The following is a 144179-nucleotide window of genomic DNA, read 5'->3' on the forward strand; positions in this document are numbered from 1 at the left end:
AGATCACATGATGGATAGGATAGGTGGACCTTCATCCACTGGCGGTTCATCCAGCCACAAACCACTCAATCTCACTAACCTTGTCGCGCAACCAAACCTAGTGACTGGGATTACCTGTCATGGTGTTAAATACTGTCAAATCTGTTTTTTTTTACATTGATTATGCCAAAGTTGTAAAACTTATTGACCTCAATTATTGTAATTATGTTAGAAGAATACTGAAAGTAAAATGAGTAAAAAGTTTAGTGAAGAAATATTGATTAATAGCTGATTTGTGATTATTTCTCTTTAAGTGACCAGTAATACCCATTCTTCCCCTACATATTAAAAGAATAATAAAGTACCTTAAGGCTTTTTTCACCCATGCCACGCCAATCCACCCGGCCCGGTAACTTTACCGGGTACACCCTACAAACGCATACACAATGTGTCTCCTTTTGTAGGGGCACCTGGTAAAATTACCAGGCCGGGTGGATCGGCGTGGCATGTGTGAACAGGGCCTAACTTTATTTCAACAGAGAGGGAAAACATTTTTGAGAAGGGAATATGGAAGTCTAGGCATTTACAGGGCTTATGACCTGTCATTGGCTGGTTTAAGTGGCCACTTTACACACTGTGTAGCATTCACCATTCTGCCCATGTTTGAACAGCCACATTTCCTCAACTCTTCCATCTGTTGACTTTTGTGAAGTAAAAGAGCTGAAACCTTTATCACGTGGGTGAGATTCATCCGGCTGGAGGAAATCCAGCCAGTCTGCAAGCATTTGGACATAATCAAACATTGTTAAATTACTACCTGGTAAAAGAAGAAGTATCAAAATTGGAAAATTGTTTTCAGGCGTTGCCTAGTAGGTGATTTGCTTCAGCCTCTTGTTTCATATAGATGTACCTACCCAAAACTTGAAGGTGGGTAGTCGATAGTCTTTTTAATCGCCAGAGGGAATTTATCTTCAACTATACCGTCAAGGTGAAGGTATGACGTATTTATCTTCCCATCATAATCAAGGCCCTGGAGAACGTTGAACACTCTTGGAGCCACAAAAGAAAAAGAACGAAAGTCGTACACGTTTTGGGAATTAAAATTATAGGAAAATTTCGTACAAGCATTCTGCTGAGATCTCTTGTAACTATTTTTTTTTTTATTCGTTGCTTCATAAGTTGAAAAAAGGCCTCAGATGGACAGCATAATAAGAGGACATAACACATTAATTAATTGTTTTTACGTTTGCTGTTTATTTTATTTGTATTTGTTCATTGACACAACCTCGCATATCGCCATGTAGCGATGGTCAACTGGTCTCTTGACGGAAGGCAATTACTCTTGGCTTGCCAATATTAGTGTCAATGTGCACTTAGGCAGTTTATTGAGGTAGGTAACTCCAATGCCATATCCATAAAGATTAAAAACCTTTAATAGAATGACTGACACTTGATCTATATCGACAGGGTGTTAGGTAGGCATATTTGTAAATACCCGACGCGTTATCCATTCGGGGTGTTTCGGAATCCACCCGAATTGGCTTCGTAAATGCAGCCGTGTCGGATGGAAATACCTGACGCGTATCCACCCGAATAATAACCGTAACAAACCAAATGCTCCTTTAAGACATTTAAGGCGTAGCCGAGATACTACAATGAAAACGAGAATGTTTATGTCGAGTAACGCAAGCAGGCGCTACTCAGCGGCGATTTTGTGGCGTTACGAAATTGAATAAAAATCGGATTGTGGTCTCGGGGCTAGTGTCGCGGACCCGAGGTCCAAGATTCGAATCCCACTCTACCCCAAATTGATTTCCATTTTCTAATAATTATTTTATTTATTTTATTTTATTTAAATCTTAAAGTAGGGCACACATATCATACATATTGTTATGTGTGTTCTAATAATAACATTGCAAATATATTTAATTTATAAATTGTTTATCACATATGTCTTGACCATTATTTTAAATTTTGATATGTTTTTTTCTTCATAAATATTTTTTTCCATTTCGTAATACTTTTTAATTGCTTTAAATAAAATCGAATTTTGTGACTTTGCCTTTTTCCTAAATGGGAGTCTAATTTTGTTCTTTTCTCTAGTATTGTGATCGTGTTCATGCTGGTTCCGATCAATTTTTTTCCAAAATTCTGTTTTTTTATTAGAGTTTATAATTTTATGAACAAATATCATTGTATTGTAAAATATTCTTTGTTTATATGTTAATAATTTCATTTCATTTACCATCGACTTTACCCTCGTATATCTGTTTTAATACAAAAAATAAAATAAATTGTTTTATATATGGTTGGATAATTTATAGCACCATTTTTGTGAAAATCACCTCAAGGGCGCTGTACAATTAATAAATATCTTAGCACGTCTTGCAGCTACAGAGCTCATGGACGGTTGGGAGTCTAGCTCCTTGTTTTCAATTAAATATTACAACAGATAGGAGCTAGATTACAGGACGTCTTGCAGCTACAGAGTGCATAGACAGTTAGAAATTTAGCCCCCATTTACGCATTTTAAAAATTGACAAATAAATTTAGTGTATTAATGATATTTAAAAATAATTATAATAATATGAATAATAAAAAGAAGTATGATTACAACACGTCTTGCAGCTACTAAGCCCATAAACGATTGGAATTCTAGACCTCATTTACAAAATTTAGGTATTTAAAAAAATATATTAAAACTAGATAACCAATCATCGTGCAGCTACAAAGCGCATGGACGAGTGGAATTCTAGCAAAGTTAAAATTATATCAGAAAAATGATAAAAAAATAGAGCATAGTAGTAAACTTGTCAAGTGTTCTTGGCAGAAGTAAGCAATAAAAAATTAAATAAATAAAACACTGTTTCAACTGCATGGTTAACAATGGGAGATAGATGTCCGAAGAGAAGCTTTTGTAGACAGTAGGTAGATACCGTCGCCATGTGGTCCACTGGCTGCTTGATAATTTCTGAAAACGCACGTGTGCAGTTACTGGGGGATTATGCCTATTGTTCCAACGACTTGGTGTCCATTTTGGTCCGTTTTATTTCGTTGTATGAGACGCAACATTCCATTACACCATTTTGTGAAAACGATCTAAATTATATTGTTATGGTATTTGTAACAATCAATATAGTGTAAAGTTTCCGGAAACCGAGTTTTGTAAAATTTCCATTGAAAATAAACCTTAAAAATGTCATTTTTCAATAAAAAATTATAAAAGCGCCATCTATGAATAATTAATTATATATTTTCGTTTGGAATTACTTTAACACTTTGTATCCCGGAGCCGTGTAAACACGTGATTATATAACCACGCGTTGTGTCCCGGTCCCGTATTTTCACGTGGTTTACCAGCTGTCTAAAAAGATACGTTTTATTGACATCTAGTGACTTTTATTAGTATTTTTTGCTGCTGGTAAACTAGGTGAAAACACGGGACCGGAACACAACGCGTGCTTATTATAATTACGTGTTTACACGGCTCCGGGATACAAAGCACAAAAAATGTCAAGTTTACAAGGATTGAATGATCCAGAGTCCACAGATCCAATTATTTACGAAATTAAAGAGCTTGCTGAAAAAAATACCGAACATGTAAAAAACGAAATTGCAATGCCATGGATTAAAGCACACGATGGCAACATGGAAAATGAGCGAGCGGATGAATTAGCGAAAAAAGCTTCCAAAATGAGAACTCTTCCTACCTATGACCACATTCCAATATCATATATTAAAAAAATAGTGCAAGAAACATCATTCGATACTTGAAACAAAAGATATTTATCAAGTGATACAGGCAAAATAACCAAATTGTTTTTCAAAAATATAAAAGATACCGAGATATTGGATACTTTTGGGCGGACTTACGAGCTGACTCAAATGCTTTCAGGTCATGGTGCTTTTCGAAAGTATCTTCATAGATTTAAAAAAAGAGATAACGATTGCTGCCCTTGCGATGGACTCAGCTCTCAGGACGTCCTCCATATATTACTAGATTGTCCTATGTTTGATGCCGAGAGGTTAAACTGCAAACAAATGTGCGCACAATACAGCCAAATTTTTGAAAACCCAGAGGAAGTTATAAAAAATGAAGCTACTTCCGAAAAATACATTGACTTGCTAAAGGCCATAGTAATTAATGAGGGAATTGACTCAGACCCGTGAAAAATAACTATTGTGCAAAATATACACACCAGGAAAAAAGCTTTGTATGCATAAGCAAAGCAATGAATAACGGGAACAAGAGGGGAAAAAAAAAAAAAAAAAACACAAAAAAAGGAGTGAGACCCTGTATATGTGCAAACATTGCAATGTGGCTCTCCATAATGACCAATGCTGACAAAACTAACATACAAAAATAATTTATTAAATTGTTTTAAATAAATATCAGAAGAGAAAAATTGATTAAACCCAGTATTTTCATAATTATGACACTTTAAAGAAACTCTGTCCAGGCACAGGGTAAATTCTATGTGTATTCGGCCGGTACTCAAAGTGTTAATGGATATTTTTAATTTTTTAAACACCGAACTTCCTCAATTCTTCATACTCATTACTGAGCCGGTGTAGTCTTACGATTGGATAAGTTACAAAATAATTATGTCTACCGGACGCTACAACAAAGGTAGGCTGCAATCTTGCACATCTATTTGTTACTTTGATACTTCTATGCTTGTCAGTCTCGTCAAATAAGGGATTTATGTGAAGATGTGTGTATGACGTGTAAATGTATATTTTTTATACGTAAATTAACATAATATACCTACAAAATACAAACATACAAAAGAACTATGGAACATTGTACAAGTGGCAATATTAAAAAGTGATAAATCACTTCAGTAAAAAAATAACACGAGTCCATATAATATAAATACATTAGTGATAAAAAAAACTACATAATATTTGTTGAGTAGGAACTCCTAAAAGTGGCTAGTTTTTTAAAGGAAGTTGTTACCAATGAAAAAAAAACTGCGTAAGATAAACAAAATATAATCAGCAATGTTTTGGGTACGTCAAAATGTTTGCCGACAGGCTGAATTTCCTCCCAAGAGAGTTATTTAGATCTGAATTTGTTGCAACAGAGAGGGAAAACATTTTTGATAAGGTAATAAAGAAATCCAGCCATTTACAGGGTTTATGACCTGTCTTTAGCTGGTTGAAGTAGCCACTTTACACACTGTGTAACATTCACCATTCTGCCCAGGTTTAAACATCCACATCCAGATTTCCTCAACTCTCCCATATGTTGACTTTTGTGAAGTAAAAGAGCTGAAACCTTTATTATGTGCGTAAGATTCATCCGGCTGAACCAATACACCTACTAGGCAACGCCTGATAACAATTTTCCAACATTTATACTTCTTCTTATACCAGTTAGTTTAATCAAAAATGTTTGAATTTGTCCAAATGTTTGTAGACAAGCATAATTTCCTCCTTAGGAAGTTATTTAGATCTTAATTTGATGCAACAGAGAGGGAAAACATTTTTAAAAGGGGATATGGAAGTCTAGGCATTTACAGAGCTTATGTTTTGTGATTGGCTGGTTAAAGTGTAAGCGCACCATAGCGTTCAGAATACCAGCTCTGGCTGCAAATTCTAGTTAAATGACAGGCGCCATAGCGCAGCTGGTTATTTATATATTTGGATAATTTTATAAAGCACCATTTTTGTGAAAATCACCTCAAGGGCGCTGTACAATAAATAAATATCCCAGCACGTCTTGCAGATACAGAGCGCATGGATGATTGGGATTCTTGTTCCTCGTCTCCAATTATGATATATTATAATTCCGATATATAGGAGCTAGATTACAGCACGTCTTGCAGCTACAGAGCGTATGGACATTAAGTTATCTAGCCCCTATTTGCATTTTTTATTTTTGTTTTATGTGTCAATGATGTTTAGAGTTTGAGTGATATTTCAAAAACTAAACAAATTATTTTTTATTAAAATAGAAGTTAGATTACAAGTTTTGTTAAGCGGCTAACTGTGATTCAGGCGTCGCGGGTTCGGTTCCCGCCATAAGTTTTGTAATTTTGAAACTACTCCACCCGTGACGTCACAAGTTCCAGTCGGTGAGTTCTGCTGATTGGTGAGTTGGCTTCCCGAAACCGGAAATCTATCACAAATCACAACACTCGATCATCAGTTAATTATGAAGAACTTGTGACATAGTTGAAAGTAGTTCATGTTGATTATATTTTTCTTGAATTTTCGAAATTCTTTGCCCTACAATTAAATGCTCTAATTTTTACCACGTGTAAGAAAACATCCTTCATATCTAATTTCCCGTAGCAATGAGCTTCCTCATTCCTTTTATGCGTTCATCATCATTATTATTTCCTTACATACGTTTCCACGCGTAGGGTACTGCTTCGTCACTCTAATCGAGGCGTATCAACAAGAAACGATCGCACCAGATTATACTTTTTGTAAGGGTTGGTCGTATACTTCTGATTATTTTCAAAGAATACAATTTTATGAGTTAGATATTATTGTTTAATAACCATTTTCTTATCCACACTATATGCATTGGTATTCGTTGTGATTCCGTAAGCGTTAGCTATTGAAATTTACAACCCTATAGTCCTTAAAATATAGCTTGATTAAAAGGACAGTTGCCAAACTAATGTCAATAGTGATGGGAAATTACTGATCACTGATCATGTACCGATCAAATCGATTTTATCAGTTTTTTCATGCAAACATAAAACTCTGTTTCCGAAAATTAATATAAAAACGCAAAAACAAGCCTATTATGGTGTGTTTAAGACACTTTAATTCACACATTTTAATTTAACACGTTTAATTCACCAAGATGACGACCTCTGTAGCGTAGTGGTCAAAATGTTTGACTCACTTACGAAAGGTTCCGGGTTCGATTCCCGGAGAGAACAAAAAAAAAAAAAAAGGTGATTTTTCTCAATCTGTGTTCTGTGATGTAATTCAACAAAACAAAATTTAAAAATTAAAAATAAGACATTCATACTTTTTTCATTAACAACATCAAATGAATTATATTTTATTCGATTAATTTACATTGATCCATTTGTCCTATCTCTAACGTTTTTGCAAAATAATGCAACCTTGTAAGAAGTTAATAATTAGGTTTATTTTAGTTTTAAAGCTGATTTTATATATTTATGTTGATTCATGTGTCAAGCATTGTATTAAAAAAATAAATTAACATGCCAGATACGAATGATTTTTCGTGTGTCAACATAAATCACTTCTTAGACGTCACTACAAAGTTATGTCGTCACTATTGCTGACAACTGTCATTCTAATCAAGCTTTATTTTAATGACTATAGTACCTACAGCCCGTTGTATTTCTGCAACCTGTGGCTAATTTCGTGGTCAATAATCATAGAATGATTTTTCTCCATATGGGCGACTCTATTAGGTTATTACTCTAAGGTTCTATGCCATAGAGCTAAATATTGTAAAATATTTATGTTAACTTTTCCAAAGCTCGATATTTTTGTAGAAATCTATGTGGATTTTTAGCGATGGATTTAAAAACTGGACCCATCTTCCGCCTTAGTATCATAGATATGAGCTCTCAATGGATATATAATAATATGTATATCATACTCATTTGAACTCTGTAGGCTTTTATATTATCTTTTTATACACGAGCAACAATGTAGATAATCGTCTCTACAATTGAAATCCGCGCATCGTTCGCCATTCAAAGTTAAATGAAAAATTTATCTAACCAGTTGCTTCAACTAAGCGCTGTTAAGCGGTCGCCCGCCTCGCCCGCTGTCAGACTGTCGCGGTTGGCGCCAAAAGCGAAAACGTTTCCGTTTTCCAAAATCAATTTTAAGGCTGTTGAGAGAAAATCTTACCAGCCAGTCAACCGCATTATTTAGAATGTGTGACACTTCCTTTTAAAAAAACAACAGTACCCTTTTTTATTAGTTTGAAATTTGTTGGATCGTAAGAAGTAAGTTTTATAATTATTTATTATAATTTTTATACCATGGTCATTATTTTTCTGATTCGTGGTTAAGTTAGTCAGCGGATCATATTATAAAATAAAATATTTATGAAAAAGATTGTCAGTATGATATTTTATTGTTTCCTTAAATTAGCGTTTGAAACATGAAACGGGAATAATTTTATTTAAATGAAAAATAAATTAAATTACAATAAGGAAGCATCGTTTTTTGCCACTTATATAAATTCTGTTTTATAATTTGAACAGCGTTTTAAGCATACAATTAAGAATAGTCCAGAAACTGCAAACGCGCATCAAACAGAAGACGAGTAAACTACTCTTAAACAAGTAGTTTTACGTTTTACGTTTTGACCCATTAGTTTCTTTGTAGACGTCGCTCAGTACGCAACTCCTGATTTGAATTCAACTATGGCGTGTTGTGTCATTTTAAAGTGTAGAAATACTGCTAGGATCTTAAAGAAACGGGATGCAATCACATTTCATGTGTAATTAGCAAATGAATGTGTAAGTAGCAAATGCATTACTTAAAAGTTGAATTATTTTTCCATCTGTCAGATTGTCGAAGAAATCAAAATGGACATATCGTAAGTGTTGCGAGGGTAGTATTTTTTTTACCCTACTTTGCTCATCTAATGAGAGAACTAATAAAAATTAGACTTTGGATTAAACAACTCTGTGGTGAACATTTGACCGACATTATCTTTAAAACATCAAATATTATTTTATTTAACATGATATAAAAATATCCATTTTGTGTAAAATAAAATTTGTTTTATATTTTAAATTCAAAGTTCATTAATTAAAATACTCTTATTAAATGACCCTATACTTATTTACTCTGTTCTGTCAATCAATTTTTCCGCGAGTGCAATAAAATTTTAGAGAAATTAACAAATTGCCTTTTTTAAATATAATTACCTTATATTTGTGTAATGATTATATTTTTCACGATCTGGCAACATTGTCCGGTGACTTCACGCACGCACGCGGTAAAAGTAGGGCAAAGTGGGGGTTTTTGGACACAGTCCGATGTATTTAAATATGATTCTACGCTCATTCTGGACTATTCTTAATTCTATGGTTTTAAGTCTTATACATAATAATATAATAATCAGAATACCAGCCCAGAGCTGGGATTGCGCGCGAAGAGATCGCTTTGTTAGCGTGTATTTAGTGCGTAAATACGCGTTAAATATGCGTTTTCTATACGCGCTTTTGCGTTCAGAATACCCCAGCTCACTTCCACCATTTATTATGTACCAGCTCATACAGAGTCAGCCTTTCAAAAAAAATTGCAGCCATAAAGATACCCTTATTCTGACGTCTACGTAATTTAAAACCTATCAATCCTAAAATAATGTTTAAAACGGTAATGCTGATAAACCACATTGACCCGTGAGCATTTGGGTGGATTCAAAACTCACACGCTGCTTTTTCCTAAAATCAGGGGGGTCAGAAATAGATGGAACCGACATTTTAGTATCTAACTTGTCCTGTGGTTTCGTTTAGATGACGAGTGGCAACGATCATGCTTCTTGAACTTGATATTAAAAGTAAAAGTTGTTACTCCAGCGTGCCTGCAATGTATCTAACTGCATAAGTATCACGCGAAAGAGAAAATAACATTATTATATGGAAACATTATATTTATCAACCTTTTACGCGTTCTACAAAATGACACCGAAGGCCTGCCTATTATTTTTTATCCATAAAGGGTTATGTAAACACATCGAGCCATGATCGCTAAAACATCGTAACTGATAAAAACGATATTTTATCTTCTTAATAGGGAAATATCACATGTAACGAATACAGATAAAAATATAAGAAATTGATTTAGAATAATTAATTGTATGTTTTCATACATAACTTTGAAAAATAAATTATAAAAAAATATTTCACTAGAAAAACCCTACGTGTTTGGCATTGATAATTGTGACGTCAAGATTCGTGACGATGTTCTATAAAAATTAAAACGATTAGGAACAAAGTTCAAAATTAACAATAATTACAAAAATATTTTTTGTGTTATTAGTAAGCAACAAAAAAATATTTTTTTGCTAGACAGTATTTCAAAGACCTCTATGGCTTTAAAAATGTAATAAAAAAAAAAGTGACATTTTCCTTTTATTACGGAATATGCTTTGAATCGGCCTCGTGGGGTAGTGGTCAGCGCATTTGCCTACCATGCAAGAGGTCTCGGGTTCGATTTCCGACATGGTTGGCATGAAATATTTATTTTAAAAAGACGTTTTTACGCTAGAATATTTCAGAGTCCCTGGACTGGCACCTGAAGCGTAAGACTGGTCATCTTACCTGCATGCAACAAAAATGATCAGGATACGCTGCGATTAGTTAACCAATGCAGTGCTCTATGCACCATAAGGTGCGGAAAGGGAATGATTATGATACTTCGAAAACCAAATTTTGTTCTGATTTTATTGATATTAAGTTTTATTTTAGTTTCATTAGTGTTTTTAATCAATGAAATACGCATGGTATTACAATATTAATCTGTCTCTCGCTTTGATCCGTGCCTCATGTCTGAGGATGATAATCACGCCTGACTCCAGGCATGGCTCGTCTGAGGATAGTCTCCCTCGATCTGGAATAGTCTTGTGCTCTTCTGTAAGCATTCTTCTGTGATCATTCTGATAATTCGGTGAATTAGCCGCTCCATCTTGTCGATTGACATCCACGCGACCTTTTTCCTCCAACAGTTCCCAGAAGGATAGTTTCCTCCTAAATATGTCCAAAGTTTTTAAAATATAGCTTGATTAGAATGACAGCTGTCAAACTGATTTCATTAGTGATGGGAAATTACTGATCACTGATCAAATCGATTTAATCAGTTATTTCATGCAATCATGAAACTCTGTTTCCGAAAATTGATATAAAAAACGCAAAAACAAGCCTATTTTAGTGTTATGATGTAATAACATATTTACATTTAAGTTAATAATTTAAAAAATACTTGGTACACTTCCACTTATTTATTTTGACCAATTGGCGCTTTCACCCTCTAATAGGCATCTTCAGACTGGTGAATATTATACAGTGTAAGGATAATAGTGTTATATAATAGGATTATACTGTGTTTATCACAATTATTCACCAAAACATGAGACATTTATACCTTTTTCATGAACAACATCAAGTGATTTTTTTTTATTCGATCAATTTACATTGATCCATTTGTCCCATCTCTAACGTTTTAGCAAAATGATGTAACCTTGTAAGAACGTCGTTAATAATTAGGTTTAGTTTAGTTTTAAAGCTGATTTTATATATTATTGTTCATTTATGTTTCAAGCATTGTATTAAAAAAATAAATTAACACGCCAAATACAAATGATTTTTCGTGTGTCAATATAAATAACTTCTTTGATGCTACTACAAAGTTATGACGTCACTTTTTCTGAAAACTGTCATTCTAATCATGTTACATTTTAAGGACTATAGAGGAATCTTTTCTCGCACGTGGGTGTAAGTCTTTTTTTCATGTCTAGTTCTTGATGTATAGATATATTTGCTGAGAGAAATTTTAGAACCATCGCCCGTCGGATTCTTTTCCCCTCTGCCAAGGAGCCTTAGAACAGTTAACGAAATCTCCCCAAATAGCACTGTCAATGTGTTCCCATAAATGTGTTCCTACGGCAAAGGCAAGCATTCAAGAAGCAAGCGGTGTTATCACTCCTGACTTGAGGTGACACACTTGCCATGTCTGCCTAGATCATGCCATGAATATTCGAAGTCAACAACAGATCAATTGAGTAGACACGAAGATGTTGTATATTAATTTATTATTAAAAAAAGACATTACAAAAAGCCATTATACTGTTACACTTGAAAGCTACCGTATTTATTTAAACTAAATATTACGTCAGAGTGACGTAGTAACCACGAGAGATTACATTTCTAATTTCAAAGGACAGTGTATGGATTTATATAATGCAAGTGTTGGTCCTATGGAGGGGTAGGTATGATACAAAAAATAGGTACAGTTATTCTTCCCACGCTACATTCTGAGATTCACGCAAAATTATATTTCTCACGCACTGAAGCATATGGTTTTCACGTGCATACTAAAAACTACTTTTTTCATAAAAATACATTATTTCTAATAGATTTTAATATTGGTCCCAGGGGGCTTTACCAGATGGTTAAGTGCCAAATGCATCAGAACTCTGAATATATTACATCGTGTGGAGAACGTAATTTCTACCACCAGCTAACTAAATACAATACGTACTATGTAAGTGCATTTAAATAATTTCTATGATTATTTAGTTTAAGTTAGTTCAATGTATTTATATATCATTAAAGGCAACAAAAAAGTGCTCTGTGTTATGAAAAAACATGTATGGCGTTCTATCCTCTCTACCGGAGTAATAGTTTTTAAAAAAAGTGAAGTCTAGTAGTTAGGTAGGTAATCATAACATCAGCAGATGCGTTTTGTGAAGCTTAGTATTTAGGCTTATTACGAAAATACCTTCAAAAGCAATTCGTTGTTTAAAATTGTTACAAACCGTTATGGCGCCAAACGCAATCGTCTTAAGCGCAACGTCAGAAAATTGTCTTTGAAAGGAATGCCGTATTAGTATTAAATTTGTAATGAAGATAAACTTTGAGGTTATCTCGACCTGAAAATGTATCAAATGCATTCCTCGCGTGGAATTATGTAACTTTTCGGTAATTACGCATGGGAAAATAACTTCAGAGAGAGAAAAATATGAAGTTAGCCCATTATGGTGATGGGCAGTATGAAGAATACTGCATAATTGTTCTGCGTGTGAAATATACTATCGACGAGCTTAAAAACATGCTAAGCATTTGAGCGATCGCTGTGAACAATAATGAACATGCTTAAGTTATCGCAGTCATAAGTCAACGCGTGTGTAATCTCTAAATCAACGCTCGTGCGACTCGTGTCGGTTTGTTTTTTGTTTTCCTCGTAAATAAATACAGTTTCTTGGTGAAAAAAAATACAATATACTGCATTTGCAAAATAGTAAGGAGTAGTTGACGGTCAAAGCACCAATGAATAACCGTTTAAGGTTCAACTTGTTGTGAAATCCACATTAAAGGTATGAATTTCATTATTTAAGCGTACAAAATAAAAGAAAACAATAAAAAACACATTATTTTTTTAATTTTTTTTTATTATTATATAAATAAAACACGAGTGATACTTTAATCCACAAATTTGGAATATCCAGTGACCGGTTTCATCGCTTTCGCGACATCTTCGAGACTGGTATCTTTATTAAAAAGTTAAATGTATTTATACAGAACAGAGGTAAGGATACATAATTCAAAGTTATATGTAAGTAAATTAAATTAAGTTATTTTTATCTTAAGGATCATTATCAACAAATTTTCTATGGGTTAACTAATGAATTGATATAATGCTATTTTAATGAGTTTGAGTATTTTATTTTATTTTTGGTGTCTCATCCTTCGTGAGTGTGGTTTTGTAAACAATACAAAAAAAAATACAAAACCTAAAAAATACCACACCTTTCCTTATAAAAACACTATCAATCTCAGAACAATAACGGGAAGACGCACTATTACCTTTTGACAACTCGCAGTTCTAAACTGATAGATTTGTTTCTTACCAAAAAATGTGCCGCCTATTGCTTTTGTCATAGTTTCTAGTGTTAAAAGTTTTTTGATTGGACACGTGTAGCAATTCTTATTAAATTGTGTTTTATTAACCAATGGTCATTTACTGGGGGGTGGTCATTTACTGGCGCTTTGACCCTACTAGGTACGAATACCGATAAAAAAAACACGTGAAATGCATTAAGAATAATTAATTGTATTTTTAAAATCAATATGGGTATTACCGGAGAAATGTTTTCATACATAAATTTTTAAATGAAATTGTTAAAAACATGTCATAACAAAAACGCGACACGTTTGACCTTGACGATTGTGACGTCAAAATTCGTGACGATGTTCTATATATAAATAAATATATATTGTTTTTTATTAATTTTAAATTTATTATTTTTTTATTTTATTTTTAGATATATATATATATATACAGACAAAAGTTGCATGTTTACTTGGTCCACCGACATACACTAACACGTTGACAAAGTTCAATCAAACATTTGAACGCACTGTGTGTACATATTTTATTTGCATACTTGTAAACATTAATTACATACTCGTAAAAAGGCATAAGATTTAATATACCAAAATATCTGGTTAATGTTTTTTATAGCTGTTAACTTATTAAATGTTATTTCCGAGTTTCGCCGATTAAGTTCAATTTCTTTTCACGACTTGTTGAACTAGTTCATTTAAATTTTAACATGTTTAGTTGCGTTATATAACAACAACCATAAATAAATTATGCCCAGGGAAATATATACATTTGCTCTATCACAATTTACGCAACATTAATTTGTAAACATCACAGGGGCGAACCGTGTATAGAAGCGATTATGCACAGCTTACCATTTTATTTGACTAACCATAATAATGTTTTATTGTAACTTTATTTACAGAAAAACAAATAAATAATTACCATTTATTTTAAAGCATTTCCACAGTTTGTATTTTTATCCTAATATGAATATAAATTTTAATAAAGCGCGCCCAGCGCCTGCTGTGAGCCAAGAAACTAGCTGATTATTCCAGCTTATTTTTTCATACAAATAAGTATACTATATTTTGAATGTCTTAACCCCAGTGCGGGTTTTTTCTCCTAGATTAAACTTGCAGATTACACAAATTATTTGAAGATTCTTGATTTGGAAAACAGTATTTCAAACATTATTTCTTAAGGACTATTTTTCTTTGAGATGGTACTTTTGACATAAGACCATAATTACTTTCATGCGTAATATTGTAGGACATAAAGCACTCCACGCGGCCGTTTTTAGCACTAGTAATTACTAGAACAATGCGGTCAGTTGACATTTCAATTAAATACCTTATAACGACTGAATTTATAGTGGTATTTTTTTTAATGAATTATATATGAAATTAATGGATAATATATCTATATAATATAATTATCACGAAGTTACATCGTTTGAGTTGATTTCATGGATGAGAGTCGTTGTACCACACAGAACCACAGAAAAATATCAATTTATAGTATATATTACTTACATTATATCATGTACCTCCAATGTAGGTAAAAATATATGATATTTTTTATTGCTTACCTGTAAATAAAATCACCATTTGCCACTGAAACATTAGCATATGTTAATATAGGGAAGCTCTTTACAAAGGTGAAATGGAGGCTCAGTAGTTCTTAAAACTGTTTTTTTTTTTTTTAAATAAATATATTAACAATAATTTACTTTATTTACAACTCTGAGCGCATAATAAATGTAAACAACGAATGTCTTGAACAAGTAGAAGAATTTATATATCTGGGAAGCATCTTTTCAAGAGATGGAAGAGTAGAAAAAGATGTTGAAAGGAGAGTGAATGCGGGCAACAAAATGAACGGAGCACTAAGAACAGTTATTGTTAGTAAAAATATGTCAATCGAGGCTAAACTGGCAGTGCACAACGGAATTTTAGTCCCAACACTTATGTATGGAAGTGAAACATAGAACTGGAAGAGTTTGGATAAAAGCCAATTGAACGTGGTTGAACTGTGATCTCTTAGACGAATGTGTGATAAATCAATGTATGACAGGGTTACGAATGATGAAATCAGGTCAGAACACTCTCACCTTATTTACACAAATCTAAATCAAGTATAACTGATAAGATTAAGAAAGGGTCTCTGAGATGGTTTGGTTATGAGGTAGAACGAATGGACGACGAAAGAATGGTAAAACAAGTATATTTATTTATTTATTTATACTTTAACATGGTGTGTATTCTTTTTTTTATATAGAATAATGTTCCTTCACTGGGGTGTCCCGTGCCGGGGGAAACATTTTACAAAATGTGAAACATGCCTAAGATTAGCTATTTAACAAAGTCAACATAATAATAACAATAAAAAAAAAACGTAATTAATCTAATTAACTTAATTATTATTAACATAAACAATAAAAAACTAAAATAATCATAAAAAACACAACCAATTTATTTAGACCAATAGAACAAATTTCATAAACAGTACACACATTTTACCTATTTGGCTTGATCCACTCATCGATCCGTGCGCAACCCACCTCCACTATCCATTTCTTAATAGCAATTTTACATTGTGAGAACTTACTAATTGTCCTTATGGATAATGGAAGTAGATTGTACACTTTGACCGAGTAGTAGGCCAATCCTCTTTGACCGAAAGTTGTTTTTATTTTTTTGCAGCATCAGGATGGAGTATCTAGTAACTCTTGTATTTGTAACGGAAGGTAGAGAATAATGTTTACGTGCGGATAGTAACAAAGCTTTTACATAAAGTTGTTTTATAGATTTTACATTAAGATTTTCAAATATACCGATGGAGCTAGTTCTGATTGGGACTCTTAATATATATGATATATGGCGAAAATGAACGGTAAGGTGGGACGAGGACGACCAAGGAAGACGTGGCATGATCAGATAAACCAAAATATTAAGTCTGGTCATGTCAAAAGCAGACAGAACCGAAGGGCATGTATGACAAGTTGTATGAATATGGAAGAAGCTAGGAATATATGCCTGGATAGACGTGAGTGGCGGTCCATTCTCTCTGCCTACCCGTACGGGAAATGGCGTGATGGTAGTAGTAGTAGTAGTAGTACAACTTAAATTATTGTAGTAACAGATAAACAGAAATCCACTGAAAACCATGTACAGTAGAACTCTGTTTATCCGAACTCCGGGCATCCGGATTGCCAATTAGCCGGATCGTTATCAGGAAATAAAAATAAGGGAGATGTTTTTTATTTGAATTTAATTGTGCCATTAACTTTTCTGGAAATGTTAAAGTAAGTTTTAATATAATTCCAATGAGTGGTTTTTTTATATGTTTTTATTTGTTAAGACTATTAAGCTGAGCCATTTTTTTTTTTATATATCGTATTATCAGCGCTATGATTTTTTAAGTTTAGTATTTCTGAAATTACTCCGCGTGTGACGTCTCAAGTTCTCTTCCGCTTCTCCTCGGTCAGTTCTGCTGATTGGTCCGTTGACGGTAAGTAAATCGGAAATATTCCACAACTCTCTATTTTATTAAAATATTTTTTATTATTATTTCGTACATTTTCATGAAACTTTACCGTACAATTTAATCTTTAATTTTCACCGTACCCGAGAAAGCATTTTTGTATCCAATTTCCTGTAGGGCTGAAGTTCCCCGTTTCAATAAGTTTGGGTAAATCTAGGTAACTACAACAACAAACCATCATGCCGTTTTCTCGTAATTAACCTAATCGTAATTAACCTCTTGCATGGTAGGAAAATGCGCTGACCACTACACCACGAGGCTGACAAATGTTTAACATACTACGAAAAAAAATGTACTCGTATTCTATTCTTCATTCAGAAAACTGTATTTTACTTTCTAGATAAAATTGAAGATACATTTTAAATCCCCATTATAACACGGGCCCTTCAGTGATGTGAGTAATTGAGTTTAGATTTATTTAGAAACTTCTAGCAGTTTCTAGAAACGCCAGTAAGTACTTAACGTATCTAGTAATAAAAATACGATTTCAACTAATCTTTTAACATCTGGTAAACGGCGTTCAAAAATTTAAAACGCGTACCTGAGTTAGATTGTAAGTTGAGTATTTCTGACACGTAGATATTCATAAATATCTTTCGACAAGTTGACAAATTACTGGAATTTTTTTTAATCATACTTGTTCGTCAATCTTTTTTAGTTCTGTGATAATCCAAAGAAAATGGTACATTATTATTTGCTTAGAGTAATAATCTATCTATATCTATATGGCAACCGTCTGTCTTCAAAAGATGATGGTGATGTACACTCAGTAGCGGCGTTAGGGTAGGGCGCCAGATGTAAAGGGGCGCTGCAGGCGCCCCATTTTATCCACTTGCTCATCGAGCGAGTCCAACTTACTCGTAAATTTCCTAAATCTAGCGACAAACTCGTAACAGTGGCCCACGATGAGACTGTAACCACTCCAAAAAAGTCATTTGAAGTTGAATTTTTCTACAGCCTTTTGGACACTACCTTAATGTCACTCCATGAAAGATTTGAAAAGTTAAATGAGTACTCAAATCTTGGTTCAATACAAAAAATATTCCGGAAAAACCAGACCTTCTCAAACTCTGTGGTAATTTCCAATTGAAATTAACAGTAGATTCTAAATCCGATATAGATGGTTGTATGTTGTGTGATGAACTCATAAGTCTGAAATTATTTTTGCCTGATCAGAATGTAGTTAATCCTGTCATTGTTTTGAATTTTATCAAATATCGTAACTTACAAGAACTGTACCCAAAGTTATGGATAGCGTTGCGAATATTGATCACTATACCTACCTGTAACAATTACCAGTGGGGAAAGGAGTTTTTAAGTTTGAACTGATAAAAACGTATCTACGATCGACAATATCTCAATCTAGATTCACAAACCTGGCATCTTTGTCAATCGAAAATGAAATTGTGGAAAACATAAACTGAAGTACGTATAAAAGAGTTCATTGAAATAAAGGCTAGAAAAGTAAAATTTTATTAATATTTTTTTAATAAATGGTTATTTCATTATAAACCTTGCCTTTTTTCGTATGTAAAATGCGTAGTAAAAACAAAATGCATAGTGAGAATCATAGTAAAATATATGTATATGTAGGTATGGCAACAAATATATTTTTAAAAAGCACTAAACATCCTCATTGTGTCCATAAATATTTTTGCAATGATCACACATTCATTTTTGCTATCGCAACTTATTTGTCGTTTTAAAATGGGTTCAAAATTAAATTGAGCTCGCCAATAAAGAAAAGGGGGTCTTAGATTCGCAATATTATATCGCCTGCAAGATTAATGGACCACTCATCTTATTCACCGGATTTTTCTATTAGAAAATGACGCTACTTGCAATGCGTCAATCAACTCTAGGCGCGATTATGACGGAGCAGTTGAAGATACATTTTATAATACATACTGTGGTTACATCTACTGATGTATTAGACATAAGAAATTAAAGATCTTGGTATTAATTTTAAAGCTAATTTCACGTTTAAAGTCCCATATTTAGTGACATAGATGAATCAAGTAAGATGTTTGAATTTGTGCTTCGCAAATCTAGATATTTCAATAATACTACTGCAATTCGCACATTTTATCAACTACTATAATGGAAAATATCACATACTACGAATACCGATTCAAAATCAATATGGATATTGTGGAGAAATATTTTCATGCATAAATGTAAAAAATAAATTTAATAAAAATACGTTCGTAGAAAAACGAGACGTGTTTGGCCTTGGTTGTTGTGACGTCAAGATTCGTGATAGTGTTCTAAACAAAATTAAATGTCCAGGAACAAAAAACATGAATCGTGACGTATTAGGGGCGCGGCTGAAGGAATGACCGTTTTTGCGGGAATCCAAAATTACAAATTTAAAAATATTTTTTATGCTACTAATAATTAGCATATTTTTTTTTTACTGGGCAGTATTTCATAGACCTTTATTACATCAAAAAAGTTAGATTTCTCTATTGCAGATATTATTTTATTTTATTTATTGCGTATGCAGATAATTGTTAGAATCCCATTTTAAAATTTGGTAAGGGATCTAAAATAAATCACTTTTCAATCAAATTCAATCCAATGAGAATGACAATTCTACTTTTTGAAAAATTTATATGTGACGCGTACCTATAGTCTTGTTAGGGCATTATCAAACTAACTTAAATATTTACAAAGTTTCCTTATATACTAACTTTAATTGCTTTATTATACACCTATATCATTAAACTGTAAATACTTACGTCAGTTTGATAATGTCCTTACAAGGCGAAACGCGTCACATTTATTTTTTAAAAATAAAAGAAGAATTTAATCCATAAAAAACTGTTTTATTTTGGATTCCTTGCCAAATTATTTTTATTTGATTACAAGCCTTCAAAATGTAATGTCAAGTAGATGAAAGTGAGCATTTTCGACACCTCTTTCTGCTCGCGTTCAATCGAGAGAATAAATCTTTAAAAGCCTTAAAATAGTGAAGAAGAATACATCATTGACTAAATTGTTGTAATTTTTTTTTGTCCCTTTTGTTCTCTTAATTTGAAAAAAAACAGACACAACTTATGTTAACACAAACAAACAAGTCAATAAAAAAAAATATTTTTTTAGAAAAAATAAATATTTGCGTTCTTATGATTTACCCAAATATTTCATTTTGAGGGCCATTTTCAACGAGTTGTAAATAACTCACTATTAGAAAATGGAATCAAGTTGGGGTAGAGTGGGATTCGAACCACGGACCTTTGGTCTGTGAGTCCGAGACACTAGCCACGGGACCACAACCTGATTATATATATTCTCTTTCATAAGTTTACAACAAATTAGTCAATAACACACTGCAAACATCGCGAGTTGCTTTGGCAGCTTAATTCCCTCGAACGAACGCGAACAGAAAGGGGTGTTAAAAAAGCTCACTTTCGTTCACTTAAAATTCCTAGTTCTCTTCGGTGAGTTGTCCTGATTGGCGGGTTGGCTTCCCGAAAACCAGAAATCTATCACAACGCTCTATTATTGGTTGATTTAGAAAAACTTGTGACGCCATTTAAAGTGTTTTTTTTCATTGATATACAGGATGTTCTTTAAACCCTGTCACATCCGAAACCACGATAATCAGTATGGGCAAGAAAACATATTGGCACATTAAAATAAATTTTAAGAACGATTAATATGTATAAAGATAAGATATTTAAAAAAAACTAATGGTTGCTTACTCCTGCAGGGGTGAAACGAGAAGGGGGAGGGGGAAGTCTGATACTTCGTCAACCGCACTTCCGCGCCCCCTTCGCTTCTCCCTTTCAGAAGTAGGCAACCATTTGTTTTTTTAATATATTTTTTTAATTTCTTGGCTCTAAATATTTTTTTTAATATGCTAATATGTCTTCTTGTCCATACTGATCATCGTGGTTTCGGGTGTGACAGGGTTTAAAGAACACCCTGTATAATATGTAAACCTACACTACCTCAATATTTTTTTCATACGTTTTCGAGAAACTTTGCCGCACAATTAAATGCTTTAATTTTTACCGCGTGTAGGAAATCATTTTTCGTATCCAATTTCCTGTAGCACTGAACTTCATGATTGTTGAGGACAAGGCAGTATTTACTGTATCTTAGATGTGGCTAGTATAGGAATGACGTGTCTATTTATTTCACGTCAGTGCATTGATGTCAATATTCAATTTGCGTATTTTGTGTCAATAGTCAAAACGCAGTTTAAATTTGAATTCAGTTGCAAAGTTCCGTTTTCAAATAATTCACTTCCGTTAGAGTTCGTGACAACCGGAAACTCCGCCTTCTTAAGCGTCAGTTCGTGATTTTAATCTAAGCAGTACCTACCTGAGGAAGTGGGTACTTAAATACTGCTTGGTACTTTCAACCCAACTTTAAAAAATACAAGAGTTTTCTATGGTTTTTCTTCATTTTTTTTTTATTTGTTAATAGACCATTAAACTAAGCCTTTTTTATGTACCGTATTATCAGCGCTATGATTTTTTAACTGTTGTATTTCTGTTTTTACTATTTTTTTTCATGCACTTTCACTGTACAATTTAATGCTATAATTTTTACAGCTCGTAAGAATTTTTGTATCCAATTTACCTTAAGGCTGAATCTCCTTATTAAAGTCTAATATGACACTAACTTACAATAAATAAACACTTTATTTATATACTATAAGCTACATCTAAGATAAGAGCAAGTTGATTTATGACTCTGAGTGGCCAAAACGCGTAGTGCGGTGCTTCTGACAGCCGAACTATCTCTTCCTAGTAACAGATGTCTTGCACCGTATTCAGAAGTTGGCGAAAGGGCCTAACAGCCAGCCTTCGTACCTCACTGACTAGGTACCAGGGATCAGTTACTGAGATCCGAGTAATCAGATTATACGTCTGGCCAAAATACCCGGGTCGAACCAAATAATGTAAGCGACTAGGTGGCAGAGACCGATCAGTATAACGTGATCTTACGGAGCGAGAGCCAAGGCGTAGCCTGGTACCAAAGAGTTCCAGATAAGGAAAGCAAGCTGGTTTGCAAGGGGAACCCTGAATAGGTGTCTTTACCAAAAAATACCAAGAAGAAAGGTTAGAAAATGACCCGGATTACTCTGACTTCTGGAGCTAGGTTTCTGCCTTAAAAGGCCAAAATTAAAAGGGGGTGTTAAATTTAGGGGTAAGCGCGGGTGGCTGAAAGGGTGTCAGAAGGGCATCAAGGGCACATGTTAGAGGAATTGTGAATACGTCACTATGTTGTAAGAGTAGGATAGCAATATGCGAAAAATGTATGGGGATTAAAACGGGTGCTATATTACCTAAATAATTTCTCCTATTACCCTGTGAGAGAAGCCGCGAGTAAAAGCTAGTAGGAACATAAAGTAAATATATAAGTGGTTTTCTTTGGTTTCTAGATATATATAGAAGATGGTTCTACCGATAGAGACGGTATGCTGCTTTCTGGTTCTTGTTGCTCTCCGGGGAGTACTCGGCGGAGTGCTGGTGGCTGACCACACCATGTCCAGGATGATAGAACTGACTTCGAAGACTCCTTACTGTAAACTACACAGTGACAGGTGAGAGAAAGATTATTAGTTCAGCAGCCAAAACTGCGCTTCAAAAGGGAAATATCACCTTTTTTACAACAATTATGAATTAATAAAGGTATCTAAAATACTTTCGAGTTAAAAAAATATTTTCTTGTACTTATTTACTAATAAAAAATATTTTTTAATTCATAATTTTGAATTCCCGCGAAAACGCTTCATTGCATTAGCCACGCCCTGTATACGTCACGATTCACATTAAATTTTGACATCATTCCAGTACGCACTTTGTATGAAAAGACCGTCGTATATTATTTCATCCGCATTTATTTATGTACACTTATTATTTTATTTATTTAAACACTTTATATACATATACAGTTTACATACATATGCATAAGGACGGGGATATTGCCTTAAGGCAATTTCTTCCTACCTACCCAAACCGTTCAATTTGAGAAAATCAGTGGTAAATGAACATATTGTTGGTTTATGAATAATTTCATTACAGAAAAAAATATTTAAAAAAAATAAAATTATGAAGCAAAAATAGACTACACTATTATGAAGAGAGGAGGGTTGTAAAGAGGGAAGGAAAGAAGGAGGAAAGGGAAAAACTTAAATATTCTGGAAGTGTCATTTCATACGTGATTTGAATTTTTTTAAAAAGTGGCGTCTTCAGAGACATTAGTGGGTAGATTACTCCATAATCGAGCAGCTACTACTGTGAAAGAGGAGAAAAAAATAGATTATACCTACTTTTTTGCAACTATCTTTGTGTATTACAGACATAATACGGAAGAAAAGGTTATAATTACTTTTTAAATATATTATATTACCCAAATGCACTACGAATATATCATTCACAGCGTCAAAATCCATCGTAAACACCACGCGACAATAACGGCCCGTACAAATATTATAGTAGATAAGAAAAATACCAAACGTTGTAGACGAACATGAATCTTGACGTCACGAATGTCACGATCAATCATGGCGCGTTTTTGTGAAGGTGCATTTTTTAACAGTTTTATTTTTAAAATTATGAATGAAAACATGTTTCCACAATTTCCATACTGATTTCGAAAGTACAATAAATTATTCTAAATCCATTTCACATATTTTTATCGCTATTCGTAGTATGTGACACCTTTATTATTATTATTATTTTTTTTTTGTGAAAGAAATATTTGCATTCTTATAATTTACGCAAATATTTAATGAGGAAGTTCAGTGGTTTTTTTTGAATTTTTTATTTGTTAAAAGACTGTTAAACTAAGTCAAAATTTTTTTTTTTAATTTTTATATATCGTATTATCGGCGCTACGATTTTTCAAAGTTTTGTATTTCTGAAATAACTCCGCGTGTAACGTCAGAGGTTCATTTCCGCTTATTCTCATTCAGTTCTTCCCATTGGTCCAGAAGCGACAAGCAGACCGGAAATCTTCCATAGCTCTCAGATCATAGGTCGATTCACATGAACCAGTGACGTCATTTAAAGTAGTGCGTTTTTATCAAAATATTTTTTATTATTTTTTCTGTACATTTTCAAGAAACTTTGCAGTACAATTTAATGCTCTAATTTTTACCCCGCGTAAGAAAACATTTTTTGTATCCAATTTCCCGTAGGGCTGAAGTTCCTCATTTTGAGGGCCATTTACAACGAGTTGTAAATAACTCACTACTAGAAAATGGGAATCAAATTGGGGTAGAGTGGGATTCGAACCACGGACCTTTGATCTGTGAGTCCGAGACACTAGCCACGGGACCACAACCCGATTATTGGCTGGTTGGGAGAAATTGCCATTAGGCAATAAGCCCGCCAAAATGAATGTACGAAAGTTAAATAAATGTCTTTTTGTGGATCTAACCCAGCATAAATCTTTTAAGCTAAAAATTATTTTTTGTATATTTTTTTTCAGGGGTGTGATTCAAAAAATGGTTCTTAGCTCAGACGCAAGAAAGGTCCGCCTGATGTCCAATGAAGCAATCACAGCACTTGAAATAGCCTGTAGAGATAAGACTCTATTGTCCCCCCACCAAGGAGGATTTGTATATCCTGGAACGAAGTGGTGTGGACCAGGTAAATAACCATAGAATTAAGAATAGTCCAGAAACCGCATACGAGCATCAAACAGAAGGTGACTAAACGACCCATTAGTTTCTTTGTAGACGTCGCTCAGTACGCAACTCCCGATTCGAATTCAACTATGCCGTGTTGTGTCCTTTTAAAGTGTAGAAATACTGCTAGGATCTTAAAGAAACAGGATGGGATCACATTTCATGTGTAATTAACAAATGGATGTGTAAGTAGCAAATACATTACTTAAAAATTGAATTATTTTTCCATCTGTCAGATTGTCGAAGAAATCAAAATGGACATATCGTTAGTGTTGCGAGGGTAGTATTTTTTTTTACCCTACTTTGCTCATCTAATGAGAGAACTAATGAAAATTTGACTTTGGATTAAACAACTCTGTGGTGGACATTTGACCAACATTATCTTTGAAACATCAAATATTATTTTATTTAACATGATATAAAAATATCCATTTTGTGTAAAATAAAATTTATTTTAAGTTCAAAGTTCATTAATTAAATTACTCTTATGAAATTACGCTTTACTTTTACTTTCTTTGCTGTGTTAATCAATGTTTCCGCGTGCACAATAAAATTTTAGAGAAATTCACAAATTCCTTTTTTTACCTTACATTTGTGTTGTGATTATATTTTTTCCCATTTGGCAACATTACGCGGCGACTTCACGAATGCGCGCGGTGAAAGTGGGGACATTTTTGAAAACAGTCCGATGTAATCAAATATGATTCTGGACTATTCTTAATTCTATGTAAATAACATTCCCCCGACAATTGTAAAACTTATTGCCTGAGATAAGCTGTTTGCTTTAAAATGACTTGTCTTCTATTTTGCTCTATTTTATCTCCCACTGAAATCCAAAATAAAAATATCTTGTTCATAAAAATGTTACTTCTTTCTAATAATAGATGTTCTTGTTTTCTTCATACTTTCATTATGTATAGAGGGCCAACAAGTATGCGAATCTAATATTCAAACCAAGCACGTACATTATAGATAATCGAAAAAATGACATCTACCTATAGGCAAAATAGTGAATGACAGATCATCTTTATCTCTGTTGAAAAAATATCTATTTATTTAGATAAACATAATCAAAATGTTTATAAATATGAGTTGTTTTATTTAGAATGATAAAAAAAAATATTTTTTTGTGCAAGGCAACAGAGCTTCGGCATACAACGAGCTCGGTCTTCACTCTGCTGAAGATCGCTGTTGCAGAGAACACGACCACTGTCCATCAGCCCTCGCCCCTGGAGAATGCAGAAGGAGTGTCTGCAACCACGGGAGGTACACCAGGTCACACTGCGACTGTGACGCTCGCTTCAGGCGCTGTCTTCAAGCTCTCAACACGGGTAAACTAATTTCAATATGAATTTAAGGCCAACGCACCAAAAACACATAGGGTTTAACCATATTAAGCTCAAGTGTTGTCTTCTTTGCTGGCGCATTAGAGTGTTGTGGATGATGTAATGGGATTCCACCGATTTCAAAAGTCGTTCGTGGGAATATTTTCGGCATCTCTAGGTAGCAGAGTTTTCAGAAAGAGGTGATGGACATTCCTCGATCTAGTGGAATTGACTTCCCAAAGACATTGTTATTATTATTTGTTATATAGGCAGGCTCAGAGGCGGATTAACTGTCAACAGCGTTCTAGGCAAGGAGCACTTGCAAATTTTAAGTATCTTCGTCGGTAACCTATAATTGAAAAAAGCACTATTCGAAGAATACAGATTACCTATAGTGACAGTTTTAGTGACATTGACATATTACATAATTACACTGTAAATACCATATTTTTATCAGATCTGTTAAAGACATTTTAAATTTATCTCCTGCTTAACTTTTAATTTTGACTTTTAATTTTATCTTTCAATTTTAACTTTTTAATTTTAATTCTTAATTTTAACTTTTAATTTAAACTTTTAATTTTAACTTTAAGTTTTAATTTTAACTTTTAATTTCAACTCTTAAATTTTACTTATTCATATGTAAATCTACTACCTGCATCTAATCAATTATTGTTGGTTGTGAATTTTTACTAAGAAATATAAATGTTCATGGAAGCAGTGAGAGAGGGGAGGAAAGTAGAGTTGGAGCATGAGAATAAGAATGCTTTGTAAGCACGGATTCAGTAGGTAAATACGCCCTAAAAAAGCGTTCTCTACGCACTCTATAGCGCTCATAATACCACTCCTGGTGAAATATGATTAGTAAAATGCGATTTTATGTTGTTATTACAGAGACGGCAAACACGTTAGGAGCAGTTTTCTTCAATGTTGTGCAAGTGACATGTTTCAAAGAGAGGAGGCCATGCTCTCAATGGCAAAGGTAATTATTCATCAACATCATACCGTCTGCACCCAAGGGCGCGTAGGGCACTCCATCGGTAAACTAAATGCATCCACTGAGACATACTCATAATGGTATTTCCAGGTTATTTCCTTTTCTAAAAGTAAGAAATCTTTCATTTTTAACTATTTTTTGAACCACGCCACAATTGAAAGAGTTGCTTTCATGAGGGACTTAGCGTAATTTTTTATGATAAACTTACATTTATCAAACATATTGACAAGATCTCAAATGAGGCGCTAAGTATGTTGGGATTTATTTGCAGGGTTATTGGCAAATTAAAAAATATCACACCAATCAAGTTTGGTTTTGTTTGGTTTTATTTCTCCCTGGTTAGAAGTCGTTTAGAATATATTTCTCCAGTCTGGTCGCCCCATTATAGTGTACAGTCTGATTCAGTCGAGCGCGTCCGGAAGAAATTTCTAAAACATATTACTTTTAAACTACATAGTCCAACTGCTTTATTTAATTGTAATCGATTGTTATATTTAGCAAATCTTTTAAAACTTTCCAATTGAAGAATTTTAACAGACCTAATATTACTTTATAAAGTGATCAATTCATTCATTGACCGTCCAGATTTGCTGGAGTTGGTGTGTTAACATACCCGCCACATATCTCATTTTTGTTCTGCAAGTTCTAGGACCGACTATCACATTCACTCGCCTATCCCTAGGCTCCACAGATATGGTAATCAGTATGAGGACAAGGCTGATATATTTGCTTCTGGACTCGATAGTTATAAAACGAATCTAATTTCTTTTAATAAAACAGGAAAATATCACAAACTACAAATACCGATAAAAATATATGAAATGTATTTAGAATAATTAATTGTATTTTTAAAATCAATATGGATATTGCGGAGAAATGTTTTCATACATAAAAGTGAAAAAGAAATTTAATAAAAATACGTTGCTAGAAAAACGCAACATGTTTGGCTTTGGTAGTTGTGACGTCAAGATTCGTGACAATGTTCTAAACTAATTTTAATGGACAGGAACAAATAAACATGAATCGTAACGTATTAGGGGCGTGGCTAATGGAATGACTGTTTTTGCGAGAATTCAAAATTACAAATTCAAAAATGCTCTTTATGCTACTAATAATTTTAAAAATATTTTTTTTCACTGGACAGTATTTCATAGACCTTTATTACTTTAAAAATGTAAAAAAAGTTTTATTTTCCTATTCTTAAACTTTTCTCAATGTTTAAAAATGTTTTTCTTTTTTATATTTAGATACATATTTCTTCAATATTTTTGGTCACTTAGCTATGTGTATTTACTTGTTTTCTTACTATTGTTATAGTTGTGCAATTTTATCATTTTTATTTTGTGTTTATATAATGTACATACATATTTTTTTCTTTATAATTATATGTTCAAAGTATATGGTAAAGGCATTTTATACCGTTTATGTAAAAATAAATAAATATGTAATATAAATCAGTCATGGTGAATTATTCTTTTAATGATTTGTGCGACTTTAATTTTGAAAAAAATGCCTGCCGGTTAGCTACTCATATTCTAGACATCTAGACAGACATATGGACACCACTACATTACCCACTCTTCATGTAAATGATGTAAATAAATGCATTCTTCATATTATCTAGTATCAAGAAGCAGCGATGTGACCCTACTCCGGTGTTTGTAAAAATGCCGAGATACCGAGACTACAGAAACCCGTATTCATTGAAGAACCTCCTACTCCTCGGAGACAATCAAGTCGCGAGGTTCAATCAGGGAGTGACAGTTGCCCTTGGTTCAGCCATCAAAAGCATCACTGAACTATTCGACAAAAAATAAACATGGGTGCAAAAGTTACTGTTATCTATTGAATAGAAAATACTCTTAACCCACTGTGCAATGTTATTTATAAGTTATGTTTATTTAATTAAGTATAAAATTACAATTACAACCATTATCAGATAGGCAGCTCATTTATTTTAATAACTTTAATAATATTATAATGTTTATCTCCTATGTACCTGATTATTTAAGTGAATATTTTTATTGATAATTCTTTGAAATTAATTGATCAATTCAGAGAAACTCAAATGTTTCAACATCATTAGTATTTTAATACTTAGTTTTCCAAAAGTTTTCACATGGATCTAAAAATTTCTCTTACTTTATTAGGTATAATTAAGAAATCTAATATGTTAAAAAGATCACTTAAATACTGATTAATCTAATACTTAGGTACTGATTTTGTTTCATATTTTGTAAAATATTGAGCACTAAACATCATATAATTATTTGAACTTGTATGTTCAAATAATAATCTAATGCCCACCTTTTTGTGGATATTCTTATTGTGTGTATATTACATTTACTGGCCAAATGACTAATATTGGTGATGGTTAATTACTAACAACTTTTTCATTTCTTTCGCAGGACTGGATATAATGAAGAGCAGACGAAGGAACTTTGTTCACAGTGGAAATTCAGGCCTTCCGATAAATATGTTCCTCTGATGCCTCTACCATCACAATACTTCTAACATTCATTTATAATACTTGCCCATAACTCAATACCAAAATCAGTATCTTCAAAATCATTATTTTGAGATATGTATTTATTTATTTATAGAATTTCTGCCGTTTACATGTTATTAAAGACAGTTTTTTTTTAAATAAAGCCGTGTAGGCTGCGGTTGAGGCGAAAGGGATAACTAATATTGTTTGTATGTTACCAAAAAATTTTAATGAAGCTCTAATAAAGTAAAAATGCATGCTAGATTTAGAGACACTAACAAAAGCTGCATCCAAAATTGAGTATCCATTATAATTTTCATTATAAATTAATAAGGAACTTAAAGTGAAATCAAACATAGATAGGAGTCAATATGAATGGTCGTTTTTGGGTGATCCTTTGAGGTTAGACTCGTTCCGATGTTTCAGCTACCGTTGCAGGAGCCATCTTCAGGGTAAACAATGTGTTGTGTTCATATACTAGTATTTTGTACCATGTGGCAGTCGGCAGTAGGTACATTTAGCGTCATTTTGCACAATGTTACAGATGGCTCCAACCCACATGGGGCCTCCCAAAAAAAATGCATAGTGATAACAGCGACCGCAAAAATCTGTACCAACAGATTTGAGTCTACGAATTTTTTGCTGTGACAACTCAATTATTAATCATTATAATTCGCATACTTTTTTTATTCAACTCTCAACTTATTTCTTTGTTTCTTGCGCCAATGTACCTTTTGCTTATTTTCTGAAATATTTTTATTTTTAGATTTAAAATGCCAAATGTCATTAATTAATTTTATAGACACCAATGCCACTGATCTGATAAGTATCTTATGTTATATGTAGGTGTTAATGTTTTGTCTTTATACATATATTGATTACAGCTGTTAGAATTATTTTTGTACCAGATGTTAAAATAATGTTGAAACTGAGATGTTTAATAAATGTTTTGGAAAATGAATTAGTTTATTTTATTTTATTTTACCCCAAAAATTAAAAATTACACAAGATCAAATTTGTTTACTTCCGAACAATTAATAAGGGGCACATATATATCACATTTTCACTGAAATTTCCATTCTATTCTTTTCCCGATGCGTTGTAAATGAAACACAGTTGACCATGGAGATTTGAGTCTGCGATAACTCCTCGATTAGGAAGTTCAGTGGTTTTTAAAAAAAATTCTTTAACTATGGCAAAATTTTATTTTTTTAAATTTTTATGTATCGCACATCAGTGCTATGATTTTTTGTATTTTTTAAATTACTTAGCGTGTGATATTTCAAGTTCTCTTCTCATTCTTCTCGATGAATTCTGCTGATTCGTCAGTTGACTGACCGTAAATCGGAAACCTATCACAACTCTTTTATCATTGGTTGATTTGGAAGGACTAGTGATGTCAGACAAAGTAGTTTGTTTTTATTAAAAAAAAAAATTTTCATACATTTTCAAGAAACTTCGCCGTACAATTTAATGCTCTAACTTTTACCGCGTGCAAGAATACATTTTTTATATTATATTAGAACTTCCTCATTGTTAATTGAGAATCTGACTCACTTAGAGTATTTTAAATATTGTTTTAATAATTTATTTTAGCTTAAAACCTTAGTTTACATATTCTGAATATATATATATATATATATATTCTAAACAACAGTGAGACTAACCCGAAATTTTCAATTTGGAGATAGAAATGCAGATATGGTTATAAATTGAATCGTCATCATCATCATCGTTCCCTTTCCGCACCTAATGGTGCATAGGACACTGCATTGGTACACCAATCGCAGCGTATCTCGATCATTTTTTGTTACATGAAGTTAAGATGATCAGTCTTACGCGTCAGGTACCAGTCCAGGGACTATGAAATATTCCGGTGTGAAAACACCCTTTCGAATAAATATTTCATATCAACCATGTCGGGAATCGAACCCGAGACCTCTCGTGGTAGGCAAACGCGCTGACCATTACGTTCATTATTAAGGCTTTCACCTAAAACAATATTGAACTCAGGTAGTAAACCTATGTAAAAATATAGTACTCATAATCTACTTTAAATTATTTAATTCAGTCAGACTCCTTGCACATTTCACGGTCCGATCATCTCAGAGTGTGTTCTTCAGAGATATCTCACTGTTGCTTTTTGGCTAGCGGTATGTATAATGTAAAGGTTCTACTACTGTGTACTGTAGAATGTGCACTTTGGACATCAGTAGCCATCATTACCAAGTATTTAAAACATAAGTCAGCATAAAGTGTGCCTCGAATGATAAATGGGTTGGGTTCGATAGAATATTTAAGAAAACCATAATAATTTGCGAACAAAATTCATTTCACCTTATAACATAAATGATTCAGATTTACTACACATTTCGTAATAAATTCTACTTTATAAATCATAAAACATAATACATACATATCCTTTAAATAAATCTAAAATTGATTTAATCCTCGTAATCCCTTTATCAAAAACAATGTATGCATAAACATACTTCTTCTGTACAGTCACTCTTTTACAACGAAAATAAATCTAGACTCGGCTATTTAGTACATAAAATACAAAAGTAAAACAGTAAACAAGGAACACGTTTTTAAGATTATAATAATCTTAATGTTATGGTTCGGCCTCTAATTGCTTGCTGGTCGAGCTGTTTTTGGGCTCTCTGGGCGTCGAAAGGAGTCCGGAAGGAAACTCTCGCGTCCCCCGTCGGGTGACCGTTGTCGTTGAACCTCCTGATGACGTCGGTCTGCGATATGCTGTACCCGCTGAAGAATTGTAAGATTTCGTCTATGCCGGATTGGAAGGGAACGTTCTTAAGGCTCAATATGCAGCCCGGGTTTCCGAAGCCTTCCGGACCGGGATTGCTTTCGCTGCTGTGCATCGAGTTCGGCGGGCCCATGAATCGTCCGCCCCTTCCGGAGTAATCTCCCCTGCCCCCGCGCATTCCTCTCCCTCGCCCTCTAGGGATCGGTCCTCGACCGCCGCGGAAGCCCCTCATGGGCGGCCCGAAGTTCTGGTGGACCTCTGGCGGGCCTCCCAAGGCCTCGTTCACGACGGATTTGGGCACCTGTTCCACTGTGATTATGTTGGTGCCAATCGCAGATCCATTTTTACTGGCGGCGGCCGACGCCTCTTCGACTTCCAAGAATTCGCAGAAGCAATCTCCGGACGGCTGGCCTTGCACCGTAAGCATCAGGTGTATCTTCGCCGGGATGACTCCGACATCGGAAAAGAAGTCTAAGATATCTCGATCGCTGGTGCGCAGAGGCAGGCCCTTTATGAAGACGCATTCCAGTTTCACTTCGTTGAACCTTTTGTTTCTATCGTAGTCGTTCTGCAATATTGGAGGCATTCCTCTCGGCATGGAAATTTGATTTTCAGGATTCAGATGAGGGACATTACTGTTTCTCCATTGCATTTGCGGGTTTATATTTGGCATACCAGGATTAGAAAAGTGTGAAACATTATTATTAAATGGAATGTTATTTTCCGCCCTGTTGTCAAATCGCCTTTGCCTCGGGTCTCTGGGTAGAGGGAGGACTTCTTCGACTTCCTGGACCGGCTCCGAGTCCAATTCTTGATCTTCCGGTTCGTCGATCAAGTTATTGGCAGTATCGGCAGCTTTGGCTTGTTCGTAGGCTTCTTCGGTGCATGGAGAAACGGAGATAACTTTATGGCCGATTAAATGCTTCGCTTTGTTATTTAAAGCGGCTTTCGCGTCATTGGCGTTGACAAACTGAACATACGCTATGTATTGCTTGCGGTAATCTTTGGTAGGAATTAACAAAATTGAAAGAAGGGAGTAATCGGAGAACATCTTCATTATGTCTTGTTCTTTGGCAAAAGGCGGAAGTTCTTCTAAGAAAAGTATCTTGAAAGGTTGCTCCGGCTTATCGTCATTTTCCACAATGACCAAACTTTTTTGAGACTCGGCATCGTCTTCGATAGACTCTACAGAACCTTGACCCATCGGTTGATACGCATCGATGGCATTATTGAACTCTTCGTCTTCTGCGTGAGAGATTGTAATATATTGTCCTTTCAAAGAGCAGCCGTTCTTTTTCAAAGCTTCCTGTTTGCATTCGGGCTTGAGAAATCGCACGTACGCTATACCAATGCGTTTTCCATTGTCGTCGTTGATCATTTTGAGTCCAGCACCGGGAATAAACTGGTTGGAGAAAAATCTTCGTACATCTCCGTAGCTGGTAAATGTGGCGAGATTGCTTATCTTAATACAGGCGCCCTTCGACATGAACCGCTTCCTGGAATCCAAGAATGGTTGCTCGGGGTCGTGGAAGTTATTTGGCTGAGGCTGCCTGTTGTTGCCCTTTTGGAAATGCATATCGTAAGTGTTCTGTCTCTGCCTCGGGTCCTGCATGCCCATGTTGCGGTTGTGGACGGGGTCCATATTTTGAAAAGCGTTGGGATTTCTTCTTTCGCCCAGTTCTTGCAGCCGGTGTAAATCTTCGTCGTTGTTCATTTTAGGGGGTGGGTTGTACATGTTGACGCCGTTGTTATCGGGAACGGGCATTCGAGGGTTGGCCATATTGGGTACCGGCATGCGAGGGGTTATACCGGGATCCTGGACCCATCCCATGGGCTGGTTCATGTTCATGTTTTGGGGCATGTAGGGGGGTCGGTGGACTCGAGGCATGTTTTGCATGGGCGGCCCGAACTGGCGGCGAGGGTCTCCAAACTGCATCATGGGGTTGGCAGGACGGATGCCTAAGAGAGGAATATTTGGTTTGACGACATTATACGAATCTGGTTTCTGCAAAAGAGGCATATTGTTTTTGGGCATGTCAACCGGTTTCTTTTCTTCGTTTCTAAAGGAACTTCTGGAATCACTCTTCTCCTTGCTGCGTTCCCGATCTCGGCTGCGGTCCTTCCTATCCCTCTTGCGATCTCTCCTCTCTCGGCTACGACTCCGATCTCTCCTCCTGCGATCTCTATCCCGCGAACGATCTCGAGACCTCGATCTATCTCTTTTATCTTTTTTGTCTCGTCCTCTATCTTTCTTATTCCTGTCTCTAGAAATGGACCTAGATCGCTGTTTGCGGTCACTGACTTTCGAGTCTCGGTTCCTCTTGTTATCTTTAATATCTATTATCTGTACGTCATTCTTGGATGAGTCCATGGAGTTATTCAAGGGGATATTGGGCGCGAGACCCATGTTCTTGATATTTTGCGCGAGGAGTCCGGAAAGAGCGGCGGGCAGTCCCGGATTCTTCGTGATGATGGGTTGTGCTGGTAGAGCGGGTTGTGTAGCGAGCTGCATGAAGGAAACCGATTGCCTGGCTGTCTCGATGACCTTGTGCATCTCGGAACGTGAGCTGAGCAGCAACTTGACTTGCACCTCTTTGATCCTTCCTCCGTCATTCATCATACCCTGCCTAGCATCCTCGTCAGTACTGCAAAAAAAACATATATTTAAGTACTGAGTACTGATTTAAATATAAATTATATTTTTTAAGACATATTTTATTTAACATTATACTTGTACGGCAGCACCTCGTGCATAAATTTACATTTTTTCAACAGATGGAACATTTCGGTAAATATGGATGCTCAAACATAAGCAGAATAGCAATGTTACAGTGCAAAAAGCTTAAGTTTTAACTTATCTGACATCGCCCACTCATAACGATCATTATATATTGAGTTTTTCTACTGACATTTCTTGGTGGAACTGAATTTTAATTATAATAATAAAAATACTTAATAGTTTTATTCCACTTTTATTTATAATTATTTTATAAATTTTTTACCAGTGACCGGGTTTCGTCGTGACCAACCGACGACCAGTCTGACGATGTCGGTCACGACGAAACCCGGTCACTGGTAAAAAATTTATAAAATAATTATAAATAAAAGTGGAATAAAACTATAAAGTATTTTTATTATTATAATGATCATTATCCATTGACCATAGAACATAATAATAAAAAAACATTCTAAAAACCCCCGAAAAAAGGATGTTATTCATAAACTACAAAAGAAGTTGAAAATTGTAATGAGGTGCCGAGCCTATGCTTACTAAGTTCACAAAGTTTGTATTTTTTACACGCAATTTCAACCATATGTGTGATACTTTGTTAATGTTGTCGGCGGAACACCCATTAGCTACTTACATAAATGTAAACCGATCTCGATGCTCAGGGGCATCGGTAATAAGTTAGTCTGCCATTTGGATTTTATTACTTGGGTTCTTATTGTGAAAATGATGTTTTTAAACAAATAAATAGTTTTTGCTCAACCGGTGACAATATTGTCGTTTGGTGTGTCAGAGAAGAAGCTCGTTATAAAAGTGAATAAATGTATGGAGAAAACTACAAACTAAAATGTCATCAAATGTTTCCTCATTATATCTGAGATCTCACTATTTCCTTGATCGTTATAACCGAGTTCGGCTGTATTTCATGTCAACCATGCCAGGAATCGAACTCGAGACCTCCTCAAGGCAGGAAAATTTGCTGACCATATTTTTTTTCCATTGTTGTACTTTGAGATAGACGACCCTCACGATAAGCAAAAAGACAGCTATTTGCAAAAGTCATACTTTGAGATATGAAACTTTTCAATATTTTTCAACTTTATGCTAATTAAATGTATAAAATTTTGAATAACATGATAGATTGCCCTAAGATTCTGTCACTTATTAATTTTAGAGTCCCAGTAACGCAGACCAGAAACCAATCTCTTTTTAAAATTTCTAAATGTAAAACTAAATCTTTTCAAAATTCATTTGTAAATAGAACCTGCCATATGTGTAATCAGAAATTAAATTGTATTGATATTAATAACATATCTTTAACTTCCTTTAAAAGTGAAATTTCCAAAAATAATTAAAGTTATGATGTTGCGCCTTGAATCCGCAGCCTATATTATGCAGGTGATGTGCAGTTCTGTATGTAGGCACATAATAAATGAACACTGTATGGTCAACTATAGTTGTATTATTTATTGTAATGTGCAACTGTGTGACCAATATTCATTTACATTTCTAGTAATATTATAAGTTTTGTATGATTACTTATTTTATGTTATGTATAATGTTTATGTGACAACATTTACAATGACAATATTATGTGGAAGCCTCTAATTGGACTTTATGATATGTATTTATGGTATAATTGATTCTTATAAATGTATAAATGTCTGTTGGCTTTCCAATGAAATAAAATAAAATAAAAATACAATAAATAATTTATTTTTTTTTATGATTTGTTTCCTCGAAACTCAAACCGACACAGTCAATGAAGAAATCAAGAGTTCCATTTTGTAAATCAACACTTTTTTTATGATGACATTACTTAAAATTTAGCTTGATTAAAATGACAGCTGCCAAACTAATGCCAATAGTGATATAGGGAAATTACTGATCACTGATCATGTACCGATCAAATCGATTTTATCAGTTTTTTCACGCAAACATGAAACTCTGTTTCCAAAAATTGATATAAAAACGCAAAAACAAGTATATTGTGTTTAAGGCATTTATACTTTTTTCATGAACGACATCAAATGAATAATTTTTTTATTCGATCAATTTACATTTATCAATTTGTCCCATCTCTAACGTTTTTGCAAAATGATGTACCCTTGTAAGAGCGTCATTAATAGTAGGTTTATTTGAGTTTTTTTTTTAGTTTTAAAACTGATTTTATATATTTATATTGATTTATATGTCAAGTCATTGTATTAAAAAAATAAATTAACATGACAGATAGGAATTATTTTTCGTGTGTCAATATAAATCACTCCTTAGACGTCACTACAAAGTTATGTCGTCACTATTGCTGACAACTATCATTCAAATCAAGCTATATTTTAAGGACTATAGGACAGAGGCACGCAAATGTCCTTGTCTCTAAACTTTATAACTCCTAAATTAAAAATTGCAATAGAAAACGATAACGGTCGCAAATATGATTTCTTTTCCAGATAAACTTTTTATTTGCTTTCGTCATTTAATATATATATTTTTTTTAAAGAAATATTTGCATTCTCATAATTTACCCAAATATTTCATTTTGAGGGCCATTTTTAACAAGTTGTAAATAACTCACTGCTCAGAGTCTGAGACCCTTACTAGCCACAGGACCGCAACCCGATTTAATATTTATTTTATTTATGCATTTTATCATATTGACATTTTTTTGTTAAAAATTTTGCCCAGCTAACAAGGGTACATACCCATTCCGAGCTAGGAATCTACTTTAATTTTATTTATTTTTTTGTCTTCACATAACAACAGCAATAACAAACCATCACGCCGTTTTCTGTGAGGGTAGGCAGAGGATAGAACGCCACATCACTATATCTTTGCATACAGATCTCCCTTCCTCTACATTCATACATCTTCATGAGAAGCACGCACGCCGATTATTAGGACTTTTGACATGTCCATCTTCAAGTATTTGTTAGATTTGGTCATGCCATGTCTTTCTCGGTCTTCCACTATTTCTGCATCTATCAACATTCGCATTGTAAGCATTCGTTCTACATGTCCAAACCAACGCAGAGCTCCTTTCTTGATTTTGTCGATAATGCTTATCTCAGCCTTATATAATGTACGGATCTCAACATTTGTGCATCTATCATACATAGTTTGACCACACATTCGTGTGAGAAATCGCATTTCACCAGCATTCAGCTGACTTTCATCCCTGTTTTTCCAAATCCATACTTCACTCCCATACATCAGAGTCGGGACCAAGACTCCATTGTGAATTGCGAATTTTGACTCTTGCGACAAAAATTATCTCTACATATATTTTTTTATTTACTATTTCTTATTCTCTCATACAACTACAAACCATCACGTCGTTTCTCCGTAGGGGTAGGCCGAGAGGGTAGAATGCTACATCACTCTTTCTTTGCATACAGACCTCGCTTAATCTACATTCATACATATTCTTATGCGAGAGAAATGTGCTTGTTAATTTGATTAATGGATGCATTGAGAAAATAGGAAACTGGATGGCTGAAAATAGACTAACACTTAACCCATCTAAAACGGAACAACTATGGATGGCTTCAGCCAGGCGACAGAATTTGATTCAGGATACGGCACTACCCGATGTAAAGAGTACCGCTTTACCCACTGTAAAACTACTGGGAGTTATCCTTAATTCTGACCTTTCTCTTGACGCTCAAATTAGTAGAACGATAAGTTCATGCTTTTACCAGCCGAGACAGATTAAATGCATACGCAAAAATTTGCCAGTTGATGCCACCCGTCAATTAATAAATGCGTTTGTAGTGTCTAGAGTCGATTATTGTAATGGTATCTACGCAGGTCTACCAATGAATAAAATGTCGCCTACAGTCTGTATTGAATGCCGCAGCGAGACTTATTTTTGGAATCTTTAAGTTCAGTCATATTACTCCACTACTTCGGGAATTACACTGGCTACGTTTACCACAGAGGGTGGAATACAAACTCTGTTGGCTTCTGTATAAGTCACTGCACAACTCTGCTCCAGAATATCTAAGGGAACTCTGCATTCCAGATGAACTAGCTGACAGACGTCTTATGCTTAGATCAGCTACATCAACGTCGAAAGAAAAAGTTGTTATACCTCTACGCAAACAGCGCACTAAATTTGGCGAACGCGCAATTGCGGTCGCAGGCCCTACGGCATGGAATGCTCTCCCAGCAGAGGACCGAAACTGAGAGTGAAGTGATGTTTCGGAAGAAACTTAAAACCCACTTGTTCTCTAAATCATTTGAATAAATTCTTAGCATGTGGTGACTAAGTACATTATTTTTCTTAAATTAAAATTAAATTTATATCCTTATATAATCACTTTGTAAAGCGCCCTTGAGCGAAAATGGCGCTATATAAGTTTTCCATAATTATTATTATTATTATGCATGCACGCCAATTATTCCTACTCTTGACATGTCCATCTTCAAGTATTTGTTTTTACATATGAATTTCTAGATACTATTACTGCTTAAAAAATTTGAAAAACATTTTACCGCTTTTCATGCTGAAATATATTTTTGACTGCTTTTTGCTATGTATCAAATTGTTCGAATTTTCTTATAGAGGGCAGTGTAGTGCAGGGATATGACAAAAAAAAACAATCATATGCGAATATAGGCTGTTGTTTGAGCCGATATTGGCTGATATGCGCTCAAGATATCAAGTGACAGCGCCCTAATCTTCAATGAAAATGGTTTCAAACAATACTGTTTTTCCCTAATTATACGCACCACTCAACCATTCAAAACAACCGCATCCCTCAAAATCTTATATAATGCATACGTTCGCAGCCATCTTGAGTTTGCATCTGTTGTTTGGAATCCTCGATATACAATTTATAAATCACAACTAGATAAAATACAGAATAGATTCCTTAAACTTTTGGATCGTAAATCTCTTACATATTTTGACTCGTACGAAGACTCTTCTTCTTTTCATAGTTTAACTTCCCTTACTAAACGTAGAAGCATTTCTAAACCATCTTTCCTCTTCAAAATTTTAAACAATTTTATCGATAGTCCATATCTCTTGGAGCATATTTCAATCAATTGTCCCGTAAAGTCAATGCGACAAGTTCATTTTTTTTATAATTCATTGCCAAAAAAAAATTATGTTCAAAACTCGTTTATTTATCGTATTTTAGATATTTTTAATACAAAATTTTGTGACTTCAAAAAAAAACTTTTTGAAACACTGTAAAATGAAACATTTGTCAGTGTGTAATAAGTTTATGTTCCTTTAATTATGTTTATTTTATTATAATACCAAAATTTTGAATTGGTCAACTATATTATGAAAATCCCTCTCCTCCACTCCTCCACCCTATTTCCTCATCCCTTAACCTTCTTACGAGATCTTTTTTTCACATAATATATTATTTTTCTCTTTACTGTGTAACATTTTCTCTCATTATATTTGTGAAAAACTTTAACTGGATGTATGTACTATTTTTTATATTTTGTATTCTTATATAACAACTGTTGTTTTTCCTTAATAAATAAAAATAAAATATGATTTTTGTATCACATCAGTATAGTGTTGTGGCCCGCGTAACTCAACAAACATATTATGTGTGTGGCCTTGAGAAAAAAAAAGATTGATGACTGCTCTAGGTGGTGGTGGTTCGACTCATTAGAAATATTATCCAGATATAGAATATTTTTTTTTTTTTTTCTTTTAATCAATAATATAATGAAATATTTGAGCAACTCACAGTGATATTAAGAAATTTTCCATCTGTCGTTATCTCGGTGATATTATTATTTGTTTACGATTTATTAAGTAGATTCAGAATAACAACGCACTGCCCGTTTAAAGAGATGCCGTTTTGCTCTTGAATAACAAAATTTTGGTTTGACAACAGACGTGGAAGAGACTGTTTCGTCGCCGTGCTTGGCTTTGCTCATAAATAATACAGAAAACGCCTTATTGTGGGTAATAATAAAAGAAGAATTATAGAATTGCAAATTGGAATAACCCTGCAATAAAAAGAGTTTGCTGCACACTGTGGCTAACTTTGTGATTGATAATCCTTGATCAATTTTCTTGCCTGGATGGCTCTATAAGCGGTGGCGTGTCATTACCCTGAATTGGTTCAAAAATTCCTTAAAACTAATACAATGAATATTTCATTTAAATTAAGTTACTAATTAAAATTACTTGGTTCACTTCCACTTATTTGTTTGACCAATTAAGGCTTTCACCCTCTAATGTGCATCTTAAGACTGGTAAATATTATACAAAGTAAGGATAATTTGTAGAGAACCAAATATTATCTTACAGTACACCAGCCAACACACGTTTCAATCATTTGTCCCACTCTATTTCATTTAAATATTACATATTGTAACTCTTTAACTTATTTTTTAATGTACCTACACTAAACATAATATTTAGTTTTAAATAAATTATCCCTGTACAATATTTACCAGTCCAGAGATGCCTATTAGAGGGTGAAAGCGCTAATCGGTCAAACAAATAAGTGGAAGTGTACCAAGTATTTTTAATTAGTAACTTATATGTAAATATAAGATCAAGAATGAGGAAGTTCAGTGGTTTTTTTCAAATTTTTTATTCGTTAATAGACTGTTAAACTAAGTCAAAATTTTTTTTTTTTAATTTTTACATATCGTATTATCGGCGCTACGATTTTTTAACGTTTTGTATTTCTGAAATAACTCCGCGTGTGACGTCAGAGGTTCATTTCCGCTTATTCCCATTCAGTTCTTCCTATTGGTCCAGAAGCGACAAGCAGACCGGAAATCTTCCATAGCTCTCAGATCATAGGTTGATTCACATGAACCAGTGACGTCATTTAAAATAGTGCGTTTTAATCAAAATATTTTTTATTATTTTTTCTGTACATTTTCAAGAAACTTTGCAGTACAATTTAATGCTCTAATTTTTACCCCGCGTAAGAAAACATTTTTTGTATCCAATTTCCCGTAGGGCTAAAGTTCCTCATTGTCAATAAATAATTTTAATTAAATTGTATTTAGAAATGAAACAATGTGTTCTGTTTTTCAGTCGCTGTGTAATTAAATCATTTTCTCATCGCAAATGATGGTATTTTTCAAGGACAGGAAGGCAATTAACCAAGAATTAAAATGCCATCAACTATGCACTTGAAACATGTCTATTTATTAGACGTCGTTGAGTCGTGTCTTTATTGTTTATCTCTGGTTTTATTATGGCATTGTATTATGATGACAGTTTCTTATACCTGAACGCTATAAAGGCATCTCCTTGCTCCCCTCCGACGATGTGCACCCCTCCCTCCGGTATGGACAGCCCGCGGAAGAAGTTCCGGATGTCGGAGGCGTTGGCTGACCATGGCAGGTTCTGCAGGCGGATAATCACACTCATGGCTTCTTCTGACTAATCCCTATAATGAAGGAAAACGGCTTTCGATATTGCGATACGTTGATCTTTACATTACAGTACAGTTCAGTATTTACATGTGTTGCAGAGGGATTGTTCGGAATGGAACAAGAATAAAACATATTTATTACAACCAACAATTTATTAATTATTATTGTTATTATAACAATTTATAATTCCATAAATTCATTTATCACACGTCAAAATATTACACTATGGGGAGTAGCAACCAAATCAGCACTGCAAACTATTTTGTCTTTTGACAAAACCAAAAAAATTCAATGTTAACAGGCAGTTTTGTAAAAACAGCTACGAAATATCACACTTTATAATTACTTTATGTATATAAATCCAAAGAGTTAATTTAAATTATTGGGAGGGGAAGGGGGATAGGAAAAAGGGTGAAACTTATGATTTGTTTAGTTATATTATATAATTAAAAACTTAGGAATTTTTACACTGAACGTTTCATCGATTGAGCAATGTCATTATCTTTAATAATGTCCTCAATTAAGGAGCGAAAGCGAAATATCTACAAAAAGGATTTTTCTGATAAAAAAAAGAACTATTTAGATTTTAACAAAAACAAAAATACTGATTTACAGATTCTACATCCTTACTTATATACTGGAAATCAATAGTCTAATAAGTGGAACTATTTATTTAAAAAATCCAAACATTCCAAATTTTCACAAAAATGATATATCTACTTTTTTGTGATAGGAATATATAGAGGTGGATTTGTGTTAGGAATATAACATGTAAGTTTACTTTGCGTGAAATCATTATTAACAGTTTTTTATGTTATATTTTATATACCTACATTTTAATTTATATCTACAAAATATTTTTGTATTATTACACAGTCAAATAATAATCCAATCGATCACGACGATGCAACCTTGGGCATATATTGTTTTGCTAAAAATTGATTTCACCAATCGACAGATCTCACATTGAAGAATGGATTTCTGTCAAAAAACACATTCTGGGTTTTTTTTGTAGATATTTCGCTTTGTAAAAACGGTTCTCAACTATCAGTATTCGTCCTTTTAAGACAAGATTTAGATTTGCTTACCAAAGACAACAAATTACCTAAGTTAAGAGATAATAGATTTTTTTAAAAATAAATCTGGCTGAGCAGAGTAAAAAATTTACATGCAAACAGAAAAATAATTAACACTATTCCTCCTCGCAACAAGTTCCTTAAATCAATTTGGTACTCAACGTTCCATATATTTAGTTTAAATTAATTGAAGACTTAAATCCTAGTCACCTTACTTATAGCCAGTAAACATTGCCTCTAATAACTTTTATATCTCCGTAAATATAATAAATACTGCATTAAGTTTTTTGGTATTCCTTTTATTATACATTTATGTATCGCTTGAAATAACTTATTATTAATAATAAATACTTATTGGGCACAGAAAAGACATTTTATCAGAAATTGGAGATAAATTATCTGTACGATCAAAAGCTTACCAATGTGCCTCAAGTCACAGCGCATGAAGTAAAGGAGTACCGAATATATAATTCTCACACATTTTTTATGTCTCACTCTCGATACTACAGGTATATTCATGAGTGAGAATTTCTCGCGTGATGCAGGCCAGTCTGTACCAATGCCACAGAAGGCCGGTTGCCCTCGAAGCTCCGCTAAGGGTGGTCTTTTGCCCCCGCTATGAGCATTGGCAAATGGCTTTTTTATGTTTATGGCGATTTCTTTTAACTTCAAATATAGTTGATTGAAGCAACTACCCATGAATGTTTTTATTTTTTAGATTTTAAATCCCTCGGCGTATTGACTACACAGCACCAGAACGCGCATATTATTTTTATCACAGTATGGTAAGGATTAAATACTCTAATATAATCATGTCATTTCTTTTCTAAATATTCTTTAAGGGACAATAATTTTACTAAATTATGTAGATATAAAAATCTTTAACAAGCAAGCCTTAATGTTTTAATAATCGACTTTATAACTAATTTATTGTGGTGGCACGTTTTATATTAAAGAAATAATTTATGGCATAATTAAAGTAAAGTATTAAATTTTTTAAGACTACATAATAGAATATTACTATATATTTTAGTCTACTTAGTATTTAACAGAGTCTAAAACAGATTTATAATTTAAACCCCCTTTCATTTTTACCTGAATTACCTCATCTTCCATCTTTGTTCTATAAAATTTGTGTAAATTTTTTAAAACGGGTGTTCATGGTAAGCAAATAATGTAATTTGTGAATGACATCATAGGTAAATGCATATTAACTATCATCATATGGAATAATTGGATGGGGTGGAGCATTTAATAATCATATTCAACCTTTAATGATAGTGCAAAAACTAATAATAAAAATTATGCTTAGTAAGAATAAAACATATCCCTCCATCCGAAAATTCCAAGCCAAAATTTTAAATGTAAGACAGTCGTATTGTCTCCAATGCCTAAAATTTGTTGTAAATCATCAGGACTTGTTCCCTCAAAACCCAAACCGCCATAGTCAAAGAAGGAATCAAGTGCTGGAGATTCCGTTCCGTAAATCAACACTAGGACAGAGGCGTGCAAATGTCCTTGCCCCTAAAATGTATAACTCATACTTTATAGACACAATGGAAAATGATAAATTAAGCCTCTCTTCTACTAATAATTATTTTATAAACTGGGTCAAAAATATAAATGTCAATGTTTTCTTTTCCTGGTAAACTTTTGATTTGCTCTCGTATTTTTACCTAATTTAATTATAAACTTAAATTAATTATACTGTATCTTTTCTATTTCTTCACTCTTATTCAAATTTTTAAAAAAAGCAACCTGAATGTAAAATTCAATTTTTACTTGTGTTTTTTTTTTTTTATATATTATGTATCTACACCATAGATTTACATACTTTAGATCTAGTATACCCACGCACAGGCTATGCCTATGTGGAATTTTTTACGTTTTCATTATAAAATTATACATTACGATTTTTTTAAAAATAAAATGTGGGAGAGAATTGTCTTCGAAATGCGACAATTATCGAACATTACAATTACGAGGGTTGACAAATATAGAGGATCCACTGTAATTTGGTTGGTGGAATAAAATTTAGAAACGTATCCCATAAAACCGTTTTACAAGCTAATCATGGGAGAAATCATTTCATTGGATAGAAGTTAAGCTAATCAGAGAACACTGACACACTTATCATGTTATGCTTTCTGTGCCCCATACAACTATCTCACTATAATGCTATCACAACCGCATTTCGCTCTCGTTTCCGCTACTTATGAATGAACAATATGCGTCTCTTATTCTAATCTGCAAAGAACCACTTTTGATAAGTGCCCCCAAGCGGTGCTATGTAAGTCATCCATAATAATATTAACTACTTAGTATAATAATGTAAAAATGCTACCGTATTGTATAGATTCTCTGTGGATAATTGATATATTGTAGAAATTTTAAACACTGCAAGAGATAGAGTGTAAATTGTTCAAGAGGGAAAAGATTATTTTAAAATATCACACATTTACATTTTTGTTAAAATATAAACATCAATTTGCTTTGCATGATATTTAAACTATCAAATTAACCATTAATGTATTAACAAAAACAAGATGGCTGATTTATTTTAAACTTTCTTTTCCCTCTCAAACAATTTACAAATTGTCCTTTACAGCATGTATATTATATGCAATTTATTCATAAAAACCCAGTTTGGTACATTACCATTAATTGAACATAGTTATGCAGAAAGCAGCCAGTCCACAATTTTGAAAAAAAAAAATATTTTGATGTTATCGGGTGCAGTAAGGTCAATTCTATGTTCTGCAAAAAACAGCCAGAGAGCGCTTTCATACAAAAATCTGTAATAGTGAACTTCTAAAAATGGTGTCAATACAAAAATGGCATTTCTCAACTTGCAGAAAACACCCACAGCACTAGAAAAATATTACGGTACTTTAAAAATCACTAAAACTGGTCAAATACATAATTAGATTCTTGTTTGTAATGTAAAAAACAAAACTAATGTATCAATTGTTTGTATACTTGATTATGTTCACTCTTTTCTATGTTTCTATGGCTGGCTGCTTTCTGCATAACTATGTTCAATTGTGCTCATGTTATTTCAGATGTAAATTAATTGTTATAATTTAAAAATTATTGTACTATACAGATGGCCCAATCTATATTATAATTATCATATTCAACGGAGGCCCTGTCGCACATGATAAACGTTGGCACATATACAAAAGGTTAATTTTTTATATGACTTCTTCCTGTGTTTGCTTTCATCTCTTACTGCTCCGGAATAAAACAAGGGATAGTAATATAAAGCTACAAAGTCGAAAGATTCCAAAGTTGATGAGGTCTTCGATAAAGATGTCTCGACCTTTTTTACGGATTAGTCATTTTATTCTAAAAATGTACCTACCAGATGTGTGCGGTGGATATGGTTAGACTATAATCATGAGTAGAGATGACAAAAAATAGTAATGTTTTTTCTAATTTTTTAGTCGGTATTAGGTAGGTGGAATCATATGTTGTAGATTTAATTATACATAAAATTTTACACTTTAAATTTTTCCAATATAACACCCACCCTCTCACTCACTTACACTCACACAAACACACTAGTATGTATTGTATGTGTATTTAATGTATTTCTGTGGATATCTGTCATTGGTTTTATTCTCTGTATATTTTATTTGTTGTATTTTTGTTACATATATTACTGTTGATATCCCCAATAAATAAAAAAAATAAAAATACTTTCATTCTTTCTGGAGGGAAATATAACTTTTTTTTAACAAAAACAGCAGTTTCCTGATTATTTTCTGCTAGTATGTTTAAGTTTTCTCAATTTCAGTGTGGATAATGCAAGAAAGTCATGAATATTTTTATGTAATCATTTATTTTCACTCTTACTGTCTTCCTCTCAATCCTATCAATTGAAATACTGCCAGACTGTACTCAATTCCTTAACCAGGGCTTGCAATAAGGTGTCACTATGCAAATAACACATTTTAGCCCTGACTCGATGTAAATTTATGGATTTGATAAAGGTACAAGAGATTTTGCAACAAAGCAGACTTAACATAAAGGTGGCGTTATTATCCGTAAATTAGGTCATCGTTGATATAGCGGCCATACACTGTAGATATGTGTTCAGATAATGATTGTCTTCGCTGCACTGGCCTAATTGATAAGTGGTACCAATATGCAAGGAACCTTGTCCAGGAATTACGTTTGTCTATTACAATCTTAGAGTAATAATACTCGACCTGCTTATAGTCACCCATATGGATAAAAATCATTCTATGATTATCACGAAGTAAACTACTGTTTACAGCGATACAACGGGCCATAGGTACTACTAAGGTCGAGAATTAAAGCACAAACTGAAACACATTTGTAGTTAAACGAAAAAGCAAGCCAAAAATTTATAACGGTTTTGTTCTATGCAGTCGAGCAGTGGTCGGCAAACTCATTGATCAAACGAGCAAAATTTCTTTTGTGAGCCAAATTTATTTTCGTATAAAAAGGTTTCCTCAAAGCCAACGGATCTTATCACGTAGTAGAAGGTTTGCGTATTCACTCTCTATTTCAAGTAAAAATTCTTTGAATTGGCGATAATTGACCAATTATGTTAACATTTAAGTTTGTAAGTGAAAATTCTTGACGGAAGTTCATTGTAATTTATTATATAAATAAAACACGAGTGATACTTTAATCCACAAATTTGGAATATCCAGTGACCGGTTTAAAAATAAAATAAAATACTTTAACTCATTAAAATAGCATTATATCAACCCAAAGAAAATTTGTTGATAATGATCCTTAAGATAAAAATAACTTTATTTAATTTACTTACATATAACTTTGAATTATCTATCCTTACCTCTGTTTTGTATAAATACATTTAACTCTTTAATAAAGATACCAGTCTCGAAGATGTCGCGAAAGCGATGAAACCGGTCACTGGATATTCCAAATTTGTGGATTAAAGTATCACTCGTGTTTTATTTATATAATAAATTATGTTAACAATCTTGATTACCAATTCCAAAATTTTTAATTTCTTCTAAAAATGTCTTCGCACAAAGCGCTTCCTGGTTTATGATGCAACGATAAATAAGTATCTCTTGAACAATTGTTGCCTTCAAAATAGAAACAAAACCTTTTCTCTCTCTGATCACACTTTTTGTCCCATCTGTTGAAATTGAAACAATTTTATAGAGTGTAAGATGCTATTTCTTTGTGCATTTAATGACAGCGTTTGCAATATCCTCGCCACGTGTTTGACCTTTCAGTGGCAATAATCCTAAAAGTTCTTCATTAGGACCCGTTGACAAAATAAGCGAAGTGAAACTTGGGTTGTGCGAGCCGAACTGAAATGGCTCAAGAGCCACATGCGGCTCGCGAGCCGCGGTTTGCCAACCACTGCAATAGAGCGAAAGGGCTTCTCTATAAGCGGACAAATTATTACTCCAAGATTACAATAAACTAATTATTAAGTTCTTAAAAAATAAGTTTCACAAGATTTAATCAAATAAGACTTCAAAAAATACATACTAAAATTAATTGTAGTATAATAGACTTCAAATAACGAAGTCTAAATATCTACAATAATTTATAACTTCAAAAGTTGATTCAAATAATAAAATACTAAAAGAACATTCCAAAATTCAGTTATTTAAACAATCCAACGAACGCTGTTTCTGAAAAAGTGTTATACGGCCACACCCTGTTCCCTGGACTCATTTCCAGGTAACATCGTGGACATTGAATCTCTGAAATTGGCTCCAGGATGATTGCCCATCGGTAGTAACGTTGACATATCGCAAATTATTTAGAAAATTTTACTATGGGTTCGATACCCAGAAGATGCTCTGCATGCTTATCTGTTTCATATAATAGATATTTATAAAAGATTCCATGGCATCATCGTTATTTCAAATAGCATCTTAAATAGGTATGGTTAGTGAATTGTATATTTTTATAATCAACAAAGATTCCTACTTAGTTTGTTTAATTAAGGTTTTTTTTTAACTATAAATGAGGGGTGCGAGAAATGGTACTACCTTCGGATACTCGGTACTTAAATAGATATCAAATAGCACCCCATTTTAAGAGGTCATAACTCTGCAGGAACGGCGAGAAAGAGGTGACCTGATAGAGACATACAAGATACTCAACAGTCACTATAGCTGCCCAAATTTGGATCCCATGTTCAAGCTTAAAAAAATGCTCGTCTTCGAGGCCTCAGTCTCAATCTCAGGCTGGAGATAACGAGATTCAATCTAAATCCACGGAAGCATTTCCTGAGCAATAGGGTTGTTGATGGTTGGAATAAGCTGCCACAAGAGCTGATCTCAATGGGTTCAAAAATGGACTAGATTTGTTTCGGAAAAGTTAAAGTGCGCCAACAGCTAACTGTCGTTAAATAGATTTAAACATATTGACTTTGAGCTGCTCACTTAAAATTAATATAATATTAAGAAAATAAATAGTTTTCTCTAAAATTTCACGTGGTTCCTATCCCTCAAATGTCTGAAATCATTCTTGTATCTTAAATTGTAATAATAAAACAGGCAACAATGGAAGATTTGTCCGGCTTTTCTTGAATGGGTTTTCTGTGGTTACCTTTTCAAAACCCAACTGTGGAGAATTTGCCGTTAAGTCCACAGCCGAAATTCCCCTCATTTCCCAATACTAAGTTATAGCCAAGTAGAAAAGATATACAGTTGAATGTAAACCTTGTACATTGAAAGCAAGGTCAATAATACAATAACGCGCATGCATATCCTGCCTCCTAAAACTATCTAACTAACCTCAAAAAATTTCCAAACTAAATATTGTTCTCTCCGAACTTCTAAATGTCAAGTTTTCCGTTGTCTTCTGATCATTTTGCCTCTTGTGTTGTCAATAAGTTGACGTTGGGGATTGAATGCAATGCAAGTTCTCTTAACAATTTTCAAATTCCATTTCACAATCATCTGATTATCACATCTAACGGAGATATTTTTTTTTTATATTTTCAAATATATATGAATGAAAAATAAAATTGTTTGCGCAATAAAACCTCACGAAAATGAGTAAGACGTACATTTATGCTGATAAGATTTTTTCATGTTCTGCAAGTTTTTGATTTGTAAATGCTTCACTCTGATGTCAGCCATCTTACATTTTCTGTTATGCATTATCTTATTTAGGATAAATGAAGACACGAGTGGATGAAACCAACTACACCATCATAAAGTAGCAGAGAAACAATTTTGAGACGAGTGTTATTTTATTAACAATTTTACTGGCGATCAAAACATCCCCAAATATCTCTGCTTTATGTTTGTCATATAACACCTTTATCCACTCACGTCTTCAATTCGTACAACGGCTTTTTAGTGAAAATCACCTCAAATCTCTATTAAAAGATAGCATTTCTTGATTAAATATAATAAAATAAATAAAAAAAAAAACAAAAAAATTGTGTATATGCCTCTTGGACTTTAATTTGTATGCTATAATGCATTTTTTCCAAGGTAATGGATTATTTTTAGATGGATATTTATTTAATTTTTTTATTCTGGAAAGGTACATAAATTTGAGTTAGGTAAAAATGATTTTAATGTTTTGTATTTTTAACTATGAGAACTCACATATTTACAATCACCATTGAGAAAATTAAATTTACCACTGAGATCTTCAAACAAGCGATATCCCAAAATCGCCGAGCTAAGTATTAAGCCATTTTGAGATGATCCTAATAATGCGACAATGAAATTTAATTTTATCAAAAGATTATTGAGAACAAATATTTTACCCAAATGCTGTGTGTGAAATGATCGCTGAAAACCCGCTCCATATCATTAAAACTATAATAAATTAAAAAATTATTAATAAAAAATTTAATAAAAAATTATTAAACAAATATGGAGAAGAGATTTTTCAAAAGTACAACAAAAACCCGTAGGCCATTATGAACACAGTCTTAAACAGTATATTTCAAGACGGTATACTTAACTTTTCGTATATTATATTAGTATCTGTCGATAAGTGTGTTCAGGCAGATATGGCTAGCGGTGAAAACTAAAACGAAATAGTAATATTTATTTTTCGTAATAGCAACATTTTTTCCAAAGTATTGCCATTGCCCCTTACGGCGCATGCGCATTATATCATCTCGAATGATCAATGGTCCAACACGTGCACTGTAACTACCTTGAATTTAAAATCTTAACCGCCAGATGGTGCTGCCCTAACTGTCAAACTTTACTCTGCGCTTAACGTCAAATTAATGTTTACTTATTTTCCTTTCAAACTTTTAACAGGCTTGTTCTGTGATAAAAAAGAAGCCACCTTGAAACGATTTCAAATTCAAAACGAAAGTGCTCGCTTGAACATGATTTTTGTCACTTTCTGTGCATAGATATGTGTACCGTGGAGTTTGGGTGCCCTCGATAGCTACCGATGTACTTACCTCAATACTCGAAGATACAGGATCGATAGCACATCATCGTAATCACTCGGAAGAATTCATCTTCAACTATACAATCATGGTGAAAGTATAGCCATCTGTATCTTCCGATTGTAATCGCCCTCCTGGTTACGTTGGTACGAACTGGGTTGTGGTCCCGTAGCCAGTGTCGTGGATGCGCAGATCAGAGGTCCGAACCCCACAACTTATGTTCCCATTTTCTAATAATGAATCATTTACAATTCATTGGCCCCAAAATTTAAACATTTACATAAATCATAAGAATGCAAATATTTACTATTGAAAAAAAAGTTTTTTTATTTAACACAAAAAAAGCATCAATGCTTTCAATTCAAGCCTAACTTGTGCAGTATTGTTTAGTAATTAAATTTGTTTAAACTCGAGCAGAAGAATTCCCCGAGACCTATTATTGCTTTATAATAAACTCATTGATGGACCGTCCCGATTCACTGGATTTGGTGTGGCCATACACTCCATTAATATAAACATTTTTCATTCTGAACATAGACAGACATAATATGCACTCGCATATTCCCAAACTCCACAGACATCAAAATTATTACAAAGGTACTGCAGATATTATAGCTCAAAGTAAGCCGCGAGGAAGTGGGTCAGAAACTGATAGCCCTTTTCAACTCTCAAAATATTACGGGACTTTATTATGTTTCGTTACTTTTAATGTGTTTTTATTCATTTTTACTATATTTTGTGATGAACATTATCCACCATACTGTTTCACGGTACGGGTAGACAGAGAGTATAGAACGCCACATAACTGTCTTTGCATACAGTTTTCGGTTCTTCTACATTCATGTGATTATTCCGACATGTCCGTCTTAAAGTATTTGTTCAATTTACTCATGCTCCTTTTAGCTGTTCTTCCGCTGATAATGCTTGTCTCAGCCTTACATAGAACACGGATCTCGACATGTGTACACCTATCGTACATGGTTTTACCACACCTGAGATCGCATTCAGCTTACTTTCATTCTTGTCTTTCCGATTCCATACTTTGTTTCCACACATAAGAGCACCAGGACTCCGTTCCTTGGCCCGAATAAAATTCATTAATAATTCTGATTAATCCTTCAGGTTTTTTTTTAGTATCGACATACTGATGTGAGATTTAAAGAAGCAAAGCACCACTTAGATGGGTCTCATAAATATTGTGTTTTTCAGTAGTCAACGCTTTTTTTTAGAAAAAAAACTAGCTAAAAAAATAATGACCAAAGAAATTAGATTTAAATGAAAAATTGCGATAAATATTGTTTTTTAAATGGTACTTTAATCCTTTTTTGTTTAGTGTCGAAGCAGCTGTACGATTATTATATTTATCGATATGCAATACATCTTGTGCCAGGCCATTCCACATATTTTTAACAAATGATTACAAGAGACAATCTAAGAGATAAAATATTAACATTTCTTCAAATTGCAAAATAATGAATTTAAAACACATTTTCTTTCGATAAAACATTGATATTTTTTCCAAGATCATCAGAAATGATTGGTTAAAACTATGTAACAAGGACTTGCCACAAAGCGTATTTTCGTCTCTTCCGCTTATTTCACAATTTTAACGTATTTCTTACGGTTGACAGTTCCTTGGCCGCTTCTGTCTGAACTATAGGATGAGGCTGACGCAGGATGATCACAGGAGTTGGCAGCTGACGGAGAAGCCTATTGTAAACACCGTACGCTTCAACTAGGGAGCAGGTATGAAGTGAATGTTCTCAACTTAGCATCCTTCATTATTCTTAGCTGATTGGTTTATTAGACTAGAAATAAAGTGTGACTAGCTATGCATTTCTTTTCGCTGATATATGGTATGATTGAGAACTTGAAGATTATGTGAAAGATTAGTCTGTTCCTGCGACATCGTCAGCATACTTATTCTAAGATTCGATACGTAGAGCCAAGCTGGCAATGGTTTGGCCTATTATAAAGTTTCCATAGACTTTTTTACAATGCCAAATACACATACACTCCATTAAAATTTGTTCTTTAATATGTATCCTTAGTACTTTTTTGGTAATTATTTGTGGTTTGTGATTTTGATTGTTGATAAGAGGAAACATAACTGATGTTATTTTTTGTATTTTTTGTATTTTTTTAATGATTGAATTACTATAAAGGTGATTTAAACATGGGTTTACGTGGAGTTTAAAGTTTGAAAAATGGCAGAGGTGAAGCAAAATAGCAAGACACAAAAATTAGCTTTAGCATCAGAGATATTAGGTTACATGAGAATATTATAATCAATATCTCTACTAGCCTACAAAATATCACTTCATTATACAAAACCGCCTATTTCATTACTTTTTACAATTGAATCCTATTTTATTTTTTTTATTAACATATATGGCAAAATTGCCTTTTACAAAACTTATAATATAACATATTTGGTTAAATTATTTTTTAAAAATAACATACATTACTGTATACTCAAGATTTAGAAACAAAAATAAAACCTAAAAATTATATAAAATATTCATTAGAAGTTTAAAATATATGAAAAATAAAATTAAATAATAAAATATTTTAAAGGATACATATAACAAGAAAATCATAAAGCAGTGTTTCATGTAAAAATTATACTAAAGGCTTAATTACTATTCAAATATATCCGATACATCGGAATAACTATTGCCGAGTTCCTGGAGTCTATTTAATACGGCATTACAAGTATACACTGTCCGTGAATTGTTGCTGTAAAACGGTGGTACCTGTCTAGTAATTTTTCCAGGCACCCTGAAGTTGAAGAGAGATAACAGTTCCGGGCAATCCAATATTGAATTTATAATTTCAAATAAGTTTAATAAATCTATAATTTTTCTTCCATCGTTAAGTTTTAACAAATTTAATGTTTTTAATCATAATACGTAATTTAAAAATTCATGACTAATTCAAGGTTTAAAATCTATCTACCTATCCTATCCTAAGTTTAATATCTATTGGATTCATTTACAGCATTTTAGTACTTTTAGTGTTTAAAAGTGTATAGAATGTGTTATTTCAATGTCATTATCTGTTTATAGAATTTATTTTTATTATTTCCTATAGAATTTCATACGTCCGCATATATCTTCCGTGAGCGGGAAAAAGGGCGTAAGTCATAAAATGGTAAAAATGACTTAAATATACAGTTAAGAGATTTTTTACGTCTTCTTTGATATGAAGACGAACATTGAAACCTTAACCTTTACATATTAAAACTAAACTACGATAATCGAGAAAAGATAAAATTAAACCCTGTACATATTTCATAAATATTTAAATACACTCCGATTTAGTATATGTAAATGCATTTTCCTAGAACACAATTGATTTTTATTAACTAATTTTTGACTTTTTACCAATCAAACTGCTCAATCACCATATTATCTTTATTAGTATGAAAATACAATCGATAAAATTTGTAGTAGTGTGCTTTGCTTTGTTCAACAATATTATGAGCATGTACAAATCTTTTTGGACCGGTTCTGTAGTTTCGTTCTCCACATTCAGCTTTGTTCTTGACTTATGACTAACTCAACACGGCCACAAAATGGAAACATTTGTAAATCGTAGAATAGCATAACACATTAATTTTAAAAAAAATAATTAACCCTAATTGTGAAAAATCTAACCCTAATTGTGAAAAATCTAACCCTAATAGTGAAAAAATCTAACCGTAAAAATTACTAAAGACACACCATCTTCATAAATATGACGATATTCTAATGGTCAAAGATCAAAGGCTCCGCCGAGACAAATAATACAAGTGTATAGATGCACCATAAAAATATGACTGTTTTATTTACTATCAATTGTGTTACTGTGAAAAGGCAATAATGTCTGGCCGAGTTGAAGGTGGGAGAAGCCGGGGTAGAATCCCATATAGATGGACTGACCAAATAAAGGTGGCTACGGGGGCAAAATTTGATGAGTCAGTACGTCAGGCTGAGGACAGACTGGAGTGGAACAGACTAATCAGAAGGGTTCATGGTGATCACGATCCTCAGCATTGAGGGACCGACTTGGAAGAAGAATTGTGTTATGTTAATTAAGGTACATAAAATAATATTACAATTCAATGTTTGAGCCTTTCAGAGTATAGCGAAGACCGCAAAAGATTTGTCTATATTTGTCAATACAGTAAACTCAAATATTCCGCAGAAGAATTTAAATTTTTGTATGAATTATTTTTCTGTAACCATGATTGGTACTTTGGTACCATGTTTCTGACAAAGACAACTAATGCAAATATCAATATTGAATGCTGAGTTAATTATATTGACAAACTGATACGGATAATATCTTTAGTGTGGAAGTTCAATGTTGTATTTGTATTACTGTAGCGCATAAAAAAGCCAAAACATTTTGTTTCCATTTTATTTTTATACTACAATCATTTTTTAAGGATTTATTTCCGTTAACGGTTCAATTAAACCTAAATTTAAAAAAAAAATATGATCAAAGAATATAAGAGCACATCATACCTTAAATGTATATTTTGCTATCCGTACCCAGATAGTCGACATGTCTATATTTTTTATATCGCAGGGTAATTACTAGAACTAGGTAATTTCAAAATCAGCATTTGCGAGTTACCCACTAAAATACATTTTTTTATCCTCCTCTATGAATGCTACAAATAGAAAAGTCATGCATTGAAATTGTCATAATATGGTTTTAATGACTCACGATTCGCCCACTACATTTATTTATTTATATATATGCCCAATGGACATTTTTAAGGCCATATTTATACATAGAAAATTATTATAAAAAAGTAGACAGACACAATGGTGTATAGTAGACTTGGTGGGAGTGGAAGTGGGAGAGAGGTGTTTATAATTGAAAGAACACAACTTGCTATCAAAGAAATCAAGACTGGGATGTTTGTTGGCAGGCCTAAGAATTCTGGGCATAGGGTAATGAAAACCATAGTTAGTTCTATGGTTATCTGTATGAAAGAGTAAGTTTTGTCAGGGGTTTCTAGTTGGGATATTTAATTTTTTTGAGCTCTGTAGTTCAGGCGCATCAAAGAGTGAGTTGAGAATTTTAAATAGGACTAGAAGGTCGGATTTATTTTGACAGTCTTAAGGAGAAGATATATTTAATTAAGCTAGTTTCTAACTCATTATACGTATATTGGTCTCTCGATAAGCCCAACCTCCAGCCTATCTTTCTCAAAAATCGATGTTCTGATTCAATATTCTTGATGTGAACATCATAATATGGAGACCAGATAACAGAGGAATACTCTAGGTGCGGGCGAACTAGAGAACAGAAGAGAGCTTTAAGGGTATTGATATTTTTTAAGTCAGTTGTGTTTCTGTTAATAAATCCAAGGAGTTTTAAGTATTTATTGATAACATGTTCAATATGAATTGTAAAAGAAAGTTTAGTGTCAAGTATAATACCTAAATCTCTTATACTAGACACAGATGATAATATTTCATCGTTCAATGAGTAGTCGTATGTGATTGGATTTTCCAGACGAAAAAATCTCATAACCTTGCACTTGTTTAAGTTGAGATGTAGATTATTGGATGAGCACCAGGTAGATAATTTATTTTTTACTAGAGTATACTCCCATAATCCCTTCTCAAAAATTTTTTTTCCCTCTCTGTTGCAACAAATTTAAGTATATTTATCTATTTGCATTCGGTTTTATACAGATTTTTAAAGTAAAATATTGAACATACGTTTGAGCACCTGATAACAAATTGCTTCGAAGGCGGTTTATCTGGACTCACTATTATTCTGTTTTTTTTTTTCGAGAAAAGAGTTTTATAAAAAAAGGTCATACCATAAAGCAAAAAAAATATTTAAAAATATCCTTACTTCATTTTCAACTTGTCACTTTTTCTCCCAATAAGGAAGTTCAGTGTCTTTTTTTAATTGTCAATTTTTTTTTAGTATTTTTATATATCGTATTATCAGCGCTATGATTTTTTGAAAGTTTTGTATTTCTGAAATAACTCCGCGTGTGGCGTCAGAGGTCGTTCTATGACAGTTCTTCCGATTGGTTCGTTTACGGTGAGCAAACCGGATATCCTTCAAAGCTCCTCATATCATTGGATGGTTCATATGAACCAGTGACGTCATTCAAAGTAGTGCGTTTTTATTGAAATATACATATATTTTTTTGTCTATTTTTAAGAAATTTTACCGTACAATTTAATGGTCTATTTTTCACCATGCGCAAGAAAACATTTTTGTATCCAATTTTCCGTAGGGCTGAAGTTCCTGATTGTTATATAAAATCAGAGGATTTTTTTATATACTGAACATAAAATATTATACCATAAGGCAAAATATTTTGAAATATCCCCGCATTATTTTTATCTCCTCACTTTTTTCAAATCAGAGGATTTTTTAACTAACTTGTGTATTATGACATAGGAATGTTTTTCACCGTACAATTAAATGTTTGTATTTTAATTATTTCACATACATATTTATTTGGTATATATTTATACCAGAGAAAATATTTTTGAAATACGATTTTGGGTAGCACTAATATTCCTCATTAAGAAAATAATAATTATGTATTATGAAAATCCCAAACAATTTTAAAAGTTGAAGTGTACAATCGGTCTTGAAACCACGTCACTCACTGACAGGAGTGTAAACAAAATTAAAAGCACTCAGCGGTCTATGGAAAGACAAATGTTGGGCATCTCCAGGAACAGACCGAATAAAGAATGACGAATTTTTATGTCTTTAGCTCACTCAGAAACATCCTAGACGTTGGCGCTCTCAAAAATGTCTACTTTGAACTTTTCCAATCAGTGGCAACCTAAGGCTGGGGAGATTGTTCGAAAAGTGTCATGAACCCCCTAGTTAAGACGCAGAAGCTAATCCTCAGTCTTGTTTCGGTGTCATCCAACATACCCGCCTGAGCCATTATTTCAATTATTAAAGGTACTTGATATCCGAAAAATTTCTGGTCTGGCAACTATTGAAAGAGGTCCCAACAGAATGTCCGTACAAGGTTTTCGCATAACCTAAATGACTTGATGTTTGCTCGGAGACACTTTTTGTATAAGGCTCGAAGAGTGTTCAACGTCTTGGATGAACATAATAAGTTCTCCAAAACAAAGTCTATGTTTAATTTACCCAAATTTTTCAATTTTGGTGGCTAATTTCGACGAGTTGTAAATAACTCACTATTAGAAAATGGAAATCAAGATGGGGTCGAGTCGGGTTCGAACCTCGGATCTCTGATCCGTGAGTCCGCAACACTAGCCACGGGACCACAACCCGATTCAAGATGTACATTCATAATTTGATTTTGTCGAGTGGGGGAGACCACCGTATAATATTGCTCCGGGAATAAATTTATAGTATAGACGCTGTCTTCATTATTACCTTTATTTTTATGTATGTATATCACCTTGGAAAAAATTTAATATTGATTGCTAATAATTTGTATTTTAACTATTGATGTTTATTAAATTATACATTGTAACATTTAAATGTGTCACTATTTTTATTTTATTTATATTTTTACTATCAAAATTAATTACTAAACTGAATTACTTAACTTTGCTACACCGTGTATTATTAAATAACTTCTATATTGTTTTTTGTTCTGTCTTGTATTTTTTGACATGTATAAATTTTTGTTATGTATTTCGTATATTGATTTGTCTTTTTAGTATACAAGAGAGTCAAGACTTAACACAAAATTTTGTCTTGAGAAGTCTGAACATAAAAAAATAATATTGTGCTATAATGAATTGCATATTGTGTTTTCATTAAAATAAAAAAAAATTACTCGTAATATTTATCTGAACAGATATACTTGTCAGGTAAAACGTTATGTGTATGGCCGGCTTTAAAGTCTGTTCATTATTACAAGAATTCCCAAATAAAGAAACCAGCCGCATGATATCCAACAGACAATAGCCTATTTCACACATATCATCTAAAATTCTAGTGGATTGGCATTTATTAGATTCATTATTATGAAAATAAAAGTTGTTATCAGTGTTACACAATTTTATTCTTTTACAAGAAAACAACTATAGTTTCGGGAGAGCACTCCTCCCATCGACGGGTGATATAAAACTAATATAATAAAATTGTGTAACACTGATAACAAAGTTTTATTTTCATAATAATTTATAATGAAGTGTTACGAAGTGAATGCCGATTCAATTAAAAATATTTTATTAGATTCGTTTGTACCTATTTAAATTTGATAATGTTTATGTTTTTCGTTTTTTTTATAAAACTCCATAGTTAATGATTTTAATGAAAATATCAGTAAAAACACCTCGGTTAATACATTAAATTTTTTAAAATATATATTAGTGTTTTTTTAATTCATGGTTTAATTGGGGTTCAATCCGTCAGTAGGGTTGCATTGAGTCACATCTTGCTGGAGGGTGTGATTCTATTAAATGATGCGAATGCCCAGTTGCATTCACCGGCAACACTACCGACTAGTCCAACTTGTTAGCGAACCCTGGGCAATGGGCATAACAGAATGATCACAGCAGATAACGAGAGGATGAAAGGTGAGTTTCTGGCGCCTCCAAACCAGAACCAACCAGCTAAGGGAAGGTAACCCCGACAGAAAAAATCCACCAGAGAAGGCAACGGGAAACCACTCTGGTCATCTATTCCCAAAAAACACTATGGCGAGTACATCCAACAAGAAGTTGTCCTGGCCTCGGAGTAGCGCAGGACCGAGATGCTTTCGCTGTAGTGATCGCCAACGAAGATAATTTACCCTAATATTTCAATTTTGGTGACCATTTTTAACAAGTTGTAAATAACTCACTATTAGAAAATGGAAATCAAGTTGAGGTAGAGTGGGGTTCGAACCTCGGACCTCTGATTTGTGAGTCCGCAACACTAGCCGCAGGACCACAAACTGATTCAAATAAAGTAAAACTTAACAAAAGAGATTTTAATGATAATTTTATCGAAGTCATTATTTAAATTTAGAAAGTACTCGCAGGTAAAAATCCTGCAAAAGGAAATCGACTGGAGATTAGTCGGTCTCATGATGTACTGGTTATTGCGTTTGCCAGGCATTAAATAAACAAATAATTGTAAAACAATAACTATCGATCTACCGTATTGTATTTTATCGTGTAGATTTTTGTCATGGTGGGAAATGGGCCAATACTGTATTGAATGCTGCAGCGAGACTTATTTTCTGAATATCTAAGTTCAGTCATATCACTCCACTACTTCGGGAACTACACTGGCTACGTTTTCCACAGAGGGTCGAATACGAACTCTGTTGGCTTATGTATAAGTCACTGCACAACTCTGCTCCGGAATATCTAAGGGAACCATGCATTCCAAATGAACTAGCTGACAGGCGTCTCACGCTTAGATCAGCTACGTCTACGGCGAGAGGAAAGGTTATTATACCTCTACGCAAACAGCGCACTAATTTGGTGAATGCGCATTTCCGGTCGCATGCCCTATGGCATGGAATTCTCTCCCAGCAGAGGTGCGAGGCTGTGAAAGTGAAGTGATGTTTCGGAAAAAACTTAAAACCCACTTGTTCTCTAAATCATTAGAATAAATCCGTAGCATGTGACAACAAAATAAATTGTTTTGATTGAATTACAAATTTAAAAGCTTCAATTAAATTTATTTAACAATAGAATCACTATGTAAAGCGCCCTTAATCATTATATTACGAAAATGGCGCTATACAAGTTATCTATAATAATAATAATAATGCGATATCCTGCAGTGGGCTCGTGGTTTGCACGTGCACAGCGGTCCAGTCTCCGTGAATGTATGGTAGAAATGTATTTTTCTAATTATTTAATTGGATTAAATAAACAACAATGATACACTTTAAGAATGATACATACATAGGCCAGCTTATTTCATAAAATACAACCATTATACACATCAATTTCGTACATATTTATCACAAAAGGAGAGGAACAATATTTGATTGTATATATATTTAGAGGTCAGCGCCATTTTTATTTTATAAGGGACATTGACAAAAAGTGTAAATAAATTAATTGTCAAATATATTTAATAAGTCACATATATAAGAGTAAATGATGATATAAAAAAAACAACTGCAACCGATGTCATCTTAGAATATTCTTTAAAATATGATAATATACGAACAATAAAGATACTTGTGATTTTTCGGAGCCGGCATTTATCAGACAGAAAATCGGAATTTCACTAAAAATAACGCTTGTTATGGGTATTTGGTAAAATAAAAGGATTAAGGACAAAAAACAAAGTTCAAATACATTTTCAATAACACTGAATAGTGAAGTTGAGTGGTTGAGTATTATTACAATTTCATAACATTGCTAAGGCGTCATACGTAACGCCATTTTGATAGTGAAACTAAAATAGCAAAATCTACACCGCCTCACTGATTAGGGAGTAGATATTTTTAAGTAAAATATATACGTACTTGTGAGGGGAAAACAAATCCACCTACTTTGTAAAACAACTGAGTAATTCGTCCACGAAGCGCCATACAAAACAATTACACGGCCAACAGCGCTGGAACCATCTTGTCAGGTGTGGAAGGTGAGGGTCGGCTTATAACTTAATTAATCCTAGTTTTTCGTAAGTTTCCTTATGAAGAACTCACCTTTCACAACTTTTTCATGTATAAGATGTGTCTGAATGATGAATTAATCCCTTGAATTCTCAATTTTCAGTGGTAGTGTAAATAAAATGTTTAGTTAACAGATCACGTCACGAAGCTAGCAAATCACATTCGGAAATAAACATGGCGGACGCGGGAGAAGGCAGCAGCGTCGATTTAGAGTTGCCATAAATAAATATGTATACTAGGCTACCATCGTTTCTAAAAAAAATCTGTAAAAGTTCTTACTTATAGTTCTTCGTACCTACATACATTACGATAATATATTTACAATAAATAATATTTTATTATGTTCCGCTGCCTTTTTAATATGCATATTATCAATCAAATAAAAGGTACTATAAATTCTAAAGCTGAAATATTGTTTATGTGGTTCCTAATTCTACGAAACTGAAAGCATGTTTTAATGTATCAAAAATAATGACTAAATTTATATTTTATTTCTATGATATTAATCTCCATTTATTTAACTAGATATGTTCAAATATATCGTAAAATAAATATGAAATAACTTTATTTTTAACCACTTATTTTTTTTACTTACCGGTTTCAAAGCTACGCAACCCCGATAGCAATTTAAACTTGCCTCAAACTTGTATTAAGTTTGAAGTATCAAGAGTTCAAGCTTGACCCAAGTTTGAGATTGCAAATCTGTAAACTTGAGGCAAGTTTAAAGCAAACTTCCTAGTTACCATCCAACAAACTTGCATGATGTTTGTAAAAAACAAACATCATGCAAGTTCGGATTTATTTAGCGAAAAAAAAACAAAAACACACAAACAAAAAATACAAAAAAAAACAAAAAAAAAAACAGAAAAAAAACAAAAAAAACGAAACAAGAGAAAACACGAGGCTTCTTAAAAATATTAATATTAAATAAAATATCTTGTTATTATTACTCTGTATATTTATTTTGAATAAATAATAAAAATTACCGGCTATTTTTGCCAAGAAAATCAGATGATGTGATGTCAGATGATGTGATGTCAAATAATTCATGTCAATTGACTGGAGATCAGAGTCCGGTGCATTATTTTGTCTCTCAACTCTGAAACAAATAAATAAAACTGTTTTATGACTTACTAGCTTTTCGACTAGCGGGATTTCTCATGATAAAAAGCATCCGATATTCAAATCAAAATTTGTTGCAAAAGAGGGAAAACATTTTGGGAAGGAAATATGGAAGTCTAGGTATTTACTGGGCATATGTATTGTCATTGGCTAGTTGAAGTGGCCACTTTACAATTTGTGTAACATAAGGCGTTCTGCCTATGTTTAAACGTCTTCATTTCCTCAACTCTTCCATCTGTTAACTTTTGTGAAGTATAAGAGCCTCTGGGGTTAAACTATTGGTTTATTATATCGATATATTATCAACAGCCTTTTCGTCCTGTAAATAAAACATAATTCAATCAATTCAATTCAATAATAGTAAAATGTTTGTGATATTTAATAATTAATCAGTTTAAACTATTGTAAGCACTATGCAGTGTATGAGATAATATCATACTTACTTTTAAAGAGCTCTTGACAAGACGGTTTTGTCGAGTGACAGTGCAACAAAAATTCATTTTTATTGTTTTTTCCTCAGTGGCATATCAATAGTTTATCCTTTAAATTGAGTATTAGCACTTCGACAATATTAAAAGTTTTAAAATCGCCGGAAAAACGTCCAATGATAAATGCGTAATTAAAGAACCCCGCATTAAAAATGACATGAAACCAGCGTTGCCAGACCCGATCAAGCGAAAAAAGGTAGATTCAGAAAAATAAATCGGTAGATTTCGGTAGATTCTGGAGAGGGGGTAGAAGGGGAGGAGGGGGGCAAAAATAAATTTGACAGTTGTTCGAAATTAAAGCGCCGTTTTGCCTAAGGCCGTTGCTTTAAATAGTTGAAAACGCTTGGTAAATGAACAATTGAAAACCAAAAGGACTGCAATAAGTGAATCACCAAAATATAGTGATTTATAATGTCTTCTTTTTCTTACAAAAAAATGTAAATTACAATATTTCAGTTCAATGCTCAAATATTCATTTAAGAAAAGGAATATTTGAGTTGATTCTTATAAAAAAGAATAATATTGTACATAGATTAAAATTGAAAATATTATTTTACTGAATGAATGACACAATTTTACTAAAATACATAGTATTTTTATTGTCAAACAAAGAAATAACTAACGTTTTAAGATTCTTTCAGTGCAACTTAAACCTAATAAAAACTGCTAACTGCTGAAGTACTGCATGCAGTGTGCACAAATTATTAAAACAATGATCAACTAAATTTAAATAGATATTTAACTGAAGATAAAACCATTTATATTATTTTCAATATGAAAAGTGATCCCTCTACATTTCACTTCATAAAATAGACATATTAACATTTTTCAATAATGTCATGAAATTCTATGCCATGATTTATTTTACCATATTATTCCATAGTAAGTATATCATTAATTGTATACTTATGTACGATAGATAAGCAGTTTTTTAAATAAACAACTGATGGCAATCGAAGTGAGCAAACAAGCAATAAATTATTATAATATGAATTCGTTTAAATAAAACGCAATCTCAATGCAAATAGCATTGAAATTTTGTTCTGTAGAAAAAACAAGGAAGTGTATAAAAATCGGTAGAATTTCAATCGAATTCGGTAGATCGGTAGATTGCTCCCAAAATTGGTAGATCTACCGAAAAATCGGTAGATCTGGCAACGCTGCATGAAACCCACGGACAAAAACGGTGAAATGTATGATTTTTCTATGACTTCGATAGTATTGCCAATCTGAATGTTGTTTGGAATTAACCACTTTTTTGGATATTTGTCATGCACTAATTTAATTCAGCGGCCTTGGTGGTGTAGTGGTTAAGACATTTGGCTCACACATGCAAGGTTCTGGGTTCGATTCCTGGTGAGAACATAAAAAATAAATGCGATTTTTCTTAAGACTGGGTGTACCGTGCTGTAATTCACCACTGTAATTGGGCCTCACGGCCTGTTGTGGTGCAAAAAAAACGGTCTGGTAGAAAAGTCCTGGGATCAAATATAACAATTTAAATAAAAATAAAATAAAAAAGCAATTCTCTCTGTACTGTACAAGTAACAGTTTGGACTGTATTCCACAATCCTGTAGCAAGGGGTAGGTGTTGGCCGTGTCTCGCTGCCGTCGTCGCTCTCGGGGTCGTAAATCCCGAAAGTTATGAAGTATCGAAATTCCTCTCAAGTCCGGTGTCACTGCGTAGGTCGGTGGAAGATACTGGTTCGTAGTCCTGGGGTGAAGCGATGGTCAAGTCCAAGGTGTAGATCCAGTAGTAGAGCGGGAGGTCGGGCGGGGTGACGAAATGAAACGATCAGACTAACTTGATGTCTCGAGGCGAACTCAATGTTTATTGTTTTAAATGTACACATTATATAGGGCGTGTTGCGGGCTCCCGCTACCTGCGTCCGAACCGGCGTTAGGCCAATACGGGAGTGGGGGGGGAAATACCGCTCCCACTATACCCGGCCGGCGCGCCTCCCCCAAAGTGCATATAGGGAGGTGCCGGCGCTCGGCCCGGTCACTTCGCTGGGAGCCGCCGCACGCGCCACATCAATTACAAAATGCCTTTTTTAAGGCAGTCCTTAGTCTTTATACAAATGCATGTTAGGGCAATAACGGGTCAAACGTCTAGATTCAGGCCCTTTTTAGGGCCTGTAACACAAATTCCTGCTCTATAGTACCCCGGTATCGCTAAAGTCAGACCCGAAAGTGGAATATTCATCCTTTATTGTGGGTCCAACATTTAGCCTACAGATACCGGGGGCCCTAACTATATTATTGCATTTCATTCTCATATTTAACCGTCCGTTACACTCTCCATATTTTTATGTATATGGCAATGTGTTGATCATCACTATTTGACTTTCGTATTTTGAAATACCATTCTTGACACAGCAAGATTCCAGCAAGTTTTGTCAAAACTTGTCTCTTCAAATTTGATATAACAATATTCCAGCAACTTTTGAGAAAAACTTGTTGCGTCAAACTTTTCTTTTCAACCTTCGATCAATCTTAAATCAAGTTTGTACCAAGCTTCACTGCTATCTGGGAAGCTTCTTCATCAGATTCATTATTTTATTTTATCTTGATAACGAAGCCGGTGTAGCTTCGAAACAGACAAAAACAGAAAAAAGGTTGTTAAAAACAAAGCTTTTTTTATATTTGGAAGCAAACTTAAAATTCTTCATTGAAGGAGTTACTGAGATATTTGCAAAAACTTTTGGAAAAAGGATTGTGAGATTTCCAATTATGCTTCACAAACTAAATGGAGAATGCTAAGTTTGCGGTGTGAAGTAGTATAATTAAAATCGGTTTTGCAAGATTTAGAGATGGTTTTGAATCACGCTATTATTCAGGTAGGTAGGTTTTTATGTATAGGTTTTTTGGCATCAATAATTAATTTTCCGTTTTTGGAGGAGATTTCTAAATTTGCTTCTAATACCCCCAAATACTTATTTAGTACAGAGAAAGCAAAAAAGCTTACTTACAGGAAATCGGATACAAAATGTTTTCTTACGCGCTGTAAAAATTAGATCATTAAATTATCAACCGATGGTAAAAGAGTTGTGGAAGATTTCCGGTTAACTTGCCGTTAACAGACTAATATGCAGAACTGACCAAGAAGAAGCGGAATACGATTTAGGGCGTCACACGTGGAGTAATTTCAGAAATACAGAACTTTAAAAAATCAAAGTGCTGATAATACAATACTTAAAAATGTTTATAAAACTTAAAATTAAAAAAAAAACACTGAACTTTCTTATTGATTTTTATACATTCAACCTTCTTAAACATGTATATAATTATTATTATACATATAGTAAAAAATACTGTGTTTCTTTGAAAATTATTCTTATAACTAGAATAGGGTATTATCACTCGGGAGGAATATCGGATTTAACCTACTCTACAAATAAGACATTTTTTAAAGATTCTCCTAGTGTTTATATGATGAATATTTTCATGCATTATTTTCGTTTCGAAAATAAGGTCTTTCGAAAACGATCGTTTCGTAGGTTGGTAATAAATTTAGTCACAGAAGTTCACGAGTAATGCATTCATTTTAATGTTGGTAATGCCACAGGCCACAGATAGGTCTATGCATATTATCTTAAGCCCCCCCCCCCTTTACCCACTCCAGTTTCAGGCACTGACAGATGAAAGTGAAAACAGATTTCATCTTACATCTCGAATATTTATTTTATTATTTTATGGTTTTCAACTTCTTTTAAACATTAATGTATTATGATAATGATAAATTAAATGAGGAACTTCAGCCCTACGGGAAATTGGATACAAAAAATGTTTTTTTACGTGGAGTAAAAATTAGAGCATTAAATTGTACTGCAAAGTTTCTTGAAAATGTACAGAAAAAATAATAAAAAATATTTTGATAAAAACGCACTACTTTAAATGACGTCACTGGTTCATGTGAATTGACCTATGATCTGAGAGCTATGGAAGATTTCCGGTATGCTTGTCGCTTTTGGACCAATGGGAAGAACTGAATGAGAATAAGCGGAAATGAACCTCTGACGTCACACGCGGAGTTATTTCAGAAATACAAAACTTTGAAAAATCGTAGCGCCGATAATACGATATATAATAATTTTAAAAAAAAAATTGGCTCAGTTTAACAGTCTATTAACAAATATTTTTTTTTTTAAAAACCACTGAACTTCCTCATTATCAATTTATAATGAAAATTATAAATCACAAATCGTTGCGTTTGATAAGTGACGGGACGCCGTAAATGTAAACAAACGACGCATAGAAAAATGAAGCAATCTACAATACTTTATAAAATCGAGAGTCATTGATGAAAAAAAATCCGATGACGTCACAAAACATCCGAAGACGTCATACGTGATGACGTCACGAATTGTTTGTTTTTGGCCCCATTCAAATTACTAGAATTTAATCCTTTATATATCCCTTATTTCTTAACTAATTTTAATAAGAATAGTACCGATCGACTTGTGATTTTTTTAGATTAATTTATTAGCTAATAAAAAAATCCATAATAATTGCCCATTACTATCGTGTCTCTACCAAAAGCAATTTTAATCTATTGACGTCATAAATATCCCTACAAGTCAAAATCGAAACTAATTTTCGCAATACCTGGGTAAAAATATAAATTATTTGTTGTGAATGATAAAATTTAACGATGTGAAGATAGTTAAAATGGCCGTAGGTACTTTATGACGATACTTATTCAAGTCTTCCAAATAATCTAATGGATGCAATTTATTCATTAGTATTCCGCTAAATTGCGTTTATTTACTTCGTCCGGTACCTACCTTTAAGATAATAAGCTTAATGTCGGCGATTAATGCACCATGCGGTTTTACCTATCATGCTTGTATTCTAGACGAATAGATATTTAATTATTTGACAGTTAGACAACGTACAAAATTATAATAATTTGGCACTCACTGGGTTTGTCAAACTTTGCGCAGGTAAATAAAAAATACGTTTTTCTGTTACATAATACACAATCGAAATATTAAAATATAAAATGCAGGCTCACAATAATGGTGACACGTATTCCAATGGCCGCTTTTTTGTACAATGAAGCTGTCAACATCACAACACCCAAAACAAGTCGGAATATTTTTTGTTGTCCTGGTAGCATTATTTTAAGTGACAGATTCTTCCATTATAACAATCGCTCCGAACTAAAAATACTCAAAGCCCAAAGGGCTGAAATAATTCAATATTCCAATTTATAAAGAAGAGTATCCAATCGGTGCGAAAGTTTTCAGTCACTGTTATCAATATGTTTATTTTTTGGGTGATACCGTATGTGTTGGATTTGTTCCGACGTTTCGGCTACCATTGCAGGAGCCATCTTCAGGGTAAACTGAATGTTTTTTAGAAAAAAGTATGTGTTTAAGTACTGGTAATTTGTAACGTGTCGCGGTCGGCAGTAGGCACATTTCTATTCATTTTTGTAGAACGTTTTGGAAACGTCGGACCAAATCCAACACAACTGTATCACCCAAAGAAGAAACATATTGAAGAGTATCCAATATTCCAATTTATTGAAGCCCCGAGGGCCGATTTAATGGGCCCCGAATTGGACTTCTCGGATTAAACAACGCCGTGGTGGACATTTGACCGTCAATATCTTTTAAACATAATGGCATTAAATATTATTTGACATGACATAAAAATAGTCGCTGTATGTAAAATAAAATTGGTTTTATTGTTCAAAGTTCAATTACTCTTATTAAATGACCCTTTAATTATGTACTATGTTGTGTCGATCAATGTTTCCGAGTGTACAATAAAATTTTACAGAAATTAACAAATTGCTTGTTTTAAAATATGATCACCTTACATTTGTGTTATGATGATATTGTTCGCGATTTGGCAACATTGCGCGGTGACTTCACGCATGCGCGCGGTGAAAGTGGGGCAAAGTGGGGAGTGATCTACATCAAATATGATTATACGCTGCTTCTGTATATTATAATTATATGTAAATAATGTTATTTTCATTGAATTAAGAATAGTCCAGAAGGAGCGTAGAATCATATTTGAATACATCGGACTGTGTTCAATAATCCCCCCACCATGCCCTACTTTTGCCGCGCGCATCCGTGATATCGCCGCGTAATGTTGCTTAATGGGAAAAAAATAATCATAACACAAATTTAAGGTAAAAAAAAGCAATCTGTTAATTTCTCTAAAATTTTATTGTGCACTCGGAAACATTGATTGACACAACAGAGTAGATAAGTAAAGGGTCTTTTAATAAGAGTAATTGAATTAATGAACTTTGAACTTAAAAAATAAAACAAATTTTATTTTACATAAAACGGATATTTTTATATCATTTTAAATAATATTTGATGTTTTGAAGATAATGTCGGTCAAATGTCCACCACAGAGTTGTTTAATCCGAGTTCTAATTTTCATTAGTTCTTTCATTAGATGAGCAAAGTAGGGTAAAAAAAATACTACCCTTGCAACACAAACTAAATTTCCATTTTGTTACTTCGACAATCTGACAGATGGAAAAACAATTCAATTTTAAAGTAATGCTTTTGCTACTTAAACATTCGTTTGCTAATTACACGTGAAATGTGATACCATCCTGTTTCTTTAAGATCTTAGCAGTATTTCTACACTCTAAAAGGACACAACACGGCATAGTTGAATTCAAATCAGGAGTTACGTACTGAGCGACGTCTACCAAGAAACTAATGGGTCAAAGCGTAAACCTACTCATTTATGAGTAGTTTAGTCGCCTTCTGTTTGATGTGCGCGTGTGGTTTCTGGACTATTCTTAATTCTATGGTTATTTTAATGAGGAACATTTATTTAAATGATCAAAAACGAACACTATTTTTATTTTAAATTATCGCTCTTTAAATTGAGAATCACATAAAATAAGATTTTATCAATTAATAGTAGTATAAAAACGTTCTCTTAAAAATTACAATTTGCTGTTTAACTAGATAAGACATACATTTTGTTTTATCCGGTCGAACTGTCAATTCTGCGTTCTTAATTTATTTTCAAAAAATAATGGCGCCAATAACAGTGTTGTCCGCCGACAAAATTGCGGTAGCATTATTAATTCAGACGAGTGTTGCACGCTGCTGGTTCTTTAACAGCGTTTACACACGGAACGATAAAATTTTAGGAGATTGGAACTCTGATGAGGGAGTCTACCCGATTCCCTACGAATCTCCCGAAGATAATGAAATTAATGAAGACAACCCACCGGAACCTCCCAGAGAAAGAATCATTATGACGTTTCCAGGTTTGATAATATCTTAAAATACATTAACAACATATTTAAATATTTATTTATTTTTTCATTATAAACTGTAAGGCACGAAAACTCTCGGATTGCGGACTCGGTCGATGTAATGAAAATTTTATATGTTGCTTCAATATAAATTTTTACGTTTCGTTAATTTTAAATTAAGTATTCCAGTTGAACATATTAATTATACATACTTAAATAAATATTTAAATTTACACACATTAGAAACTAGAAGAAAATTAAATGATTTGTTATTTTTATTTAAAATATTAAATTCAATATTTGACTGTTCCGAGCTGTTAAAACTAATTTTCTTGCGAGTGTCCGGCCGGATTACTCAATTTAATAAACTCTTCTATATAAATGTATCTACAACTAACTACAGTGCACACTCGCCCATAAGGAGAATTCATGTGTTTGCAAACGAATACGCAAATGCGCAACAACTTTGGTAAAGGTGTTTAGTGGGTTTTGCATGTTGCTTTGCATGCTGGTTTGTATGTTGGTTTGCATGTTGGTTTAATTGGTGTCATGAAGAAGATACTGGTATATCTCGAAACCGGTAGACATAGAAAAGTCAGTAAGTGGTTTAATACAAATATTTAATAATATTTAGAAAAAAGTCGTTTTTCGTAGACCGCGAAATTATTATGGATGGGGATTGTATTGGGATTGTAAGTAGGTGTTTTAAAATGTGAACTATTTAGTAATAGTAATTAATCTAAATGTTATTAAATATTTGTATATAACCACTTGCCGACTTTTCTATGTCTACCGGCTTCGAGACGTACCCCTCCCTCCATCCCCTCTACTTTTTTCATGAATTCTCAAACAAGATAATATTTTCATCATTTAATCAGTGCATGTTTGTCCTAATCAGTGCATGTGCCTATTAAAATGCATGTCGTGTTGGTTTTAACAAATATGGTGAAGGTTTATAGTAGGTTTTGCATGTTGGTTTAATTGGTGTCCTGACGAAGAGACGGGTATGTCTCGTACCGGTAGACATAGAAAATATTTACAAATATTCAATAACATTTAGTAAAATGTTTGACCACAAAGCTAATGCTTTAAATATTAAGTAATTAATCACTCTCTAAGGGATAAAGAAGATCCAGAATATTTTCCCAGTCACAGACAGAAGATTGAAGACATGTGGATGTTTCAATATAGGCAGAATAGTGAATGTTACACAGTGTAAACGATCACAAAAGTATTGAAAATGCTTAGAGTTTCATGATTTTTATCGTAATAAGTAAAAATGGTTCCAACATTTTTTGAACTATTCAATTCAAGTTTTAAACTTTTCGATTTGAATGTTTATTTGTTATTAGATTATATGTTTCGTTCTCAGGAACAAAATGGTGCGGTCCGGGAAACGTGGCCTTCAATTATCATGACGTGGGAGTCTTTAATGAAACAGACAAGTGCTGCAGAGCCCACGACTTGTGTCCTGATATTATTCCCGCTGGACACACTGCTCATGATCTCAATAATGATGACTTCTATACCAAGTTAGTTACTTCAATATGAAATGATTTGTATCGTAAAAATTAAATTGAATTCTGGATTATTCTGGATTAAGCTGGCGCGAACATATTCGTAAATTACGCATTATCTATTCGGGGTGCTTAGGTTTCACTCGGAAATACGTGTCCAGTTCGTGATGTTTCGGAATCACTCAGACGCTCGTTATTAGGTAGCACTGTTTAATTTAGTCAAGTCACAAATCGCCCCTGAGTAGCGCCTGCTAACATCACTCGACATAAACATTATTATTTTGATTGTAGTGTCTCGACCTCGTGGCGTAATGATCAGCGCGTTTGCATACCATGCAAGAGGTCTCGGGTTTGATTCCTGACATGGTTGAAATGAAATATTTATTTTAAGGGGTGTTTTTACACTAGAATATTTCATAGTCCCTGGACTGGTACCTGAAGCGTAAGACTAATCATCTCACCGTCGTACGTTATTTATTTATTTTTATTTATAAATCATATAACACAAAGTATTTTACAAGTAAAATACGTTGAATTACGTTCCCCGGAGTTACAACAACTCAATTCGGGACATTCTGTCTTTGCTGCTTATTTCTGTTCCTTATATTTTTTTATTCCTTTGTAAAAATTTCTTTTAATTGTAATGTTTATAATGGACTTTGTCCGTAAATAAATAAATAAATAAATAATAAATAAATAAATAATATTAACATTTAGAAAATAACACATATTGAGAACAACAAAGAAACAAAGCAAGTTTAGCGCCTTTATAACTAAATATAGCACAACAATATATACGCCTAAAACCTTTTCATACACAAGCAGAATAAACGCTTTTAAGAATAAAAAAAGTAGTGAATCTACTAAGAGAGATAAGGTCATTAACATCACATGCCATGCAGATGATGCTGCCATAGTGAGGATGAGAACATATCCATCTCAGTTAGTAAATATCTGGGTGCCTAAGAAATGTCGTATAGTACAATGAACACATGATTATTGGAAACATAACTCGGATATACAAAACGTGTGTCAGACCAAATCATGGTGTATATAACAGAGGCGAGGATAGATAGAGAGAAAATAAAAAATACTTAAAACCAAGTAGAAAAACTAAATAGAAAAACCAAATAACTGCTCAGAACGTCAGAGATGAAAGTACTAAAGGCAATCGCAGGAAAACGCTGAAATTGGTATACCGATGCAGTCCCCTATGCACCGTTAGTTATAATATTTGTAAAATAATTGCAAACAAATGTTTATCGCAGGAGGCTAAACTAGCAGTTTACAGCGGAGTAGTAGTGTCAACTCTGATGTATGGGAGCGAAGTATGGAATTGAAAAAATGATGATGAAAGTAGGTTAAATGCTGTCGAAATTCGATCCCTCAGGCGAATGTGAGGTAAAATTATGTATGATAGATGCACAAATGTCGAGATCCATGAAGTGTGCAAGGCTGAGACATGCATTGTCGACAGAATCAAGAAAGGGGTGCTGCGTTGGTTTGGACATGTAGAGCGAATGGACAGCGAAAAAACGGCTAAAAGGATCTACGATGCGAATGTTGATGGATGTAGAAAACGAGGAAGACCGAGAAAGACATGTCACGATCAAGTCCATCAAATACTTTAAGATGGACATGTCAAACGTAGGAATAATCGGCGTGCTTGCATGAATGTAGAGGAAGCGAGGTATGTACGCCAAGATTGAGTTATATGGCGTTCTATCCTCTCTGCCTACCCGTACGGGGAAACGGCGTGACGGTTTGTTTGTTTGTTTCATTGTACACACATATTTACATTTGAAGTTTTTCGGGTTCACGTTTTTTTCAGGTTGAATTGCAAATGCGACGTGAAATTCCACAGGTGCTTACAGAAATCCAAAGATGGGTTGGGGAGCAATATTGGAACTATATATTTTGATGTCATCGGGACCCAGTGCTTTCGACTCGATTTTCCAATTGTTAAATGTCTCAAAACCAGAGGGTAATTTGACTATTTATGATCACCTATTTTTATTTTTAAAAAACCTCTGTCTTCAGTTCAGTTAAGTGACTCGTAGAGTACATGATGTAACTTATTCATAAAAAATATGAAATCCTATGGTTCCGAAACGAACTGTCGACGAGCAGTCAGCAGCGGACGTCCAGGGCTGGTATTCTGGAGCCTTGTGCTGGAAAGATATGACATCTTGTCACCCAGTCGACAATAGTCGATTGGGCATCTCGGTTGCTCTGTCATAATGCTATTCTTGAAAACCCTCCGACAATGAGGAAGTTCAGTGGTTTTTTTCAAATTTTTTATTTGTTAATAGACTGTTAAACTAAGTCAATTTTTTTTTTTTTAATTTTTACATATCGTATTATCAGAGGTTCATTTCCGCTTATTCTCATTCAGTTCTTCCCATTGGTCCAGAAGCGACAAGCAGACCGGAAATCTTCCATAGCTCTCAGATCATAGGTTGATTCACATGAACCAGTGACGTCATTTAAAGTAGTGCGTTTTTATCAAAATATTTTTTATTATTTTTTCTGTACATTTTCAAGAAACTTTGCCGAACAATTAAATGCTCTAGATTTTACCCGCGTAATAAAACATTTTTTGTATTCAATTTCCCGTAGGGCTGAAGTTCCTCATTTAATTACAAAGACGAATGAGAAAGTGGCAACACTAACAAATCCGTATTTATCTATGGCTCTCATGGTCTCCTGCCACACGTAAACCTTCATTGTTTGTTGTCAGACTTCTTCCGTTGAATATTTTGTGTATGGAATATTATTAAAAAAATAAAAGAAAATGTTTAACTGAGACACTGCAACATTGATAATTATTATTTGCCTTTGACGTAACACACATCTACATGTTATTAGAAATATTTCATATTTATTTTATGGATTTTAAAAACATATTGTATAATATATATCTCAGATACGTATTTTGACATTGGCAAGCGATAAAATAATTTTGAAATCATGTTTCTAGTGAAACTTAATTTGATAATGGATTAAAAATAAGTACAGTTATATTTGTTGCACATTTGTTGATACGCCATCATCGTAACATTGATCAGTGTTGTAAATTTTAAGTTTAAATACTATAAAAATACCTACTCGTCATTCAAACATGAATGCCGAGCGTTTTACAAGAAAGAAGTTTGACAGCTGAAGTGACGATAAACCATCGATTGTCAATGTCGAGTGCTTTGCGGCACTCGAGATAAAGTCGATTGGTTTTCGATCGACTGCATTCGTATGGGTGATTCAAGAATGCTGTCACTCGTCGAATTACGGAAGTCGCATACGATTATAAAGACGAATGAGTCCAGCATAAGGCCCCTGAACGGAATTGATGACGCGAAAAGATCGCTCTGTTAGCGTGTATTCCGTACGTAAATAAGCGTTAAAAATGCGTTTTCTACGCACGCTTTTACGTTCAAAATACCACACAAGCCATCTTGTATCAAGAACATAAAACTTTTTTTTTACTATTACACTTTTATCTTTACGTATAATCATAGAATCGAGAATAGTCCAGAAGCGTCCGAAAAACCCTCCATAATGTTGCCGGATCGCGAAAAATATAATCATGACACAAATGTAAGATAATATTTTTTGTTAAAAAGTAATTTGTTTATTTCTCTAGAATTTGATTGTGCACGCGGAAACATTGATTGACACAACAGAGTAGATAAGTTAGTAATAGTAATTGAATTAACGAACTCTGAACTTAAAAAATCAAACAAATTTTAATTTACATAAAGCGGATATTTTTGTCATGTTAAATAATAGTTGATGCCTTTATGTATAATGTCAGTAAAATGTCCACCATGGCTTTGTTTAATCCGAGAGGTTCAATTTTCGTTAGTTCTCTCATTAGATGAACAAAGTAAAAAATTTACTACCCTGGCAAAACTTACAAAATGTCCATTTTGTTTTCTTTGACAATCTGACAGATTGAAAAATAATTTAAAAAATAAGTAATGCATTTGCTACTTACACATGAAATGTGATCCCATCCTGTTTCTTTTTGATCCCAGCAGTATTTTTACACTTTAAAACGACAAAACATGGCATAGTTGAATTCAAATCGGGAGTTACGTTGTTGCGTTCTGAGCGACGCGACGTCTACAAAGAAACTGGTCAAAACGTAATCATAAACGTAAACGTAAAACTACTCCTTAAGGAGAAGTTTAGTCGTCTTCTGTTTGATGCGCGTATGCGGTTTCTGGACTATTCTTAATTCTATGCGTGTAATATTAAATACAGGGTTATAGGTAATTCACTGTTAATAAATTTTCAAATTATATTGACCCGTATATTTTTTTCCCTCTCAGAATATGTCTTATCTAAATAAATATCTTGACGAGGATGCGGATGAGTCTCGAAACTGGTATCATTTCTTCATTTTTTTTCAGGATACTAAGGAAAAAATGTTTGGAATATGAATTTGACAAGAATCAACCTAAAGTGTATCAATGGTTTGATGTTCCTCCATACAAATGAGTTCCAATCAATAAATTATACACAAGCCACATCTTTACGAGATAAATATTTATTTTTCAAACAAATTTGTTTTATTTTTGTAGCTGTGCTAGATTTTTATTCGAACATTATTTTGAGTTGATTTCTGTGTCCAAAATAATGATTAATACTATTCTGACTGTGAAATAAAACCAGAACCCTGGATGAGTGTTTTTGACTCGATGGCTGCTCTCGGATGGTAAAGAAATCGAGTGGAGATACGTCTGCCTCGTTGTGAAGTGGTTGGCGCGTTCGCCTACCCGTACAAAAGCGTGGGCAAAGCCGTGGCCACCGCGGGGTGGCCACATGTTTGCTCACATAGCTCTTAACTGTTATTTAAAAAACCGTTTCACGAAACAGTTTAATTTGTAAAACGTTAGCTGTTACTGTTATTCCTTTTAAACAACCGAAATGCTCATCTGTAATGAATAGGCAGAATATTTATTTATAATTTAGTAATTTATTTATGAAAAACATAATCGTTTCGTTTATGCTATACCTATTTTTAATGAATATTATGTTGCATTATATTACCTATTTTTGTTTTGAATGTATATTATTTATTCATTCATACAAATACATATATATTACAAAAAAAATAACGTATCCCTAACTCTGTAAGGCCAAGAGCCCTGTGTTGAATTGGGATACAACATAATGGAAAATGGAAGCATGTACAATGTACCTTACCTTTTTGTTTTGAATGTATATTATGTTACATTATGTTACTTATTTTTGTATTAAATGTATATTATTATTATTTTTTATTTTTTTTAAAACCTTTATTTTAGCATAAATAAACAATACATTCAGTAGAAAAATGAAACACTTAAGGTTGAACTTGCCAAAAAAGAGTCTAGCTCTTGTGTTTGGCAAGTTTACAAAATAACATAAAAATAAAACATAAAATGCAAAACAAAATAATAAAATAAATAAAAAATTAAACAATTTTAAAAATTGAGAAAATATAACACTAAAAAAAAAAATATATAAAAAAATATATTAAATAAAAACACAAAATTTGTAAACACGGGCACATATTAAACATACATCTCTTTTTTTAAAATACAGTTAATGTTAATGTCAAGATGTCAAGAGTTATGTCAAGAAGCTTTTCTTCAATTTATCCTTAAATTTTTCGTAATTTATTTCTTGACGTAGATTTTGAGGTAAATTATTGAAAAGCTTCCGTCCTATGTAAGTATAATGATGTTTGGCCGTGGTAGTTTTGATTCTCGGTAGAGCGAGGCATCCTGTTCTCAACCTTCCCGTAATACGGTCCGATGGGAGGCTCTCCTTATGCACCCGGAGCATACAGCACTTTCCGTAGATATCCTCCACTCTTAAAACATTAAATTCTTTGAACAGTTCGGTAGTTGAGAACAAGGATGGTTTATAAAGTATTATTTTGATGATTTTTTTTTGTAGAATTTTCAAGGGTCTAAGATGAGCGTTATAAGCCCCCCCCCCCATCCAACTATTGCATATTGAATGATTGACTGTACTAGAGCATAATAAACTGTCTTTAATTGATTCGTCGATAAAATACCTCTAAGCTTTAAAATATGTGGAATAATTTTCTTAGTCTTTTGCACATTGAATATATTTGTTCTTTCCATTTAATATTTTGGTCGATTATTATTCCCAGATATTTCATCTTAGATTTTTCGGTCAGGATAACACATTGAGAAGAACAGTTTGTATGGTCTCCGCAGTTTTTGTCGTGAGATTTTAGGTCTATATGGTTATGTCTATTTCTATTGTTTAATGTGAATGTTACTTATGTTTCTTTATATTACCTATTTTTGTTTTAAATGTATATTATATTATATTATATTACCTATTTTTGTTTTGAATGCATATTACGTTACACTATATTACCTATTTTTGTTTCGAATGTATATTATGTTACATCAAATTTATATTATCTATTTTCTCGGTTATTTATTCCCGCTGCCTTTGTCTCTTGTTCTGCGTAATAAATTAACTATTGTTTTTTGGCGCAATCTTTTAATTTTTAGTAAGTTTACAATAGGGTCAAAGAACCAGTAAATGACCACTCCCCAGTAACTCACTATTGGTAAAAAAAACACAATATAATAAGAATTGCTACATGTGTCGTCAAAAAACTTTTAACACTAGAAACTATGACAAAAGCAGTAGGCGGACACATCTTTTGGTAAGAAACAAATCTATCAGTTTTGAGCTGTGAGTTGTCAAAAGGTAATAGTGCGTCTTCCCGTTATTGTTCTGAGATTGATAGTGTTTTTATAAAGAAAGGTGGGGTAAGTGTTTTATTTGATGCTATTTCTTATGCAATTGGTGATTCTGCTATTTTTTTAGAGTAATATTAATTAGAATTGTAATACTCGTATTTCAATAAAAAAGTAAAAGAACTTAGAATAATTAATGTGTTTTTTATTCTTTTCTTTTATTTTATACGCTTAAATAATGAAATTTATACCTTTAATCTGGATTTCACTACAAGCTGAACCTTAAACGGTCATTCATTGGTGCTTTGACCCTACTACAAGTGCGTTTTTTAAATATTTAGAACAAACTCCCCTTTTGGTGACTAAGCAAAAAACAAACTTTTATTTTACAGAAAAACAAACTGTTTTTCAAACCTGATATTGGGGCTCCTAAATAAATAAGTAGGTATCTAGATTTCAATTCTAATTATCTAGGAAAACATTTTTGAGGGGGGAATATGGATGTTTAATAAGGCGTTTACAGGCCTTATGACCTGGTTTAAGTGGCCACTTTACACACTGTGTAACATTCACCGTTCTGCCTTAGATTAAGCATCCACATTTCCCATATGTTGACTTTTGTGAAGTAAAAGAGCTGAAACATTTACCATGTGGGTGAGATTCATCCGACTGAACCATTTCGCCTACTAGGCAACGCTTGAAAATAATTATTAGTAGAAGTATAAACTTTTTATTATACAAATAAAAGACGAGTGATACACTAATCCACAAATTTGGAATATCCAGTGACCGGTTTCATCGCTATCGCGACATCTTCGAGACTGGTATCTTTATTAAGTAGTTCAATGTATTTATACAAAACAGAGGTAAGGATAGAGAATTCAAAATTATATGAAAGTAAATTAAATAAAGTTTTTAAAACACGCATAAAAGAGCACATACAATCATGGGCTAATAATAAAGATAATTCAAATTTTGCCAATCATTTAATAGAAAATAAACATTCCTTTGAATTAAAAAATAATGTAAATTAATTCATATTGCACCTAAAAGCCATAAAGTTGACAAATTAGAAATTCTCATAATAATAGACTAAAAAATAAACCCGACGTAGAATTACTTAATGAACAGATTACACACGTGCTTCTCCATTACTTTACCCATTGTAATATATTTTTACTAATGACTTTTTACGCTTTGTTTTTCAGAAATCATAATTTACAAAATCACACTCACGAAGGATGGGACACTAAAAATAAAATAAAATACTTAAACTCATTAAAATAACATTATATCAACTCATTAGTTAAACCGAAGAAAAAAAATTGATAATGATCCTTAAGATAAAAATAACTTTATTTAATTTACTTTCATGTAACTTTGAATTATCTATTCTTACCTCTGTTTTGTATAAATACATTGAACTCCTTAATAAAGTTACCAGTATCGAAGATGTCGCGAAAGTGATGAAACCGGTCACTGGATATTCCAAATTTGTGGATTAAAGTATCACTCGTCTTTTATTTATATAATAAATTACAATGAACTTCCATCAAGAATTTTCACTTACAAACTTAAATGTTTTAGAAGTATAAACGAGTATCTTATGCTAAATACTACATTTTCACTTTTCAGTTATAGGGCAGGCCCCCTGAAGACTCGGGACCCGGGTGGCTAGGTTCGCTGTGATATATTGTCAATAACCACTTTTAAAAATGAACGAAAAAAACTCGTTTCATAAAACAGCAAAATAAAACTGGGTTAATTTTCAGACTTTTCACCCAAGTTTTTTTGTCGGGGCCCTCAGAAGTTTGGGCCTCTGGGCCGGAGCCTAGTATGCCTACAACGGTTAATAAACAATGATAAATTAATGAATCGTGAATTAGTTCGTTCACCTCAAATTTATTTGGTTAATTGCGTGCCGTAACGTCATAATGTAATCACAGATAATGGCGGAATCTCTTGATAATTTAGATAATTCACCGATTTTGCATCTGTCAACTAACAATACGTAATTATATTAACCTTTTAGTAAATTAATACAGTACCCGACATTCAATGAAGTACATCGGGCTTAAGAAAGAGACTGCTGCATGCTGGCCTAATCGGCTAATTTCGGCTTTGTAGAGCGTCGTCTTTGTCATTCATCCATGTAACAGATACTGGACTCGTGTGACAGAGACGAAGCTCTACTAAGTCGGCAGTCTCTTTTTTAAGCCCGATGTACTTTATTGACTGCCGGGTACTGTATATTAGCGCACTAACGTTACAGTTGTAGAGACGCCTTTTCTCTCTATTGCGTAGAACAAAAGCGTTGGAAATTATTGGTTTGGTTTTTGGTTTAACAACAGACGTGTAACGGACGGTTTCGTCCGTAATTGATAATCCATACTGATTTTTGTCCGTATGGGCGGCTCTATAGCGGTAGCGCCTTATTACTCTGAAGTAAGCACCCTCCAAATAGTAAAGTAGGTAGGTATTATTATTATTAACAAATTACAACAGGGATGGAGAATGCCGTAGAAAAGGGAATATGGAAGTCAGGCATCTACAGGGCTTATGACCTATCATTGAGTGGTTTAAGTGGCCACTTTACACACTGTGTAACATTCACCACATTGCCTATATTATTCATATTTCTTCATTTCTTCCATTTGTTGATTTTAGTGAAGTTAAAGAGCTGAAACCTTTATTGTTGTAAAGAGATTCATCTGACTGAAGAATTTCACATACTAGGCAACGCCTGATAACAATTTTCCAATTTTTAAACTTCTTCTTGGACCAGTTGGTTTTTATTACAATATCTGAGTTTGTCCAAATGTTTGTAGACAAAAGACTGGATTTCACACCCTCGTTAGTCATTAAGAATCTTAATGACTCCCGAGGGAGTGAAATCCAGTCTTTTGTCTACAAGCATTTGAACAAACTCAAATATTGTAATTAAATTATTATTATTTATTATCATTTTTTAAATGCATTTTATGTCCAACTTGTGGTATATTGGTTAACACGTTTGGTTGCCGTGCACGAGGTTAACGTGAAATATTTATTCAAAGCGATTTTCACAGCAATTTTTCGTGTTAATATGGAAATATTTTACATGTATTCCCACAAACAATATACTGCATTTTCAACAACTAACTTTTTTCAAAAATGAGAAAAATATTATAAAATTAACTGAGATTACTAAGACTCGGACGGTTCGTAGAAATGCGGTTTTTTTTCTGGTGCCGCATCGTAGTAAATGTATTATAAAAAAATATAATTATTAATATTTTTCATGCTTTAAGCGTTTCAGCTTTTAAGAGCTTATTAAATTCATTAATACAATAAAGACTAATTGCAACATTAATTATCTGTAACTTATTTCGATGACAGAAAAGATTTGTTTTCTTAGAATTTGATCAGCACCTTTACAAAATAATTTACTGACCAATGCTGAAATAATTCAATTAGATGAATCTCACTTGCATAAATAAAGGTTTCAGCTCTTTAACTTCACAAACATCAACAGATGAAAGAATTGACGGAATAAAGATGTTTAAATATGGGCAGAATAGTGAATGTTACACAGTGTGTAACGTGGCCACTTAGATCAGTCAGGAAAACTTGTTGAAATCCGGCGCTCCCCAAACACTAGATTTGGAGACCGTGCTTTTGCCGCCGCCGGCCCCTCTGCCTGGAACCAATTGCCTTCAAACTTACGAATCATCGACAGTCCCAGTCAGTTCAGATCCCAACTAAAATCACACTTCTTTAAACTATCATACCCTTAATTTTAAATCTGGAAATATAATGTATCACTTAAGTTTAGTTAGAATGTAAGTTTAGATATACAATTGTAAAGTTCCCTTGAGGTGATTTTTTACAAAAATGGCGCTATATAAATCAGCCAAATATTATTATTATTATTATTGACAGGTTATAAGCCCTCTAGATGCTTAGACTTCTAAATTACCTTCTCTTAAACGTTCTTCATCTCTGTTGGAATATGTTAATATAAACAGCTCCCCAGGGAGTTGAATCCAGTCTTTGTCTACAAAAATTTGGACAAACTCAAAATATTGTTGATAAATATTTTATTATTTTTGACAACTGTATTTTCACAGAAATGTATTTATAAAATAGCCTACTTTATTTTTTTTGCATAAATTGACACTTGAATGAATTGTTTTTAATTTCTATTCTTACTGTCAAGTTTGTTAAATTGAAATACGATAGTATTTTTGGCAATAACATTTAGATTTGATTATTATTTTGTCTTTTAAATCCATGTTTTATATTGAAGATATGATATTTTAAATGCATTTACTAAAATAATTAATATATTATTTACCACGAATCTCAGAGTATATTAATTTTAATTACAACGTCTTGACGAGACTAACCAAATATGGCAACCCTATTTCCATCGGGTGTTGTACGAAAAGACATAATATTATGTATTTTCCTAATCAAAATCAGCAGCAAAGATGGGAACGTACATGCTCAAATATTGCATGAAAACAGGCGTAGCAAAAAACTAATTTAATTTTACATCATTTATTGAATCGGCATCAAAAATGTGGAATAACAAAGTTAAATGAATCGCTTTGTTATTTACAAAAAACAGGAGAACTCAAAATAAATTCCATGTTTATATTTGTATACAAATTTCAAGTGTCTCGATTGGTTACCTGTCATGAGAAAGTTATTGCTACTAGAAATTGGATGTAAAAAATGTTTTCTTGCATGCGGTAAAAGAGCCCTTCATTGTACGGCGAAGTTTCTCTAAAATGTATGAAAATAATCAGAAAAATTATGAGACGGGAATCTCCAAAATTTTTTTAATTTTTTTTTTTATTTGTTTTATTTAACTTTTTGTACATAATGTTATTTGTACATTGGCGGGCTTTTGCCATACGGAAATTTCTTCCAACCAACCAATAAAATAAAAGTTTTATTATTATAATTCAAGTTACAGAACATATTCAATAGAAGAAAAAAAGATTAAAAAGCTAAAAATATATAAAAATAGAAATAAACGTATTTGTTTATAAATTACTTTAAATCAAAACTATTGCTCCGTGGGAAAAGGGAAAAAAGAGGAAAGAGGAAAAAGGAAAGGAGGAGAGATTAAGGAAGAGAAAGGAAGAGAAAGGAGATGTTTCTTCAGATGTGATTTAAACAGAGATAATGTAGTAACATCTTTGATGGTGGATGGGAGATTCCATAGTCGAGCCGCATGGACACTATATGAGTTGGAGAAGAAAGGGGAATTGTGGATGGGTATTCAGAGAGTGCCTTGAGAATTAGAACGAAGAGGTAAACCATGAACTGATAAGCGTTGAAATTTTTCACGCAGTTATATAGGAGCGTTAGCACTATGAAGTACATTGAACAGAAGTAAGAGGGAGTGAAAGTCTCTCCGCTGTCTAATTTTGAGCCATTTCAGTTGCCTACGATAATCAGAAATGTGGTTATATTTCCTAAGACCAAAAATGTACCTTATGCATGTATTCTAAAGTCGTTCAAGTTTATCGAGTTGCTCACGGCTTAAATCAGTCATGGAAACATCAGCATAATCTAGAATGGGTAGTAGTAATGCTTGTACAAGGGTGCATTTAGTATTAATGGGTAAGAATTTTTACAACCTTCTAAGTGAGTGTAGACTGAAAAATATTTTGCGGCTTAATTCATTAGTATGAGCTCGCCAGCAGAGATGTTCATCTATTTGTACTCCTAGATTTTTTACGGATTTCCTGTATTAAATATTGGTACCATTGACATTAAGAGGATTAAGTGAAGATACGTCTAGCTTACCAAGCAATCTTTGACCACACGCAAACATAATTTGTGTTATAGATGGGTTTATTAGTAAACCATACTCTTTTGTCCATGTTGACACGCAATTTCGTATATTAGACATCGATTATATTGCTTCGCTGGTGTTTTCAGGTCTGCAATGAAGATATAATTGTAAATCATCTGCATAGAGATGATATGAACAATTGAGACGATCTGCAATCGGATTAATAAACAGGGAAAATAGTAATGGTGATAAAACTCCACCTTGAGGTACTCCAGCGGCAATATCAACCCATTCCGACTGATGTAATACGAGAAAGGTCAAGCTCCTGTTGCAGCAAAACCAGCACTGATTTTTTTCACCAAATCAACCAAATGCAGTTTTTACTATCACTGACTGTCACACTATCACACACTGCGATTTTTTTTTCAATTTTTATGTATCGTATTGTCAGCGCTATGATTTTTTAAAGTTTTGGGCATTAAGTTCTAGACATCCTGGACATCTGATGATGACTGGGCAAAACTAAATATATGTGTTTTTTAATCTCATAGTTTTACCACACATTCGCCTGAGAGATCGAATTTTGACAGCATTCAGTCTACTTTCATCTTTGTTTTTCCAAGTCCATACTTCGCTCCCATATATCAGGGTCGGGACCAGGACACCGTTGTGAACTGCTAATTTTGCTTCTTGCGACAAACATTCATTTGCCAAGGTTGATTTAAGTGCACCATTCACTCTGTTCCCGGCACTCACCCTCCTTTCAATATCTTTCTCAGTCATTCCATCCCTAGTAAACATATTCTCAGATACACACATTCCTCTACTTGTTTTAGTGTAACTAGTTAGCACTAATAATAATAATAGCTCGCTTGTCAAATAAAGTGATGGGGATGAAATATTTGTCGAACAATGGCTCACACTGTTAATAAATAATAGAACACATTTTTACATGTTAAGTTTAAATAAAAAAAAGTGTACATCGATTCACTCGATCATAATTTAATCCAAGTAGAATTACTGTATCATGTGAATATCCTTGGAACAGAGCAGCGATGTGCCGATGAGTCATCAATGTTAGTTCCGCTGAAAGTGTCTATTAAGATCAAAGGACGCGGACTTACTACGTTATAGGGGGACCACCGTTATAGGAAAAACTGCCGCAAACGTTAATAAATGGTTGACAATAACTTTATCTAAGAAGTAAATATTCGTAATAATAATAATAACAACTGAAATAGGTTCTTGATTGTTTTCTTCTCGCCGTAATATGGAATAATGTTGATTTTACGAAATAAAATCCGCAGATGGAATTTGATATGCGACGTCTTCGGTTGATATGCTTGAACTCATGATTGACTCAGTTGATGAGTTTTTTTTTTTTTTTTTTTAATTTATTTGGAAGTTCAACAAGAATACATACAATACATACATTTTTTAAGTGAGCATAACTAACGTTCTTTACATATATTCTCAATTATAGAACTTCAACATTCTACATAAAAGTGGCCACTTGAACCCAACCTATGACAGGTCATAAGCCCTGTAAACGCTCGAATATCCATAATCTTGAAACAAAAATTCTACCCATCTCTGTAGTGATATAAATAATAATGACTTAGAATGCTCTTAAGCTAGGGTTTCCTAGGACAGCGGTGTCCGTATCTTAACGGCCGTAGTGAACGGTGATGCGGTGGACAGCCGTCATTACGGTGACTAGAGAGTGGTTTCTTGGGAAAACGATGTTGTTAAATATTATCAACGCCGTTTTTCTAGGAAACCACTCTCTAGTCACCGTTACGACGGCTGTCCACCGCATCACCGTTCACTACGGCCGTTAAGATAAGGGCACCGCTGTCCTAGGAAACCCTAGCTTAAGAGCATTCTAAGTCATTATTATTTATATCACTACAGAGATGGGTAGAATTTTTGTTTCAAGATTATGGATATTCGAGCGTTTACAGGGCTTATGACCTGTCATAGGTTGGGTTCAAGTGGCCACTTTTATGTAGAATTCTACAACATTCCCCATTCCGCTTATTAGCGAATATCCATATCGGTGACATTTTTGGTTTTAGTATATATGTCATGAAACAGGGAAAGCTTTCGCTAGCGCGTTTGGAGCGCCATCTATGTATTTGATATTGAGGTTAAGTATTAAAGCAAATTACTTTATTTATGTAGCTAAGACTCTATCCGAGTTAAATTAATTAATTCTTAGTCATGTTCTCGGGTTAGGTTAGTCTCCATCATTAGATTTTATGGCTCAATGTTAATGGCTCAGCTCGATCAAAGATGATTCGTAAATAATAATAAACTGCAATTTCGACTAATATAAAAAAATGAATATAACCTTTATCTTATTTAACTTATAAATATCACCATTATGGTGCAATAATACTGAATTTCTTCCGAATCAACATTTTCTGTACATTTTGTACAAGTCGACATCTTCTTTTCCTCTTAAAAAGGATCCAACTGTCAATTGGATAAACTTGTTTGACGTCCTTCCAGGTTCTTGGGATGCAATTTTTTTTTCGTTTGCTCTCTTCAACTTCTGAAGACGAGCGAAAGAATTGGATCATTTTCTCTGTCCAGTCCATCGTAGTACGACACCGTCAAAGGATCTAAAAAAATAACAATGGTTTATTAGTGTTCCATGTTGAAATTAAATAAAAGAAGCCACCATTTTTCCCATCGTTTTAATAATCATTATAGTTCTTAAAATGTAGCATGATTAGAATGACAGTTGTCAGAAAAAGTGACGACATAACTTTGTAGTAACGTCAAAGGAGTTATTTATATTGACACACGAAAAATCATTTGTATCTGGTGTGTTAATTTATTTTTTTAATACAATGCTTGAAACATAAATCAACATTAATATATAAAATCAGCTTTAAAACTAAAATAAACCTAATTATTAACGACGTTCTTACAAGGTTACCATTCTGCAAAAACATTAGAGATGGGACAAATCGATCAATGTAAATTGATCGAATGAAAAAATAATTCATTTGATGTTGTTCGTGAAAAAAGTATAAATTTCTCATTTTTTGGTGAATAATTGTGTTAAACACACTATAATAGCTTTGTTTTTGCGTTTTTTGTATCAATTTCCGAAACAGAGTTTCATGATTGCATGAAATAACTGATAAAATCGATTTGATCAGTGATCAGTAAATTCCATCGCTAATGAAATTAGTTTAACAGTTGTCATTCTAATCAAGCTATATTTTAAGGACTATGGTATAGTCAATTTATACAGCCAAGTACTTATAGTACATCATCTCTATTATGCCTTTCAATTTTAGGGCCATCTAATGTTATAAGTGATGTCCCACCTCTGTTGCAATCAATTTTTTTTCACGTTCCCAACCGTGTCACCAGAAGTCAACATCTGCTATTTATTAAATCTCTTAAGAGCAACTTTTGTTTTTATGCCCCAATGTCCAGAATGTGTAGGTTAGTCAATTCGTCACATAACTTGAAATTCTCTGGGATAGATCTTCCGGCTTTTTGTAGATCTCTTCGCCGCTAAAACAGTGTGGGATGAAGATGGATTGGCATAGTTTAGCTCGAAGTATTATTTGTTTATTGTGTTTATGAATATATTGGATACCATCATTTTATTTTCCTTGTTTGTCTTTGCTACATAATTTTATATTCTTTATGTTCAGTTTCTTGTATATATACATATATGTTTCTTGATGTAACTGTTGTAATTGGCTTAGGCCGTATATATAATAAATAAATAAATACTGTATGTCATAAAAATACTGACTGTCTACTGTACTGAATTCTAAATAAAAAAAAACACTAAACTATTTATTAACGATTACAAGTTCTCAGGTTTGTTAAGTGATTATTCTGTTTCTTTACCCCGGTTTAAGGATAGGTAATATTATTATAAACGAAAAGGACACTTACCGTTGCATAATCCTCCGTAAGGACATTTATTTTCTCCTCTCGTGTACATCCTTGCTCCTGGCCAGAGGCCAGTTGGCCCATAATTACAAACATAATACTCAAAAACCTGTCCAGATATAACTGGTTTATTGGTCTTGAATGAATATCCCTTTGGGATATAAGGATTCAGCTTCTTGGTCTTGGCTATCTTGTCCTTTAATTTTTGGTCATGATACAAAACTCTGTTGTGGATGTTCTCCAAGAGTTGGTGCTTCTTCTTCAGCTCATAGAAGAGTTTGGACTTTGATTCGTAGCTGAGATAAGGCGAGTCTAGTTGCTTCATTTGGTCAATGTAACTCTTGTAAAACTGCAACTGTTTCTTGTGGAAGTTAGAAGTTTGTAAATTGACCACTGGTTCTTGCGCAGTTTTGTTGTATTGATCTTGTTTGTTATTATTTTTACTATACTGACCATCTTGACCACTATTTCTGTTATAATACTGCTTGTATTTTCCATCATCCTGGTATCCCTTTTGCTGGTTGTATTGATAATAGTCAATTCTTCTAGCTTGTCTCAGAATTTCACTTTGGTGTTCTTGGAAATGTTCGTCTAAAGAAGGGTTACCTCCCTCAATCTGTGTTGTGTCCCTTTTGTAGAATCTCTTTGGTTTTTGTGGATACGTGCGCTTTCCACAACCAATGTACCGAGTGTTTCCCCAAAGCATTTGCGCATAGTGACCAGTAACCTCATCAAAACTAGAAAAAATAACAATATCAATGAAAACAGCTACGCATTAAAAAGAAGTAATATGTATAAGTTTTCTTATATGATCTTGGAGAGTAAAAATATAAACAACATTAGATCAGGAAGATGTAGATAGAACGCGCAGAACGGAAATACATAATACAAAATAAGGAACTGGAATAATCGTGAAAGGCTAAATAAACAAAGTATTTTGAAAGGCGAGGGAGAAAAACTTACATGAAATTATCCACATTAGAATTATCCATGAACTCTACCTCGCTATACCAGGAGAGCAGAGCTTGTTCCCAGGGAACTCCTCCTTCTGACAAGAACACGTTCTGTCCTACAGTGAATCGAGCTGGAAAGGCAAAGAATCATTCATATAGAAATATTAACCATCCATCAAAGTCCTTGGCAACAAAATTGCCAGATATTTGGAGTAGGTATGGAATTACATCCATGCTTGGATATTGCTTGTAATATATTTCAGGCAGGTAATCAATGAGCAACTTACGATCCAGTCGACAAGCATCATGTCCAAAATCACACTGATCTGCCCACGCTTGCGCAGTTTTAGCCAACTCCTCATCCCAATGCTAGAAAAAAGATAAAAACAAATAAATTCCTGTCCAGCCCATGACTAATTAATTGATTCCTGTATTTTTTAGACATATAAAAAAAGTTGGCATAATCGAAGAAGTTCTGTATCTTCGATTTTGAACTCTAAAGAGTATTCTGAATTTAAATATTCTTTAAGATTTGTTTTACTGGAGTTTCATTATTGTTTACAAATGAATAGTTATATGTTTAACAATTTTACCCTCTTGGAAGATATTAAGACTTCGCATACTACAACAAAGATAGGGGATATTTTTTGTGAAGAAACTATAAATTTCTAGACTATATTTCCTTCTCAAAAATATTTTATGTCGTTGTTAGCTTCTTTAAGACAACACTTCCAATAATTCAGATTATTTTAATATTGAAGGGTCACGTAGAATGTTTCGGCTATGGCTTATAAAAAAATCACAGGAAACTCGCCAGAAGGAAGCAGACTATTGACGTTCATCGACAGACCTCCTTATCTACTTGAGTGTTCAACACTGTATGTCTTGCAACCAATTATTTTATATTTGATGATATAAAATGTTCTGGCTTCTAAGTCACCTTTTATTCTTGTCCTGACCATGTGATAAATCATCTCGTTCTCACAAACGATCTAATTTTTCGGTGCATTATAGTTTTGACAATTTTTAATACTTTAAATGTTTGAGACTACTCACCAAGTACTGCATATCTGTCGCTGTCGGTTGGGGTCCAGGATATCCCCTGGACTCTCCTCCATTGGCAACCAGAGCCCTCAGGCTGTTATGCGTGTCAACTATTATCTTCTTCTCCTCCTCAGTCAATGGACCCCCAACCGACGTGTATCCGCACTTATTGCCTAATCCCTGGAAACACGAAAAGGTGCAAATTACTTCCACGAATTAAAAATCCCTCTTTTCTAGCAATCGTCAATACGAATTCTGTAATACAAGATAACCAAATCAAACACACTGGTATGGAGAAGGGCTGATCTTTCAACTAAGAATGAATCATTTTGTCAAGGAAATATATAAACATCTTCATGCTAAAAATAGGATATTACTATTTATTCTCGCCATATACACCTGTTTTACCACACTGTCGTCATCCATTCGTTATATATGACCAAACCATCTTAGAGACCCTTTCTTAATCTTATCACTTATGTCTGACTCAGATTTACACTCTGGCCTAGTTTCATCATTTGTAACCCACTCAACATTGATTTCCCACATATTCGTCTAAAAGATCGCATTTTGACCGCGTTCACTCTGCTTTCTTCCTTCTTCTGCCAGTTCCACATTTTACTTCCACGAATAAGTGTTGGGACTAAAACTCTGTTGTGCACTGTCAGTTTAGCTTCGATTCACATATTTTGTTAGCAATTACTGAACTTAGCGCTCCGTTCATTTTGTTGCGACCATTTACTCTCCTTTCAACATATTTTGTAAGACATGTATATACAAATTAATACATTTTTAACATAGAAAACTAGTATGTTTATGTTTAGTGACGTTAGCAGGCGCTACTCTGGGCCGATTATCCCGAGTGTTCCATTTAGGGAGAAAACCCACCTCCACCCGCAGCTGTTATAGAATCCTAGGGGACTCTCTGTCAGCCAAGCTATTATAACAAATTTACTTTGTACATAAATATGTATATGGATTTTTTTTATTATTATGATCCGAAACATCCTGAACGAGAGAATTATTTCCGAGTGATAACGAAGCATCCCGAATGGATAACTGGTCGGGTATTTACGAATATACGAGCGGGATTTGAACATCGAACCGTTGATCAGGTTTGTGACACTACCACGAGACCTTAAACAAATTTTACACTTTTATAAAAATACTAAATTTAATTAGAAAAACAATTAAAATACACGTTTTTACTTATCAGCAATAACATCTTGTTAATTTGGCTATTCGTTTCTATGATAAATGAACCAGGCACTTAGAAAATCAATTCATATGGTAATTATTTAACATTTTATCCTAAAATATCTATAATAATGTCATACAAAGGTGACTTTGGATTTAAGATAATATTATGTCACTGTCATGTAATGTCAGGTCTATAATATCACACTTGGTGACACTTCGCTACAAATGCAAATTACTTTCCATTTTTTATGGGTTCTAAGTTGAAGTTTGAATTTTATTGCTGGGTCCGGGTTGTTTTATCATTAGTAATGGTTAAAAATCAAAAGTAATAAGTAGAACTGGCTTTTTTATTTAAAAGCCAGTCTGCCTTAATGTTTATTTATTTATTTATATATACGGCCAAAGGGCATTTTTATGGACATATTTATACATAGACAATTATTATAAAAGAAAGTAAAAAGACACAATGGTATATAGTAGGCTTGGGGGGAGAGGAATCGGGAAAGAGGTGTTTATAGTTTAAGTTGATTCGGTGATCGTATCAAATAAGACAACTTGTTATCAAATAAATCAAGACTGGTATGTTTGTTGGCAAACCTAAGAATTCTGGGTATAGGGGAATGAAAACCATAGTTAATTCTATGGATATCGGTATGAAAGAGTAAGTTTTGTCTGAGGTTTCTAGTTGGGATATTTAATTTTATTGAGCTCAGTAGTTCAGGCGCAGCAAAGAGTGAGTTGAGAATTTTAAATAGGACTAGAAGGTCGGATTTATTTCGACGGTCTGGAAGAGAGTAGTTAGTTTCTAACTCATTAAAGCCCAACCTCCAGCCTATCTTTCTTAAAAATCGATGTTGAACTGGTTCAATATTCTATCAAGAATATCAGTGAATATCATAATATGGAGACCAGATAACAGAGGAATACTCTAGGTGCGGGCGAACTAGGGAACAGAAGAGAGTATTAAAGGTATTGATATTTTTGAAGTCAATGTTGCTTCTGTTAATAAATTCAATGAGTTTTAAGAATTTGTTGATAACACGTTCAATATGAATTGATAAGAAAGTTTAGTGTCAAGTAAAATACCTAAATCTCGTATAGTCTATACGACTACTCACACAACGATGAAATATTATCATCTGTGTCTAGTATACGAGATTTAGGTATTATACTTGACACTAAACTTTCTTTTCAATTCATATTGAACGTGTTATCAACAAATTCTTCAAACTCATTGAATTTATTAACAGAAGCACCATTGACTTCAAAAATATCAATACCCTTAATACTCTCTTCAAAAATATCAATCATATACTGGTTGGATTTGCCAGACGAAAAAATCTCATAACCTTGCACTTACTTAAGTTAAGATGTAGATTATTTGATGAGCACCAGATGCTACAAGACAGTAAATCAGATTGTAATAGTGAACAATTGGAAGGGTTGTCAATCTGTTTGAGAATCTTGGTGTCGTCAGCGAACAGCCAAATTGATGAAGTAAGAAAAACATTTATAAAAAGTATTCATTTGTTCATACATTAAAGATTCTATTGTTGCTATTACTAATGTTCAAACAACCGGTTTTAAGTGAAATTTTTGGTAGAATTTTATGGCAAATAATTTCAAAAAAATTCATCTAATTCGATGATAGGTTAAAACAGTATTTAACTAGGTTTTGGAGACCAGAAGTCTCATAAGTTCTCACGAAAACTTAAATTCAGTCTGTGAAATGTTTTTTTAATGCTTTTGTAAAGTCATTCCTTGAGGTAGCGTATTACTAAATAAATACGTATTAATGGGTAAAAAGTCCTTATTGAATGTCAATATTTAAGAAACAGAATATTGTTTTAAACAAGTAGTATTTTAAACGTTTGTATGCTAAATTGTTTATAAACAAATACATTATCAGATACTACTTCTTAAATGGCAACAAAAATGCACGCGGATGAATAAAATGTACCGTTTTCACAACTTAATATTGAAATCATTAATAAACATTTATTATTACGGTATACCAGCAAAAATTCATAAGGACAGATGCGACATGCGAGCAAAGATGAACTCTTAAAAGTCTGCGGTAAATAATTCCTTTGAGTGCGGTGACGGAATATTCTAAAGTTTAGACATTTGAGAAAAACATGGAGACATACTGTTTAATAATTTATTTTCCATAAATAACATTAAACATGTTATTTAGAAATGTTACAGCAAAATAAATTTAAAATAATGAATACGCCGGTTATCTTACATGTGTGCATCCCCCATCACTGTCAATAACATATTAAATACCTTCCACACAAACACCGGCCACAGAACAGCGTCTCTGTCTTTCTTGTTATGAGTATATATGGTTGTGCAATTTCTTAGACAGATTTATTGCTGTATTGGCGTCACATTCATTCTTCGTGTAGCAAGGATAAACATTTTTGTATTAAAATCCAGCATAGTTATACAGATGTTACTTAGCAACTCCGGTGCGAAAATGTCCAGTTGAAAATTAGAAAAAAATACAACTTCAACATTTAAGAAAATAAGAGAGATATATTAAGTCTTGTATCGCAAGCAGACTAATATGACATTCCAGCCACACTAGTTTTGGGTTAGTGATGCTAGATGGCGGTAAGATCGTTCGCAGCGCGCTTGCGTCACGCGGAACGCTTTTGATATAGGCTTGCAGTTTAGCCGAAGAAAGCATACTTACCTGGCGTAGGGGACACCGTGATCAACAAGGCGGTTCCCCCAGGGCGAGGCTCTTCCATTGCACTTCGGTTGGGCTGACCCTTGCGATTATCCCTAATGCGGATAACTCGGGCGCGTAATTTTTGGTAGTCGGGACTGCGTACGCGCTGCTCCCGCATTTAACTATGTCAGTAACGGCCCTTCAGGTCGAGTAACTTACGGTGTATGTTGGCCGTCAATCTCTTTTCTGGCGTATTGATCCGGGCATCACCGGGGGGGCTTATGTTCTGTTATTGTTCCTCAGAATGGTTACGCCAATCCTCAGTTTCGAAAAATTAGTTCTTGGTGTTATCGGGTGCAGTTAGTGCAGTAAGATCAATGAGGAAGTTCAGACGTTATTATTTGTTAATAGACCATTAAACCAAGCCATTTTTTTTTTCAATTTTTACGTATCGTATTACCTATCAGCGCAATCGTTATTTAAAGTTTTGCACTGAAATAACTTCACGTGTGACGTCAGAGGTTCTCTTCCGCTTATTCTCGGTCAGTTCTGCCATTGGTCCGTTTACAGTAAGCAAACCGGATAACTTCCTCGGTTCTCTTATCATTTGTTAATTCATATGAACCAGTGACTATGTTCAAAGTAGTTCGTTTTTATTTTTAGCGGCAAACATAATTATAATACAAATTAGTAATTCTGAAATTGAGCTAAAAAAGAGATAAATCATTTGTGTTGTGGAAAAATTCGCCTCAAAACAAAGCTAAGTCAAACTATTAAAAGTTTAGAAATAAATTGAGTATGAATAAAAAACGAATTTATTATAACAATTTATTTGTATAATAGTCGTAAAACTTGGGACATGATTAATAACATATTAGGTAGAAAAAATAAAAGTAGTTGTGATGAAAAAATTGGAAAATATTTTAGTGACACGATAACTCGAATTAGTAATGAATTTGTACATTATTTTACAGACTCCATTGATCATTGATCAAAGAAAGGTAAGCATATCGTTGGGAAGGCACTGCGTACGTTTCTACAATAGAATACCCGACAATGTCCTAATTATGACGGACAATAAATTTAAATGTGTATTTATTTTATATATTTATATATACTTTTACAATGTTTGTATTCTTTTTTAATATGGAATAATATTCCCTAACTGGGGACCCCAATAAAGTAAATGTTTCTCTCGGGCACCCCATGCCGAGAGAAACATTTTACAATTAGTGAAACGTGCCTTAAATTATTTATTTAACAAAGTTAACATAATAATAAAATAAAAACGTAATTAATCTAACTAACCTAATTATCATTAACATATTACAACAGAGATGAGGAACATTTAAGAGAAGGTAATATAGAGTTCCAGGCATCTACAGGGCTTATGACCTGTCAATGGCTGGTTTAAGTGGCCACTTTACACACTGTGTAACATTCACCATTCTGCCCATATTTGAACATCTATATTCCTTCAATTCTTTCATCTGTTGATGTTTGTGAAGTTAAAGAGCTGAAACCTTTATTTATGCAGGTGATATTCAACGAATCGAATTATTTCACCTACATACTAGGCAACGCCTGAAAATATTATTTTTTCAATTTCTCTACTTCTTCATGGACCAGGTAATTTATCAACAATATTTTGAGTTTGTCCAAATTTTTGTAGACAAGGACTGGATTCAACTCCCCGGGGAGATGTTTATATTAACCTAGTATGTAGGTGAAATAATTCAATTCGTTTAATCTCACCTGCATAAATAAAGGTTTCAGCTCTTTAACTTCACAAACATCAACAGATGAAAGAATTGAAGGAATATAGATGTTCAAATATAGGCAGAATGGTGAATGTTACACAGTGTGTAAAGTGGACACTTAAAACAGCCATTGACAGGTCATAAGCCCTGTAGATGCCTGGAACTCTATATTACCTTCTCTTAAATGTTCTTCATCTCTGTTGTAATATGTTAATATAAACAGCTCCCCAGGGAGTTGAATCCAGTCCTTGTCTACAAAAATTTGGACAAACTCAAAATATTGTTGATCATTAACATAATAAGCAATATAAACTAAAATAGCCATAAAAAACATAACTAATTCGTAGACTAAATTTCATAAACAGTACACCAATTTTACCTATTTGGCTTGATCCACTCATCGATCCTTGCGCAACCCACCTCCACTATTCATTTATTAATAGCAATTTTATATTTTGAGTACTTACTAATTGTCCTTGTGGATAATGGAAGTAGATTGTACACTTTAACCGAGTAGTAGGCCAATCCTCTTTGACCAAAGGTTGTATTAATTCTTAATTGTTTTTGCAGCATCAGGGTGGAGTATCTAGTAACTCTTGTATTTGTGAGAAGAGTTATGGAAGGTAGAGAATAATGTTTGTGTGCGTATAGTAACGGAGCTTTTACATAAAGTTGTTTTACATATGATACATTAAGATTTACGAATATACCGAGGGAGCTAGTTCTGATTGGGACTCTTAAGATAATTTTTATTAAAGCTTTTTGTGCGATTTTCATTTGTTTGATCAGTTTGTCATTTGCACATCCCCATCCAATTATCCCGTATTTCAAAACTGATTGAGTAATTGCGTAATATATTTTTACAAGTTCGTTTAGGCTAATTATATTACTTATAGTTTTAAAAAAGTCAATTTGTTTTTTCTATTTATTTTTAACATGTTCGATTTGATTAGTAAAAGGCGTACTTCTAAAAAAGGCCTAGTATAGACTAAATGAGTACATGTAAGATAGCAGTATATGGAACTGACGATACTTTTTTATTTGTTTTAATTTATTTGATTATTTTTAGAATGTGTAGTTATTTATTGAAACTTGACTATCTCTTTGTATTGATTTGTTTTTATTCATTTTTACAGAGTGTTCTTTAAACCCTGTCACATCCGAAACCACGATGAGCAGCATGAGCAAGAAGACATATTGGCACATTAAAATATTTTTTTAGAACGAATACAGTTTACAAAAATAAAATATTTAAAAAAAAAACAAATGGTTGCTTACTTCTGCAGGTAAGAAACGGGGGGGAGGGGTAGTCTGATACACCTTCAACAGCGCAGCCATGCCCCCCTCGCTTTTGTTTTTTTTAATATTTTATTTAAAAAAAATTCTTCGTCATAAATATTTTTTTCAATATGTTAATATGTTTTCTTGCCCATACTGATCATAGTGGTTTCGGATGTGACAGGGTTTAGAGAACACCCTGTATAGATGCTGATGGAAAAAATAATTTCTCCAGAAATCTAAGTATTTAAATTTTATAAATCAATTAATTAAAAAATACCTGTAATAAAAAAATATGGTCACCTTATACATTAAAAGTTTGAATAAGGTATCATTTAATATTAGATTTGGCTGCTTTCTGCAAAATTCTCACAAAAAAATCACAAAAATTTCTTTAACTCATAATTTTATTATTTTAAAAGTTGTTCTAACAAATTAACCAAGTGATTCTTTACAATTAAGTACCCTAATATAAATATAAAAATAATATATTCGATACATATTAATACAAGATACAACCATACATCACAGTTTAACTAGGCTGGCTGTTTTTTTCCGAAATGCGCATCTTAGATTGTGTGGTCAGTGAGACTTTTAAAATCATTAAAACCGGTGAAATACATAACTAAATTCTTTTTTGCATTATTAAAAAAAAACGAATGTATGCATTATTTACTCAGAGTAATAATGCGTAACCTAGAGAGGAGCCCAAACGTTGGAAAACCATTATATGACAATTGGGTATTAAGTTAGCTACAGTTCGCAGCAAAACAATGAGCCGTACTTAGGTCGAGAAATGCCAAATGGATATTAATTTGCATTGTAAATATTTTTTAATATGTACCTGTGTATTTATTATTGCAGGGTTATTCCAATTTATTTTTCTATAATTCAACTATATTTATTTTATAAAACTGAAAATACATGCGTGTGTTTATTTTATTTATTCATTTTATTCACAATATACTTATGTTACATTTATTTATTGACACATAAATCCCAACTCCATGGAACCAAAAGCCTGTGTTGAGTTTGTTTGTTTGTCACATCTCCGAAATGGCGAGTCGTAGCGGCCTGAAATTTGGACACGTCATTTAAGATGCGATTTCAAGGTTAACATTGCTATTTTCGAGTAAAATTTTAACTTTATATGGATGCCTAGTGCGGCCCTGACATATTGCCCATAATCAACTGTCATTATCAACAGTAAACATACTCCCAAATTGAGAAAAAATACTATCTGAAGTGAATATGTATGTTGATATAGTTTTTAAATAACATAATACACGTGTCGTGACAATAAATGCCAAAAATCAATGATAATCATGGGAAAATATTCGAAATCAATCCTGTGAGAACTGACTCCTTTAACACCTTTGACGCTCCCTACTGCTGCAGCCAAACATACTGCAATTAACCATAGTCGATTTTAATTTATTATAACGTAAATATCCAAGTTATTTACAAACAAAGCCAAGCACAGCTACAAAAGCATTCGATCAAACCGTTATGTTTATGTTGTCAAATAAAACAAAATGGCCACCAACAAAATAAATAAAAAAATTGAAAATTAGTTGCTAACCAACAAACCAACATCGCTTGCGTTCTATGAAACATAGTGGCAGGGCTTCTCTCTAGGTTACGCATTATTACTCTGAGATTATTTATCATTTGTCAAAGTAAATAACAGATGTATTGGAATTCATAAATGTTATTCAATATTTGTATATAACCATTTACCGTCTTTTTTATGTCTACCGGTCGAGACGTACCCGTCTCTAAGTCAGGACACATTATTCATTTATAGATTGTACACCCTTTTTTTTCCTAGATTTTAACTAAAATCACTTCGATTTTTTTAATGTAGAACGTAAATTCGTTAAAATAGCGTGGCTGACAGAGAGTGCCCCAGGACTCTATAACAGTTGCGGGTGGAGGTTGGTTTTTTCCCTCAATGTCCACGTGCAAACGACTTTTAAGTGAGAAAAGTGAAGTATCCCAGAGCCATCTCTCAGCCTCCAGTCAACTGAGGATCGATCTGGGAGGTGGGAGATTCTTTTTAACTTATCTGCTGGGATCCAAACCCATCTCCTCGATTCCTTTCACCAATTCCTCTCACCGCTCCACAAGGCCACTTGGCTTGACTCCATTATTGAAAAACGGACGTTATAATATCTATAAAAGTAAACGTAGATTCAAAACATGAAAGTTTAAAAAAAACACGTTCGGAAGATCCTGCTCAGGTTTTTTTATAGTACAAAGTTAATAATAATGCTTAATGCCGTGGATCAAGTTAACACTGACCACTGAAAACGAGATTATGTTAATTATTATTGAACAGCTGGTGAAGTTGTAAAAAACCTGTATCTATAATCTACTCGCCGAAAACTTGGTTTTCGCATTTCTGTTATATGTTTTTGTACAATATTAGTGTTTCGATAATGCATGATCATTAAAAGGAAACGCGGTTTTGGCTTTTCTTCGTACAAACGTATTTTCTCCCTGGATTATGTCCTAGAGCGTTTTACCGTAAAGCCTATAGGGAGCGCAGTCTGACTTTTCTTCATGCAAACGTATTCACGTATTTTTTCGCATGAATTTATTTATTCATTCAAAATTACAAAATTAAATATTTATGAACTTATTAAGGCTTTTTAGGCTATGCCCGTGTCAAGCCACAATAAATAACAATAAAAATACATAGTAAAATTAATTAGATCAAATTATAATGACATAGAATAACAATCTAGAAAAAAATATGGAACTAGAGCGGTGATTTTTTTACACACTATACAGGACGTTCTTTAAACCCTGTCACATCCGAAACCACGATGATCAGTATGAGCAAGAAGACATATTGGCACATTAAAATAAATTTTTAGAAAGAATAAAATTTAAAAAAATAAAATATTTAAAAAAAACAAATGGTTGCTAACTTCTGCAGGAGAGAAACGAGGAGGGGGGAGGAGGGAGTCTGACACACCGTAAACTACGCGGCCGCACCCCCCTCGCTTCTCCCCTGCAGAAGTAAGCAACCATTTGTTATTTTTAATATTTTATTTTTACAAATTTTCTTTGTTCTAAATATTTTTTTTAAATATGCCAATATGTCTTCTTGCCCGTACTGATCATCGTGGTTTCGGATGTGACAGGGTTTAAATAACACCTGCAGATATCTTTTAATAAATTGTTTACTAGGGGAACTAGAACATTTCAAAAACCCTTAAAAGCACCCAGTTTTATCTGCTGTTTTCGGGTACGGTACGTATATAATAACCATTTTCAAAAAACTCATAATTTACCAACACGTATTATTTCATTATTAAACTCTTCGGTCAAAAAATCAAAATCGGTTTGGTTTTAAAGTGCGATAAAATTTGCAACAAAACGTAGATTTTAGTCGGGCATAATAAGTTCGACGTACATTTAGCTTTTTCGCATAGTGTCCGGTTGACATTTATTTAATTTAATTGGGATTTTTTTTACAGCTATTTACATTTAAAAAAATAAGTAAAACTATATTAACAATACTAGAGCCAATCAAAAAAATCCACTGTTAATCTAATAACACATAATATATAAGAAACGAGTTTATAAAATTGTGTGTGTGCGACGTTTGTATTCATGTATGTGAATATGAATGTGTGTGAATAAATGTGTAAGGATGTGTTTGTGTCGGTGCGTAAATAAAAAAAGTCATTTAAAACGTGTGTAGGAGAGAACTAGGTAAGAGCAATAGTTTACACCACAGGCGTATTATCTATTCAGTGGTTTATGCCTACTTTCGAAACCTTTTAAAAAATTGAATTTTTACACAATTGATGTGAAAGTATGTACAATTATGTAAAAAATAAATAATACACTGGCACTCCAGAACGTGCCAGTGGAGTGGCTACATCCATAAATAAAAATAAAAACATATTAAATGTACCGTACCTATTGTATAAACATTTTTGCTAACTATGTATTTGTATTTTATATTGGATTAAATAAATAATAAATAAATTTGCGAGAGAATGACAGAAAACCATGTTCAAATACCTATTCAGCAAAATTATCTGACACTGAATATCATTTTAATGGGATATTGATCGTTAAACATTAATTCAAACAATATGTTAATGTCTTATTAATTTTTCATTTTTATTTATACATACGTGTTAATATTAGACAAAATGGTACAAAAACACTGTCGAAATTTGCGTGTACTGGGAGTAGGCTTAGTATATAAAGGATTTGTCAAGCCAAAAATATATATGCACTCAGTTCCTGTATGAGCAAATGCCTGTTCTAAAAAATCGATTTGTTGCGGCAAAATACCTTTAAATATATTCATCGAATATGTTTCCCATAAATAAAAATAGTAATAAAAGAAAGTGGAAAAAAACGTTAAATATAAAAAAATTGTCTTATGGGAATCGCATAATATTTAGATCACTATCCTTAACAATTTTTTTGATTCCTTACTTCCAATGTCCGTCAACCAAATCACAATTCTTTTTTTCAGTACTTTAGTTTTTTCAGATTTCTAAATACACGGAGTGGTATATTTTTTTGGTAATCCCGTGTAATGTAAATTGTTTTGATTATAATACGGTACATAAAAAATTAAAAAATATTTGTTGGCTTAGTTTAATAGTCTATTAACAAATAATTTTTTTTTAAACCAATGAACTTCCTCATTAACTATATGAATCCTGAACGAGCATAAAATGTCTCCCACTTACCGAATAAATGCATCTTGTGTGATTGCTGCACAAAGAACAATAATCTGTGTTTTGTGATCCAACCTGCCCCAAGATAATCACAAACAAAACAAAACCTATCCCGATTTTCTGCAGCATTTTCACATGGCTGGTTACATCAAAATTCGAACATGCCCCTCTGCACATTTCCTTGGATAAATTGAAAAATTATAAGTGCAAACGCGCGCTTTTCCGAGCCACCTGTCAAAATACGCGGGAACGTAAAATCTACAGGAATATAGCCGAACGTCTACTCGCCGTCAGTTCTGTGCGTCAAATATTCAATGGCAAAAGGTTGCTCGCGCTTTTAAACAAACCAGAAGATACCTATATTAATTTCACTAATGTGTGCAAATCAAGAAGTGTAGGGATACTTTTCAAATTCACGTCTGCTACCAAAGGTCCTTCTAAATTTTCAATTATTCGAGTTGGCTGTTTTACGGTAATCAAATATTTGTCTTTGTTGGTTTTTTTAATATTGACGCGCTTGGTATGTGTTATTTTTTAATGGGGTTCTTGTTTTGTAAAATGTTATTGTTGTATTATATTATTCTGGGATGTTTTTTTTTGCCTAAACTCAACATAGGATTTAGGACTACACAGGACCGGATTTAGGACGTATAAGTTATAATTAAGACCAATGGAGTTAGGTTAGTTTAGGTTACTTGTTAATCAATAAATATAATATAAATAACCATTATTTGTGAATTAATAAAATCAATTAATCAAAGTTCGTTGTAATACGTTAAAACCTTTGATTCCTGAACATAAATCTTTTTGATTAAATACGTTTAATAGGAAAATATTTTTTTTCATAGCTTAAAAATAATGGGAAAATATATCTTTTTTAAAACATTTTTGAAGTAATAAGGGTCTATAAAATACTGTCGATTTAAAAAAAAGATTTTCGCTACTTATTAGTGGCATAAAAATATTTTTAATTTGGTAATTTTGAATTCCCGCAATAACGGTCATTGCATTGGCCAAGCCCCCAATACGTCACGATTCGTGTTAATTTTGAACTTTGTTCCTTACCGTTTAAATGTGTATAGAACATCGTCACGAATCTTGACGTCATAATAATCAATGCCAAACATGTTGCGTTTTTCTAGTGACATTTTTTTTGTTTAATTTTTTCAAAGTTATGTATGAAAACATTTCTCCAAAATATCCATATTATTGATTTTGAAAATAAAATTAATTACTCTTAATCCATTTCATATATTTTTATCGGCATTCGTAGTATGTGATTTTTCCCCGTTATGTATATTTATTTTTTTTAAACTACATAATATTTAAATAAAAAGAGCGGTACAAAATTTTTATCGTCTGGGAAATGAAATAAAAAAATATTTTATATTTTCAATACAATATAAGGTGGGTCCTATAGTAATAAAAAAAACTTCAGCCCTACGGGAATTGGTAAACAAAAAATGTTTTCTTATGCGCGGTAAAAATTAGAGCACCAAAATTTTTTTTAATTCTTTTTAAAATAAATATTTGCGTTCTTATAATTTACCCAAATATTTAATTTTGAGGGCCATTTTCAACGAGTTTTAAATAACTCACTATTAGAAAATGGGTATCAAGTTGGGGTACAGTGGGATTAGAACCAGGGACCTTTGGTCCGTGAGTCCGAGACACTAGCCACAGGACCACAACCCGATCTTGAAAATGTATGAAAAAAAACATAAATAATATTTCAATAAAAACTAACTTCTTTGAACGCCGGCACTAGTCCATATGAATCAACGAATGATAAGAAACTTCTGAAAGATTTCCGGTTTACTGTAAGTCAACGGACCAATCGTGTATAATTTGAGTTATTTTGCACCAGTCCAAATTTGTACCGTCAGGGAACAAACCGTTAACTTAAAAATTATTTTAATTCAGGTTATCAGAACAGTTTGTCATAAAAATTTAAGTACAACTTTTTAAAAATATGTCTAACCCTGAATGTTTGACGAAATACACGAAAATAAGCGTGTATTATTAGTACACGCTTATTTTCATGTTCGTTTTTCTTAGGGAAACATGTATATTTATTTCTTGCATAATTTATTTATATATATTTTTCTTTGAATGTTTTCCAAAATAACATTTGAGACTGGTATTTGAACATATAGTATTTTTTGTTCCCGCAAAGCCGAGGCTTATTTGCGGGTTACATTTTTAAAAAAGTGTTATATATAATAATATCCTAAATCTTAGCATACTAGAAAAAATTGCGAAAATTTCCATCGAAATTTTCCCATCAAGTTTCAGAGCTGTATGTTATCTTTTACTGAAAAAAAGTCCGGAGTCTCAAAGTTTTTTCATAATTTTTCTGATCAGGTTAGTCTATTATATTAATTGGATAATTTATTTAGTGCCATTTTTGTGAAAATCGCCTCAAGGGCGCTGCACAGTAAATAAATATCCCAGAACGTCTTGCAGCTACTGAGCGCTCTCAGCGAATAGCGAATTTTATTTTCAATTTATTGAGTAGACAAAAAGTTAGAAGTGTTAATGTTTTTTAACTCCATCATCAGGGTTGCATTCGACGAGAATGTACATAATCAAAAGATGTTCTTTTTTAGTGTATAAAAATAGTTTGTTTTTGAATGTTTACAAACAACATTCGTTTTTTATGTATCCTAATCAGATTATTTCCTTAAATTCCTTATAATTTTTTCCCATTTATTTCTTTTTACTGGATTTTTGGTAGTACTAAAATAATGTCAACTGGCGTTTGATACGTTTTTAAAAATCGCGTTCCTAAATACAGTGCATCCCTGTTGGTGAGAAGAGCAGAGTTTGACATTTGCAAAAAGATTTCTATATTTGAAAAATAACTGTTTAAAGTTTGGGAATTCAACCATAAACAAGTACCTAGGTACCTACTTAAATTAAATATTTGAAAATGAATTATTTCATGTTCTGGAATTCAATCATAAACAAGTACGCTAAATACAACAATTGATATTAAACTCTTGATTGCGGTCATTTAATAATCTATATACGAGTATGTACTCAAATCTAGCTATTGCTATTGCAAAGCATTGCGGGTTCAGCTCGATTAATATTTTTTCAAAACAGTTTATAACTTTTTCTTGGTTAAAATTCTTTGCTTTCAGATTTAAAGTGTTGGGATCACACTTACGTTCTGTCCTCGTAATAATTTTGCTGTTGTGGTACTCAGCTTCTGAGACGAAACTTGCCAAGTCACTTAATTTGACATCTCTTTTTTTCCAAATTGTTGACGGCAGCGCAATATTTGCTATTTCTAGATGTAGGACGTAGCTGGGTAATATATTATAAAAATATCGTGTCTATTTATTAAAACGTCATTGCCCGTTACACAGACGCTAAGTCAATATTATTAAAACTTTTTCCATGAACTCCTGCAACGTCAGATGATAAATCAATAATTTGGAATTCATATTTCTTTTAAACCAAAACCAGTTTATTTGAAGTTTATCGTATTTTACGGTTTTAACTTTAACATATTGGCGTTCTAAGAATAGAGGAGTAACGTTGCGTCAAATATTCATTACTAATTTATTACGAAAACTCTTATTGTTCTTTAGTTTTAATCCTGGGATTGGTTGGCAGCAAAATCCTGTATCTCGTCCTCCACTCCACTCGGTCTTCAGCGGTCTTCTTCAGCTCTGTATATGAGGTACAGCAGTGGCGAGCGGTTTTTTTTATGGGTAATCTACAAAAAAATATCACTAAAGTCCTTAAAATATAGCATGATTAGAATGACAGTTGTCAGAAAAACTGACGACATAACTTTGTTGTAACGTCTAAGGAGTGATTTTTATTGACACACAAAAAATCATTCGTATTTGGTATGTTAATTTATTTTTTCAATACCATGCTAGACAAATAAATAATAACAATCAACATAAATATTTAAAATCAGCTTTAAAACTAAAAAAAAACTAAAATAAACCTAATTATTAACGACGTTCTTACACGGTTACATCATTTTGCAAAAACGTTAGAAATGGGTCAAATTGATCAATGTAATTTGATCGAATAAAAAAATTATTCGTTAGATAATGAAAAAAAAAAAAGTATAAATGTCTTATTTTTTGGTGAATAGTTGTATTCAACACACTATAATAGGCTTGTTTTTTGCGTTTTTATATCAATTTTCGGAAACAGAGTTTCATGTTTGCATGAAAAAACTGATAAAATCGATTTGATCGGTACATGATCAGTGATCAGTAATTCCCCATCACTATTGACATGAGTTTGACAGCTGTCATTTTAATCAAGCTAAATTGTAAGAACTATAATTTGTACCTACATATAAGTACATAATATTAAGTTGAAGAAAAGGTAATTTCGTATTTTTTGCTTTATTTCAATGCTTTATAAAAAGTGTTATAATTATCCGATTTAAGTCAAATATGCGCCGTTCTGTTTGATAATTTGTTGTCAACAAGAATTCAACTTTATAATGCCCCTCTCGTAGAAGCCCTTGTCTCTATTGGCAATAAACTCGGACAGCCAATTTTCACAGGACTCTATTGAGGCCAAATTTGTACCCCCAAGCGCGTTGGCCATAGACAGGAACAGGTGGTAGTCACTTGGTGCCAGGTCCGGACTATAGGGTGGATGCATAAGAACTTCCCATCCGTGCTCACGGAGCTTCTGGCGCGTCATCAAAGATGTGTGCGGCCTGGCGTTGTCCTAGTGAAACACGATTCCTGTCCTATTCAACAATGCTGGCTGCTTCTGTTCGATCGCTAGCTTTAAACGGTTGAGTTGTTCACAATAGAGGGCAGAATTGAGCGTTTGGCCATAGGGGAGCAGCTCATAGTAGAGTATTCTCTGCTAATCCCGCCAAACACATAGCAACACCATCCTGGCCGTCAGTCCTGGTTTGGCCATGGTCTGGACCGCTTCGTTGGGTTTCAACCACGCTTGACATTGTCGTAAGTGACCCACTTTTCATCACCAGTCACCACCCGCTTCAGAAATGGGTCGGTTTTGTTGTGATTCAGCAACGATTCGCAGATGGAAATTCGGTCCATGAGGTTTTTTTGCGTCAGCTCGTGTTGCAACCAAATACCGATCTGTTTTGTGATGCTACGACTGCTATCATGACGGTCTATCTCGATGTTTTTAATGACCTTATCGACATTCTCGACGACAGGCCTGCCAGAGCGTGGTGCATCATTCACCTCCACTACACCAGAACGAAATCGCTTGAACCACTGATGTGCAGCACGAACCGAAAGAGTATTGGCCCCGTATATATAGCATTTTTTTTGTTCGCTTTCGACGCGTTTTTCCCTTTCAGGTGTAAAAATGTAAAATATGGCGAATTTCTTCCTTTGAGACCTCCAAACTCGACGCACGATAGTTAACGACTGAACCGACCAAGCGCAATACTTTAAATAAGCGTTTGTAGTATAAACTTACACCTTTACAACGCTGTATCGTATGATCCGATGTGACCAACAGTGAACGAGATATACTTAGTTGAAAAAAAGGGCGTGAAATACGAAATTACTTTTTCCTCAATCAGATGCATAAGTAATATAATTATCTATTTTTTTGTGGTTCTGTGGATATCAACTCAAACAATTATTATTATTATTAACTTCGCGATAAACCTATCTTTATTCTACACTATTTTAATACAACACTTGTACTTTTATTAAAAAATACCACAGTGACATTAAGCAGTTGTTTCCATTATGATTGAAATGTCAACACTGAGCACTGGCCGATTTTTTTTTAATGAATGATTCTAAAAATGGCCACTTCGATCGCCACATGTCCTATAATATACGGTATTAGTACTCGTATTACGCGTTGTTAAATTAATGTTAAAAAAAACGTCGCGTTTTATTCGGACTAATACGGTATTAGTCCTCGTATTATGCGTTGTTAAATTAATGTTCAAAAAACATCGCGCTTTATTCGGACTAACACGGTATTACTATTGCGCGTTGTTAAATTAATGTTCAAAAAAACGTCGCGCTTTATTTGGACTAATCTACTCGTATTACGCGTTGTTAAATTAATGTTCAAAAAACGTCGCGTTTTATTCGGACTAACACGGTATTACTATTACGCGTTGTCAAATTAATGTTAAAAAAATGCTTGCATTTCATTTTTGTGTCGTGTTTTTTTTAATGTGTAAAAAATGTTACGGTGTATACAGGAAGAGCATGTGTACAAAGCACGACGCAATAATACGCAAATAATCTCAGTGAGTTTAGCATAAATTCCGCGATACGATGGAACACGAGCGGAATCATGGCGGATAAGTCGCCATCACATGGAGTTATGGTTTATCATTGTTAACTATGGTGACCTCATGACCCGCCGTCAGTAGTGTCTTCCCGTAGGCCGGCTGCACAAAGGTCGTACAAATCCACACGACGCGACGCGGTAAAACTTGGGTGGATTGATTTAACCTGCGGTGCTATTCTGAACCGCGCCCGCGGCCGTAGGAAACACTTTTATCTCGCGTATTTTGTATGTACCGTTTTCTAAGAAAAATGGAATGTTGCTCGGATTGCAAAGGGGTAATTATTCCGATTTTTAAATAGATCAAGACAGATTAAACTCTTAATATGTCTTCATTGGAGAAAAGTAGAACTGAGATGGACCTTATAATAATAATAATTATGGATAACTTATATAGCGCCATTTTCGCAATATAATACCTCAAGGGCGCTTTACAAAGTGATGATATAAATTTAATTTTAACTTTTTTAATTTAAGAAAAATAATGTACTTTGTCAATATGGATGTTTAAACATAGGCAAAACGGTGAATGTTACTCAGTGTATAAAGTGGCCACTTAAACCAGCCAATGACAGGTCATTTGCCCTGTGAATGTCTTGACTTCCATATTACCTTATTTAAGGTATTCTCCATCCCCGTTGTAATTTGTTAAAAAATAAGTGGTTAAAAATAAAGTTGCTTTATTTATTTTATTAAAATGAATAACCAAAAAGTTAGACCTTCAAATACAAATATATTTTAATTCTAAATAACGCGAAGCTTTTGTAATTTATACCCAAGTAATTTTATCGTGTCGTGTGGATTTTACAATCGTGTGAAATGGGCCGTACACTGGGTCTTATCTCGCGTGACGCGGTCTTACACACCCAGCGTAGCCTTAAACCTGTCAGAAACTGTCAATAGCTGAATATCGTCACCAGAGTTGTACTGTTCTTTTCCAGAATAAAAATGTGTACCATTTAGTTTAAAAAAAAAAAATTCACTCAAGCGCAACAACCAAGAAGCCTAATTACGGTGAAAGCACTCCCCCCACATCTAAAACTGTTTTAGACCGAGGGTTTTCATCGGTTTCGCTCGTGCTTCAAAAATGTTTTTTTTTGTAAAAAATCTTATTTTTTCATTAATTAAAAAATTAATAAGACGCACAAAACATCGTTTACAGTACTTTGAGTTTGCCTAAACGCTCGTAGTCAAGGCGCGACAAGAATTTTCAACAGACAGGGAAAACATTTTTGAGAAGGAAAAATGGCTAGGGCGAGTCGAAAACAGCGATTTTTTGATTTTCGAATTCAAACAGGGCTCAACATTTGCGTATTGATATGCTTACTAATGGAAAAATACTGAAAAAATCCTGCATGGCAAAAATTGCAGCGCAAAGGGCCTTTACAATACATAGGTTTCAAGGAATTTAATAAATTGCCACAAAAATTTAAAGTACCTATTTCAAAATATAGAAACAGGACGTGCGAATTGAAGAATTATTTTTTCCAGATGTACTTTGAATAAATAATGTTAGTTTATAGAGAATGCGCATCTTGAACATATACCTTTTAATATTTTACCGTTTTTGCTTGTATATGTAATTTTTAATACTATTTAAACGTTATTTGTGTTTTTTTCTTTTTATATACTTTTTTTGGCTTGTATACATAATTTCAATACGTTTTTGATAAAAAAAAATTAACCTGTATTGGGTGTGCGCATATTTTGTTAATTAAAAAAAATGATTTTATTTTGTACTAGTTCAGTATGTATATATACATACATGTAATTTTTAAACTTTTTCAATTTTCTTTCCCAGATTGCATAATGTAAACATTATTTTGAATTTATTTCCATGCCTAGTATTCTGTTTATTTTGTTATTTTCAAGTATTTTTCATACCCTTTTTAATTTGTAGTATATCATAATTTTAATTTTTCTGCTTTTGTAAATAATATAATAGTTTAAAATTTAAAAACGTCTTTAAAAAAATTGTTATCTGTATGTCCCTAAATCAGTTTTTTTTTTTTTTTAAAACTCCTTGGGAATATTGTATATAATTATGTATAATATGTTTTCAATATAATAAAAAAAAAAAAAATTAAAAAAAAGTTTTGAAAAAATAACAAAAAACACATACTTTCAATTTTTCGCTTAAAACATACGGGTTGATTATTTAAACTTTTTATATCATCTAAGGACTACATTTTAGTTTCCTGATGATAGAAAAAATATAATGAATTAGGGAATCGAAAAATCGCTGTTTTCGACCCGCCTTATTCCATACCCTGTAAATACCTAGACTTCTATATTTCCTTCTCTAAAATGTTATTCATCTCTGTTGTAATGTGTTAACAATTATCTTCTATTTGTGTTATGATAATACATTCTTCGCGTTCTGGTAACATTACGCAACCACTTCACGCATGCGCGCAGGTGGGATGTCAGATTCTTGGACTCAGTGCGATGTATGCAAACATGATTCTACGCGCCTTCTGGTATTTTATAATTCTATGGATCTAAAGATAATAAATTGAGCAAAAATGTTGTCGATGTGAAATCTTGAATTTTCGAGTTTGAAAAGAAATGCCTACAGGATTTTTAAAAATAATTTTGTTGAGAAAAACTGTTTTTCTTTTACGGGCCTGGATTTTATAAACAATGAGAAGGCCTGTGACATACCTAAAGCTAATATTAATTCATATGTAGAAAACTCCGTTTATTGTATAGGTTTTTATTATGCTTATACCTAGATAATTGATTGTAAATATCAACTAACTTAATTTAATTATGATTGAACGACACCTATCAACTTTATTTACTGTGTACATTATTCATTAGAATTGTACAAAGTTAATTAATCGGATGATAATACAATTTAATGCGCTTCCTCATTTTAACATTTTATTAAAGAAATACATTCATAGAGTATGTTCTGAGTATGTCCGAATACTTGTAGACTAATACTGAATAGCACTCACTCTTTTTACATTATTTTTTTTTTTTTAATTCAAGCGTTTTCTTACTTTAGCGGTAGTTTTAAGAATAGCCGATCGCATAAACAAAGATTTTTTTTAAGCCAATCAAATCTAACAAAAGCCCTTACAGATTGGCATTTAACAATTCAAACACATCGTTTAATATCAGAAATTATTTTTAATGACAGCAGATATGATAATTATTATTGTGGACAATTTGTTTACCGCCATTTTCGTAATATTCAAGGGCGTCTTAGTTGTTCTATGAATACTGATTTTATCTCTCCCTTTCTAATTACTTTATTATCTCTATAAATATAATAAATGCTGGGTTAAGATTTTCGGTATCAAAAATAAGTCTCGCTGCGGCATTCAATACAGATTGTAAGCGAGTCATTTTATGCCATATTTCCATGAATAATAAGTTTCATATTTTCGTTTAGAACCATCTTAAAAGCTCCTAGTTTCGTCTACCGTTTTCGAACGTATAGTGTACAAATATGACAGCTGTTTTTTGAAAAAAAAAAAACGTTCCGACACAGAAAATTAAATTCTGATACTCTCTCTAAAAAAAATTGGCACAGTTTTGAGTTGCGGAAAGCGGGACAGCGAAACGTCGATTTTGTCGATTTTAGTTAGGCAAAATTAGTCAATGCAGTTGTCTTTTTCGCATATTATCGGGAGGCATTTGCGAGAGAGCGACAGATTTTTTTTTCAGATACCTTTTCATCAAATTTCTTAGCCACCGCCTTTCCTCTTAAACCAGCTAATGACAGGTTATACACCTGGCAAATACCTTTAATCTAGACTTCTGTAATACCTTCTAAAATACGCTAAACTTCACCATACGAGAGAATTATTCGTCACACAGTCAACATAAATTTGATGGGAAATTCTTTAGTTATTTTATTTTCCATAATGAGTTAACTTTATGGTATATAAAATATGTACATATATTTCCCATCATCAACCTATGGCGTTTTACGCAACATACAATAAGCGTAATCATGACATCACTGTCGATTATACGACAAGATATATTATACATACGCATGTGCGGTTTTATCCTCTTTGCCTACCCTTTTAGAGAATAAGGGTGACAGTAGTCAACAAGACAATTAAGTTTGTAAGTGAAAATTCGTGATGGAAGTAATATCAAATTTTTCCGGAATTGTGGACTGCTTTCTGCATAACTATGTTCCATTTTCTTATTTATTATAGAAATAAAAGACGAGTGATACTTTAATCCTCAAATTTGGAATATCCAGTGACCGGTTTCATCGCTTTCGCGACATCTTCGAGACTGAATAAAGATACCAGTCTCGAAGATGTCGCGAAAGCGATGAAACCGGTCGCTGGATATTTCAAATTTGTGGATTATAGTATTACTCGTCTTTTATTTCTATAATAAATAAGAAAATGGAACGTAGTTATGCAGAAAGCAGTCCACAATTCCGGAAAAATTGGATATTAGTGTTATCGGGTGCAGTAAGGTCAATTCTATGTCCTGCATAAAATATTATATTTTAATTTATAATTTTGAATTCCCGTGCAAACGGTCCGTTGCATTGGCCGCGCCCCTAATACGTCACTCGTGAAAATTTTGAACTTTGTTTGTGACCGTTTTAATTTGAATTTATATTCACGAATCTTGACGTCACAGTTATCAAGACCAAACATGTCGCGTTTTTGTAGACATATTTTTTAATAATTTATTTTTCAAAGTTATGTATGAAAGCATTTCTCCACAATATCCAAATCGATTTCGATAATGCAATTATTTTTTCTAAATCCTTTTTTTCATGTTTTTATCGGTATTCGTAGTATGTGGTATTTCCCTATTGTATTTTTCAGCCGCCTGCACACAGGAAAGATGAAAGGAAAAAATAAAATAATATGTAGTAGTATTTTAACAGTGATATTGTACCAAAGCCGTGAGGTTGACAGGTCCGGACGCGTAGCCCGCTGCATCGTCAGCTCGGACAAGATATATTTTTTTATTTTATTTATTTACAATTTTAAAAAACCCGTTAGGGTAACATTAGAAATTTAATATTGTCTAGTCATTTTATGTCTCGTCTAGTCTAGTTAGTTCAGTCATCATGTGCTTTTTCAGATTGATTTTAAATTTGTCTCCAGTAAAAGTTTTCAATTAGTAAGGTAGGTCGTTGTAGTGTTTAAGTCCATTATGTAGTATTTTTGACTGTCCTGTGTTTGTCTTTGCTTTTTCAATATGATAGTGTTGTTGTTGTCTGGTGTTATATTTGTGTATGTCAGCATTTTTGACTTATATTATGTCGTCGTCTTGTATGTTTCCCAGTGTTATTTTGTGCACAATTTTTAAGGTCCCAATTTTAGTCAAGTAGTTTATGTCAAACTGGTGTGTTTTTTTGTACAGTTCAGTCGTAGAGGTCAGGTAGGGTAGGTTGTAGGTTAGTTTAAGAATTTTATTTTGTTGTCTTTGTATTCTTGTTATGTCTGTCTTGTTACCAGTTCCCCAGAAGGCGATCATGTAACTCAATTTACTTTTGACATAGGCTTCGTACATCATATTTTTTTCCTTTCTTGGTATAAAATCTTTAATTTTGTAGAAGAGGCTATGTAGTGATGCCATTACTTGAGTGAGTCCGTCTATGTGTTTTGTCCATTTTAATTGTCTGTCCATTGTGAGTCCTAGGTAAGTCACATGTTCTAGTTCTTTAAGAGTTTCGTTGTTTATTTTTATGTTCATGTTATGGTTCTTCTTTTGTGTTTCGAAATGTATTATATTGCATTTCTTGGCGTTTAGTGTTAAGAAGTTTTTGTTTGTCCATTCTAATAGTTTTTGCACGTCATTGTTGATGGTTTTAGTCGTTTCAATGTCATTTTTGTTTTCATATAAAATTCCTAAGTCGTCCGCATAAATTGTTTTTTTTCCCATTATGTCACTGTGTATTATGTCGTTAATGTATATTATATAAAACAATGGTCCTAATATTGATCCCTGAGGTAAACGCCGCGCATCGAAAGAACACATTACATTATTTCATCTTGGCATTTCGTGTCGCCCGGCCACCAGCTCTCCGCCAGTGTTCACTGTTGTAAATTCCTTATGTACAAAATAATAGGATGTTACTCGTGTGTGACTGCATAATAAATAACTTCAATGTGGATTACAATTATTGTAATCCATCTTTCTCGTTTAACCTCAAGTCAACTCACGCGCACCCGTCCTATACCTAATATGAATGTGAAAAATGAAGGGACATGTTAACCTGTCATAGATATTTTTTTATAGTGCTACAAAATATCGTTAGTCAATTTTTTTTTTCTAAAGCTAGGGTTTCCTAGGACAGCGGTGCCCGTATTTTAACGGCCGTAGTGAACGGTGATGCGGTGGATAGCAGTCGTAACGTCGACTAGAGAGTGGTTTCCTAGGAAAACGGTGTTATCAACACCATTTAACAAAAAAAAATACGGGCACCGCTGTTAAAATACGGCCGTTAAAATACGGGCACCGCTGTCCTAGGAAACCCTAGCTTTAGCACGCAATAAGAACTACCTTAATTAACTATTATCACGTGAGAAATATCTTTATTTTGTGTATTTTTTATGACGCTTTAAGTTTTTGGAACATTTTCTTAAGTATTCATAATTAGAAACATAAACGTCATATTATGTAAGCTTTGTTTACATATAGACCAAGGGTTCCCAACCAGTGGGGCGCGTCCCACTGGGAGACGTAGAGTGACTATGGATGTAAAATTACGTAATTTTACCAAAAGACGCGGTAAAATACCTTAAATTACTGTATTAAATAATAATTATGAAGGAGAATTCATTATGACTTAATTTGTTGTAAAATTATAAAGTACAATACATTATTGATTAATTTGTTGTAAAATAATGAAGGAGGATACATCATTGACTAATTTGTTGTAAAATACTGAAAGAGAAAACATCATTGACTAATTTGTTGTAAAATAGTGAAGGAGAATACATCATTGACTAATTTGTTGTAAAATAATGAAGGAGAAAACATCATTGACTAATTTGTTGTAAAATAGTGAAGGAGAATACATTATTGACTAATTTGTTGTAAATTAGTGAAGGAGAATACATTATTGACTAATTTGTTGTGTTTTTTTTTTGTTGTGTCCTCTTGTTCTCTTAATTTGGAAGAAATGTATTCTCCTTCGTTATTTAATGACAAATTAGTCAATAATTCATGGCATCTTCACCCTTTACTGCGCAAATACCGCCAAAAGCTGTAAATGTGAATAAAGCTGCCAGCTTTGGCAGTTTTATTCCATCGATTGAACGCGAGCAGAAAGGGTGTCGAAAATGTTTTCTGCCGTCTACTTGACATTCCACTTTGAAGGCATGTAATCAAATAAAATAATAACTACAACGTAAAAGCAAACACAGCATCTTAATTAAGAGCTGTACATTTTCTTTCGAGTGAGTATATGTCGCACCTTTAAAACGAAAACGACTCAACTCAAAAAATTAACTTTTTGGGAAACTGCAAATGAATATTGTAAATAATTGTGACACCTTCGTATTCTTTCGTCGATTGCTTCGTATTTTTTTAAGTAAGCACCATATTTTGAGATAAACTCTATACCAAAAGCATTCAGCAATGAATCTATGTAAAAAAAAAAACGTAATAAAAATAAATTATCATAAGTTTAAACGAGACATTTATTTAATGGGTCATTATTAGATTGAAAAAAAACAAACAAAAAAATGCACTTTGATAAATAAGATAATGACATAATTTTTATTAGGTCAGATCAGGTCACCAAACACATGTTTTTATTTATTCATGAAATGACATTAACATAAATAAGTCACTAAGATTATCGGTAACTCGGAACGAAACAATCACAAAGCTAAATTAGTCGTTTTAATATTTTTAAATATAAAGTAAAGTTGCAATTTGTATCGGAATACAATCGACTCAACCGGCTTTCGGTCACTATATGTTTGTCTGCGTTGCGTCCTTCACACAGCAATATAAACACAACACTCATAGCGTCGCTCCCGTACTGACACGGAACCTAAATTCTCTGAGTAACAAAGAGACCGATGTAACGGTTTTGTCCTATTCCTACCCGAATGTTGCATTTTTTCCAATGCTGAAAGATGGATAATGTAATGAAGTCTTCTTTTGATCTTAATAAGGTTTTTTATTTAAGTCGTTTTCGTGGTAGGTGCGATAACCTTTGCCATTTTTAAAAATTTTGGAGTTCAGCCACAACCTATAATATATATCATTTTATTATTACTTTATTATTTTACAACGAATTAGACAACAATGAATTCTCTTTCATTATTTTACAACAAATTAGTCAATAATGTATTCTCCTTTATTATCATACAACGAATTCATCAAAAATGCATTCTCCTTCATTATTTTACCACAAATTAGTCAATAATGTATTCTCCTTCATTATTTTACATATCCCGATATTTTGATGAAATATGAAACAAATAAATGTTTTGCTACATTATAACTTCCGCAATTTTTTTATATTATTACATAAGGTAGGCTTACTGCGTAGTAATCGATAACTCACGATTTTTTTAAATACAAATATGTGTATTTATATGAACTTTAATTTATTGTACAGAACACAATAGCTTCGTGTATGTATTTCCTTCAAATCAGCGTCTTTTGTTTTGCATCTTCGATGTTTTTTTCCTTTGAGAATTGAAATCGCGTCACGATTCTGAGATTGCCTGTTGTTCTGTTTTATGGCACTTCACGCCCACGCCTGCGATAGCAGGGTGTGATATTTGATTGAGGTAATGTCTATTTTAAATTTAAATTTACTCATTTGTTGCACTACCGTTCGTGTGTATGAAACAAGGAAATAATAATGAGATGCTGCGTGTGAATTTTTTTATATTTTTAAATCCGTTGAGAGCAATGTGACAAATTGCTAGGACGCAAAACGGCATAAAATATAAATCTTTTTTTTCAGTGAACAGAACAGGGTATTAAAAAAATAAAGGATATTATATTATATTATATACATATTAACAGTAAAAATAGTAAACAAAAAATCTGTTCGTGGGTATACAAGATATGTTTATGAATTTTTGCTCCTATAAGAAATAGACAGTTATAATATTTTCGTGCAATATAAGGAGAAAAAAAAATATTCTGTAAAAGATTATATGGTATTTTTTTATATTAATTTAAAGGGGAAATAAAAAATTTAAAAAAATCATAAAAATATTCCTTAAAGCTCAACAAATATATCATAGAAAAAAAGAGTTAATATCTTTAGTTTGAATCCAGGAAAGTGCGTGTTTTTTAAAAGAAGGGAAATTTCGAAACTTTGGTATCAATTATTATCAGTAAAAAAAGAATTAAATTTTTTTTGGTCTAAAAAATATACATGTCTCTGTGCTAGCCTCGTTTTACAATGTGGTATTTCTAACACACGATTCCTTCTTTGAATTAATCTATTTGAATTACTTGTAAATACATTTTGGTTTTTAAAAATATGTTTTAAACATTGAAAACAATATATTTGTCTTATCTCCAAATAGCGCTAAAAATGAACAAATATGTGCCTTTTATTTCAATGGTATTTTTTTATTTTTTATTTTAATAAACTCGTAAGGTCGAACAATAAAACGCCTAGTTTTGGGCGTTTTGAAGTGACTTTTCATTTACTAAATGTTTCGGTTTTGATCAGAAGCCGAAATTCGGTTTCGGCTGATAATCTTGTTTCAGTCGCTCATTACTTTTAAAGCTGTGTAATATTCATCATTGTGCCTATACTTGTAACATCCATATTTGATTTTCAATAAAATGTTTCCTTAATTTTGACATTTCCTCGTCATACTTTTTATTTCGTTTTAGTTTTCCTTGTAGTCAAATTTTCCTTGACTATTATTTTGATAAACTAACACATTTATCGGTTTTTTGTTGTACCTATTTTAAAAGGCAATTTGAAATATACATAATTTATTTTATAACTTCAGCACCTAAATGGATTTAAAATGAATTTAATATCTAATAAATAATGAATTAAATACAAATATCAATAAAATTCTTGGTTTATTTTTATTATTTTGTTATGTTTGACCAACAATCGCTTTCGTCTAAGTAGGCATCTTTTTTAAAAAATATTTTATTTATATTTGTTTTCTTTACAACATACATAAGAGGTAAAACCTCAGAGTAGTAATGCGTAACCTAGAGAGAAGCCCTACCACTATGTTTCATAGAACGCAAGCTATGTTGGTTTGTTGGTTAGCAATCAATTGGTGGCCATTTTGTTTTATTTGACCACATAAACATAACGGTTCGATCGAATGCTTTTGTAGCTGTGCTTGGCTTTGTTTGTAAATAACTTGGATATTTACGTTATAATCAATAAAAATCGACTATGGTTCATTGCAGTATGTTTGGTTGCATCAGTAGGAGAGTCAAAGGTGTTAAGGGAGACAGTTTTCACAGGTAATTGATTCCGAATATTTTTCCACGATTTACTTTGATTTTTGGCATTTATTGTCACGACACGTGTATTGTGTTGCTTAAAAACTTTCCTTATATCAACATATTTACTTCAGATACTATTTTTTCTTAATTTAGGAGATAAATTTGTGAATTAAAGTATGTTTACTATTGATAATGGCAGTTGATTATTGGCAATACGTCAGGGCCGCACTGAGCATCCATATAAAGTTTTAGTTTTCATCGAGTAGAGGTCGATTAAAATTTTACTCAAAATTAGCAACGTAAATTTTGAAATCGCATCTAAAATGACGTGTCCAAATTTCAGGCTGCTACGACTCGCCATTTCGGAGATGTGACGGACAAACAAACAATCTCAACAAAGGACTTTGGTTCAATGGAGTTGGGATTTATGTCTCAATAAATATATCATAAATATATTGTGAATAAAATGAATAAATAAATAAAAAAATAAACATTAACATGTATTTTCAGTTTTATAAAATAAATATAGGCGAATTATAGAAAAATAGACTGGAATAACCCTGCAATGATAAATACACCGGTACATATTTAAAAGTAATTACATTGCAAATTAATATCTATTTGGCAATTCTCGACCTGAGTATGGCCCATTGTTTTGCTGCGAACTGTAGCTAACTTAATACCCAATAGTCATATAATGGTTTTCCTACGTTTGGGATCCTCTCTAGGTTACGCATTATTACTCTGAGGGTAAAACAGAGCATTCAAAAAATAATAATTACATGGCAATGAAATACATATTAATAGTAAGAATAGTAAACAAAAATCCCACAAAGACATGGTCGGTTCTTGGGTATACATGAAATGTTTATGAGTTTTTGCCCCTATAATAAATACACATGTATAACATTTTTGTACAGTAATATAAGAAAGAGAAAAGAAAATATTCTGTAAATGATTAGAAGGTACCCTTTTTATTTTCTAGTAATTAAAAAAGGCAAAGAAATATATAAAAAAACATAAAATTATTATTTATGATTAAAGGGCTACAAAATATATCACAGAAAAAAAGAGTTTGAATCCAGGATAGTGCGTGTTTTTTAAAAGAATGAAAATTTTTAAAGCTTGGGATTAACGAAATATTATCAGTAAAATAAATATTTAAAAATTTTGGGACACTAAAATATTCATGTCTCTGTTCTACCCTCGTTTTACAATGTGGTATTTCTAACACGCAATTCCTTCTTAGACTATATCTATTTGAATTACTTGAAAATAAATTTTGGTTCTTAAATATACGAGTATATTTTAAACATTGAAAACAATATATTTGTCTTATTTCCAAAAGTTTAGCTTCTTGGAACAATTGGAAAGAGGGAAAAGTGCGGTTTTTGTGAAGCATTATTTTTAACATATGTTTTTGAACAGTTTTTAATGGTTTAATATGGTTGTTATAAGTTCCCCCCCTATCCGATTATTCCATAGGAAAGCGATGACTGTACAAGTGCGTAATATACCATTTTAATAGTATTTAACTGGGCGTAAATACTTAACAGTTTGAACACAAAGGTTAAATATCTCAGTTTATTAATATTTACTTAAGAACTAATAAATCGTTTGTAACATTTTTAACATGACTGCATTTTTTTCTCATTTTTTGGGGAGATTGGAACATTAGATAAGTATTTTTATCTTACGGACATCCATCGACTAGTTTGCAAAATTTTTCATTTTTATTAACTAACGAAAAGTTTTTTATTGGACTAAAATTGGGTTTAAACATTTATTTTTTATTTTAGTATACAAATATACATAAAATGACACATGTTTTTTTTTCGTTGACCATGACACATGTAGTGGTCAGCGCGTTTGCCTACCATGCAAGAGGTGTCGCGTTTGATTCCCGACATGGATGATATGAAATATTTATTCAAAAGAGTGTTTTTACACTAGAATATTTCGTAATACTTTGTAGTAATACTGTGATCACCTTACCTTCGTGTAACAAAAATGATCAAGATACTCTGCGATTGGTGTATCAATGCAGTGCCCTATGCACATTTAGGTGCGGAAAGAGAATTATGATGAATAATTCGCTCCCACGTATAGAGATGCCCTTTCGCTTTATCGCATAGAACAATTACGTTCCAAATTTTTGGTTTGCTTTTTGATTTAATAACAAACGTGTAACGGATGTTTTCGGTTTGCGCTTGCAATTCCCGACCTGAGTACCTACCATTCAAGGTTCAAACTGTCAGTAGGGTCGCAGTGAGTCACATCTTGCCGGAGAGTGTGATTCTATTAAATGCTACGAACGCCCAGTTGCATTCCACCGGCAACACTACTGACTAGTCCAACTCGTTAGCGTCCACGACGCGAACCCCGGCACACTCTTAACGGTGTGATCACAGCAGATAACGAGAGGATGAAAGGCGAGTTTCTGGCGCCTCCAAACCAGAACCAACCAGCTAATGGAAGGTAACCCTTACAGAAAAACCCACCAGAGAAGGCAACGGGAAACCACTGTGGTCATCTTTTCCCAGGAATCTATGGCGAGTACATCCAATAAGCAGTTGTCCTGGCTGCGGAATATAAGAGTAGCGCAGGACCGAGATGCTTTCGCTGTAGTGATCGCCAACGTCGGGGGGACCTGACAAGGCACCACAAGAAGAAGAAGAGTACCTACCTACGGCCCGTTGTATTGCTGTAAACTGTAAATTGTTTTTGTCCGTATGGGCGACTTTATAAGCGGGCGGAGTATTATTCCTCCGAGGTTTTAATCCTTATTGACATTTATTTATAGGCCAACCCGAAAATCAATTAACGTTTAGGGCTTAAAATAGCAGGGAACCTTCGTTTGCAGCTATTATAAATCTTTTAATTTTCCCAGTACCTAATAAATTTAGAAGGGAATGTGTTTATTTTAAGGTTATGTTTCTCCCGGCCATTTGCGATCTTCAAACTAATTACACGCGGTCATTTTACGAACATTCACCGTCTTACGAATTGTCAATTAGAATCACAAAAAGGTTTTCACTTAACAAAGTCATATTAAATAACATTTTAACGGCTAGGGAATTTTAATGATTATTAAAAATGGCATTTCGTCATGCTTAACTACGCAATACATAAATATTTTGAAATATGATATGGTAATAGATGGGCACGCTTGTTGTGAAACAAGAATTTGGTGGTTTTTTCTAATATTTGTAATCGTAAAAAATAATGGTTTTCAAGATAATTTTTAGCTGGCATTTATCACTAAACTCGCTAATAAAATGGTGGTAAAATATTAATTATTTTAAAATTACAATCCCAAGGGCGTTAAAATATCATAAAATTGATTGTAATACCGATGTATTCAAAAAATAGAACCAAACAAACCATCACGCTGTTTCCCCGTAAGGATGGCAGAGAGGATAGAACGCCACATCTCTTAAGTCTCTTCCCTTTAGACAAAATCCAGACTTTTACACTCCTGAAAAAGGTTGATGCTAGGTTTTCGTCTCTAATCTTGGTGGTGATAGGAATAGACCAAATTTATGAACAATGTTTTTATTTTTTTGCGCTTAATAGGTTTGAATTATTTGGCCGGTGGATCATCTGTGTCTAGTATACGAGATTTAGGTATACATATTAAACATGTTATCAACAAATCCTTAAAACTCCTTGAATTTATTAACAGAAGCACTCCTCTGTTATCTGGTCTCCATATTATGATGTTCACATCAAAAATATTAAATCAGTTCAACATAGATTTTTAAGAAAGATGGGCTGGAGGTTGGGCTTATCCAGATACCAATATACGTATAACGAGTTAGAAACTAGCTTAGTTAAATATATCGTCTCTTTAAGATCGTCGAAATAAATCCGACCTTCTAGTCCTATCTAAAATTCTCAACTCGCTCTTTGATGCGTCTTGAGCTCAATAAAATTAAATATCCCAACTAGAAACCTCCGACAAAACTTACTCTTTCATACAGATAACCATAGAACTAACTATGGTTTTCATTCCCCTATGCCCAGAATTCTTAGGTCTGCCAACAAACATACCAGTCTTGATTCCTTTGATAACAAGTTGTCTTCTTTCAAACCATCACTGAATCGAATTCAATTATAAACACCTCTCTCCCGCTTCCACTCCCACCGAGTCTACTATATACCATTGTGTCCTTCTACTTTCCCTTATATTAATTTTCAATGCATAAATATGTCCTTAAAATGCCCATTGGGCGTAATATATAAATAAATGCCTAGACTTCCATATTTCCTAATCTTAAATTTTATGTATCTCTGTTGTAATTCGTTAATCTTATCGGGGATGAAATATAGTCTTTCGTCTATAAACATTTGGCCAAACTCAAAATATTGTGTGATTTACAGTAAATTAATATCAATCCACTCTTTATGTCTTTAGCTTAATGACAAATAACTATCGGCGTGCTAATAAGCGACGCGATAACAATTTATTGCCGTGGTTTTTTATCGTATTCGCGATCACAACGGAACATCCGTGAACACCTAATATAAAATGTCCAAATATTTACTTTTCGCGACGTATAATCCTGCTGCGCAATCACATATTTGAATTTCACCGGTGTAAATGTGGAAAATATTCCAAAACTGTTATTTTGATTTATTTATATTATTATATATTTATTGCATTTAGCCGGCGGTTGGCAAGCCAAATATCAAGAAAAGCTGTCGCCATAGTAATTGTAATTCAATTTTCACTTTTTTGTATTAGATACATCTTACTATTTTGCCAATGCGAGATGTTATATTATTTTTTATAGTAAACGCCGATTTTTCGCTAGTGAACTGTATTTATTTTCGAGGAAATCAAAAAACAAACCGACACGAGCGTTGACTTAGAGATTACACACGCGTTGAATTATGATTGCGATTACTTAAGCACGTTCATTATTGTTCATTGTGATCGCTCAAATGCTTAGCATGTTTTTAAGCACGTCGATGGCTATTCGTGATTGAGCTACTTGTGTATTTTCGCCATGGTGTGAAATAGACCATCATCTATTTTCTTGGTATGTGTCAAGGATGTTTGTACTCATCCTTATTATTTAAATATTTTTCTATACGAAACTACGTACTTATTGTGTATCCTAAAATTGAATAACAAAGGACCCAATTTGGGAAAATGCTCTCAAACCTCGATTAATGATTCATATTTCCTCGTCATAAAAAATCACAATGAAGTGCGACATCCTTCTCCATGCGGAAAATCGTCATTAAAATACAAACATCATTAAAAATCAGTTTACTAAAGATTTGATATATTTCTTTGTGCCCTTTCTTGGAGAATAATTGGATGGGGACGAGCCTGTAATAATCATATTAATCCTTTAGAAACTACACAAAAACTCATTATTAAAATTATACTTTACAATCCATTGACATATTAATACATAGACACGCCCTGTAGTGTAAAATATTTTTAAAAGGAGGGACACGAAAACATACCCATAGTTACTAAGTTACACCAGGGCTGCATTCAACGAGCATGCATATGCCTATAAAAATTGAAGGATATTCGTTTTTGGTACATGAAAAAATTGTACTTCAACTGAGAAGGAAAACATTTTTGAGAAGGGAATATAAAGATCTAGGCATTTACAGGGCTTCTGATCTGTCATTGGCTGGTTTAAGTGGCCACTTTACACACTGTGTAACATTCACCATTCTGCCCATGTTTGAACATCCACATTTCCTCAACTCTTCCATCTGTTGACTTTTGTGAAGTAAAAGAGCTGAAACCTTTATCACGTGGGTGAGATTCATCCGGCTAAACCAAATCACAGCCACAGGAAATCCAGCCAGTCCGCAAGTATTTGGACATACTCAAACCTTGTTTAAAAAAATGTATTTAAACGGTAACAATATTATTTTTTGTTGTCTAAAGCTAGGGTTTCCTAGGACAGCGGTGCCCGTATCTTAACGGCCGTAGTGAACGGTGATGCGGTAGGCAGCCGTCGTAGCGGTGAATAGAGAGTGGTTTTATTTTTTAACGGTGTTATCAACACCATTTTTATAGGAAACCACTCTCTAGTAACCGTTGCGACGGCTGTCAACCGCATCACTGTTCACTACGGCCGTTAAAATACGGACACCGCTGTCCTAGGAAACCCTAGCTTAATCGAAGAGACCATTGCAGGAGACTGCTGCGAGATATTGCATGGATTTATATACTATAAAGCGTGTTGTCCAGATGTTTATTGGAATATATGTATTTTTTTTTAAAAAAGCTATTATTTAATAATATGCATACTTCCACTTTCCATTATGTTGTATCCCAACTCAACAAAGGGCCCTTGGCCTAATAGAGTTAGGGATACGTTTTTTTGTAACATATATATGTATTTGTATAAATAAAATATATGAATAAATAAAATAAAACGAAATAAACATTCGTTTTTGGTGGATCCCAATCAGATATTTTCCGTAAATTTCTTATAATTTGATACCCTTTAACTACGAAAAGCTTCGCAATAGCGCCGCTAGGCGTAGTTTGACGTTTAAAAAAAACTTGAAATCAATTGTTTTAAGCCAATGAAATGTTACTCAATCTTTTTACAATGTTTGTTCAAAAGGTTTTCACACGTTTTCGTGACACAAGTAGGCATTTTTATTTCGATTCTTATCGTCACGCCTGGGCCTGGCAGGCTATCGAAGAACGACTTAACTTACGCGTTGGTTATGACTGAGCGTTTGGGCATGAGTTAAATGTCATTTCATTTCCACACCTTATGGTGCATAGGGCACTGCATTGGTAAACCAATCGCAGCGTATCTTGATCATGTTTATTACATGAAGGTAAAATGATCAGTCTCATGCTTCAGGTGCCAGTCTGGACTGGCACCTGAAGCCCTGGGGACTGTGAAATATTCTAATGTAAAAACACATTTTTTAAATAAATATTTCATGTCAACCATGCCGGGAATCAAACCCGCGACCTCTTGCATGGTAGGTAAATGCGCTGACCACTACACCGCTTTCAATTAGGGTTCCATAAACATTGAGAACCGCTGTTCTCATTGTCCACGAGGATTTTGACATATTCAAAACATTGTTAAATCAGTGATGTGGTTTACCTCTTGCAATTTGTGGTCGAGGAAAATGCATTAAAATGCACTAGTGTTCTTGGAAAAAAAGAGTCAAGAAGCTTTCATGTATTTGCCACTCATTGCTTAGTCATTGAGTTGAATGACTTCTGTTGATTTTAATAGATCTACCCAGTATTATTTACGCAGGAAGAACAGTATAGTTCTACGTTTAAAATAGAAGCAGAACCCTGGACGAGCATTGTCTAATGTAGTGGATCTTTTGTTGAAATGAAATGATTGTGACTTACCACAGTTTCGTCGCAAGGTTGCGTGAAGTTTGAATGAAAGATTCACTTACATTGTTTAGAGATTTAATAGATAATATAATGAATACATGATATACAACGATGTGATTAAATCAAATACAACACTGAATGAAATTAACCATGACGCTAAATTTACGTGATGTGGGTAATTTTAGGTTTTAGTAAGAGAGAGCAAAAGCGAAACTGAACCAAAGCTGATCGAGGACACGCAGATTCTGGCTAGCTTCGATCGTGCAGTCGAGCAGTTTGTAAATGTAGCACAAGAGTATGCCCAATCTACATTCGCAATCAATATTTTACGTCCACCCTACCGCAAATCGAACCCAAGACCTCAAGAATAGTAGGCATAGACATCAACCACTACACTACCAAGCGGACTTTTATCCATTCGGTTTCCTATTTCAGGATTTCTACCTGAGTGTAATAAACATCGAGTCAAAAACATTCATCTGGGGTTCTGGTTCTATTCTACACACAAGAGTGTATTCTTCATCCACCTGGACTCAGACATACTTATTTATTATATCTTCTTCTTCTTCTTCTTCTTCTTCTTCTTCTTCTTCTTCAGCCTTATTCTCTCCACTGCTGGATGGCGGCCTCTTCCAAACGTCTCCATTCCTTCCTATCACCCGCTTTCATCATCCATATTTTACCGGCAATAGAGGCGATGTCTTCGACCCATCTTTTCTGTGGCCTTCCAACACTTCTTTTGTTTGCCCATGGTCTTCACTTTATTATTCTGGCTGTCCACCTGCCATCATTTTGCCTCGCCAAGTGTTCTGCCCACTGCCATTTCAATTTCGCTACACGATCCATGACATTTACGAATCCGGTTCGGCGCATTATTTCTTTATTTCTTATTCTGTCTCTTAGACATACACCGATCATCTGTCTTTGTGATCGTTGCGTGCATTTTAATTTCTGGCTCCTTTTTTAAAAATTTTATAACCTAATATAAGTATACATTGGATCTCTAAATAACACGTTTATTGATTTATTTAACCCTTAACTGTTAAGGGCGGGCATGTTGCCTTAAGGTAATTTCTTCCCACCTACCCAAGCACAGTTTGTACCCAAGAATTGTATTTTATTTAGTATATTATTTTACACGGTGAAACGTATCCCTCGTGTACAAAAAGGTTGCAGTGTAATTTTAAGTTTGTTATCGTATTTTTAAAATAATTTAAAGTGTGCTTTTTATTTGAGGCCCAGCGCAATCCTTTGCTTACACCAATAAAACGACCCACGCAAGCTACTTACCTATAAATAAAAACTCACATGTTCCAGTTAAATAATTTTATCGTTTGTGGGCGTTATGGATACATATAAATAACGTTATTTATATTGCGTTCGAAGCAATTCAATAACCCAATATTGGCGATGTTATCAAAAACGTGTCTTGGTGTCAATGACATCCTCGTCGAAGTATTTTACGCTCGAAGATATTCAAAATTCTCGTTTAAGTTGGACAGCGAACCCTTTAAAATTACTTTATTTCTGGCCAATGCAATGCTCCCTGAAACCTTTTTTGGGTTCAAAAATCCTTTTACACAAAGCGTGTAAATCAAGTTTTGAGATTTTACTACGCCGTAAATTAGTCAAATCAACACGGGATTTGTCTTGTTTTTTTGTTAAGTCAACAAATATGTTTTGTGGGACATCTGAAAATTTTTGTTTTGTCATTTACAGAGTGCACTAAAGCACTTGCGCCTCAAAAAACAGGCGAGATCTTTGATCTCTTCACTTCACGTGTGATTGTACATTTTGTTTTACTGAGACATGACAATAAAATAAATAAATGAATGCTAACCAGTTTTTAGATTTATTTGTATTAATCCTGAATTTCCACTTTTATCGATTCTACCCGAGTGCGCTCTATAAATAAGAACATAACCTATTGTGTACACCTGTCCAATGATTTGTTTACTTGAAATTATGTAATTCATATCGATATTATTGTTTTATTAAACACGTGCTACTTATACCTTGTAAAAAATTGGATTCTAATATTTTAATTACAATTTATTTATTTTATATGCGGCCTAAGCTAAAACATGTACAAGAAACTGAACAAAAACAACATAAAACTAAGTAGCAAAGACAAACGGGGTTGGTAAAATAATGTTATTCATAAATATGATCAACATATAAGACTTCGAGCTAACCCATGCCAATCCATTTTCATTTCACACTGTTTTAGTGGCGAAGAGATCTACGAAAATCCGGAAGATCTATCCCAAAGAATTCCAAGTCGTGTGATGAATTGACTAATCTACACATTCTGGACATTGGGGCACAAAAACAAATGTAGCTCTTACAAGATTTAATATACAGGGTGTTCTTTAAACCCTGTCACATCCGAAACCACGATGATCAGTATGGTCAAGAATTCATATTAGTAGATTTAAAAAAAACAAATGGTTGCGTACTTCTACAGGGGAGAAGCGAAAGGGGAGCCGCCGCGCGGTTGACGGTATATTAGACTCCCCCTCCCCATACCCCTCCTCGTATCACCCTGCAGACTTCTGCAAATGGTTGCTTACTTAAGCAAGTTAGACCAAACCCGTCTAGTTTTAAAGATCGTATCCATCTCATTTCCCACTTCCCGTCATTGAAAGATCAACGTGACAAAAACATTTGACTTATGAGCTCCATAATGTGTATCAATGATGTAACATTTAGTTATCACTGTAAAAATAAAATAGGATATAATTCATTAGTTAAGTATACCTTGATAAAGAAGCTTGTGTAGCTTTAAAACCGGTCGGTAAAGTTGTTATTATAATGAATAACCACAAAGTTAGTGCTTCAAGTATATTTTTTTTTTTAAATAGAAGATAACTTTGTCAATGCGTTTAAGGTCCATATCCGTTTTATTATTTATACAATCACAAATAATGACACCTCCTACATATAATATTATTTTACATGAGGAGGATTTAAAGATATATTTATCTAGTATAACTATTTATACGTCGGTCTATACCGACTTTAAAAAAAAAAGGAGTTAGAATATTTATTTTTATATATAATTTTATAAAGGCTTTTAAAAAACTTGTAATGTTTTGCGGTTTTTTTTTAAATGCGGGTACGATATTATATTTCGGAAAGACGTAAAGCAAAATTATCGTATAAATGACATACAACCATTTACATCGGGGTTTATTTTAAAAAGCTTGTTGTATGTTTAACCTACGATCAGTATTTGATACTTGGAAACGATGTAAATAATCGTAAGTAGCACTAACGATAGTATACGTTGTTATTCTGTAGGTATATTACAACATAATTAGTTGGGTAGTTTATTTTTAAGTATTCTGCTGTCTTTCGTGCAAATATAGATTTTGGTTATTATTCAATGAATCTTTTGTTGGGGTTTATTTTGTACGAGTATCCTCTCCTATGCTTACTTTTTTCGTATTATTTTGTTTGTTTTTTTCTCTGTGGAAAAAAGTGGAAAATCTGTAATTGCATATTTATTATAATTGGTAATTTGGCCTATATATTTACAATTTTTTTGTTCATCGTCATTACCTTTCCGCATCTAATGGTCCATAGGGCAATACACCAATCGCAGCGAATCTTGATAATTTTCGATGCATGAAGGTAATATAATCAGTATTGCGCTTCGGGTGCCAGGCCAGGAGACTGAAATATTTTAGTGTAAAAACACCCTTTTAAATTAATATTTCGTGTCAACCATGTCGGGAATCGAACCCGAGACCTCTTGCGTACTAGACAATTTTTTGAACTATGATTTCCGCAATAAATAAAAAAAAAAAATCAATATGTAGTTAGTTATACTATATGGTCGTTTAAGAACATTTTTCACAGTTATAAATCTTTTACTTATAAATTTGTTGCAACAGAGAGGGAAAACATACTTGAGAAGGGAATATGGAAGTCTAGGCATTTATAGGGCTTATGACCTGACCACCCTATGACAGGTCATAAGCCCTTTAAATGCCTAGACTTCCATATTCCCTTCTTAAAAATGTTTTCCTTCTCTGTCGCAACAAATTTAAATCGAAATAACTCCCCAGTAGCTCAATCACAAATAACCATCAACGTGCTAATAAGCGACATGATAACGATTTCTCACCATGGCTGTTTATCGTATTCGCGATCACAATGCGACATCCGTGAACACCTTATATTAAATGTCAACATATTTACGTTTCGCGACGTATAATCCTGCTGCGCAATCACATATTTGAATTTCACCTGTGTAAATATGGAAAATATTTTAAAACTGCTATTTTCATTTATTTTTTTATCTATCATGCTATTTATTGCATTTAGCCGGCGGTTGGCAAGCCAAATGTCAAGAAAAGCAGTCGCCATAGTAATTGTAACTTAATGTTTTACTTTTTTGTATTAGATACTCCTTACTTTGTTGCAAATGCAATATATTGTATTATTTTTTTATAGTAAACGCCAATTTTTCACCAATGAGCTGTATTTATTTACGAGGAAAGCAAAAAACAAACCGACACGAGCGTTGATTTAGAGATTACACACGCGTTGGCTTATGACTGCGATAGCTTAAGCATGTTCATTATTGTTCATTGTGATCCCTCAAATGCTTAACGTGTTTTTAAGCACGTCGATAGTTATTTGTGATTGAGCTACTGGGAGGAAATCCAGCATGTCTGCAACCATTTGGACATACTCAAAACATTGTTGAATTTTAACTTATTTAAATAAATTTCGATCGAAACTAGTTTGCTCTAGAGCACAAGCCAATATACGGTCACTAATATTATGTCAATACGCATTATAAACAAATAAATAAAATTATTTTCTGTGACAATAATATGATTTTTGTATCGTGTGAAAGAAATGTGAATATGTTGTACTACTCGTACATTCCAGAAGTCAGAACGTCACAAGTCGCGTCCTTACGAATAGGTATGTAAATATCCTATGTTTGTTAGATATAAAATAAAAACCTGTCAGAGTTCAATACTATTTGGGATATATGTACATGACCTGATGAACACACATGACTCACTTTCTGACGAAATTCTTGGAATTTTATTACCAACTCAAATATTTTTAATATTTGAATGGGATAGTCGCTGTTGTTATACAAAAACGGAGGCGTATCTTAGGCAAACATTCAAAAGTATATATAATCTGCCGATTAATTACAGTCTCACCCATGGCTAATCATGTTTTGACAGTATTAACAATATTGTATCGTGTTATAGAAATATGTTTAAAATCTCGAATACGAATGCTAAGTTTTAAAACACGTCGAAATTTTGATAAACTATTTTACTCAGATTCTGCGCGCGCATCCAAGTACCATATAAAAATCAAATGGCTGGGCATGACATTGCGCGTTTTCATAATAATATTATGCCGTCATTGAGGTATATAATTAGAGTAAACATAAGCGTTCGAAATATGTTCCCTCAACCTGCGGCCAATTGGCATATAAACAAACGATAGAACGCACTTTAGTCTGTTGCGAGCGTTCGCCAGCTTCAGCAGTTCGTTTTTTTGTAATTTTAGCGGAATAAAGCGAGTAACTTTTTGAAAACTTTCCTGTGATTTTATTTTCCTTAATGTCAATGATTTTCAATCCCGAAAATCGATAGAATTTTAATCTGATGCCAAAGATGAAAAAAAACACAGTAAATATTCTTCTTCGCAGTTTCAATCCTGGGGATTGGTTTGCAGCAAAGTCCCGCATCTCGTCCTCCATTGGTCTCTTTTCTCTGCACCCCTTTTCAACTCGGTATATGAGGCGCAGTTTAAATCCTCGCACACTTGCTCCAAATACTCCCGTCGGGGGCGCCCTCCATAATTTGTCCCCTCAGCCATTCCCTCTAATATGTCACGCAGGAGACCCTCATGGCGCATAATGCGGCCGATCCATCGGGCTCGCCTCTCTGAGATGGTTTTGATTAGGCGCCTCCCTTCTACAATTCTTCTGAGAACCTCGTCATAAGTGATGCGGTCTCTCCAGGAAATTCCTAATATTTTTTTGTAGCACCACATCTCAATGGCCTCGAGTCTTTTTTTTTATCTTTCGGTGAGGCACCATGTCCCACAACCGTACACCATTGATCAACTGATGATAGCATATTGATGCTCCATACATATGTCTTGACAAGTTGCTTGCGGAGTTTTAGATTTATATTATTCGACTCAAAAATCTTTGATTTTTTGCTAAACGCAAGCCTCCCTCGGTGTATGCGGCAGTCGACTTCTCTTTTTGTTCTCCCATCCCAGGTGATCTGCTTCCAAGGTACACAAACTCTTTCTCGTCAGAGTTGCTCCTGACATAGTACATTCGTTCGCTGCTCATTACGGGCCATAGTCATTACTTTGCTTTGCTCCTATTTCTTTTCATATTTTATTTATTATTCAATACATTTTCCATGGATGTCAGAGCTTCAGAGAGTTCTTCTTCACATTTAGCAATCAGGGCGATGTCATCGGCAAACCTTATCAAGTCTATCTTTTTTCCTTGTATTTTAACACCCTCTCTTATATTATTGGCGATAAAATGGTAGGATTGGCAAAACTGCATAGAAATGAGACTCCAAAACAATAACTGTGACACGAAGAAATAGGTTTCAGATAAAAATACGAATATACACGGTTTTTCAGGGCCAGACCGCGAAACTTTAGAGGAACATTCCTAATGGCTTTAAAAAAAATCCTCATAAAATTTTACCAAAAAGTCATTAAAAAAAAATAATTAAAAAAATTATCTCAAAACAGAGTAAATATTTCATTTTTCGGACTAGCATCCCTTCCGAAAACCTTTACCCCTCCCTCACAATTTTTTTGTTGATAAAAACGTATTTGACCAACGAAACGATACGCACCAGACGCGGACAAGGGAAGCGGCTGGGTAGGAGCGGGGTAGGGGTTTGTGGAGGGACTGCTTGTCCGAGAAATTAAGGATTTACTACATTTTGAGATTACAATTTATTTTTAAATGACTTGAAAAAAATTGTTAAGATTTATTTTAAAGCTTACCATGAGGAATGTTCCTGAAATTTCACGGTCTGGCCCTGAAAAACCCTGTATAACGACGACTGAGGCACAGTAAATATCCTAAAGATTCAATACCCGCTTAATTACATCAACACTGATGTTGGACGCTGTGATGCGAACTGAAACGTGGCTAAACAGAGCGATCGCCACACGGCACAGCAACACAAAAAAACTCACTTCAAATTAGCGTTTCACTTGTTTTTATTTAAATCATATAGTAACAACGAGGAAAAAAGTCTAATATATTTAAATGTAAAACATTATGCATTCTGGTTTAGTAGATTTATGCGAGGTAAAATTGTCTAAAATTAATTATGTGGGATATTTATCTTGAGCGAGGTTTGGGTGCAGGATGATTTGTGAACGATGCAGATTGGTACGTTATTTATCAACGGGTTAATTAATTACAAAGCCTAACATTTAAAAAAATGTTTCCTTCACTTCATGAGTAATAACACCTAAGAGTAATAACACGCCGCTGCTAATAGAGTCGCACATACGGAGGAAAACAATATTTTACTAATTTTGGGTTGAGAAAAATGAATATGACAAAGAAAAAATTTCGTTTGCTCTTGTTTCTGTGATTTCTGTATTTAAACAGACTAAAAGAAAACGATACATTTTAATTACAGCAAAGACACAATATTTCTATGAGAATTCGGTTTCTCGGTATTTCTCGGTAATTTGGACCTGCGTTATTTTAGACCCGCTTTCCCCCACGATCAATAACATGTTTATGATTAAATAGAAGTGTGATTTCAATGGCATTTCAATTCGTGGGTAATTGCCTCCCTCGCCTTCATTCCCTAATGAACTCATACGTACTTGCGCGCGCAGAGTTATTAACTAGGGTAGGCAGTAGAAAAAAAAAACGTTTTATATAAGCAATAAATCTTACCAAACAGTTTCCTTACTAGTCACATTAGTTTTTTGTCCATATAGGACAAAACGCGTTGTTTCTTAAAAAACGGTTAAACACATATTCCGTCACTATCACAAGTTTCACAGAACTCCATTTCAATTTTTTTATTAACAAAATAAACAAGGACCATATTCTCGATTGCGCGAAAGTATCGATTTGACATTTGATCTTTGTTCGTCTTTTATTAAATAATAATTGAAAAAAGCTGTAGATGTCATTCGTTTACTTATGAGAAAAGCCCTGCCTTCAACGTTACCCATACACGCGTAATTACAACTGAAAAAAAATCACACATACACGTTATGTTCATATAAACAGCAGCTGCAGTATGAAAAAAATAAGCATTTGTAGTTTGTGCCTTAAGCCCGATGTGGTGCGCCGATCGGTACGACTCAGTACTTAACTGAATTTTATTTGGCGTATTTTTTTAATTTTACAAATAGTTACTCGCATATTTTATATTATTTTTTGTTATTGTTTTAATGAAATTCTAGTAGGGTAGGCACTTGTGGTAGGCACTTGGTTGGCGCGTTCGCCTACCATTGTTAAGGTCCTGGGTTCGACTGACAGTGTGGACGTGAAATATTGGCTGTTTAATCTGCAGTATGCTATTGTTTCTGGACCCGAAGCGAAGGACTGATCACCTCACATTCATGTAACAGACATCAATGCAGTACCCTATGCACCACTGGGTATCGAAAGGGGAATTAAAACGAAATATTTTTTTCATACTGAAGTTTCTACGTGGATCGTGATTTGCTATCTCTTTATTTCAAATTATTGATGGCAACGCAAATTCCCGCAAAAGGAAAAATATATTTTGTAAATGAATTGTCTGGATTAAATTAAATACAGCATTAAAAAATATATACATTGTTGAGAATTTATTTAAAAGGACAATGATACATTATTTTCATAGTAAGTATGTATATATAAGTAAGTATCTCTATGGTGTAACTAAAAACAGATTAAAAAAAATAATTAAGACAGTTTGATTAAAAATTATAATTTATTGAAAATTTTGCCTAACGGACTTATTTATTTTTTATTTGGGAAAAAAACAACAGTTGTTACATATATTGTATAAAAAAAAAAAGAATACATATGTATTCATATGAACGAAAATTGTGAAAACAGTCAATAAAAATTTTCCACAGTGGTGTAAGATATCGATTAAGTACATTATCGGTATCAAAATAAAAGCAATCAGCAATTGTTAGGCATTTAGAAGTTGCAAATAAAATAAAAATACATATACTTATTTACAGTTATAAAAATAAAGGTAATAGAAACAAGATAAATTTAAATTTAAAGATTATTATTTACTGATTTTCTTATGAAAAGAAAAAAGTTGTATAAAAATAATGTACAATGTACAAAAATATAATAATGAACATAAGAATACATACATAATTACTGACATCTTAAAACTAAACGGGTGTACTTTCATGAAGAATTTTCTATATTTCAAATAAGAGATATTATTGTGCGGTTATCATATGCAGACATGAAAATTTTTTTATATATAATTTATTCGTCCCCAACTAAAATGTGACCAAATAGGAGTACACTCCTATTTGGTCACCTTAAATATATTAGTAAGGGTCCAACACAAATTATTTAAACAGGTCGACTACCTATTAAACCTTAACTTCTCTATGCTGAAAGTATGCTACTGCATGGTGCACTTATAATAAATAAACAAAATGACAATATATGTGGTACATACCTTGTTACGGACGTCAACACGGGAAACGGCCTTTCTAGGGACCGCCACCCCGCTATATTTTATGTATTTAGAATTATGGACCTCGATATGTGTTAGAAAATGTGCTGTCCCTCCAATAAAGACTAGTATTTGTTACTTACCGGGGTAGCCTTTTCCATACCGAGGCATTTAAAATGGGTATTTAGTTAGTAAATTCCTTAAGGATTTTTGAATATGCATTGTTTCGCGCTGCGTTGCCGCCGCTAGACTGCCGTTAGAGTTGGAGGGGGAAATGGATAGAGCAGGTGGGCGGCTTCCTCTACCGCTCTCTCTCTCTCCGCGCGGTATGCGACGGCCTTGGCATGCAGCGCTTACGGTATATAACATGTGTTTTGAAAATAACCAATCACTTCTTCTCTGACGTTTGGCTTTTATTCATCTCTATTCTCTACCCCCTGACCCGGCTTTTTCGTCGACTTCACGTCACTTCGCTTGACACTTTCGCTTCACCCTGGACTTGGATTTTGGACTTCCCTCCCTACGGATTCCTGACCACGGCGAATTGGACCCTTCAACCTGAAGTAAGAGGCCCTTCTGAGGACATCTCCGGCCTTGATGAGACGCAACTGGGTCGCCTAGCCTCCGCTGACTTACAAACAGTTGTCCTGGCCGCGCGTTCGAGTGACTACAGCGGAACCACAACACAACGCCGGTAGCGCGTTAGCTACGTACATACCTAATAAAATAAATAAATAAATAATATTGTTTCGTACGTTGCGTGTGAATATATTAATAATTAGCATATCGGACTCGTAAATCTTGTCCATTATAACTTATTTATCTTGCTACAGTTTTAATTCATGACTAAATTCACGAAGGAAATACAAGTGGGAAGTTGTATCAAGTTAGTTTAGGGAACATAATAAATATAACAACATAATATTTAATACAAAATGTAGTTGTTTTTAGAATGAAATAAATTAAATAAAAACATTACAAGTTAACGTGATGACATTTTACATTTTAAAACGAGAATGAATTGTGGGTACAATTGTATACTCGAGCCCACTGACATGTTGTAATAAATAAGACACTTTTATTTTTATTTTATTTATTATTTTTTTGTATTATATTATCATACATTGCACCTATATGAAACTCTCTCTACCTCTATGAAACTTTTGTCCTGTAATAAGCTGAGAAAAAAAATAGTTTTTGGGTACAAAAAAGTTTGCAAATATGATAAACTGATCCATTAACTAACGCAAACAGCCACCACACAAGTTACAACTTTTTAAAGTTTTAATAAAATTTCCTGGAGCAAAAATATTTCGGCGTGGTATGTCGAATGTAAAATTTGACATATATTAGTGACAGCGGCGCCATCTTTTGTATGCATCTGAGTATAGATGAGAGCCATCTATGGTGCAAATATAGAGCTTCTACCTCTGCTGGAAAAACGTTAACGTATCTAGCCTCCTACCGTAACAAGGCACCCAGTTTTCCCCTAAACGTATTTTCAAGTGACAGTTCAACATTCTTCTGACAGACTGAATATTTTTTTCAAGTAACATATGGTTTAGTGAAAAGGTGTCTTTCATTAGACAACACGTACTTAAATGTACCTGAAAACTATTCTAACATTATCTAAAGTAATTATTTGCACTCACTGCAAACTGAAACAGTGTGTTCATCATAAAAGGCAATGCGACAGGACGGCAGGAGTGACATGAGCACTCGGCCATCCTGTGCTTTTGTTATGTACGGAATTCCGTGGTTAAGATGTAACACTTTAAATTTTCAAAATATCTTTAATTCTGGCTATCCCTTCCTCCTCAATGTAACAGTATTGAAAAATTCGCACAGCCATGGCTAGTGATCAGTCAATTTTTGCACAAACATTCTACGTTTCAAAGGCTTTTGTCGTTGCATGTTAGATACATAAATTACATTTATTTGCTAACTAACAAACTGCTAGCTAGTTGGAGCGTGAGTGGCGGGAATAGAGAGAAGAGGCAAAATTAGCCGTTCACAATGGAGTCCTGGTCCCGACCCTGATGTATGGGAGCGAGGTATGGACTTTGAAAAACAGGGATGAAAGTAGGCTGAATGCTGTCGAAATGCGATCTCTCAGGCGAATGTGTGGTAAAACGATGTATGATAGGTGTATAAATGTTGAGATCCGTACATTATGTAAGGCTGAGACAAGCATTATCGACAAAATCAAGAAAGGAGCTCTGCGCCGGTTTGGACATGTAGAGCGAATGGACAGCGAAAGAACAGCTAAGAATATTTACAATGCGAATGTTGAAGGATGCAGAAATAGAGCAAGACCGAGAAAGACATGACATGACCAAATCCAACAAATACTTGAAGATGGACATGTCAAAAGTCCGAATAATCGGCACGCGTGAATGAGAAGATGTATGAATACAGTGGAAGTGAGATCTGTATGCAAAGATAGTGATGTGGCGTTCTATCCTCTCTGCCTACCCTTACGGGGAAACGGGGTGATGGGTTTTTTTTTTTAAAGAAAATAAATATTTGCGTTCTTATGATTTACCCAAATATTTAATTTTGAGGGCCATTTTCAACGAGTTGTAAATAACTCGCTATTAGAAAATGGAATAGAGTTGGGGTAGAGTGGGATTCGAACCACAGACCTTTGGTCCGTGAGTCCGAGACACTAGCCACAGGACCACAACCCGATACCATTTGTTGTTGTTTTTGTTGCTAACTTACGAAGGTACTGAGCGGGGAGAGATAAGGAACACACTTAAACACCGAAAATGTCAGAGGTATTTGTTCTTTCAGACTAATGTTTAGGGATCTGGCATTGCTTCTTGCTTTTCATCAATATTTGTTCAACTATTCCATGCTTCATGCCAAATTCTAGAATTTATTCGGCTTGTAAAATGACCACAACAGATAAACCTACAATATGTCGTAAGCCAAAGAATTTAGACATCTGTACTCCCTTCGCAAAGGTCCATCCCCATTGAAATATATTATGGCCAAACTTGACTAAATGTCTGTACAATCTTGATTTCCCTGATCATGCCAGCATTGGATAAATAGATGTTAGGAATCGATTAGCAGAAATAATACTCATTTGACAGTACCGAGCTTGATGCTAGAAAATGAGAGTTTAAAAAATATTTTGAGTACCCAACGACCATGATTGCTAATAAGGCCACATAAATATTTGCAAGAATTATGGCTGGATTTCTACACTGTGGTGCCATTATTATCGATCAGGTACGAAGTGTTTAGATCAAACAATGTTTTCGGTGTGTCTAAATGTTTGCAGACAGACTGGATTTCCTCCCAGGGAGTTATTTATATCTAAATTTGTCACAACAGAGAGGGAAACATTTTCAACAAGGGAATATGAAAATCTAGGCATTTACAAGGCTTATAACCTGTCATTGGCTGGTTTGAGTCGCCACTTTACATACTTGTTAACGTTCATTCTGGCTATGTTTAAACATCCACATTTTGTATTTGTAACTTATGTATACCTATTGTAAAATGCATAGAAATTTCCTCAAATCTTCCATCTGTTGACTTTTGTGAAGTTTCGATTAATTTTAAGAAAACTAATGAATGTGATTAAGTGGATAATTTGTTCAGATGCTGGTTTAGCGAGGAAATCTTACTGCGGGTCCTCGCTAATTTTGGCGATACGGAATTACCACTGTTAGATTGGCGACACTGCTCGACGAGTTTCCGACGCCACCCCGGACAGGAGCTGGCAGTCTGCTCCGCCGCTCAAGTTTGAAAAGTGTTTTTCGCTATCGGTTTGCCATTCCTTGCCTTTCATATCATTAAAAACATTTTGTGACATTTCTCGCGAGTTTACAGTTCCGTGTCTCCGGTGAAGTTGAAGTGATAACCGCATCGCCCGGAGTCCACATTCCCCGATGACGGTGAGCTGATTGCGACAAGAGACTACACGCTGTAACTCCGGGTCAGTAAGTGTTTATTGCATATTAATCTCTTGTTCGAATATTTATCTGGATGAGTTATCAGCTATTTTCTCCACTGCTAATATTGTCACTTTTGGAAATTATTTTACAAACCACTTTTTATTTTCCCGCTAAATACAGACTACTATAGAAAGCATAGATTTGTGTGTTCGCCCAGTCGGTATTTGAACTCAGTGACCGAACGTGTACGCTATTCCATCGCTCCGCTGCTCAGTTTGTCAGGAAGTTCATCCCGGAATGAGACGGTCATTATTATAGGTCAGCTTCGGCGCGTTATATCGCTCTGCCTTCCGGGGCGGTCGAGCGCTCGCGTCAGGTTCATTCGCGACTCGGGGAACGGGGGAAGGAAAGAAACAAGATGTCAACTGTTTACAGTATTTATTCATTTCATCATTATATATCATCATAATAGTCGGATAAGACGGACTTCAAGCTTCACAGATAGCAAATATCGTCAGCCTGTTAAGAAATCACAATTTGGTTAAATCATACGATGTAATGTTTATACAATTCCCCCGTCGGGGACGACTAAAGGTTCTCGCTCGGTTGAGGTAAATATCTAAATGCATTATGGAGTACCCAGTCAAGTATAATATGTACAATGCGCTCGCCTTACAAAACGTCCGCCCGGTAAAACTAAACTTCTCAATTCTTAATTTAATTAATAATAAAAAAACATATAAACAAGGAGAAGGAATCCCATCACATGAGTTAATGATATACTTACAACATTATGTTACTAACTAGACGTGGTCAATCTCTCTTCCTCTCTTCCGTTCTTCCGCTCGCGCTCTCTCTGTCGCACTCTAAACTATTATGTCCACTATTTATAGTATGTATACGCCTTAGCCTACCTAATTCTATAGCTGTATATACACGACAATTCTCTATCCAAACAGAGGTGCTAATCGGAATAAACCACAATCACTGCCTTCGCACGTATCGTGTTTGTTCTTGAATAAAAAATATAAACTAGAAAAGACTAATAAACCTCCGGCGTACCGGATACAGTCATTCCGACAGGAATACACTTCCTTACGGATTACATTATTCTCCCTGCCCACTGAGAACATTCCCACATTTCATTATTCAACGTAAAACTATCGCTTTCCACTCGAGTCGTGCACGACACATCCGTCGAATAACCTCGACAATCATTTAGTCAAATTTAATATAAAATGCTCCCAACTAAAATACAAACTTGGCTAAACACTAAACTTCCCGGAGTGAGAGTATTCCATTTTATCGGTTTCATTTAAAATGTTTTCAATATAAAACAAAATATATAATTCAACGCATGATCAATTAGTTACCCTAGCTATTCGAATGAAATTAAAATATTCAGCCGTATTACGGCCGGATAAATACACTTTGTCGAGGAAGCAAATAAAAGCGGCTATCGAACGGGCTTTCAAAAATTTAGTACAAATGTAAAAGTAAACATTGTCGTAAATCCTTTTCACCCTTAAATCTAACTCGTGGAAATGTACGCAATAACAACGTTACATCTTCTAAATAATCATTACACATTCCTAACTCGGCGAGTTGATGCGCAGTAAAGACAATTTTAAAATTTTCACAAAATAAAACATTCGAAGGTAGTAAATAAACACGTTTAGTAAATGATTAAACAAGAGTGTAAATAAAGAAACTTCAAAAATTGCGGACAAATAACATCAACCAAAGTTGTTTGTCAATTCAAGTATAAATTCCGTAGTAAAACAAAAAAAGTTATTGTATTTGTGAATTTAACATTTCCTAAATTTTCATGGATAAATGTTTCCAGTCATTATGACGAAACTGTTATAGCCGGACTGCTTATTTTCGAGCATAGAGACATCCGTCAGAAAGTGTAAATTTGGTTCTGGACTTAGCTTCCGGACTAGCCTTACCGAGACAGAGTATGTACGACGAGAGATAATGTTTTGTATCAAACTGTTTGTTGTGCGGAAACTGCCAGTCCTGCGTTTTTCTTCCGGCTATTTCTATGTCCAAATTAAGCAGCGCGGAAATTCCTCGCATCGGTCAACTGTCGTAATAAGATACACGGAACTAAGATACAGGCCCACCTAGATAGGGCTCCCGTCGGATTGCGGTTAGCATTTCAAATTCTCAAACATTCTAAATCGGTAATGTTTTTTTTGTTGAGTTAGGAAAACCGATAAAAGGACCCGCGAGACAAGTCATTCCTAATATTATTAACTATTGTGACAGAGAAAAGGACTTTGAGCAAAACTACATCGGCCGAATGGTTGCAATAAGTTTTGTAGACTCTTTCCGCACACCTTACTACGACAATCGATCCACATCGCATATCACATCAATTTCAATAGCTATTTACATGTCTTTGATTTTCACATCGTTTCTGGTAGATATTGATTGTGATTTCCTCAATGGCGCAACAACTCGGATGAAAGCTGTCCGACGTCGCCAATAAGTGCAGTAAAATATCTGTCGAAAGATGACTAAATATGATATGTTCTCTTTTAGGCATATAGCGTTAAAATATTATATCGCTGGATTTTCAGCATTTAGTGTAAACAAGCTATGGTGAAAAAAAAATCCTGCATAAACAAAGGTTCGATGCATCTACTGACACTAGAATGAGGCTACTAAAGTTCCCATTTTTCAAAGTCCATCAAAGCTCTCCTCCAAAATTGATAAAAAATGACATATCGTCGCTCAGCTAACAACACCCCGTGAGTCATTTACTGTTATTTTTACAAAACAACGACAACAGAGGAATTAGACTTCAGTTGTTTCAGCTCAGGTGACATTTTATGGGTACAAATTTAAATATACGTCAAAGCTTATTTTTATCAAGTTTAAAAGAAGAAAAACCCAGTTTTTTCATCGCCAAATAAAAATGACAAAAAGGAAGTTACGCTATATAGCAGTATCGCCGACAATACTACGTTTTGCCATCTTTCAACAGGTATAATGAGCGAGAAGGACACAATCAGTACCTATTTACACGTTTAGTTAGTCTTCGTCGCTGAGCGGCTCGTACTGAGCCGACATGAGGGGCTTGGGCTCCTGCGGCGGCAGCTGCGGCGGGGGGCGCGGCGGCTCCGGGGGCGCGTCGGGCGGCGGGCCCGAGGCCACGTTGAGCGCCGAGTACGGGTAGGCGTAGGTGGCCAGCGGCAGCGGCGGCGTGCCGCCCGCGTCGGGCCCGTTGGCCGGCCGCTTGCCCTCGTCCTCGGTGCGCATGACCTCCTCGATGCGGTTGGACACGTACTCGAAGGCGCTCAGGTGCTGCGGCTGGTGGGCGGCGGGGGGCGCGGCGCCCCCGTAGCGCCGTCCGCCGCTCGCGCGGTTGTCCTGCGGGTTCATCCTGAAATGGTCAAAACTTACTTGTAGATACTTATGGATAGTAATTCTCGCCGTCGTAAATACAATAAATTCTAAAAATAATATTGCGCTCTAGATTCGCAAGAACCTGACCAATTTCGGGGCCGCATGCGACGACTTGTAATTAAGAGGATATGCGGCGGGGTGGATAGATATTTGAATATAGTTTTTCTGTCACCTT

General features: G+C 33.6%; 5 protein-coding genes and 1 non-coding gene across 13 annotated transcripts in view; 3 read left to right on the plus strand and 3 right to left on the minus strand.

Annotated features, from left to right (window-relative positions):
• The first annotated feature begins 7699 nt into the window (after positions 1–7699).
• On the plus strand, positions 7700–30513 carry LOC148281850 (acidic phospholipase A2 PA4-like). 2 transcript variants are annotated; one of them, XM_088226017.1, is made up of 6 exons: positions 7700–7934; positions 22490–22651; positions 24544–24704; positions 25879–26073; positions 26962–27049; positions 29473–30513. In XM_088226017.1, exons 2-6 carry the CDS (start codon positions 22503–22505, stop codon positions 29576–29578), a joined length of 699 nt encoding a protein of 232 aa, XP_088082143.1. In that variant the 5' UTR covers positions 7700–7934; positions 22490–22502; the 3' UTR covers positions 29579–30513. The 2 variants fall into 2 exon arrangements, with proteins under 2 accessions (XP_088082143.1, XP_088082144.1); XM_088226018.1 differs by lacking the exon at positions 7700–7934 and adding an exon at positions 12554–13036.
• Positions 30514–31866: 1353 nt separating this feature from the next.
• On the minus strand, positions 31867–62653 carry LOC148281851 (uncharacterized). The gene is made up of 3 exons (XM_088226016.1): positions 62517–62653; positions 42271–42432; positions 31867–34964 (listed from the first exon to the last, which is right to left on the minus strand). Exons 2-3 carry the CDS (start codon positions 42411–42413, stop codon positions 32150–32152), a joined length of 2958 nt encoding a protein of 985 aa, XP_088082142.1. The 5' UTR covers positions 42414–42432; positions 62517–62653; the 3' UTR covers positions 31867–32149.
• On the plus strand, positions 54989–77359 carry LOC148281852 (phospholipase A2-like). Its single transcript, XM_088226041.1, has 5 exons — positions 54989–62452; positions 71235–71354; positions 72715–72874; positions 74691–74843; positions 77272–77359. Exons 2-5 carry the CDS (start codon positions 71342–71344, stop codon positions 77357–77359), a joined length of 414 nt encoding a protein of 137 aa, XP_088082167.1. The 5' UTR covers positions 54989–62452; positions 71235–71341.
• Positions 77360–87796: 10437 nt separating this feature from the next.
• Positions 87797–103251, minus strand: LOC148281853 (uncharacterized). The gene is made up of 6 exons (XM_088226019.1): positions 102951–103251; positions 91318–91485; positions 90549–90630; positions 90272–90392; positions 89312–90045; positions 87797–88008 (listed from the first exon to the last, which is right to left on the minus strand). Exons 1-6 carry the CDS (start codon positions 103113–103115, stop codon positions 87932–87934), a joined length of 1347 nt encoding a protein of 448 aa, XP_088082145.1. The 5' UTR covers positions 103116–103251; the 3' UTR covers positions 87797–87931.
• LOC148281854 (U1 spliceosomal RNA) lies at positions 95199–95361 on the plus strand. Its single transcript, XR_015822268.1, has one exon. It is a non-coding gene; the product is annotated as a U1 spliceosomal RNA (small nuclear RNA).
• A 37759-nt stretch (positions 103252–141010) lies between the features above and the next one.
• The window catches only part of Smr (nuclear receptor corepressor smrter), a 426844-nt gene continuing 423675 nt past the window's right edge, over positions 141011–144179 (minus strand). For all 7 annotated transcript variants that reach the window (XM_088226003.1, XM_088226001.1, XM_088226002.1 and 4 more), the window contains one exon: positions 141011–143981. In XM_088226003.1, coding sequence (XP_088082129.1) covers positions 143630–143981 — 352 coding nt within the window. In that variant the 3' untranslated portion in view covers positions 141011–143629. The remainder of the gene's footprint in view (positions 143982–144179) is intronic.

Source organism: Micrasema longulum, unplaced genomic scaffold (genome assembly GCF_059751315.1).
Source record: "Micrasema longulum isolate JH-2025_06_02 unplaced genomic scaffold, ASM5975131v1 h1tg000403l, whole genome shotgun sequence".
NCBI lineage: Eukaryota > Metazoa > Arthropoda > Insecta > Trichoptera > Brachycentridae > Micrasema > Micrasema longulum.

What these genes read in the sequence shown, in the direction of transcription:
- LOC148281850 (XM_088226017.1), top strand. Translation starts at nt 22,503, where the DNA reads ATGGTTCTACCGATAGAGACGGTATGCTGCTTTCTGGTTCTTGTTGCT. An exon ending in TGTAAACTACACAGTGACAG is followed by an intron (nt 22,652 to 24,543) that starts GTGAGAGAAAGA and finishes ATTTTTTTTCAG; the next exon opens with GGGTGTGATTCAAAAAATGG. An exon ending in CCATGCTCTCAATGGCAAAG is followed by an intron (nt 27,050 to 29,472) that starts GTAATTATTCAT and finishes TTTCTTTCGCAG; the next exon opens with GACTGGATATAATGAAGAGC.
- LOC148281852 (XM_088226041.1), top strand. An exon ending in AATGATGACTTCTATACCAA is followed by an intron (nt 72,875 to 74,690) that starts GTTAGTTACTTC and finishes CGTTTTTTTCAG; the next exon opens with GTTGAATTGCAAATGCGACG. An exon ending in AAATGTCTCAAAACCAGAGG is followed by an intron (nt 74,844 to 77,271) that starts GTAATTTGACTA and finishes ATTTTTTTTCAG; the next exon opens with GATACTAAGGAAAAAATGTT.
- LOC148281851 (XM_088226016.1), bottom strand. Translation starts at nt 42,413, where the DNA reads ATGAGTGTGATTATCCGCCTGCAGAACCTGCCATGGTCAGCCAACGCC. An exon ending in GATGCCTTTATAGCGTTCAG is followed by an intron (nt 34,965 to 42,270) that starts GTATAAGAAACT and finishes TTTTTTTTGCAG; the next exon opens with TACTGACGAGGATGCTAGGC.
- LOC148281853 (XM_088226019.1), bottom strand. Translation starts at nt 103,115, where the DNA reads ATGTGCAGAGGGGCATGTTCGAATTTTGATGTAACCAGCCATGTGAAA. An exon ending in ACACAAGATGCATTTATTCG is followed by an intron (nt 91,486 to 102,950) that starts GTAAGTGGGAGA and finishes TCGTGTTTCCAG; the next exon opens with GGATTAGGCAATAAGTGCGG. An exon ending in TCTAATGTGGATAATTTCAT is followed by an intron (nt 90,046 to 90,271) that starts GTAAGTTTTTCT and finishes TATTTTTTCTAG; the next exon opens with TTTTGATGAGGTTACTGGTC.